We start from the raw sequence: 144179 nt of genomic DNA, 5'->3' as shown, positions 1-144179 counted from the left end.
TTCGCTGACGTGACTGTGTTGAAAGCTTTTGAAAAAAGGACCCCCTGATTGGAAATTTAGACACAGCAGGTGGTTTTAAATTGTCTGCGAGCAACTTAAATGCCAGCAAGTGTTGAACTCCTACGTAATTATGTTGTTAGGAGATACAGCTAGACTTGCGAAAGTCTGATTGTTATATTTAAATTTAAGTCTTGCGCAACGCATATTTTTTTACATATTTAACGGATGTGCGCATGCGTGACATCTTTACTGTGGTAGTCCTTCGTGTTTATTCTGCAGACAACCCAAACAATTTTATTACAGAACAACCGCCTAAAAGAAAACACCCCGCTTGTAATTCCATCTCAGTCTGGTCTAAATGAAGTGTTTCATCTGCTTCAAATTATCCCATGTGTTTCAGTGGTCCGTCGTTATGAGGCATTACAGGGGGACACATGATTTAAGGATTTACTACCCAATTTAAACCACATGTCATGACGTAACACTCCCATTCACGTCAGTGAATGTCACGTGACACACATCCGTTATCTCACCAGAGTTGAAGGAAATTAAAAAAAGTGAAGAAATATATTTCATATACGCATCACATTTTATAGGTTACATAAAACAGAACGTGTTGAAAATGCAAAGTCGAGCCTTTTCATGATTATGGGGCACATATAATTAAAACTGAAAAAAATGACACACTGTTAAAAATAGACACTCATTTTCAACGTTGTATGAGGTGAGGTGAAATGGGGTTTAACGTCGCGTCCAAGATTAGTGCACTTATATAGCGACGTGCATGTACGTGTGTGTGTTTGTGTGGCTGCTTGTACTAGTCCGGACTGATGCCGATTTATAGTGCTAGCTCACTGAGATTCCATGCCGCAGTTTAACATGAATACCCCACTCAGACACAGTATACTGACTCCGAGCGGACCAGTCCTTGTTTTAGCCCCTTAATGCCGAGCGCCAGACAGGGTAACAACAAGTACCCCCTTATAACGTCTTTTGGTTCCGGGCGGACCCTCTACCACTAGGCCACGGAGGCGGTCCAACGTTGTATGAAATACAGTATTTAGTATGAAGATCCGGACCAGAATAGGTCTTCAGAAACCCATGTTTCTCGTTAGAGGCGTCTATGCTTGTCTTTAGAGGCGAATAACGGGATCGGGTGGTCAGGCTCGCTGACTTGGTTGATGCATAATAAGATGTCTCAATTGCGTAGATCGTTGATCATGATGTCAATCACTGGATTATCTGGTCCAGACTTGATTATTTACAGACCTCCGTCGTAAAGCTGAAATATTGCTGAGTGCGGCGTTAACAAACAAACAAACAAACTTATTCTGTTCGGAAGGGGGGTTAAAGGGAAAGGTTATATTTGCATGTTGAAAATGTAATTCATTCAACGTATCTACAGCTTGCAACTCATATTGTTCGCGCTTGACATAGAATGCGACATAATGGTAGCTCGTTGTAGGTTCGACTTAATAAACATATTTACAGTGAGCCCTAATTTGTATCTGAAAGACGTTATGAAACATGACAACGAAGAACCTTTACCTTATATACTGACAGCCAAAAGAAAGTATACACTCATGTTTGATGGTGGGATTCACGCCGTTTTAGCTTTTAATATACGGGGATTCATTTTGAGGATCAAACCAGACATTCTGCGTACATTGCGGAAACGATAACCATTAGGTTTTTTTTTCAACAACGCCAACGTTACCCCTAACCCTACCCCTGTCTCTACCACTACCCCTGTCTCTACCCTTACCCTTACCCCTGTCCCTGTCCCTACTCCTGTCTCTACCCCTGTCCCCCCCTACCCCTGTCCCTGTCCCTACTCCTGTCTCTACCCCTGCCCCCCCCCCCCCCACCCCTACCCCTGCCCCTGTCCATTTCCCCTGCCCCTGTCCCTGTCCCTACCCCTGTTGCTACCTCTGTCCCTACACCTTACCCCTACCCCTGTCCCTACCCCTGCCCCTGTCCATATCCCCTGCCCCTGTCCCTGTTCCCACCTCTGTCCCTACCCCTGCCCCTGTCCATATCCCCTGCCCCTGTCCCTGTTCCCACCTCTGTCCCTACCCCTAACCCTGTCCCTACCCCTGCCCCTGTCCATATCCCCTGCCCCTGTCCCTGTTCCCACCTCTGTCCCTACACCTTACCCCTAACCCTGTCCCTACCCCTGCCCCTGTCCATATCCCCTGCCCCTGTCCCTGTTCCCACCTCTGTCCCTACACCTTACCCCTGTCCCTGTTCCTACCCCTACCCCTGCCCGACCCCCTGCCCCTACCTCTGTCCCTACTCCTGTCTCTACCCCTGCCCTACCCTACTCTACCCTACCCTGCTCCTGTCATTGTCCCTACCCCTGTCCCGACCCCTAACCCTAAACCTGTCCCGAGCCCCAACCCCTACCTCACACAAGGTATACACACTAGTCACATATACATACATATACCGTCTAGCATATACACACACCCTGGTTGACTCTCGTATTGTAAGTACACAGAGTATATATTAATAACAAACCGTTATTTAAGAATTATTTACATAAGCTGCAGATGAGACTACAATTATGTCGAGCCATTGTAAGCAACCAAACAATTCATTTCGACGCAATATCCACCCTCAAACAACCTAACAATGACCCGCCTATGTGGTATTTACAATTTACACACATAAGAACAAACATTAATTTTCAAAGTAAACAAGATAAGATTGTACATGAATTCGTCATGAGACGATAAGTCTTGTGTCGTTCAAGGCTCCCATAGGGAACTGGTGGTATCGGGCACCCTTCACGGTAGACTTGGGGTGCACGTGGTCCCGTGTACTGTACGCTTGTTGTGTTCTATGCACAAGATACCTCAGATAAGAGGCATTACGACCATCGGGGGGGATGAGTGAGTGTGTGAGTTGGGTTTAACGCCACTTTTAGCAGTATTCCAGTTATATCACGGCGTGTCAGCTTATTGTGGGAGGAAAGCCCGAAGTGATGCAGGTCTCTGACGTTTACAACTTCGGTGAAACCAACGAGCACGGGTATGGTGCTGACAAACCTAGAAACATAATCGGGGCGAACCGGGATTCGAACCCACAATCATAGGTTTCTGGCGTGTCCAAGGGACGCAACTCTGCACAGCGAATCGCGGCGCCTTAGACGACTGGGCCACCCGTGCCCCCTCGGGGGGATGAAGCTACCAAACAATCGGACGGCGTGTCATCATTTCAAACTTAATCTTAAATAAATATAAACTAGTAAAATTACTTATTGGCAGGTTTTACTACAGCCAGCTTCGGATATAAAAAGTCTGATGTCTCGAATATTCGACTTATCCGAGGAATGGCGTTATCAGCTTTAAGTCGGTTATAACGGGACTATGCCTCTGGGAAAAAGTAAAGCACCGCTTACTATATATACTTCCTTACGATTCTTTTATTAAATGGGTTTTTTTTATTTATGACACAACAGTTATTTTTGTTTACAAAGCGACATTCTCGTATTGAAATACAGAAAACGAGACTGGTTACCTAGTAAATGTGTGTGTAAGTGCTCAAAGCAATCGTGTGACTGCCCTCTCTATTGCTTCTTCTGTTTCTTTGCATCATAATGGTATGACTCAGTGTTTGCAACCATCTGGAGAAACATACACTGTTCTTGTACCAACTTATCATCAGGTACCGGTAGCATCTTGGACATAGAGCACACTGAGATGAATGCAAAATGTAATTATTTCCAAAGGATACATGGAAGTTCGGAACATATGATACTAAAAGGGGGTTGCTTAACTTTTTTCAAGGTGTATATACATGTTATGTCCAGTGGGTGGTGAATGAATGAAAAAATGGACGAACGAATGAATGTCTTTATTTCCTCCAGATAAATCCAAAGATTCTCAAAACATCAAAATTATGTAATTAAAAAATGAAAACAACAATATAATCAAACATATATATCTCAAAGGTGGTTTCGCGTATATACAGGCTTTAAACAGTGAGAAGTATTGCTAATATTATTACCAAAAGTTGATCAGGATATGTTTTATTTAATATAAATACATATAATATAACAGTAAAATGCCACATTGCTTCAGTATTATCATTGTTATGGGATACAGTGTTTCTAACCCTTTGTACTGATTATCAATCAATCCATCTTTATCCAACGACTTAAAGACCACAGGCCCATAGTACATGTAGTATTAATAAGCAAATGTGACGACTGATGGGACAGCACTTTGCAAAAATATAATAATTTTAATTTGAAACAATTTCCCTCAACACTGAAGAAGAAGAATATGAGCAAATATGCTACTCAAAATAAGTTAAAGAACACCCGATTCTTTCATATTTCTTTCGTTATCTGGCATGACAGATTTACTATAGCAATATGAAAGAATCGGTGTTCTAATTTATCCAGAGAAGTATATAAGGCTTACGAGTGACGGACAGACACCGATTTATGCTTAAAGTATTTCCCCGACAAACTACCATTTCTTTTTTAACACCTCAACTACTCAAGTTTCGGAATGTATGCTGAGGGAAACCGTTCCCACAGATATCTTTCAGTCACAATGATCACTTGTACACAAACTGACTCGATTAACCAGCTCTGTAGAAATTCCCAAATATGACAGTAGGGACACAGTTCGTTCTGCGAGCCCCATCCATGAATCACACGGCGTTCTTTCCCTGCAGGACCAGACACAACCCTCCACCCCGTCTCTCCGCCATGCCGTGCCACGGGAACCAAACTTAAAGAGAAGGAAAGAAGAACCCCTTTAAAAATCTCTTGACTTTTTACTAAAGGGTATATAGTTTCAGAATAAGACATGCTTTGGAAATAACTAACGTCTAAATGACTACGCGTAGAGAGTTCTGTGTCTTCTAAATATCATCAATCACAGCAAGGAGAAGTTAACGTCATGTTCTTGTAATATATAGTGTGCTTCCAAGTCACATTTACACACAATTGCAAATACACACATCTACATGTACAATGCACAACTTGCTGTAATCGTGGGATAATGCACTATTTCCTGTAATAAGTGTCTCCAACAACGTATTTTCGTCGGGTGACGAGGCAGAGCAGATTATCGTTAAAGTGGATTGGAGTGAGTGAGTGAGTGGGTTGGGTTTAACGCCGCTTTTAACAGTATTCCAGTTATATCGCGGCGTGACAGCTTAATGTGGGAGGTAAGCCCGAAGTGATGCAGGTCTTAGACGTTTATCACTTCGGTGAAACCCACGAGCACGGTATGGTGCTGACAAACCTAGAAACATAATCGGGACGAACCGGGATTCGAACCCACAATCATAGGTTTCTGGCGTACCAAAGGGACGTAACTCTGCACAGCGAATCGCGGCGCTTTAGACGACTGGGCAACCCGTGCCCCCTTCCTCCGAAAGAAATAAACATTTCCCTCATTTAGAAAATACATACGAAAATCATGAAGTAATGTAAAATTTACTTAACTGAAATGATGTAAATACTTTTTACTGTGTAAATAACTATCTTCACCATACACATTTTCTTTAAGATTTCTAAGCGTTCTTAATTGAGCAAACGCCCTGTCAGTCACGTGACTACAACTATAGTTTGTTCGTTCAATTGTATACTCTGGGCCAAGGGCCGAAATACTGAATAAACACCTATGTCTGAGTGTCTGTCTGTTACTCGGCCCATTACCTCAAAGCGGCATAAGCTGTGACGGTTATAAGTCTGTGTTAATCGGAGAGGGTCCTACTTGTCTGTATTACTGGAGTCCAGGTTCGATCCTCACATCTTGGTTTGGTTGAACCTGTCCACCATGCGGTATATCTATTTAGGTCCTACACACCAACAGATCTCCATATTTCATAAGAAATACTTGGTTATTGTAACACGCTTAGTTTCTGATGAGACCGCCTCCGTGGTCTAATGGTAGAGCGTCCGCCCGGAGAGCGGAAGGTCCGGGGTTCGATCTCCAGCCGCGTCATACCAAAAGACGTTAAAAGATGGTACTTGTTGTTACCCTGTCTGGCGCTCGGCATTGAGGGGCTAAAACAAGGACTGGTCGGCTCGGAGTCAGTATACTGTGTCTGAGTGGGGTATTCATGTTAAACTGCGGCATGGTATCTCAGTGAGCGAGCACTATAAATCGGCATCAGTCCGGACTAGTACAAGCAGCCACACACACACATACACGTGCATGCACGTCGCTATATAAGTGCAATAATCTTGGACGCGACGTTAAACCCCATTTCACTTCACTTAGATTCTGATGAAGACCAATGGCCCGTTCCAAAAAGCAATCTTACAATGCTAAAACGATCGTAGCTCCCATAAGTTAACGCAGACTTGCGATAGTCGTAGCGCTCAGGTCGCATTGTAGAACGGCGCCCTGTTCAATACATGAATGTTTATTACGGTTTAATATATCCATAAAAACATACGTCATACCGAAACGACCAAATCAGATATCCAACACGTGTTGTCAAACACGTCACATTTTTTTATAAATCCTTTCAATATATTTTTTTTACATTCTCCTTGAAACAATTACGCCATAAAAGCGAGTTAACACCTTGCCCAAAAATTAAAAATATAAATGCTTACATACAACCGGTCCCACGCACCAACAATGGAGTGTCGCTCTCAACAGCTCACCTCAGTCGTAAGAAACTGTTGTTGATAAATTGGATGATGTCACCAGGCCTTCAGCCAATTGGAATTGAGAGCTCAATGGGTGTACACCCGGTCACTTGTGCTCCTAACGCTGTTGTCTATACCCACTTGACACCCAGCACACCCAGACTGCTTGTTCGTGCACTCTATCCGGAGATATATCATCACACAGACGACTTGTTTGTGCAAAGCTCACTAGAGCATTTCTTTTCGCGGGTGTTTTAAGTATTGAATAAGTGTTGTCATCCTTGACTCACCTGCCACAAAGCTTATTGTATGGTGTGTGTTCTTATGACAGGTGTAGTCTCGGTACGTATTGCACGGCTTTCTCGTGTATATTGCATATTTCCGTCACTGAGTATTGCACGGTGCTATCTCGTGCATATTGCATATTTCCGGACCCGTGAAGATCCGGGGAAGAATTGGTCTTCAGCAACACATGCTTGTCTTAAGAGGCGACCAACGGGATCGGGTGGTCAGGCTCGCTGACTTGGTTGATGCATGTCATTGTATCCCAATTGAGTAGATCGATGCTCGTGATGTCAATCACTGGATTGTCCGGTCCAGACTCGATTATCTACAGATCGCCGTCATTAAGCTGGAATATTGCTGACTGCGGCGTTAAATAACAAACAAACAAAGCATATTTCCGTTACCGAGTATTGCATGGGGCCATTTCGTGCATATTGCATATTTCGTCACTCAATATATATTTCACGGTGTCGTCTCGGTGCATATTGCACGGTTGGTTAGTTGTCTATATTTTCAGTGTTCGAAATACCTGCCTGCCCGACCGTCCGAGACGGGTTGATTTCAACTCGGGCTGCCAGATTTTCAAATCCCCCTGCCCGACGGTCGGGTTATATTTCATATGTGAAAATAATCAAAATATTTCCCGATGATAAGCATTAATTCACATGTAAAGATGAATGATAAAATGTAACCAAAAAGAAACCCCGTTAGCTTATCCTGAGAAACATATGATTATAGTGGGCAGGCAGGTTTTGGTCAGGGCTGGCAAGTATTTCAGCTAGCCAGTCCTGTGGTCTGGCTGAAATTTTTGGGAGTTCATACCCTGATATTTTCTGACAAGGAATTCGTTTATATGCCTTTTTATTGTCCAACCGATTGTCGCATGCGACGATCGTCTTGGTGTGAACGCGATTTAGATCTATCGATCAATTACCTGACTATTCAAATATAACACTTGAAGGTGAGCGGGCCCAGCGAGGAAACAGCCGCGCAGTGCACACACAGTGGTTTGAACAGATCTTGACTTGCAACCTAAACTGCGTAAGGAAATGGTTTGCACATAACATGTTGCCGGTATAATGACGAGTTTAAATAAATAAAAACATGCCATTGATCATGTTTGGTTACAATTCAAATAAGTTTTCAGTAAGATTGATTGTGTGTACCTGACGTCATGGTGACGGGCGGATCCGGAATATGCATGAATTAACAAATGAATGTATTGGATACACAGCGTATTGTTGTATTTGTGTGTACGGCTATCACTATTGAAATAGTACATGTAAAGTGTCCCACAGAAGAGCGCTGTGCATGTTTGGCAGATATAATTGTATGTGCATGTAGGCTGTGGTTGTTTATACACGCAGTACAGACAATGATAGAGCTATGTGTAACTACGTGTAGCTGTCTCTGCCTCTCCTCTCTTTGTCTTTCTATCGCTATCATCTCTATCTGCCTAGAGAGAGAGAGAGAGAAAACAGATCTCTATCAGAGATAGAGATATACACAGAGATTGAAAGAGACAGACAGAGAGAGAGAGATAGTGGAGATAGAACAACAGAGAGAGGGGAGGGGAGATGTATATAGAGAGAGAAAGGTAGAAAGAGACACAGAAAGAGAGATAGAAAGACACACAGAGAATGAAAGAGAGAGAGATGGTGGAGATAGAACGACAGAGAGAGGGGAGGGGAGATAGGTAGAGAGAGACACAGAAAGAGAGATAGAAAGACATAGAGAATGAAAGAGAGAGAGATGGTAGAGATAGAACGACAGAGAGAGGGGAGGGGAGATAGGTAGAGAGAGAGAAAGGTAGAGAGAGACACAGAAAGAGAGATAGAAAGACACATAGAGAGGAGAGGGAGAGATATCTATACACAGAGAATGAAAGAGAGAGAGATAGTGGAGATAGAACGACAGAGAGAGAGGGGAGGGGAGATAGTTATAAATAGAGAGAGAAACAGAAGGCACAGAGAGAGGAGGAAGAGATGGGTATAAATATATAGAGAGGGACACACACATAGAGATAGAAAGAGAGAAAGCTACTTCGTATGAATTCTAATAGATTTCCTCTTCATTGTTATAATATGTTAAAAGCCTTGGATGAAAAGGGTAAATATTGTTTATGGGTGTCTGATATCAGGAATATTCTTTGTATGTCTGGTTTTTCTCTTGCATGGATATCTCAAGATGTTGGAAATGATAAACTATTTATCTTCATGCTTAAGCAAAGATTACTTGATATATTTTCACAAGATTGGCACTGTTAAATATCATCCTCAAGGTTTTTATGCCATTATACGAATATAAAATCATTACTTGTTCCTGAAAAATATGTATCTGTACTTCAGGATAGAACTTTGAGAAGATCTTTGTGTAAATAACGTATATCATTACATAATTTAAATGTTAATAATCTCAGAAAGAAAAATGTACAAGATAAAGAAAGTAGTTTATGCCGTTATTGTAATGAAGGTTATGCTGAGGATGAGTTTCATGTACTTCTCATTTGTAAATATTATCAGTTTCTTAGAAATAGATACCTCCCTATGATTTCAACTATGAACAAAGATGAACAACTGATGAAAAATTTGTTGAACTCCCGCAATGCTAATACAATATCATCTCTGTCAATATTCCCGAAAAAGATTTTTGAAATTAGACGTTAATATTATATGTAAACTTATTATTACCTACACGTGACTGTACATTGCTGATACAAAAAACAACAACACTTCTATACTATAGGCCATAAGACCTAAAATATTGAATAAACTTCTGTCTGTCTATCTGTCTGAAAGAGAGAGAGAGAGAGGAGAGGAGATATATCTATACACACAGAAAAAGAGAGACACAGATGGAGATATAATGAGATGATGGATATAGAACGAAAGATGGGAGGGGAGAAAGGTAGAGAGAGAGAGAGAAAGGTAGAGAGAGAGAAAGGTAGAGAGAGAGAGGAGGGAGATATATAGAAAGAAAGACAGGGAGAGTCACAAAGAAAATGAGACAGGGATGGTGGAGATTGAAAGACAGTGAGAGAGGAGTGAGAACAATCTATAAATAGAGAGAGAGAAAGAGAGATACAGAGAGACACACAAAGAGATGATAGAGATAGAAAAATAGAGGGGATGGAGAAAAAAGAAAGACTCTCTCTCTCTCTCTCTCCCCCCCCCTCTCTCTCTCTCCCTCCCTCTCTCTCTCCCTCTCTCTCTCCCTCTCTCTCTCCCTCTCCCCCTCTCTCTCTCTCCCTCTCTCTCTCCCTCCCTCTCTCTCTCTCTCTCTCTCTCTCTCTCCAACACTATATTCAACTGTACAGTGTATATAACAACGCCCACATATCACCAGCCTCAGTCTGGGTACAGGATCACAGGGAGGTATGTAATTAGCTTGTGAGGGAATATAAGAGGCATAAAACGTGTCGAGCATGTCTAACTCCCCGACAACACGTGTTCCCGTCACGCGGCTCGCACGACAAGGTGTCCACCGCCTCGGGCGCATGTCGGGTTGCCCTCTCCAGCGACGCAACATATTTGGGATATGTACTGTATTTTATCAGACTCGGTGCATGCCGCTTTTTGAATGGATAAATCCTCTTTGAAAACACGTGTTCTTCGTTTCGTGGCATGCATGTATACATGGTGTATTTATTAAATTCTCTTTGCAGTTTTTGTACTGCAACTACCGAAGGCCGCAGCCCGAGGTTATATTTGATGGTGCAACGGTGTCAAAAACAACAGTAACCCCCCGCGATACTAGTAACAATGTTTTCCTCTTCAGGGTGGCAAGAGCGTCAGGGTGGCCCAGTTGTTAAAGTGTTTGGCGGTGACGCTAGCGACCTGGTCAATTCCTAAGATGGGAACATGTGAAACCCGTTTTTTGGCTCCCCGCCATGATGTCGTTAGCGTGTTCCTAGAAACGGCGAACAGAATCCATCCACTCTTCAGGACGGAACATGGAATTCATGTCATTCTTCAGATTCAACAGATATTCTTTTTCAACCTGAGAAAATGTCACCGACCTCAGCAAGACATCATGAATGTCATCTTCATACATGAAATAATTTACTTGCTAAAAAAATAATATTTCCAATGGATGTTTTTTCGACAGACGCGTGATCCTGACAGACAGGTGAGTATTGTTTTACGCCGCTTTTAGCTGTATATCAGCAATATCATGGCGGAGGACACCAGAAATGGGCTTCACACATTGTACAATCAAACATTTGGGAATCAAACCCGGGTCTTCGGTGTGACGAGCGAACGCTTCAACTACTTGGCTAACACCCCCCGACCCTAAAGCCAGACAAACGCTTACCTCAAGGGTCAAGGTCAAGTAAGATGAGGTGAAATAGGGTTTAACGTCACAATACCACAGTTATAACATGAATATCTCACTCAGGCACATTACACTGACTTGAAGCCGAGCAGTCCTTGTTTTACCTCCTTAATGATGTCTGCCAGGCAGGGTAACAAGAAGTACCATATTTTAGCGTATTTTGGTAAGACACGCCGGGGATGGAAATACCGACCTTCACCTCTCATGCAGGGCAGGGGGCGGTCGGGTAGCCTAGTGGTTAAAGCGCTCGCTCGTCACGCCGAAGACCCGGGTTCGATTCCCGACATGGGTACAATGTGTGAAGCCCATTTCTGGTGTCCCCCGCCGTGATATTGCTGGAATATTGCTAAAAGCGGCGTAAAACCATAACACTCACTCAGGGCAGACGCTCTATCCACTAGAACAAGGAGTCGGTCACATCGGATATCAACATCCGCTCCTTGGACACAGCGTTGTAGCAAGCGGTGACGTTGTCGCTGAAGTTGGACGATGTCGCTGTTGTAGACGGCTGTTGCATTGTTGCTGCAGTAGTAGTTGTTTGTTGTTTCACGCACTCAGCAATATTCCAGCTACATGACGGGGTCTGTAAATAATGGAGTCTGGACCAGACAGTCTAGTGATTCATGAGAAATTGAGATGCGATGACATGCAGCGAGCCTGACCACCCGATCCCATTAGTCGCCTCTTACGACAAGCATAATCGCCCTTTACGGCAAGCATGGGTTGCTGAAGACCTATTCTACCCCGGAATCTTCACGGGTGAGAGCAACCTATGCCAGTCGTATGAGGTGATTAAAGGAATCGTCTGATCATGCCCAGAGAGTGGTTGGCTGCGTGACATCATACCCCGACAGAGTAGATCGATCGTTGCTCATAATATCAATCACTGGTTTGTTTAGTTATTGTCGCTCAATCCCATACCGTCGCCATGCAGCTGGCACAAACAAACGTCCAAACAAACATTTGTGACCAGAGATGGAATACTGTTTAAGTGTGAGGTGGTGAGTTTGGTTTTACGCCGCCTTTAGCAATATTCCAGCAATATCACGGCAGGGGACACCAGAAATGGGCTTCACACATTGTACCCATGTCGGGAATCGAACCCGGGTCTTCGGCGTGACGAGCGAACGCTTTAACCACTAGGCTACCCGACCGCCCCCATAGTGTATCAATCTATAGTAGACTCGTCCACCTGAACCAATAATGGCCTCGTCCAAAGCGTCTGCACGAGCCCACTGTCGTGCACTCTCTCCTCCCCGACAGGAACTGCGCATGACGCTCACAAACGCTCCGTTACGTCCACAACGCCAACGTATCAACGTGATTTCCATGCTTTACACAAACTCCGCGCAGCTTATATTTCTAAAATCTGATCCTCTCCTGTACTCTTTTAAAAACTAAGTCATGGGTAGCAAAGATGAAACGCCCGTTTATCAACATGCTCTCCGTATTAATCGTGCTTAAATGCATATCCTCCCTAACATGTAAAATAGATTGAGTTATTGGATATGCCTGACGAGCTGATTTGACGCAAAACAAAACTGAAGTAAAGTTCGACATGTTGGAACAGGTGAGAAAAGCATCACATTCCCTGGAGTACCTGCAGGCGTCCATCTGCACGGGCACCCACGGGGACCGGAAGTAGCGGGCGCCGCCCTTACAGGTGATGCATGTGCATGGTCGTACAGTCCCATTTCCTCGGCGTGATATGACTACTTAAACAGACGGGGATAGCATATCACTTTAATGGGTGTGTTTGCATACAACAGTTGGGCATGGGTGGTCATTGGTATGTCCTATTTAAAGCTGAAATGATTAATTGATTAAGAATACAAGCCGGGAAAACGATGACGATAATTAAAGCGTATAGAGACTGTTCAAGCGCGAAGTCAAAATCGCTCGTGGAGATGATGAATAGTCTGTTAATGTCGTATAAACTACAGATTATGGGTAATGTGGATGTTACGATGTACAATATAGAAGTTAGTTGTGTTGATATGTGGTTCTAAAAAAGAAGGATATAACGTTGTATAGTAGTGTTCGTTATATGGATATGATGTAAAATATAGAGATTATTTTATATGGATATGACGTTGCATAAAATAGAGATCGTGATAAGGATATGACGTTGCATAATATAGATATTAGGTTATATGGATATGACGTTGTACAGTGACTGAGTGAGAGAGTATGGTTTTACACGGCTTTTAGCAATATTCCAGCAATATCACGGCACGGGACACCGGAATATGGGCTTCACACATTGTACCCCCCATGTCGGGAATCGAACCCGGGTCTTCGGCGTGACGCGCGAATGCTTTAACCACCAGGCTACCCGACCGCCCCTGTAATATAGAGATTATGTTTTATGTATATGACGCTGTATAATATAGAGATTATGCTATATGGATATGACGTTGCATAAAATAGAGTTTAGTGATAAGGATACGATGTCCTATGATTTGAATATATAAAACGCTTTTCTTTCGAAATTATTTAATCCGTGAAATATTTAACCTACGACAATTGTATTTACTATCTCGCTTATATATCTATAATATGTGTAAGTGTCTTTGTTCTTTCGTTTAAGATGTTCGTGTGATATCTGGCTAGAATACCTCTTGTATACTGTCGCCAAGTGTGTTTCTTGTTTATTTCCACGCTCTACAATATTCTTGAATAACCAGACAACCCAGTGATTAATATTATGAGCAATGGCCAATGTCGTTGGGGTATACGAGGCACGCAATCAACCCTATACCCGTGAAGATCCGGGTTAGAATAGGTCTTCAGCAACCCATGCTTGCTGTAAAAGGCGACTATGATTGTCGAAAGAGGCGACTAACGGGATCGGGTGGTCAGGCTCACTGACATGGTTGATGCATGTCATCGATCCCAATTGCGTGGATTGATGCTCATGATGAATTGTCAGGTCCAGACTCAATTATTTACAGACCGAGGTCATATAGCTGGAATATTGCTGAGTGCGGCGTTAAACAACAAACAAACAAACAAACAAACCCAAGTCTCCGAGCATGACCACCCGATCCATTCAGTCACTCCTTACGGCCAGACAGGACCTACCGTATTTGACGTAGTAAGCGCCCAGGGCGCTCTTAGAATTAGGAATACGGGGTTCTTATTAGAATATAATTTTGGTGAAGAAAAAAACAAAGATAAAAGATCATAAATTTCGTTGATTATGCGGACAGCCTGAAAGATATAAAAGAAAAGTCTATGCGTTTTATACACGACAAACATATTTTTCCAGAATTAAATTGCCCGTCATTAAGGGTGCATATAACACACGAGTGTGTATTATACACGAATAAATAAGTCTTGTGTACATTGATCAATCGGAAGGGGTGCAAATTGGGATTGTTCACCAGCCAATATATTAGCAAATATCACCGTGGGCGCTTATTAGAGCCGGGCGCTTATTACGTCGAATCCGGTATTAAAACTCGGAACTCTCACTGTATAGGATCCCCCCTCTAACAAAACGGAAACGTCTAATTAGGTAGCGAAGTGTTCACTGCCGGATTGGAAGCACACTACGTCCGACTTCCCTCTACGATGCAAGCTACAGGCCGAGTGGCTAAACATATTACGTAGAACATTACGTGTAGAGTACGCGCTACTTGCCCTGGGAATTGTGGCATTCGTTTCGTAAAATCAGTACCACGCGTCTTCTAATGCAAAGCGATAGATACATGATGGCTGAAGGTACCAGAGACTGGAAATAAGTGTTACTTACTAGTGGAATACATGAACATGTTTTAACAATCTGCATATTTTCTTTTTCTTTTGATCGATCTCGGAAATAACTGCGCACTTTATCGCCGGTTGCTCCTTCGCAGTTTATCGTCTAATCTTCAGCTACGAATGCAACCCTTATGCCAACAATGTCTTACCAACGTTGAAATTAGTTAATGTTCATATGTACGTGAGTAATAAATTATCACACCCGCCCTGTCAGATGTTGTTTTGGTGCAACTCGTTTTCCTCGTTAGATACGCTTTGTTTGTTTGTTTGTTTGTTTGTTTGTTTGTTGAACGCCGCACTCAGCAATACTCAAGCTTTAAAGCGGCGCAATGTTTATATTCTAGTCTGAACCAGACAATCCAGTGGTTGATATAATGAGCAACAATCTACGCTCACTCCAATATTAGACAGATGTGTATTGAGCCCGTTGTTATTTTTTCAAAATAAGTAATTCACCACAGTTTAATACGCCACAAAAGCAGCATAAAATAATGCGAAACAACTTCCAAATGCAGTCGTTTTATTCCCCTGATTCATGTTAGCGGTGGGCTACTTACTCTCAATAAAATCAGGGCCAGGACCACAAAGGATCGTAAACTCTACATTGTTACATAGACTTACGAATGTCGTAACACTACAAACACTTTGTGCATCTGGTCCCACCTCCTTTACTGCGACGCTACCCCTCACTGTGCTGTCATAAGAGAGTGTTATCGTATCGGGGCAAAAAAAATCTGATTTAAATGAGATTGATCTACGGGAATAAATAAAACAAAAAAATAAATAATGTACTCTCATCAAGCAGCTCTAAATTGCTTTTCGACCCCACATGAAGTTTCAATGCTTATTTCGTATTATTTTAGTCCATTCCTTAGTGAATACTTAACGAAGCAATGTTTTATTTTGTTTGTTGTTTTTTTAAAAAGAACAGAAACAACAATACTTCCACTGTACCAAATTAATTTTAAATTGTCATCAGGTTTAACGACCTCGCGAATACATGGTGATTTCAAACCATTTGTATAAGAAATACCTGTATATTACATAGCCTAAATTTTAAAATGTTAAAATTAGAACTTTAAACACTGTTTTATCGTGTTTTAACTTTACAGCGAACGTTTTGTTAAAAGTACTTTAGTAGAAATTTACCTCAAATCATATCTTCAAAACGTGTTTAAATTATGTTATTTTGACTCCCGTGTCGGCTTATAAAACAAAATGATTAATCGATCTGGCCTTTTAAATGACTTGAGACTAACATATGTCTATCAGTGCCTCCATTCGCAGTTGTATACATACTGAAATAGATTATGATACCATGAGAAAGTATCTCAACATCCCTCGTTACAGGAGTAAGGCGTTTGCGTGTTTGAGCTGCCCACTTGCTCACGAGATTCTACCCATCAACAGGAAATCTGCCGGAAATATGAAATGCGAGCTAGTCTCTTATACAGCATTCCATCTCATTCTGTTTTCGTTCCAAAAATGATTTTGACTTTTAACATTCTTTTGATCGTTGCTGCTCCGTCAACAACTTGTCATTTATCGACATGAATATTCTATACAAATGTTATTGGCCCCGTCTGTGTTGTATATCAATCTGTAGGATGACAACATCCCCTACATCAACGCAATTCTTTGACGCGGACCTGCAGATAATCTGTTTACACTTTTTTTCAAACAAGGCGGGTGATGCTTTATGAGGCATTTACATTATAAGACATTTTCTTGCGCAATTTGTACTGTGTAAGCTGATGTCGTTCCGCTGTTGTCATGGTAATATAATATTATTTTATGTCAGGCGATCACAAGGTTACGGACGCGGTACACCAGCTGTCACTGGGCTGTCGATATGAAATATATACACCGCATTGATGTGCTAAATATACAGAGTACAGCCGCGGTACGCTACGGACGGAAAAAAATAATTGATTGACAGGAAGGTGTATATTTCAGTGAGTGGGGATGGACATTCCGTTGCGCTCAGAGGGTTATGCAAAGATGGTGAAAAGTTATATACTAGCATATAGTGTTGTGAGCATTTACCTAGACTTGCACAAGTCTCCAAACCAATAATTATTAGTTTAAATCATAATTTCTAGTTTATGTAAATATAAGAACACGTTTTCCCATAAGGGACTGAGTCCTTCCACATATCTAGACTTGCCTTTAGGAGAATAGAATTACTACACACCCATGGACTTTTCTTTCAATAGAGCCTTGGGGCAAGGCTAGCATATATAAGCGTTGGTCACAAATTAAACATGTTCTCCGCAGACATTAATATTGTGACGTCATATTGTCACGTGTCCAACTATTAAGGCGTTTTGTTCCTCTGTTAAGATGACCAATTATAGTTTGAGGAAATGATTGAAGACAGTACATATACTGTTATCTTGGCAGTGACATATTAGCACCCTGGGAGCTGAAATGAATTTATACGTTTGTTTGTTTGTTGTTTAACGCCGCACTCAGCAATATTCCAGCTATATGACAGCTATATAATCGAATCTGGACCAGACAATCCAGTGATTGACATCATGAGCATCGATCCACGAAATTGGGATACGATGACAAGCATCAACCAAGTCAGCGAGCCTGACCACCCGATCCCGTTAGTCGTCTCTTAAAAGTAGCCTGAATCTATACGATTTGATATTTAGTTTGTTGTAAGTTAATCGATTGATAAAAACATATTAAACTCGCATTACGGATAGTTTTGTTATTTCAAAGTTTATAAAACGGTTGCATAAATACAAAGTTTCAAGTTATAAAATTAATATTGAATTCTTCTAACCTGTTTCGGATTCGATACCAAAAATATTCTCATTCGACTAGGTGATATATTCAATACATACTATTTATATACACTAGGGGGCTGAAACTAAAGTAAGTGATATTTGATTCCGAATGCACTCACGTAGATCTGATCACTATTTTGTTATTCAACGCGTCACTTGCAGTTTCACAGTATTCAGGTGACCACAATGAAACCATTGGTTTCGTAAATAAATATCGAACGGCATTTCCATTGTCTTTCCATCTTCGATTGTTTCTTCTCGTCATGAATCATGATTCAATATCCATATCAATAAATATGATTGGTTGATGAAGACGGAAACGTAGATGCCTCATCCCTGAACATACTTTAACAAAGAAACGGGTCAATGTTCTATTTATAGTTTGCCTTCACAATACACGTTGTGAGGTTAATCTAAACTTAATGTGTAGAGATCAATATCTTGGCAAATGTTTGAATTCGTATGTTACAGGTGATGGGAAATGGGGTTGAACTTTGCATGCACACGTGTGTGTGTTTGTGTGTGTGTGTGTGTGTGTGTGTGTGGCTGCTTGTACTAGTCCGGACTGATGCCGATTTATAGTGCTAGCCCACTTAGATACCATACCGCAGTGTAACATGAATACCCCACTCAGACACAGAACACTGAATCCGAGCCGACCAGTCCCTCTTTTAGCCCCTAAATGCCGAGCGTCAGGCAGGGTAACAACAAGTACCATATTTTGGTATGATGTGGCCAGGGGATCAGTCTGTCTCCCAGACCCTTGAGATTATATTTAAAAAGAGTCCAACTCAAGTCTGGAATTATTTGGCAAGTCTAGATTGCCACATCTCTAAAATTTAGCATTTGAAATGTACCTTATATTTTCAAATGAGATAACTTCATTTCTGGGACTATTTGTTCATCTTCCAGAAGATCGAATCTCTCCGGGCAGACGTTCTCTCCACTAGACCACGCACGATATTTATATACGATTTTTTTTTATTATAAGAGTTTTTGTTAGATATTATCACATTAAAACATTGGTATTACTAAGCTGAATATTAAATTATATGAAGAATACATGGATCTTGTGAACAGTAATGCGAAAGTTATAGATAAATATGTTGTTTTTTTATACAAGTCTCATAGAATAATTAATTTGATGTGTATTTGTATATATTATGGAAGAACATGTATGATGTCATAAATAACGTATTTTTATGTCAGGAAAATAATGACATGGTTAAATATATGTAAATGCAAGTCTAGTGAAACAGAAAATTGGATGGGTTTTCTTATTATAGAACAACGTTTATGAGAATGTCAAAGATAACTTATTATAACGGTAGTATAGAACACGTGGAAAGATCGCACATGCAACGTGGCAATAGTTTGACATCTATCAATGAACGGACCAGGTGGCAGCCATGATGTTTAGAACCCTCTCCCCCAACCCCCAACCCCCTTGATTTACTGACTGACAGATATTGACATATATCTATATAGTATATAGATCACGCGCCACTGATGGACGGAAACTTCGCGGCCGGCAAAACGCGCACCTGTCAACACAATAAAAACAACATTGTATTGGCGTGCCTGTATAAACGACTGCAGGACAGTGATTAGTGATTAGAAACCTGACAACACTTATTGAACATCCAGGCATCCCAATCAGAGGGGATATAGATTTCTCCTCTGTACGTACATTAATATAATATGTAGAAAGTACCCCCTCCATTTTCTTCCGATGATTCAAGGCCGGGTGTAAGTAGATTGTTAGTACTGGCTCGTGTTTAGTAAGGGGATTTCAGTACATTTAATCAGCTGATTGGGAAATTCGGATAAACAGATATATGTGAACAACATAAGTCCATTATCTTATTAAACGATTATTTCTGGTAGTAGGGGGCATGCATCTCACGTCGACGCCATGTTGCTACAGATGACAATAGCGTGGGTGTTCCCGCAGAGACGTCAAAATGCCGTATTTCTCAAATCTTCCAAGAATTTAATTCCGTTCGCTTCAGCAACTAACCCTCTGAATTGTGTTTCACTAATTCCCGTGTGGCGTTCAGCGGAGTCAACGTCTCTTTCTCTTCACCTATATTTAATCTAATATATCAATCTGTGAATTATGTAAAACAATTTGTAGTGATTAATATGTTGTGGGTTTTTAAAAAATATATTAACTTGTGGAAAAAATAAAAAGAGTGAGGCATATTATAAATCATAAACAAAATACAAACAACAATGTATCAATAAAAACTGACATTAAAGCGCTGGTAGAAAGGAAAACGACAGTTTTTAGAAATTTAAGAAAATAAAATCTGTAACATAATGAAAATAGAAGAATACCGTGTGTGTGTGTGTGTGTGTGTGTGTGTGTGTGTGTTGCATCACTTTATCGAATTGATGACTTTAATTGATTGTGTGAGTGGCGGGAGATACCAACGGGAAAAGACATTCTTTCCCTTTTCGCGCACACCTATACTGTCGTCTTTAATATTCACTGATGCATTCATATAACTGTCATCATTATTTGGCCTTTTGCGCTAAATGGAATTTGATTCATCAGATAACCCAAACTTATTATCTGAAGACGTCTTATATTTATAGATAACGAAAAACATTAACCCACCATATAATATTGATTTCACACAACAATCTTAGTGGGATGGTAGACCCGTGAAGATCCGGGGTAGAATAGGTCTTCAGCAACCCATGCTTGCCGTAAAAGGCGACTATGCTTGTTGTAAGAGCGACTAACGGGATCGGGTGGTCTGGCTCGCTGACTTGGTTGATGCATGCCATCGATCCCAATTGCGTGGATCGATGCTCATGATGTCAATCACTGGATTGTCTGGTCCAGGCTTGATCATTAACAGACCGCCGTCATATAGCTGGAATATTGCTGAGTGAGGCGTTAAACAATCATCCAACAAACAAACAAATAGCGGGATGGTACGATTGTATACACACACCTGATATAAACAGGACATTAAGTTCATAAACATTGTTCATTTATCTTAGATACCAACGCACATGTGGAATCTCCCGACCACACCCTCTTTCAAACTCCAATTTCTCATTTGTGACAGCAATGACGGCAAACCCGATTTTACCTTTGATGTCGTTGCACCCAAGGTCAACGACAGTTGTGTATATTCACGAGTCTTTCTGCTACACCACGTAGCAAATCAATACAGTCGAGAGCTTACTCCAACACACGACATATAAAGTCCCGCCATGCTCAAACTCACACCATCGCAATTCATCCCTCGAATAAATTAATAGCCGCGTGTTTAGCACTTGTCTGTTCTTCGGGGTTACCGTGTAGATGAATTATATGTACTACAGACGCGGAAGGCGGTGGTCACAGGCGTGATAAGCAGAACAGGACGCGGTCATATATCACCACAGATCAATGCTCATATGAGGAGTTACGCACTGGAATCGTCACATGGAGGATGGTGATTGATGGACATCGTATTAACTGTTCCTCGGGAGGCGTAATGGTGATGACATACTCGTGGTGTATCACACACGACGTCAACTTGTATTCGCGTATTCGCTAGTGATATTCGCATCACAATGGAAGATAAAAACCCTGGGGTGAATATACCTGAAATCTACCGATTGAGGAACGCGTCACCTCAACAGATACTGCTTTGTTGACGCGATCGGGCTATTTTATCTTAGGAAGAAGATTACTTTTCGTGAAGGCAGCCACACATTCTGTTGGGTTTGATATCAACAGAAATAACCACCGCAATTGATTTCTAATAAATCCGGGACATGCGTTGACGTTAATTTCCAAATTGAAGGGGAACTGTAGAGCGTAAACATTTAAATAATATCAACAATGACTATAAGCTACTTAGTAACAATAACAAAATTGATTAATATTTATGAAAAAAAATGGAAAACGATGGTAATATTATTGCAAATGATAATAAAAGATCATTTTCTTTCGTAATAGTAATAATAATAATAATAATAATAGTAATGACGATGACGATGACGACGACGATAATAATAATAATAATAATAATAATAATAATAATAATAATAATAATAATAATAATAATAATAATAATAATTTAAACGGAAAATCATGTCGAGAAGAAATCCTAGAGAAATTCAAATCCGGTGCGAACTAACCTACATTTGATGAAATCCTTTGAATGATCTGGAGGATGTGTGTCATAATGTTATACAAGTGTAACGAGCGCGGGAACTGCAGCGTGAACTGCGAGGGAATGTCAACATGCGTCACCCTATACAGCGACAGATGGACGCTATTTGTTTTCTGGGCGGGGCGAAGTCCCCAACATGAGAACCTGCCGTGCGGTGCAGTGACTCTCAATTACTTTCAATTACTGTGCAGACATACAAGAAATATATGTCTGCACTTGGAGCATAGTTTGGTTTGGCTATCATCATCATCGTCGATGTCGTAGTCGTCGTCGTTGTCGTCATTCGTCTTCTTCTCATTACTATTATTATTATCAATATCATTATTGTTATTATAGCTAACAACTAAGCAAGGCAACAAATGTGGTAAAATTATACAGTGTTCGTAAAGGCCAATTGCGTGCACTTTCATTTGAAATTTTCAACCAAATTTCACGATAATTGAACGCGAATTGCCAAATCACATTAAGCAACCCTCCCTTTCCAAATCTGCACTTGCTAGCATTGCTTGGAAAATATGAGTTGATGAATTTTTTTATGTGTTAATATCCAAATAAAATATTTTCAATAATTAACTTCTTTGGAATAATTCATTAGTAATCAGATGAAATACTTTGAACTAGGAACATGAGATTGGACGGAGTGTTATGATAGAGTCACGTGATGAAGGGTCGGAGGTGGCAGTGTGGTGGTCGTTTCGGAACCCGATAATAATGACAATCAACGGTCATCAAATTCTAGTCAGCTTTACTACATCCATATTAGATTAAACTTTAGAAATAAAATATAGGTTTCCTTTTACATCACATCATTACGCGGTTTAAAATAATCACTAACGATTTAATTACATTATAATGTTTTCAAACACCCAATTATGAATCAAAATTATGGTCTATTCCCCAAGATGTCGATTTCCTCGAAATCATGTCTCGTGAGTGATTGCTCGTGGCACGTGCATGTGACGCAGAAGCCCGAGATTTGTTATTGTGATGGACGCCGAGCCTTACTGCTGACAGACGGGATTCGGTTTTCTTTCAAGGTCATTGTTTTGTAGTCAAAGAAGCGAGACTGGTCGAACGGGTGGGACAACAGAATAGGGGGTGGGGGGTGTCGCTGGTGACCTCTGGTTGATTGTAGATCTGAGGGTGCAGAACGCTAACTGTCAGCGTCCACATGATGAGGAGGATACGGGTCAGTGCCCCGCAATACCGACCGGCGACATTGTCCTAGGATATGCTAATTGGGGCATTAACCATCATCGTTAGCCCGCCAATCATTTTGTAAAGAGAATCACGAGCGAAGGTCAAATCAATAATTTGGCCCTTTCACCGTAAATACTAATGTTATGAATAAACGGATATTTCAATCTGGGTAGACATTTTGATAAAGTAAAAGATTGTATCTACATCTAAATACATAGTAGTTATTTATCAATTCACATAATCATTTTGTGAATCATTTCGTGAATTGTGATTGACACGTGGAATAAGCAGATAAATAAAAACAATCTTTTGTAAATAATTCAATTATTATTATTTTTTTATGATAACTTATTATTGGCATTCCGTCCAACATCAATACAAGATATGTTATTGCACTTGAAAAAAGTAAATTGATGTATATATAAATGAATACACTTGTAGCATTGAATGAAGCTGAAAATCATTTATCTCTCTTTCCAGTTATTACAATGTGTCATAGATTGACACATTGTATCAACAAAGACAGTGGTTTTGTGGTAAAACTGTGTAACTATTATTAATTATGTTGCATACATCAAAGTGTTAGTAAACAATGTAGTTTCACATTTCCAAACAAAGCTATTGAATACGGCTATGTGTTATAGGATTTCGGCAACGTTTAACCACATAGTCGAACACAGAATCGCCCGCTGGTGTGCGGTAAATGTAGTTTACAACACATAACAGATTATTTGGGTCTATCACAGCTGCTGAAAACATCTGTGTATATGCCATATCGATTTGTTATGTGTTCGTAAATAGTGATAAACACAAAATCAGAAAATGTTTGATTGTCGATAGACGCTTGTAGGATGTGTTTAGGCGGAGGGATGAAGCATGCTCGTTATGGGATTTACATCTCGGTGTCTGTGTGCAATTCTTCAACTATCGACAGGCTAAACCTTGCATGACAATAGACAAGAATGCCATCACCAGTAACCTTTGCATGAATTCTTCCTCAAGCTCACATAGACACCATGCAGCAAACCGATCATGCCATTTTGAGATTAATCGGTAATGTTTTTACGGTTGTAATTTATCTATATTTTTTCTCTAGTTAAATTAGCACGCTTGAGTTGGCCAGCATTTCCCAGTACCAGGCTCAAGGGACCCGCTCGCATTGACTAGGGTTTATGTGAATAAATCGTACGGCAGATTATTGCCATTTCTCTCTGCGATCTCGCACAGAGGCAAAAAACAGATGCATTCAATAGGACTTGACGTGTGTAATCAAAGCAAAAGCGCTACCGAGCTTAGGGCCTCGGCTTGTCATTGGCTGCTATTTTCTAACATAAGCATGCGGGGCGGGTTTGTTTTCATTGTGCTGCATAGACTCAGGGCGTAACGACCAGTCAAATATTCCCATGACGTCAGTGTAAACTGATATCAGTTGCCCGGCAACGGCCTGACAGCCAATCAGCATATCAGGATGGGGTGTCAATCAGCAGTCCTTCGCGCCTTTGTGCGACGCGCGAAATGCCCACCCACGACGAGCCAATAGATGTGAGCGGGAGACTATCTGGGCAGCAGGAGCCCACGTGCGACTCAGTCAGTCAGTGGAGTAGATAGTTAGGAGTAGCCGGATAGAAATATGAAGATGGACTCTACCCAACAGTCATCACCAAACAGCACGGACGAAATCCCTAATGACCCTGGGTAAGTGACTATCGCCATCTTAAAAACCCCGATCTTGTTGTCTGACAGTTGGCCGACATTGCTCTCTCTTTCCTTGTAACATTTGGAAGATTTCTCTTGATCGAGAACGCTAAACTCGTCCAATTAGGTCAGCGTTTCAACATGGCCAAACTCTCTCGTCACACCGTTTCTCTTTCTTTTACAGGAAGATGTTTATCGGAGGCCTCTCGTGGCAGACGACTGCAGGTTAGTGTGTCTTCTTCTTCTTCTGTTATTGTTTCGCGTGCTGTAGTCTTGTGTACTCGCCCGTCCATTCATGGTGTACATCAACTCAGCCGTCGGCCCGGCTCGCCGAGTGATCTCGCCTTCCAAGTTCACCTACGCTGAGGCGGTGGGGAGGGGACTTATTGAATTGTGATTTGAGTTCTTTCGGAAGTAAGCCGATCTCTCTCGTTATGAGATGAGGGAAATGGGTTCTGAGAACGGAAAAGCCATTCTACAACCGAGGTGACTTGCAGTTTAACGCAGATAGCGGTCAGAGATGACTATAAACAATTCACTAGCGTGATGCCATCATTATCTCCCATAGCCTGTCTTTCATCCAGCGGTCTGCATCCTTAATATCCAAACTGTCAACGCCATATTTCTGTACGAAAATAACACATGCAAATGTCGTTTTCAGAGGGCCTACGGGAGTATTTTGGGAAATACGGCGAAATCAAGGAAACAATGGTGATGAAAGATCCCGCTACCAAGAGGTCCAGGTAGGGTGCTTTCACCATTTTGCTACTGTGTGCACGTCCATCAGTCAACTGCTCAATGAACGGCTAGAGTCGCCCAGAGTGACCGGGATGCGCCTCGCGTCCAGCGGTTAGATTAGAACTGTAGTGTAGATTGTACGAATGCTAGAATTTCCTAGTCAAATGGCCCTTATAACCTTCATGCACTCTGTCCGGTATCCACCCTGACCTTGCTTGTGTCTACGGGACTTGGTCGCTACGCTATATGTGTGTCTGCAGTAACTTACATCACCCTGAAAAATATACATACATTCCCGTGTGACCCCCTCCCTTAGAAATATATAATCATTTCCAGACGATGCATTTTAGAATCGAATGAATATCGATAACAATGCTTACAGTTTCCCTTATCTTTTGACCCCAAACGAAATTTACATCGTGTAAGATTGTCAATTTACATATGCCCATTCAATGTGTCTGGGTTGCCAGATTGTTTACGTTTGGAGCTATACAGTGTTAATGACGCTAGGAGTTCCTTTCTGTCACAACTTACAGGCAGAGGTTGTTGTCTATGATGTTCCCACAGCAAGGGCATAAAGCGTCAAGTCAAGTGTGAAATGAAGCCGAAAATATCCCGACTGTGTGCTAGCAGAGCGGGAATCCCCTCTCTAATGAGCTAGCTGGAATATTTTCCTCTCACTTCCAAACTCACACTCCGAGCAGGAATTCCTCACCCAGGGTTCACACACCTTCTGCTTTGGACAGGGTTGTTTTGAAAACCCGCTTCCTGAAAGCATTTTTTCTGTGAAAATATTTGACCTAAAAATACTTCAACTGTTTCGGTTTCACACCCTTTCTTTTAATTTGATGTTTTTTAAAAATCTATTTTTGTGTTAGGTGAATATCATTTTCTATTTATGTAATGTTTTGACTTTTATGCAAGTCTTGTGTTCTTAGACATAGTCACACATGAATTAAGAATGACTCCTGTTTTAAAATAAAACATCCCATTATAAATAGTTCTCATATTCACAAATAACGTTTCTGTGAAAAAAGTATTTCTAAATGTGGAATTTTTTATTTTCTGACAGTATTCTCAACATAGATAAATATCAATCCAACAAAAGTCTATATCAATTTTACATGACATTTTTTCAAGTCAACTGTTTCTAGTTTTCATACAAACAGTATATGACTGTTCCCCTGACCATGTGTCCCCTGCATCCTCACTATACCATGTTCTCCATCCCCTACTACTCTGTGCAAAGGCTTGTTGCAGTGTAGCGTGGTCATGTTGCTGCCCCTACGACACCCCTGTGAAGGCCTAGTATTCTGTATACTGACGTGTAGTGGTCTGTTTTTCAGGGGATTCGGCTTCGTAACATACCGGGATCCTGCTAGCGTAGAGAAGGTTTTAGCTAGCGGCCCTCATGCTCTAGATTCGAAAACGGTACAGTAGCTTCGTTCTTCATTGTAGTTGGTTGGACTACGCCACAAAAATATGACACCTTGAAAATTAGATATATCGACAAAATTGAATTTACAAATTTATATATTTATGCTCATTTTTTGGAATATGGATGAAGCCAGTCATTCTGATTGTCAAAGATTATGACACCTCAAAAATTAAAAGATGTTGACAAAATGACATTGCAATTTTAACTCTTTGGAACATTCTGACTGTCACACAAATTTGGAAATTTATGTGATTTTTTTTTTTAATATTGTGTGAATTTGTTTCTTAATGAATTAACTTTTTAAGAATTATAAGTTGGAATTTCGAAGTAATTTCTGGCTGTCACCATTAATTTGTAGCACTTGTCATGACATATATCACATCATGGCTTATGGCCTTGTTGAAAGGTTAGTTGACTAGAACATAGCATGTTTAGTACGCCTTTTCAAAGTTGCCATTGATGTAGTTATTTAGCCAAATACTTGATCTTATCCACTGTTTTTGGTGTAGCTGTAGTACTCATATAACTGTATGACTTATCAAGTTACCGCTTCTTAAAGTCCCAGATACTTATCTTAATTTGCTGTGGCATGTTAAGAGTTTGATTCAGAATAATTTATTCATAATTACAATGTTCATTTTTGAAGCTAAAGGTTTTATTTTTGTGGCGTATAGTCCAGCACCCAATTTGTAGCATTGTCCTCACGATGTATAATCATGTGCTTGTCACCTTTACCTAGAGGCTTCGGTCGTTATCTTGTATCCATAGACTTCATGTGTTTGTAATACCTTCAATTTATACCTTTTGTTATTCACACCTCATTTCAGATAATATCTTATTGATTGTAAACGCAACAATTTATCACAGTTCAAATTCTGTGTTTATGTGTAGGCCTAGAGTACTGTTGATTACATCACACCTTATTCCAACTGTGTTAATGATCGTGTATTCAATAGCACAAGCTATAACCGAACCGTATTGACGCTAAGCTTTCTCCAATCTCTGCTTTTGTGCCAGTGTTTGCTTATACCGACCTGGTAAAGAACTTCTAATGGTATTTGCCTGCACCAGAGTGCCTACGCCAGCGAGTAACGTATAGCTGCATATTCCATTTCTATCAATCAGTCGGGTAGGAGTAGTCGAACAGGTTTCACATCCATCCTGGCACAGATACTGTATGATGGACAACTATTGTTTTCTTTTCCCCTCACAGGTAGACCCTAAGGTGGCGTTCCCGCGGAAGGCACAACCGAAGGTGAGTTTGTTGGTATATTGATCTTACGGGGAGTCAGGGAATTGTTCAACAATCCCGGGAAGTGACCACGGGACTGTTGTCTGCTCTGGCAATGTTTTGTGCAACAAAACATTCCCACAAATCAACACCACACTTTTTGTTGATATGCAAAATCTGAATGCTGAAAAGCCAGGTGTCAATTTTTAGAGCAGGTTTTCAAAAACTGATCCAGTGGATTGATCTGAAATGTGTTCGTCTAATAGCAGTCGTTAGCATGCTGTGAATTATGGGTAGAATAAATATTTGACGGAAGCCACTGACGTCAAAGGTACCATTATGCGGTAGGTCTGATCCGAGATCGGTGGCTGTTTGCTAAGGCCAACTGCAGCGCTCACATCCTTCATTTGCGAAATTACAGCCATAACTATAAACTACAGTGGAATGCATTCCAAACTTGAAGCAGTCGAACAGGAAAGCTGATGGCTTATACGAGAATATTGATTTTGTGCTGTGTCTAATAGCAAACTGTAACTGACCGAGCGACACTGACGACTAGCCGGAGACTAGCCTGTGACGGGGTAGGCACCATTGATATAGTAATCACAACTGCCGGATTGAAACGAAAATACATCGGCGCCACTCGGAACATCCTGGCTCTAGCACAAGGGACTATTCTAAGTAGTAGTGAATATTTCGATGTTGGTTTCGTGTGATTATGCTAATAGAAGTTAAATGACTGACATCCATTGCTTAGTTTGGTTTGGATTCATAAATCTTTTATAACCATGACAATTTGATTATCAGTGTTATTTGGGTGGGGCAGAAGCCAGGCAAGGCATTTGTTGTTATTTTAAGATCATTTGTTCCCGAGATTTTTGAACGTGTAAATCGAGATGTACCTGAAGGATATCATGACGATAGGCCCCCCCTTTGATTTTAACAACCGTTAAGTATACATGGGTTTAAGTGAGGGCAAACTGCCTTGAACGCTAGCACAGGAAGCTATTACCCTCACAATGAGCATCCTTCCTCAATTAATTCACCACGGCCATAACTACAGCTGAATGAAAAGTCCAGGCTGGGTGAAAAGAGTGTCATTATTACCTCACGGAACCACTCCGCCCCAGGCTATTTTCAGTGGGTCAGTTTAATCAAGGTCAAAAGGTCATGTTGATAACCCTAAAGGGTGTGGTGTAGACAATATCAGGCCTCGGGCACCAGCTGTGATGCAGGGTCTTACTTCACGACACAATGTCGACCCAGGGACATTGTGTCGACTCAATATGTAAACAAAAGTTTACAGGGATAGAGCATGGTAGGGGGAGATTATCTAGAACAATAATACTCCTGACTTATTGTGCACAGTGTTTCCTGAGTGTTTGAGATGCTAGGCCTCTGACTTATTACTCAACCATCTTTTGAAAAATACAGGTACACCTGTCATTGAAATTTTTGCAATTAATATTTTCATCACATTTGGACCCTGTCTTGTTTCTCGTGCAGCTGTTCATTTACGACATGGTCAGTGAGAGGATACTTATCAGATGAATTAATATTTAGACTGAATGGTTTTGAAAAACGATACATTTGGTTTTGTATAACTGTCTCTTGTAGTGTGATTGCTTAGTGATGATTAGTGTAGGAGGGTTGAAGGAGTCGGGCTTGTAATGTATCACAAGTTGATATAGAATTGACATAACTTAATGAGAAGAAGAATTGTTCTCAGAGACGTACAAGCACATTACCTATTTCTTGCCCAGCATCAGCCTTAGAAATTCTTGTTTCAGAGGACTAGTGTAAAGCTTCTTTCACTAGATATCAGAGTTTGTAGCTTGAACCAGACAAACATGTTTACTATGTTGACACTTTCTGTCAATTTTATTCTGTTTCAATTTGTAAACAAATCAAAGCATTGAGAACTGGTTCAGAATTATAGCCCTCAAATGCCACTAGTCAATGAGGGCTCTCTTTGGATTTTTGTCTTGTCCACAGCACAATTAGTAGTGTCGGACAAGAAGATTTCAAAGGCTGCAGCATTTGAAACTGCACAATAGCCCTAAAAGTTCTCAACGGGAAAAAAAGTCTTGGGAAAAGTAGAAATTATGGAAATTGGACAGTGTTCCTCATCAGTGTCACTAGACAAGAGACACTGATATTCTATTGCTGATAACATTAAATAATTTTGTAAAACAAACAATCCGGATACGATTCAGGGCTGAGTGTACAAGCTGTACAGGGTTATGCAACTGTGAAATGACTGGTGTATACGACGGCAGACTGGGTGGACTATTCATCCCCTCTAAGTGCTCCATGTGTACGAACGTGTATGAAACCACCGCCCAGACACCAAAGCAGTGCATGTGGCGGCTATAAAAAACCTGGGCCTGTGATCCAGGGAGGTGTTGCGAGATTAGTCTTCTCACTGGGACCCAATTCACAGTTTCTAAAGAACATTGCACTATTTGAATTGGCTGGAACAGACACTGTCTTTGTGTAGCCTGAGATTTGGAGATGGTAGATGGGGAACAGGTTTCTTAAGGAGTGGGGGGGGGGGGGGGGGGGGGGGGGGGGGGGGGGGGGGGAGGGGGAGCAAGTGCTGTCTGTGGGGAGGGGGAAGCAAGAACTCTGTATGGGGGAGGGAGGAAGCAGAACTGCTCTGTGGGGGGGGGGGGGGGGGGGGGGAGAAAAGAGAGGAAAAACTGTGGGGGAGGGTGAAGCAAGAGCGCTGTGAGGGGGGAGGTAGGAAGAGCTCTGTGTTTGAATGAGGGGAGGAGTTGATACCTATATGTATTCAATTTAAAATGAACATACATCAGTTTTTGTATCGCAACTATTTGAAGGTGTTGGTCTGAATTGAAAGTGCAGGTGTTCTGTGAGAACCTGATCATGGTATAGAAACCTGTTCTCAATGCGACAGAGATGCGACAAGGTTGGAGGTGCATTCACAGTATTTTGAAATAATGAATAGAAACTGTCAGAAAGTGGATTAACTTGAATTTAGAGGTGGAGAGGCTAGTTCAGGAAGGAGACTGAAATAGAAGTTCATATTTAAAAAGATCTAGTAATAAGCTCGATATGGTGTGATTTGTTGTAGTTGGGATGGTCACTTTTCAATTAAAATTAGGAACGTTTATACTAAATATTCCTGTTTAACGTGTATTTTTCAAATCAAGTGACCTGGCATGATAACTGCTATATTAGAGCTGCTGTATTTTCTATGTATGGCCGAGTCTGGTCCATTCTCTGTATACCCGATTTGTGTATATACTTAGTGTGTATACTGTATGGGATAGTGTGATTCTGCAAATACAATGAATAAAAGAGCTTGGTGAAGAAAAACTTTAAGACCACCAGTATAGGCGGTCGTGTGTTCTTCTAGAGCATGGGGGCAGTCAGCTGATGGTTTGGGCCATGTTTGCTTGCTAGCTGAGTTGGGGTATCAGTACATGGGTGTGGCTGTGAAAAGTCTAACCTTTGACCCAGTGCAGCTGCCAGCCTCAGTTTGGCAGACAGATGCATGGTGGGAAAGAGCTCTTCAGGGAGGAGGGAGAAAAGTTCCATTTCTAAGTAGTTTACGCCTCATTTGTCGAGTAATGAATTCCGCTTTATGAATTGAAGAGCTAGTCTAGCACATGAATCCGAAGGACTACTTCAAGTGGCTGTGATTGATGCTTCCATTCAGTGTCCAGTGTCTCTTGCACTCTTAATTTGAGCTTTCTCCCATATATCACCAAATGTGAAAATGTATTGAAAAAAATATAACTGAAAGAAATGGTTGGAAGGCTGTTTTAAGTTATGTATAATCTGAGAAGGGTGGCTGTTCGTTCTGTAAAAGTGGGGATGTTCAGATATCCTGCACCACGAACTCATGCATCATACATGTCACCTACGGACAATCACAGAATGGGCGCCTACGGACAATCACAGAACGTCTTTCATTCATAGCGAGGCTATTTCTATATCAGAGTGTGATGTCTGTCAGTCACATGACGCTTTCCTGAGCGCTAATTATCTAGATCGGTAACACTTATGCGGCAGTCCAGATGACGTTATCGTCAGCACTAATTATCTACATCGGTAAAGCTTATCATGGCAGGCCTTTCCACCATCACTGCATTGCCTTATCAAGCTGACTAGATTGTAATCACTGGCCCTTTATCTCAGATTAAATCTCAGGGCGATGGAATGGAAATTAATTATGCAGACGATGTTAATGATTATGGTTCGGGGGCGGGGGGGGGGGGGGGGTGTGATAGGATATCGTCTCTTGGAGGGTAGGGGATAAGAAGGATGGTACACACCTGTTTGGGGAGATATCATCAGCAGCTAAGTTAATACCCTCATAATGGAACCATTAGTTAACGGACTGGTAGTGAGATAGGATTTATTTCATTTGACTGGAATTTTTGAACAATCAATTAATTGGACTGTCTGTAATTGAAGAGTTTGATTGATGTGTAGCAACTGGGCTGAACTAAGGGCGATTAACGATGAGAGAACGAACAGCATTCCTTACCCTAGACTATGTAGCTATTTCGGTGAACTTGTTTCTTTTTGAAGTAGAGTGGTACCTGGAATCTTAGAAACTGATAGGGGCAAGTTTAGAAAGTCGGAGGTGTATGAAGTATCGGTATGAGATTAGCTGTCTGAATATAGCCATGCATGCCCCGCCCAGTTATATAACAAGTGGTAGAACTGGGGTTATCAGTGCCAGGGATAAGGGAGACTGGTAAGCTGGGGTTAGGGTGGTGCATTCATTCCTTACCGGGCATGAGATAAGGTAGGTTTCGTAGTATACAGATAGCAGTTGGACGTGGGGGGAATAGGGGTTCAGGGTCATAGAGTGAGGCATGGGATGGGATATTTACTGGGGATGACATTATAGAGGCAAGCACCTGTTGTTTATTTTTACTAACATCTAGTCTCTGAAAATGAACATATTTTACACTGATACAGTTATTACATTATGGTTTTGAAATATAATAACAAGGAGCCCAGAGACTCTTCATTTTCAGAGACTTATCAATGCTATAAGTGCTGCAGTACCCTAGACCTTCCAGGTATTATCAACTTGCATGGGCTGTATTGGATATATTTGTTTCATGGTCTGTATGTCTGTATTGTACATATTTTGGGACAAAACTCATCGACAGAAAGTAATGGGACCTCTTGATCCTGATAATAAAGCCTAGATCCAGTTACAGAATTATTAATAAGGGGGCATGCAGTCCTACCCAGATCACAAAGGTAAATATGTTAGGTGTCTGAAACAGGAGGGCGTGCACTGTTGCAACCACCAACACCTACACCCACCCACACTCCATCACCCCATCCCACCCACGCACACACACCCTTCTCGCCGCCTCCCCATGCAACCTGTGGATCACTTAGGAGCACACTACAGGTGCAAATTGTCCAGGTTCAGCGTCCACGTCCGCAGGTTATCAAGTCATTGGAGACCCTGGTTATGACTAGTCTGGTGGAACCCTGGCCTCCTCCTTGGCCTGTCTTGAGGACCTGTAGTGTTGGTAGGAAAGTGTCAAACACACATTATATCAGAGGGGTGATTTATAAAGCACCGGGAGAACAAAGGACGTGATTGAGATAGCTGTGTGGCTAGGGGCTGTATGTACATATCTGAGGCTGACCTGGCATTATGGGTGGAGTGACTGCCTTTTCCTGTAGAGGGGTATTCCTCTTGAGGTTAGCGTCATTGTTGGGGTGGGGCTAAACTCCCTGTAGAGGGTTGAAGTTATTTAATAGAAGGTGTATCGCAGGTGGTAAAACAGGGTGTAAAACAGGGTGTAAAAGACAGTTAAACTGGGTGGTACTATAGACAGTTAAACAGGGTGGTACTATAGACAGTTAAACAGGGTGGTACTATAGACAGTTAAACAGGGTGGTACTATAGACAGTTAAACAGGGTGGTACTATAGACAGTTAAACAGGGTGGTAAGTGAAGGTTGTCTCCTAGGGTGGTTCACTTATTACAATTTAATGGGGTGGATGTGTCGTTGGGTCAAGTATTTCCGAATTACAATTTGCTGGGTTCAACAAGTCAGATAGATCTGAGAAAAAGGAAGATGAGATTCACAGTATAATATTCTGACCAGCTGTCAGTTGTGCTGCTATATGCTTCATTATTGCACAGAATGTGTCCCACCAGACCTCATTATTAGGTGATCAAAAGTGGTATCTTTGCAGAGTAAGTCCACATCTAGACTCAAGCATTCCCAGGGCTTGAAACTGCAGCAAAAATGATTACCATAGTTGAATCCAAAGATATTCCAGTTCTGATTATCATAAATATGAACTTAACATCCTAGTTATACATTGCATTGAATTTAAAAAATATATAAAAGGTTGGAATTCCTTAATAAATAATAATAGAAGCATCTCTTGAACAAAATCAGTGTTTTTTTTCCCCTAATTTGCCCACACTGGCATTCAGATTAGGAATCAAGATAAATTCCTGGTATTTCTGGTGCCAGTTCCTATAGGTGTCCAACAGAGTGGGAAGATGTGCTGGGTTACAACATACCCTACAGAAAATCACTGGTTGGTAATTGCCCTATAGATTGAGCACATTTCCTTATGTGATGTGGAGGGTATCACTGTGCCCTGACATGCCTACTGAGCTTGCCCTGAAATCTGACCTGTTTAGGACGAAGAGTCTGAAGGCTTCATCAAGCTGTGTCAATCCTACCGCCACAAATCTGACACTTCCCAAACTGGTGGGACCCCCCTAGGCCATGGGTCTGGCCTAATTAGACTGGGGGGGGAGAGAAGGGGGAGTGCTAAGACTGCCAGTTGGATGTTGTGTTGGCCTCTGTTCAGACTCTCGTTGGTGGCGGAGGAGTCCTGCTCATCACAAATGTCTCCCACGCTTGCCCAACTCCTACACTTTTTAGAATTTAAAGAGGAAAAACAGGAAATGAATAAGTCCCATCTATGTGATGCGGGGAAAGAGGGCAACGGGTAATACCTGGACAAAAAGTTGCCCAACGTCCCATGTTTCTTGTTCTTATTAATGAAATCAACTGGTTCTTATGAACGAAATCAACTGGTGGATTGTGTTGAAATTTAATCCCATTTTAGGTATTATTTCATCCAGCAGACATTTTATTGTACTTTTGGCTTGATTTAAAAAACTTGTCGTCTGAGATGTGTCGTGTGTTCCGTGCAAATAGTCGTGATGAACAAATCGGAGTGCATCTTTTAACTGTAGCAGGTTTGTTTGTGGTGAGAGTGAGAAGTCACGGAGTGTCCACACATCCCCGGAGTGCATTGTTGCAAGGTTGTTTACCTGCCTGTACTTAACAGCCCGGCTACATTGAATCTAACAACATCTCCCGTCACCTGTTTCCTTGGCCGTGATGACATGCACTTTTTGTGGATGGCCAAAATTTGAGTCAATAATCATATTTCTAGAAATTGTGTGCTTGTCATGAAGTTTCCAAGAATCCTTGTATTAGTCAATACGATCTTAATGAGCTCCACAAACAACGAAATATATTCAGATTTCGGGAAAGGTGAGCTCAGGGTAAAAGGTTGTTGCAATTTCAACAGAAAATAGGTAATTTAACACCACAGAGGAATAGCTGGAATTCCCACGTGTATGCTTCATGTGCACTGGGGACTTCAGAAGCTGAGAGTTGGGAGTAACTCCACTTTCCGCTGATAAGAGGAGGCTCAATTACATGCTGTTAAACAAAAGCAAGTAGTGAGACACTGAAAGTATATTATGCCCCAGTTTTTTAGGTCACACTGTAGTTTCACTTATGGGGTTTCTACCTAACGGAACAAATGCCTATATATCCCTGCTGCTTGTGGTTGATTGTTATCAGTGTTATAACATACTAGGATATAATCACCATATTTGTTATTGTCCCTCACGGTCATGTGTATATAATGATTTAACGCATACCGAAAGTTACATTTAGGAACTAGTGTAAACAAGAAAACACAAGGTAAACTTTTGGGAACAGTGTGTAAGTTTGTGCGACATGTAAGCAAGCAGAGTTAGATTTGAAGTGTGCAAGTCTGGTTCTGTTGAATGGAGCCAAGGTAGGCAGGTTATCAGAGTCGTGGAAGGACTTTAGTGGTTGAGGGGGCTCGTGACTTGACGTCTGCTGAATCAACACAGACAACAACTTAGCTTACATGATAACATTGTTCAATACTACCCTCGTATTTGGCCTGCAAATGTTGCTTTGTCCTCTTGAAACCAGCTTTTAATTTATAACTGTGTTTATTGACATAAGATCGCTCATTAACCGAGTCTGATAAGGCCGATATGTACTAACACTACATCGTGTGGGCTGAATTCAGCACTAATTGCCATTGCTAGCTCTGATATTGCTATCAGAGATTGAAGTTCAACTGATATCCACTTTGAAGTTCTCACAGACCTGGTTCTTGTCCGGTTGGAGCTGGAACACACGCTAATTTTCAAACCAAGAAAAACTTGTTCGAACGTCACAGAAGGTCACATGACACACCCTTATTTGTAGTGTAACATAGATGCCATCTGAAACAGTCAGGCTCTTATACAGATTATTCCAAGACATTCAGAGGAAACATCTGCATTTAATATGTCAGGGAGGGTGATAACAAGAACTGGTTATAAGAAAACAGGAAGACTGGGAGCCGTTGAATTTTTATTCCAATGGCACTATTCACTACTACATGCCTAATAGGGAATTATTGTTGAATAGCATATCTGTCATGAGAATTAGTGGTGTATAACAGATCTAGCTAGGTGTGTTATTGTATAGTGTGTGTGCATATATATATATATAATTGATGATGATGATGAATTTAGTGTTGTAAATCAGATCTAAATGGGGAGTTCCTGTTGTGTGACATGGCTTGGTAGAAACTATCTGATATGAAGCCCATCTAAGCATGACTTGACTACCAGGGACAAACCATGGTGCAAGAAGAGCGTTGTGGAAGCTGATCTCCATTAATGAGAGGTTGACATGACTGTCAATGCATCAATAATTGACCCATGTAAATGTTTAATCCACGTCGGGCTGGACATGTGGTGGCAGGGTGTGGATGTAGCGTGGGTGAGCCTGCTTGTGGGCAGAAGGTGATGGGGTAGACCCCAGCAAACAGATTAGGCTAATCTTCAGACAGAGATTTCCGATAGTCAAAAGGTAGCACTGATTAAAATGATGCTGAGAATACTTGAATGATTAATGTTTAACACTTTTGTCCTTAATTGTAATCAGTTCTGTGATCCTGTGAAGATCCGGGTTGGAACTGGTCTTCAGCAACATGCTTGTCTTAAGAGACAACAGTATCAGGTGGTCTGGCTTAGTTGTCATGGCATCCCATTTGTGTAGATCGATGCTCATGATGTCAGTCACTAAATTGTCTGGTCCAGAATTGATTATTTACAGCCTGCTGTCATGTAGCTGGAATATTGCGAATATGACGAAACAAACGAAAATGGGGAAAAAGGATGAACATAGAACCAAGCAGTGGAAACAAAACTGACACGACTGAGTGCAGGTTTTCTTTGTAGTAAATTGTATATCTGTCCAGGTACTGTTGATGTTTTACCACACAACTGGCTCTATTACCTGACTATGCCGCCTACAGCACATGGTATGGCATTAGACAACAAACAAACAATTCTGAGGACTTGCTTCCAGCAACTAGAGACTGAATACACTTGGAGGCTTGTTCTGAACAGTGTCAACCTGCAAGTCGAGCATCATGCACTGTTTGTTATACGGTGTTGCATAACGTTTACTGCACACTCCATGCCCGTGTTCAGTTTTGTCTGTTCAGCAGCTGCTGAAGCTGATCAAATGATGACCCAAGTCATGTACAAGGATTCGATCCACATGAGCGAGTATAAACACAACTTAGCCCAACGCTACTGTCAGTCAACCGTGCAGCATCGACCACTGCCAGTGTCAACATACCTTCGCTCCGTTTAACTCTGACAAATTTATTTTATGAATAGATTCCCATTAGCAGTAGCTGTTTCGAGGGTAGAGTTGATAAGGCTAAAGTACACCTCAACCTGACGCTCCTACGTTTACTTGTGCAAGGTGAAGGGACAGAGTAAATATACAAGCACCTGTACTGGAAGTATGTACTCAGCCTTGGGGAATATTCATCACGACAGTCACCTGAATATGTAATGAGTGAAATGCACTGAAGCATGCTGTTTGTTCACTGTAGACCAGTGGATGTCGACGCTGAATGTTGCTCTTTGTTGTAATTAGCAATGACCCTGATGGGATATGGGAATATATGACCTGAGACGTCAACAACCCGTCAGGTTATCGTTATTTTGACGTGATAACATGGATGTCCCAACTTTGTGATTTGTAGCTATTAACATTTCTGATTGAATATCGGGTTATTCTATTCCTGGCATTAATGAACAAAGTAAAAAAAATATTTGTTCAACTTTTAACTAATTGTTTGAGAGTTTTATGGCTCGAACCATGTGAAATTCGGGCTGTTAGTGCTTAAAAGGGGGTTTATGATAGACATTGTGTCACGTTGTTATATATGCAGTGAAAGGGCCAAGTCATCTGTTTCCCGGGCCCCGATAAGGCATTATGTCTGCTAATTGTTTTGAGGGCTAGTGGTCAATTATTGATACACTTGTAGTGAAAGGGCTGAGCGATCATTCTCAGAGGCCCTGATTAGGAATCTTTATCAGCCATCAGCTATTTTGTGCTCTGTTTGGGGCTAGCGGACTGTTGGCGGACATGCTTGGTGGAGCTGAAAATGTACCTGGTTTTATCTGAATAGTGTGTCATCGAGTACAGCCGGGTGTCACATGATGCATCTAGACATGTGCAACAAGACTCGTAAACGAAGATTTTATTGCCTGACGGATTAACATTCTTGCTCCCATGATTGTGTGATGTGATATTGGATAGAGTAGAAAATCTGTTAATGCACTAGTTCAAGAACAAGATATTCATTCGGAATTTAAATGAATTACACTTTGAAATCTAAGGGAGGTAACTGTGATAAGTCCATAATATAAGGGCGTCCACCTTTGGAGGTGCCTGTGTTGATATTGCCGTTATCATTTCATCTGTGTGGGATATTCTCTGCTTTATTGTGTTTAGAAAACATGCCCCTGTTTAGACGGCTGGGATTAGTTCACAATACTTTCATGGCAAACATCAGACAAAGAGTCTCTTAACACCTGAAGCTTTTTATAGGTTTATGACTTGTAAACAAATTAATTGCTGGTTTTGATATGGCTGATGTTCGAGTTAGTTGTACTGACAGTAGCATCTGGTTATTGCCATCCCTAACAACAAAATGGCTTGTGGCGAAGTTAAGCCACACCCAACATAGAATAGTCATATGACGAGCAGCTGTCAATTAAAACAAAGCAGTCTGTCTCTTTGGGTCTTTGAGGATTTCAAATCGTGGTTGACTTGTCAGTTTCTCATTATAAAGCAACAGGGCCCTGGAGTGATGGTTCTGCTTGACTGACTTTAATGTGAGCATGTCTCGTGAGAGGATGGAATACGGACGTATGCCTGTCAGCAAGATACATGTATTGTTTTCCGCGTTATTGGACATGAATGTCAAATTCATAGTTCAATATTCTGCTATTAGTTTGATGAATCCTGATGTTCTAATTGCTCCCAGTAACTGCAGATTTGTTACTATTATCCTGAAGCATAAAATATCCTCAAGATTACTCAATCACTCAAGATAATGCTAATTTAATATTGGGAGGGGGAGGGAGAAGGTATTTTTGTCTTATTGGCATGTGCAGCAGTTTATCACCCGGGCTGACAGCTTCTGATAAGAGAGGTTGTAAATCTGTTGAAAAAACGGAGCTCAATTTTCTTTGTATTAACCACAAAAGAAGTGTTAGGTATGGAGGAATGCTGTGGCCTAGTGTCATGCACCTGGTGTTTGGAATATGTTTATGTAGGGTCCTAGCCAGGTAGGCATGGGAAGGGATGTTAATTAATGTCGCTAGTTAATGACTGGTTATATAGCAGGCATTGTGCCAATCTTGTAATTGTGCGGGCCTGTGGTCCATGGAGTGATGAGGTATAGCTGCAGAGGGGGGTTGGGGGGGGGGGACATGTTGAATTGTCGTGGAAGATGGGTGCAGGAGGGATGCTGTTGGTGGCCCCTGTGGTGGAAGAAGGGCAGGGTGGGAGAGGGATGGTGTTTTCATGTTTTAGGGGTGAGGATGAGCCCTTGGTTGGAAGAAGGGCAGGACTTCTAGGGTGGGGAGGGATGGTGTTTCCGTGTTATTGGGGTGTGGGAACTTTTGTTTTTCCCCCCGAATATCAGTAAGAATGCTCTGGGTTGGGAACGGTCAACCCTACAGTTGGAAGATGGGGTGATACTTCAATGCTTGCCCCTAGGTCAGAGAACGGTTGGCCATGAGTGTTTTGGTGGTACATATACTATTAAACTTTTGGGACAGGGAGTGTCTTAGTGACACGTGCTGTGATATGTAGTCATACAAATAGTATCCGATATTGGAAGCATGGGCTGCTTCATTCAAGTTGATTAAACATAAATACACAGTGCTTGCTGTGAAAGGAGACTATGATTGTCGTAAGAGGCGACTGACAGGTTCGTGTGGTCAGGATCGCCGACATGGTTGATGCATGTCATTGATTCCAATTGCAAGGATCGATGCTCATGATATTAATCACTGGTTTGCTGGTCCAGACTCGATTATTTACAGACCGCTGGAATATTGCTGAGTGCTGCGATAAACAACCAACTAACACAACCAACAACATAAATTCACAGTTCAATAAGTTATTACCATATCATGTCACAGTATGAAACGTACCATATGAAATATCTCGGTATCCTTATCAAATGTTGAGTAGTTTATGGATCCCTGGACAGGGTGTAAGCCTTTCTCCAAGGGTTGGAAAATGTGAAATTGGAGATACTGTTTTCAGTAAGACTGTTGGAATCAACCACTTTAAGGTAGCGATTGTGGGAAAGTGCACACCCTGTATTTGTATATAACAATGTGTTACATACTCCACGCCATAAACACAATGTGGGTGATAACTGTTTTAATGAGTACATTAGCATGCGTTAATTGACTGTCAGCTTGTGGTACACAGTATAGCTCAATGAACTCTCCCCTTATCATACAGATCGTCTGAGACAAGCTGAGACTAATTACTGTATATAACACTTTCTGAACTCCAGGAATTTCCCCATCTGGATAGAAAGGGTTAATGTCACCGCCAGAGCAGCAATGAGCATCAAGGGTTAATGGGGAATGCCATTCCTAAGCTAGGTTGGATGCTCTGTATCTTGTTGAGGGTTAAAAATGGGACATTTATTCTATGGAATGGCAAGGTGGCAAAACATTAACAGCAGTTTATTGTCTTTGTGTATTAAAGAATACTTACTATGGATATGCACACTTGTGTAATCGTGTTAGTTAGGTCTGGTTTTGCAGCATTTTTTTAGTTGGTTTCTTCAGAGGTTGAAGATAGAATCTGAAGAGTGCATGGCTGTAGCTATAAACTGGACTGGGGTTTTGAATGGGGCTTACGGTGCTGCTGGTTGTAACAGAAGTAAATTATCAGTCTTTTGTACTTATTGACAAATTTGAGGTGGTGAGATTTATGCTTTTTTCTGCAAGTAGTACATTGCATTTGGAATTTTCATGAAAATACCTTTTGGAAAAACTATTTGATGTATTGTCTCAGGAATCATTTTGATGTTGTGGCCTGGGTTTGCTTGATGAACTGTCTTAGATATTATTGTTATAAGTTGATTTTTTTTGGAATTTAAAAAAATTATTTATTTAAGAATGGAGAGACTTGAGAAATGGGCCTTGAGTTGACACAGTCCAGGTGTGGGGTTAGCTGTACAACTAATTATAGTGACAAGCTACATCACTGTGGGTGTCCCATGGGGTAGAGGTTGGAAGTAGTTGTCAAGTTAATCTCATGGGAGCTGATACCCATGGAAACCGACAGTTGATGACTTGCAGATAGTTGTAAGGCACATGTTGTTTCAGAAAGCTGATGTACAGCAGTTTTTGCTTTGAAAAAACTATTTTGTTTTTGTTCCTGATACTTCAGACAGCTTGTTGTGAAAGGATGTATTTTGTGAGGGTTAAGGATCGTAATAATTCTAATTAAAACCAGAGAAAAACCTCTCCGAAGTGTTGGTTTCCACATATCGGTGAAATCATATCATCTCCTCAGCATACTTCAGAAAAAGAGATTCCCCTCAAGAGAAACTTATGATGGAGAACCATAGCTTTTCTTTCTTGGACAGAAAATATTTCAGATATCAATTGCCAACATCCTTGTCAAATTCTTCATTTCATTTCATTGCGATGTGGCTGCGGCACTTGCAGCCCGTGAAAAATCCCCTTAATAATTTTTTCTCTGATATCAGTGGCATGGAGATGCAATGTGTGGCTGTTGCTATCGTGTGGCACAACCAATCAAATTTAGTCCCAAAGTGACACTTTCCGCAGATTCAATATATAACCTGTATAATGTTGCCGGCAGATATGGTGCCTGCATTATGCAACTGGAATGCAATTGTGCTTGGTGTATTGCCTGGTGGAATATGAAGGTTTATTTGCCGGGCAGTTTTGATTTGTAACAATACTGCTACCAACGAGGGCTGTTGCTGCCAACAAAACATCCCCCAATCAATCAGTTGATATTGGCTGTCGGGAAATTAAAACTTGCATTTGAAAAATCGAAATGATTTCCATTTTTATCACTCATTGATTTAGGTATCAACAGCAGCTAAGAAATTATTCCTTTAAATTATTCTTTTTATTTCTAGAGTGAAAAATCTTGTTCAAACTCAGAAAATGATGTTCATGATATTGTCATTAATATCTCTAGTTTGACATATTTCCCTTTGCACAACGGGGACAGATTAGATATCTATTGAATGAAGGAATACTTTGTCCTCCATGAATAATTCATATACTATCAGCTCAAGTTCCATTATATCCAAGTAAAACTTATGAAAACTTTCTGGACAACACACATGAAGAAAAAAACTGTTGGTTCCGCATTAGAATTGATTCCGCAATTCAGCTGGTTGTTAGAAGTGACCAATGGATCAAGTGGTCAGGCTTGGTGATTTGGTTGATTGGGTCATCGTACTCTGAGGACGTGGACCGTTGCTTGTACTATCAATCAACGGTTTGTCTGGTTATTTTCAAGCCATGCCCGACAGCTGAAATGTTGCGGATTGAGTGTTAAACATGAGTAAGACTAGTTAAACATTGAACATAATAGAAACGCAGTCACAACAAAAAATGACACTATTGTGTACACCTGACTTGCCTAGGATAGACAGTATGCTTGTTATACCACACCACTGGCTGTACTACCTGCCTGTACAGCCTACAGCACATAGCAGCAGGGTCCTGATTGGCTGTTATGGCCGCCATACCAAGAGATGGCCTCTATTGTAATTAACAGGGTCATGTGTTGGATCTCACACCATGGCTCTAATTAAGCCTTTGTGTATCACTGAAGAATTGCGAGGCTGTTAACGAGATGGTTTATGGCTGGTTCAAGGTCACAAGGGAAAGATAACATGCTCATATACCTGGATATGACATTGCTGAGAATGCCAACTTGCATCAGTCCTTTGTTAGATGGTTCGGTCTTAAATTTGTGTCTTTTGTTCTGAACACATAGTATTGTAAATCGTAAATAGAAAGTGTTGTGGTAGGCCATCTGTAGCAGAGATGCCTGGAAAAGTGCAGTATGTCAGTGTGTATCATTTGCTAAGGACCACACCTTTAGTGGCTATTTTGGTTCTTAGCAAATGGTGAGTAGTATATAGTAATAATTGTTTATCATGATATTAATGTATTGCGGAGTTGGACTGGGATTGGCGAGATGATTACGGAAAGTTCTGAGAACTGTATGATGAGCAGATTGAGGTCCAAGAACTGCATGATGGGCAGATTGAGGTCCAAGAACTGTATGATGGGCAGATTGAGGTCCAAGAACTGCATGATGGGCAGATTGAGGTCCAAGAACTGTATGATGGGCAGATTGAGGTCCAAGAACTGTATGATGAGCAGATTGAGGTCCAAGAACTGCATGATGGGCAGATTGAGGTCCAAGAACTGTATGATGGGCAGATTGAGGTCCAAGAACTGTATGCTGGGCAGATTGAGGTCCAAGAACTGTATGCTGGGCAGATTGAGGTCTAAGAACTGTATGATGGCAGATTGAGGTCCAAGAACTGTATGATGGCAGATTGAGGTCCAAGAACTGTATGATGGGCAGATTGAGGTCCAAGAACTGTATGATGGGCAGATTGAGGTCCAAGAACTGTATGATGGGCAGAACTGTATGATATGAAGACCTGTATGTTGGTCAGGTCATAGTAGTCGTCCGGGACATCCTTCACTCCATGATACTAACCAGGTCCTGCTCCCAGTCAGTGTTGGAGTCAGTCATCACAACAGTAGTACTTGGCTAGGGAAACAGTACATGCTTGATGTATGAGACAAGATATCAGCATTGACACTGTGTCACTATTAGCTGTGCTTGATGGGAAACAGTTATGAAACATTAGCATCTGTGGGAGGAGGTGTCTCCGACTAATGTAGTCGTCACTTTCATGATATTTTAAGCAATACAGGATCACTCTGCATGAAAACTTGCATTACATGGTTATGACCGACAGATGTATTCATGTTCCTTTTTTTTCGAAAGAGCAGTATGTGTTGTTTTTAAGCTCATAACTGTATATTTGGATGTTCCGGGACTGTTTTCATGAGTAGAGCCATGACAAAGCCCTACAGCTTTTATTTCTAACACTGATTGAGACAAACCACACTGTCAGAGAAATTATCATCAGTTTTTTTCAACTAACTCAATTCAACAAAAGTAATGTGACCATGGAATGATGAAAGATGGGTTGTCTTGTTGTAAAGGAACACTGCGAAAGCAAAATGTATCGTTGAGGACCGGTGTGCTGTAGATTTCCCCTGAGACTTGATTTGCTGTTTCATATTGGATATAGTTTAGGAATGTAACGCCTTGTGCTGATCAATTATTCAAAGGAGCTGCTACTACAGAGCTGAAAATACTCCAACCTTCCGAATATTGAACAAGAAAACCCTCTTTGCTATCTTCCTGGAGAGCGTCAGTTTACTGCATATAACTGTTTGTTCTTTTGTGCAAGGTTTTGTTTATGTTCTTTGATATTCAATACGGCTGAAATGTGAATTGATCTGGGCTTAGGAGACGTGGAGTGTTGCAGGAGGTGTGACTGTCTTCTTCTACACTCAGTGGTCGCTTGATTGGCTACTGCAGAAGAGATTATTATGTCAATAAACTTCTCTCATACTTACTGTGGGAGCATTGGTGGCCCAGTCGTCTAAGGCGCTGTGATTAGCTGTGCAGAGTTGCATCCCTTGGCATGCCATAAACCTATAAGTGTGGGTTTGAATCCCTGATTATGTTTCTAGGTTTGTCAGCACCATACCCATCCTTGTGGGTTTCATCGAAGTGGTAAACCTCTAAGACCTGCATCACTTCAGGCTATCCTCCCACACTGACACGCTGTGATATAACTGGAATACTGTTAAAAGCGGTGTTAAACCCAACTCATTCAATCACTCTTACTGTACTTTCACTCTCTTATATCCTGTACTCTCATACTCTCTCGTATCCACTGTTTTTGCACTGACTGATATTCCCTCAAGATGTCCTACTCTCTTGCACCTCTTCCCTTTCACCAGTGCATTGTGAGTTTTCGATACAATACACAATACGTTTTTGCTGTATCAAAACAAGACGATACACTTTCTGAAATAAGTTACTTGCTTCTCAGTTAATGACCTCCCAGTAAATGAGCGTTTTTAACAGTCAAATATTGCAAAATGTATTGTAGTTATCTTTTCAAGTTCAAGAGCTGCTACGAACATGTGTCTACAGCTAGCTCTTCCTTTGGAACCTGCTCTGAAATATTTATGGTCGAGAAGTTTCCACATGATTTGACACAAATATGTGTAGGGCGATACATATCGTATCGTGACCTAAGTATTGTGATATGTATCGTATCATCCACCATTAGCCAGGCTTCAAACAAAACTCCCCACTAATGTAACAATACCATTCTGTTAACAGAACAATGCAACCTTATTCAGATAACATTAGGAAAAAAATCCATTTTCCGAACAATAAAAGTGTATGAATTGTATTCTAAACAAGGTGTATTAATATTAGATCTGACAGAGATGCATTAATGAGGCGGATCGGGAAATAACGTGGATTTGACATGGCAGCTGGTTTGTAGGACCCTGGCAGTAAAACACAGATTTCATATTAACATAATGATGATTAGGTGCTTCGAGAGACGATGGGGGGAGTGGCTGGAGATGGGGAGCACATCAATGTCTCCAGCTCTGTTTTATAGTACAGACCGGAGATGTGTCATTTATGGCTAGGCCGGCAGTGGTTTAAGGGGATGCAATATTCAGAGGTGGATTTGATGATAGATACATGGATATTGACTTGTGTAGTTATTTGTGTATTGGTGGGGGGAGGGAGGGGGGGGGGTTTCCAGGTTGCCAGGTGCAACTGTGAGACAGTAAACAAAAGAGTCTTTACACGGAATATGAAGTATAAATGTCTCCAGTGCACCTCAAATCAGGTCACAGTTGGCAGTGTTTGCCCGCCCTTGCTGAGCTCTTTTATACTGAAGGTGGGAAAGTTTGCTGCGACACAAGTCTGAATAGGCACGAAGGGCCTTCTATACAATGTATATACCTTTCTTTTGTTCACTGTTTGATCGGCCGGCTATGTTGAGCTGCGTAGATGAACGGGTTTTGTGTATGCATAGGGGTTGCCAAGGTGATGCCTTTCTCTGCATTACAAAAGGCCCAGCATTTTCCAATAATGTGGTGGTAGCAGTGGGATACACTGGGATAGACATTTCAGTCTGATTCAAAACCAGGAGAAGTGCGCAATGTGGGTGGGGTCAGCTAAACCTCAGGTGAGAAAAGTTTAAAAATTGCATTTTTCTCGCTTCATCAAAGACAGTAGTGATGTGTTGTTAAAGGCTAGGTCGGTCTAAGGCCGTGGAGAGCTACCTTTGTCAGGCAGTTAAAGTTATCCTAGCTCGGATTGATAGATCGGAATTCAATCACGCTTGCTAAGATGAATGTTCCTCACATTGGTGATTTACATAATTGAGGAGGTTGGTGGTTCAAGCATTGATAAGGACTGAACGCGGACTTGTCTAGAATTCTCCTTCTCTGTGCCGATCTAACTAAATGGTAGTATTTCTACAAACAACAGAGTAATGCTTCACTGTCAGGATTGATTTTGTGTCAGTGTTAAATGTGTGAGAAATGAATTGTATGTGGTGTAATTCAAGTCTGAATATCATATGTAGAAAAAGTAGCTTTTGATAGTTGTTAAAATAGGAGAGAGGCTGAAATCAGGTTGACACTTTTCCCCCAGCATACTGCATTTTACAGGACGTGATGTATCGCAATGTCAGTTTTTTGTGCAATTTATTTCTCACAATAACAGATTGGAATATTTTAATCCTGAAACAAGCTCCTCCTTATCTTGGGCTCCTTCATCAACCAGATAATAGCCCCAAACCTGAATTATGTTTGTATATATTGATGCCAAATGGTTTGTACAGTCAATCAGGGAATGTTGCTATCATTTGTCATCAAACACTTCTTCAGAATGCGTGTCAATTGTTTAATGTCTTTCTGCTTCAGTCGTGGAGTTATATAACATATTAATGCTGAGATGAATTTGATTCGAAAACTGTCTTGTAAACAAGCTAGGAAAGCAATGTTCCTCGAGTTGGAAGATAGGTTAGCTCTGGATTGGATAGGATAGGATAGGAGTTTATTGTACAGAATGTCCTCATGGGACATGGTATGTAGTTTATGTAATGTATATTTGGTACAATTATACATATATATTGATACCAAACTAGACATAATCAGTTCACGTATGTGCAGTTACAAGGAGTGTTTTCTAAACTGGTAACATGTGTTATTGTAGATTATGCCGATGATCTTGAAATAAACATTTGGCGTACGACATTTGAAACACTTTAGCAGCAGAAACAGAAATGAAAACATTGTTTTGAGATGTGAATTTAAGCTTTTGAGTGGTGATTGTTGGCAAGATCTGAAGGATTGATACAGGAGATACCATTGTAGAAAATGTTCGTCTTCTACTTCACCACTTGTGCAGTTGTGTATCACTGTGTTAGGTGTCGAGGAATGAACTGATAAAAGACAAGCCATCAAATCTTAAAATGACTTTCTTTCTAATCGGAATTTGATCTGCTGTCGGTTCTCCTGTGAACTACAATCTGTCGATTTGGTTGTTTCTGAAAGAGAAAAGCCAAGGCACACCTCATACATATGTAGAGGCACGATTGACTCAGAGTGATATTGTGGGTAGGGTAACTAGATGACCCCTGAAAGAGGAGTCATAACTTTCACTATGTGCAATGGCCATAGCTGCAGTGTTTGAATACTAAATTTTTAGGCATGAAGTATTTGTGTATTAAGTTTGCCTTTAACATCAGTCAGGCAGAACAAATTTAACAAAATCCTTTAATAAGAATATAAAAATATTGCCAGGTCATCTTCAGAACAGCCATAAAAACCTTACGCAGAGAAGTAAAAAAAGAATTACTTCGGACATTATCTTAGTTTTATTAAGCAACAGTCATGTGGTGTATGCTGGGAATGTCACTTTCCAAACTAAGACCGTTGGAGGCCAGTTGGGAAAACATTGTTATTTTGTCAGTAAATTCGTAAATTTTGAGTTATTTTAAATTTGCATTAATTGCAGTAATGTAGCACTCCAAAGTAAGCCTCTTCCACTCTGTTGGTACAAGCTACAACCTTATTAACATGAATTAGGAAATTATATTTCCAATTTGGAAAGTTCAGTTTTTGTTTGCTGTGAATTAGGGACCGAACATCGGCCTCTGATCAGGTCTAGATAAATACCTGGCATATAATGTGTAGCTGATTAAAAAAATAATTCAGGAAGAATAATAAGAAATGAAAATATTTTGGAGTGAGAAATGAATGTCGGATAGTGATGTACGGTATCAACCCACTATGGCTCCTCCTCTCATGATGCTCTTGATGCAGTACTAATTGGTCACTAATGGATCCATTCTTTTACTTCAGATGGTGACAAGAACCAAGAAGATATTCGTGGGAGGTTTATCCGCCTCAACGACAATCGAAGATGTCAAGAACTACTTCTCCAAATATGGCGATGTGAGTACAGAAGTAGCGTGTTAATTCTGGAGACAGTGATGAATGTTCCTCCACATCGGCTGATCACAGCGGGCTCTTTTTCTGCCATCCTGATGCTACTGTCCTATCAACTATGTTCGTTTGATAATATGATGTATATATACCATAAAATACCCAATGTTTCAATAACATACGTAGATCGGGGACGAGAGTGTACAATTTTATTTTGTCATTTGTGATTAGTTTTCTTTTGGTTATTTGTACTGGGTAATAAAGGCTTACCTTCTTCTGATATCTTCCCCAAATAATTAGAATAGAATTGTAAAATGTAGGGATTTGAATTAGGATTTAGGTATCTTAAAATCTGTAGTGAAATGCCAGTAAGATCTTTTTTTATTCCCCAATAATTATTAAGTTTTATCTAAAAATGTTTTCCTCAAATCATGAATAATAAAAATACTAATTTCGAAACAGCATTTAATTGTGGTCATGTAAATATTTTCCTTGAGACTAGCATCAATGTAAGCTTGTGCAGGTCCTGCCATCTGGGCTTGTTTTATTTATGGTAACACAGGTGATTGTTAGTTGCTGATTAAAGGTAATGCAGTCACGCAAGGTAACACAACCCAACTGCATGTTTTAACGATAGGCTACCTCTGGCCTTGAAAGTTGTGATTAATTGACACAAAGCATGATAAGCCCGACCCTAAAAAAAAATCAATAGATGGTGAGAAGTGAAGCAAGCCATTCACACTTACTGTGAAGAGCAGTAGGAAAGTAGTATTTTGACTTACTTTATGAAGGGGAAACATCTTGGTAGTGGTAAATATATGGAGCAATTTTTTGGGTCCAGCGCGTGTACAAGATAATGATTGCATGAGTTGATAACTTCATGAATCGCCAGTCAGAAAATTTAGTTTCATTTATTGTCAGTCTTAGGGAAAATAGTTTATTGTGTCGGCCATCTTTTTGCCCTATTTGGTAGACAAAATACAGAGGTTGCATTGTGTATTCAGGATACTGGCAGGGCATGACTGCTCTTGTTTTGTGAGAGAACAGTGGCTTACTGTAAGAAGCTCAAATTCATTAGTTGTGCTCAGAGAAGTGTATGGCTTTGAGTTTCAAATAACACACTCAGTTGAAGTTGATTTTTCTAATTATTAAAAAATATTATGTTAACAAAATTTGATTGGGTAGAGTTTTTGCCTCTCACATATGGTGAATTTCGGACATTTATTTTATAATTGTCATCATTGTGGGATTTTTAAACACAGAAGGGACACTTCTAGTCCCAGTCGTGCCAATTTGTTTCAGGAAAGTAGCTTATTTACTCACGGACAGCCATTTTGCATCTAAATTGAAAGAGATAAAATTCAGTTATTCGGATCAGGCCAGGGGCTGCCAACTGGGTATCTCCCCCAAACTGGGTAATGTTCTACAGTTATTAGGGACTTCTCTCAATTAACTCTACTTTGCTTACACAGAGTGCTGCAGAGTGCATGTGAGGCAAAACTAGTCACTCTACTAAATTAGACTTCTTATTGAAGAGCTAATCTGGTGAATTGTAACCAGTGCATCACCACCAGGCCAGCCAGGAAGACTACAATTCCAATTCAATTTGTCCCCTGTTTTAACCTCCGAGAGTGACAGTTCTCTGTGGATTAACACTGACATTTAGACATACCATAAATCAACAACTGAGTTCAATTGCGGGATAATTTAATTTATTTTGGCTACAAAAATGTTAAATTTCATTCAGGTCAACTTTCGAGTAATTTACCAACAGTTTCAGATGTTTAAAACTACCATTGCACTAGCACCAGTGAAGTAAAATCAATTGAGCTGAATGAGAGTTGAATTCAATTATTATTTACTGAGGAAAAGTTAATTTTCATCTTCTCCTCCTGTGGTATAAATAGAAGCGGATCAGCCTGGAAACCCAAGAGTGGATTTGATTCACTGCATTTTCCATTGAATCAATAAATGCAATTATTCCGATTTCTGTAGAGCAGCAAAAACCTGGTAGCTCGTGAAATTCTTGATACTACAGTTCTCGCTAGATGTTCCCCTTGATATGGGATTGACTCGGCGCGGTGCCCCACACAGCCAGTCAAAGGAAGGCAATCTTGCTCATGCAAACTTAAAACTCAGTTTGGGAATTCCTGATAAAACAATTTAGCCTTGTCGTATTCGTTGGTGAAACAGTTATGTGATAGTGCAATATTTGACAGACATGTTTGCTGTGATCTGGTGGTTTGTCTTCCAAGTTTTTATTGCAGTGGTTCTCCTGCACTGTAGGTCCTGGTGTACTTATACAAGTATGATATAATACCCTGGAACTAGTCAATACCTATATTGCTTTTCTTCAATCATAGCTGCCTCTGAGGCTGATCTAAGAGTCTGATTGACCCGTCATTATTGAGTTATCTCCCTTTGTATTTACACTCTTTATTACAAGTGTCCATTTCCGTGTGGCTCACGATAGTTTTGTTTTGTCAGCTACGATACTTGGACAGAAAGATTGAATTTCGCTGTGCCTGATGAAGACACGGGGAATAAATTGTCATGAAAGAAAGTAGATTTATCTGTAGTAGAAGCAGCATAATTTTTTGTGACTTGAAGACGTTAGCCATCTGTGCTGCGATATGCACATCAATCACAGTGTCTATCAGGAAACAGGAACACTGTGGTTTTTCCAAAGAGATAAAATGATTAAAAAGGTTTCTGAATGAAGTCGTATTCTTGAAGCTAAGTCACCAAGCAGCCACCTAAATGAAATAATTTTCCAGTATTTGCAAATGTCGGTTAAATAATCGTCAAGAAAGCTGACTTCAGCACATTTGAGAATGGTTACTTGTATAGCCATCTTGCTCTTTTTAACCAGCCAGGACATCTCGTGTTTTTGTCACTGACCTGATTAGTGTGGAAGCACTCCCTTCAGTTTGCCTGTCCCATGAGCCTTCGCTGATCATTCAGTTTCGACTTGATGGCACATTTGGTGAGAGTTCTTCTTGAATTGCCTGATTTCCAACCCTCCTCTATGCTCAATCAGACTCCAAGACTTGTGATGAATTCGGGCTGCGATTTAATTTGGCCATCATTGGATGCCCAGATTGAATGTTGTTGGGTCACTGCAGGGGGCAACCACTTCAAACATGGTCGCCTGGGCCAGCTCAGGAGATGAAACTCCCAACATGGTGGCCATCTTGGACTCATTTTGTTGTCCTTTCATGTGAGCCCATGTTCGCTCTTCTGTCTTCCGTCATTATCAGCGGAGGTAGGGGTTGCAGTTGTGCACTGTGGTGTGCTCCCGCCACTGCCATCATGGACAGCCAATCAAGTGACGCCATCGAGGGATTTGCCCCATTCAGAGGATGTTGTTTTTTCTCAAACGAATTTTCTAATTTGACGAGCAAAATGTGCATTAGTTTATACAGAAATGAGCACTTCTTGTTAAAACACATTCTCCAAATCCACTGACTCTGAAAAGTCATTATTTTAGATTATTTTTTAATGATAAAATTTTGGAAGGTTTACTGGTGGTAATCATATAAATGAATGTTTCGTTTTAAAGATGCAGTAAAGGGGATTCTTGTGATAATGAAGATATGCTGAAAATAGAAAAAATTTATTGCTCTGATTGTCATTGAAATAAGACCTTTGTGGTATTGTGAAGTATTTTGTACAATACATTTGTGATACTCCTTTGGTGGACAAGGGACTGAGGCTAGGGCCCTTGTCTCCTGAAGTGGGCTGATTAGCTGGTGATGACCAGTAGACCCCAGGCTTGTGATGTGCCGACTGCAGTGGCTGAGGGTTAGATGTTCCTTCAAGTGATCAACCAGCAAGTGTCCCTGATTGTTTCTTTGCCAGAGGGGAGGATGTTTCCGTGGACATCAAGAGACCTGTCGGGAGTGTTGACACTGACAGAACAGCTCTTCCAGTGCATTGTCTCTAGGGGAATTGGTTCTCAGGAAATCTGTATGTTACTTGGAAACTATATTATAGGTTGAGGGTAGTCAGGTTTTCAGTGTTAGAAGGGAAGGATATAGAAGAAGAAGATTTATTGTACATAAACAACCACAGGGGGCAGGGTACAAAACATGAACATGACTAATTAAAAACATTGATATACACAATACAAATACAAATATTGCTTTGATTATATTGTGTCAAGAGGCGAAATTTTGGGAGGTACTGCTCTGTAGGGTTGTGGCCAGGTTATGGGTGTGAGGTGGTAACAGGAGGGGCAGGGGCAGGGGCGCTGGATAGGGGAGGGGCTTGTCTGTAGGCAGGCTGCTGTGTGGGGGGAGACAGGCATGTCTGAGTGCTACAGGGAGGGGTGAGGTTGAGGGCACCCACCTGGAATCACAGCACTAATTGTCCTCATGTGGAAAGAATGGACATTGATTGTTCCAATATCAAACTGAAAGGAAAATATTTTTGAATGGAAATTGCTGCTTAGACTTATTTGCTTGTGGCTACTGATCGCCTGGTATTTAGATGTGTGGACAAGTGTTAGTAGATATAGAGTGATGAAGCTTGTATGACACATGTACACTGCCCCATGAGGGTGTTATGTACAATACAACTCTGTTCTATTCTAGTGAAAACACAAATGGGTTGGTAGCATTTTGCTATTATATTAAGCAAACCACATGTTTCAACTTGAAGAGCACTTTAAAGTGAGAATTTGCTTGACTATAAAAAGTAATCAAGACTTTAGTATGAACGTTGCACATAAGGTCATTGCAGTGAGAACAAGGCCTCCAGCAATACTTCACCAGTAAATAAGTTTCAAATTTCAAGCTATCAATTATTCAGTACAATGTGGGGATAGTTAGCTGGAGGGAAAGTTGCTGAACTTTCTTCAAAGTAGGCAGCCAAAAAACACCTTGGAAAAAGATGCTTGTTCAATTCCAGTAGTTTTTGCCAATCTAAGGTGCCCATGCGTCATTGGCGCTTCATGATCACATTCTTAAAGTTGGCTAAATTCAGATTGAACAATAAAGGGCTGATTGTCAGGCTAAGATATAGTGCAAGTGAAGGTATGTTTGTACATGTTATTAATACCGGTGTGTGATAAGGGCCGGTGAATACGGCTGTTAATACACAAGGCAGTGGCTAGGTCAGGGGAGTGCAGGCTGGGAGGAGTGCGCCGCGACACTCCAATACCTATAGTCTATATTCTCACTCGTATCGGGTGTCACCACGGAAACGTGATCTGCGGCAGCAGTTAAACCATTATAACCGGGGAAGTATGGCGGAGCAGGCAGGAAATAGGACTAAAATGCCACCGAAATTACCCCTTGTGATCTTTGAGAAAAAAATGTTAAGGTTGAACAAGGCCCATATTCTGACATACTTGCTACACTGGTAAATATGGAAGCTGATAAAGTGTACAGCTTGAACATGGACCATGAAGTAATGAGGTTTGTGAGTTAGGCATGAATGGGCACAGAAAGGGTTATCCCACCACCTTGTATAGGGCTAACACTGGGACACCACCCCAAAAGGGTCACATTTGTCATCATAAATTTTTGTCCCCGTTTCATGTTGTTGCTTTATGGCGGGATGCAAACTGCCTCTTTATCATAATCTATCTCTAGTTTCACTCTGACCCCAGTTTATCAAGCTCCATGCAGTGAATTGCCCGGGGCAGTCAGTTAACATGTAGATGTTCCTGTACGCTACTGTATTGTATGAGACTCCGTGACATTGATGTCTACATGGTGTTTGTCTGAAATTCACACAGGAGATGAATCACAGCACTTGAGATGTTGTGAATAATTTACAAAGACACTTTACAAATGACATCTTGACCCTCTTGCATGAAACTTGTTATGTTCCTAAAAAACTCATTTCTTCAACCCTTTGTGTGAAAATAATAAGAGAAAACTCAATGCCATCTTGACCTTGTGTATACCTTGTTTCATGTGAAAAAAAAAGGGATCAACGAAAAAATATTTATTGTGCGATAAAATTCTTAGGCACTCTTGACTCTTGCATATGCTTTGTTATTGCGCCTAAAAATAAATTAACGAAAAAATCATTTATGTGTGTGATAAAAATAAATAGAGGAAATTATTATGCCTGTTAACTATCAATACTAATGCATCATTGACTATGGATTTTAGATGATTATGATATTGAAGCCAACGTTTGTTTTTCTTGATTCTGGCGAAGTTTTGAATTGTGCCCCATGGGAGCTGCAAGGCCCATCTGTCTAGAGCTCTGCACAGTTGTAGTGCTGTGGCTCTCTGTGAGCGCTTCTATATTTTAGTTTGAGGCAGCTGTTCTTCCCTTTCAGAATATTCATTAATGATCAGGATTCTTTGTAGTTGATCAATATCCTGTTCTTGAGCACACAGGGTGGAAACATAGAGGCTATGTCCCACGAAGGATGCGTCTGAAATGGCCTTGCAATACTGTTCATCAACACAGGGATGATTCCTTAGGATCTGAGAATAACTTGACAATGTGTCCAATTTACATATGCTAAATTTCTCAGTTATCATTCCGTTTATGGAACCATATTCGAAACATAATCAAGAAATGGAGCTCATAATTGAAGTGAACAGAAATTTGGTGATACAGTTAAGTTAGATTTAAGGTTTCAGGCAAGTTACAGTCAATGTTGACATTGAATAAATTTGGAGGCATTAAAAAAGATGATTTTGATATGAGGCAGGGAGATGAGAAGCCACCTAAGCACTGATTGAGTGCGAGTGCGAGGCCTGTTTAACATTTGCAGAGACAATAAATAGGAGGTCCTTTGAGGGTTATTGGCCTGATGTCATGTCCCTATTACACCATGATAACTACATCGCAATAAGGGGCATAGAAATACTGCTAGATTAGACGTGCATTCATTTGTTTTCAAATAAAAGCAATGTATATGATTTGAGCTAATTCCTGTCAGCTTGCAGGGGATGTCTAGTAGATATTCCGCCATGTTACTTGCAGTCATTTAGAACCCACACTTGTCATTCAATTACCTCCGCAGGAAAGAGGTGGCAAGTTTTTATACGCGACGGTAGAAAACATATTGAATATTGTCGTCCTGTTACTGCTAGCAATGATTGGAGCACTTCAGTTTTGGAGGAGAAATTAGTTGCATAAATTTGTGAGGTATGAGATAAGATTGGAACATGTTCCTTGAAGTGCCTGGTTATTTGTTTTTTGTCTGCTTGTTGTGACAGAGGGTGTACGTCTCCGTCTAGTTCTCGAGAAACCCACACAAGTTCTTGTCCTAGATCAATGCAAAACTTCACAGTGACACATCTATTCTCAAGCATCCAAGAAAGTATTTATTTATTGCTATGTGTTCTGTTCAACCAAACAGTTCCACATTAAATGTTAAAATGTTTGGTTGACAGAAGAGATGTTTGTTGTGTTAAAAACAACTGACAGATTCCTTCGTACTTTTTGATGTGCCATTCCACTTCTTATCAAATACGAAATTGATAAAGTATGGAGTTTATTGAAGCAGAAGTTTCATTTCAGAATATGTTACAGCCATACTTGCTCACTCATAGAAAAATAAGATTTAACATACCTTAAAATTATTTTTATCTTGATATCCAACTTGTCAAAAAGGATAGTTTTTGGCCTCTTTGTGACTAGAATATCAAAAGAGTAGCATCACAAGTCTTGCCCCTCGTGGGGATTCTGGGTTGAAATTTGTCCCCAAATGAATCTGGTGATCTAGGTTGATGACTTGCGGCAAAATGTGTCCTCGTACCCTGATTACGTGGATTGCTGTTTACAATATTGATCACAGGATTGTCTAGTCCAGACTCGATTATTTGCAGGCTGCGCCATAAAGCTGGAAAATGCTGACTGTAGCGTTAAACAACAAACAAACAAACAAAAAATCATGAGTCTAGCCTGCCAGGTCTTGAGGTGATCACATTAAACACAAAACTGTCCATCTTCCCATGCACATGTGTTCGTAATGCTTGTTTTGTCTGGTATATACCCCTGAGGTGGTGGAAGTGTAACCGGGGTTATGCTAAGTAATCTGCAAGGTAGTATTGTTTACAAATTCCCTTGGTAAAAATACGTTCAAACAATGAGGATAAAAACGAGATGCTATCTGTGTGGAAGGTTATTTATGATGTTCCCGTAATGACAGCATTTCTGGGAATAGCAGTAATTGACGTGGCAGTTGGCTGGGAGGTGCATTGTGGGAGTAGATCAGGTTCACTCGGTCAATCGCTGAAGTTCTCTGCATGTATGAGAGTGCTTTATTTTGCATTCATCTCCATGTTAACCCACCCTGTGGGGATTCCAGAGCGGAATAGATCCACTACTCATATTTTTGTCATACTGTTGATTAATATGGGGAAGGAATGGTTTTAATATGCGCGTGCCATGCTGGCTTGTGTGTCTTTGTACTCGGATGATATTAGGCGATGGTCGTGCTGTCAACCACTGGTTTGTTTCGTCAGGGTTTAACGAAATACAATTGAGTGTACCGTAAAACAATATTCATTCAAGCAATGCCAACAGTGAGAACAGACATAGAAACTTAAAAATATGTATTCAGTTTAAATGGAGCAGTGCACACTAATTTGGAACATTTGCAGAATAAGATTTCTGTAGAAAAATGTCATTGAATTATGTCAGTATTAGTTACTATTTTCTGTGAATTCCCACAAAGTCATGGTTAAGTGTCTTCACAATGGTCATCTATACATTGACTTGCTTAACAGTTGTATGTGTAGAAACTTAAACCCCCATATTAGTATAAATGAATATTTCGGTTAACATGGCCCGCTTGTTCAAAGCCATCTTGGCACTGAGATGATCGCAACTCCCATTCTTTAACATAAACTTAAATAGTCTTACTGCTAAGATGAACGTAACTCCCATACTATAAAATAGACTAAACTAGTGTTAGCACTAAAACTGCTTTGTGCAAGTGGTCCTAGTTGTCTTATGGTTGTCATAATTGTCTTGTTAGCAGGTTTTGACAAATAAATTGCATCAGTGTTGGCTGGTATATCAGCAGCTCAATCCAGATCTTTCACCTTTTCTATATATTACTCCCTGACCCCATCGGGACAAGTAGATATCATGACAACATTGTCACTTTTATGTCGAGACTGTCTCCTCCGATCCAATCCTTATGAATATGCCTTTGTTCTTGGTGGTTTTAAACGGTACTAAATGTGGGATGTGCTGTTGGGCTTTGAGAAGATCTCTGAGGGATTCATCCATCATAATCTGTCACACGCCTGCCATTTGTGTCATGCGATGTAGGAATAGTGTTGTCACAGAAAAGATCCATGATTAAGCTCCATCCTTGATGGATTTGTCCATACTCTGATACAGCAGTAAGTGTGACTTTGATGTCAGGGACCTAAGCCATATTAGATGCGTTCAAATTAAATGCTCAATAAAATACGGGTTCGTTTTGGGTGGGACTGTTGTGCAATTGTAATAACTTATACACAGGTACATGTTATTGTGTAATATTGAATTCAGTCAGTGGAACCTGATGCTTGAATGAGTGTCATTGTTGTGTTTCACCAGTGCAAGGAATATTAACGTTGCCATGAGCAACAACAAAAATCATTCTAATGTAGTTGGTAGAAAGTAATTGAAAGATCAGCTTTGAATAAACACTGTTAGCAAAGGACTTGGCTTGTTGACTGTGGTGGGAAGTTTAATATGGTAGGGTTGTTTTGGTCTCTCTCTCGGGATTTGCCTGAACAATATCTTGGCTCCCGAGCGCTCTACTGCATGGAGGTCAATAAAGGTGGTGATGCTGTCAGTCCAAGTTTGTTCGTTAATTCGGGCACCAAGAGGAAGGCCAGCATACTAACACAACAGTGCTGCCCTCCAGTAGCTGAATTGTGTTTGTCTTTTTCGGGAAATCGGGAAATGTCTTTGTAGATGAGTTTGTCAAGTCCAAGATGAATTTTGTCTATCCATCCAATTTGGCACGGGTTGTTTGGACAGCATTGTGAAACAATGGAATATTGTGAGCTGGCAAATTATTTCTCATGTGTCGCCTCCACTGTGAATGTTGAGAAAAGACAGTATTACATTAACAATTTTCGCCAACCAGCCAAAAAGGCAATTTTGAAGTTGCGAAACATTCATCAATTGGTGAAGTTATTATTAAAATTTGGAGCTCCCAATCTGTCAAGTGCTGAGGGCCATGGGGAATTGGGGAAAAGAAATCAAGGAATAAGAACGTGTGAAGTAAAGAATTGAAATTACTTCATTTTGTTTTAAATTTGACAATTTTAGAATGTGAGTATTATTGTTCAAAATAGAGAATTTTGAAAACAGATGTGTCTGCTGTATTGCGTAAAAATGCAAAGTTTACTCTTTATATTAACTGCCTGGGAACCTGGTAGAATGGTAGGCCTACTCCATTGCAATAGGAACAGTGGGTTGGCTTCAGCTATCCCCATCACACAGACCCACAGACAAACAAGCTGATATGGCATCCCTGCATCTTTAAAGAACACTTGCCAAGAAATTTACTAAACATTGTACTTATGGAACATAAACAGATAGAATTTCGGAGACAGATAGACTCTTTATAGCACGGTGAAGTTGAACTTTGTCTGGCAGTGATGGAAGCTGTGGGTGGGGATATGCAAGTATATACCACTTACAGAACCTCACTAGTTCAAGGTTATGTCGGGCAGGATGTTGTTGAGGATTATTGACAGGCATTGTGGTGACTTTTCATGGCATTTTGAACAGATTGTTGCACAGCCAGATTGCTGTGGTATTTCATGGTCGGATTCATGGAGTACATTTCATGGTGATAACCTTCCAGCTCTGACCTCCTAGAGGTCGCAGGCTCCAAGCAACTCCAGCAGTAGTTAGACCCTGTGAGGAGGCATGCATTATATATGACCACCTGGTGTACGCCCAGACAGAATATTAGGCAAGAGTTGATTAGGAAGCAGAGACTATGGTGTAACATACAATCAGGATGATGGGGTCCGATATCAGCGGGCTGGGGACTTGTGGTCCAACGTATATGCCAAGTCTCAGTCTTAACAAGGATTTCAGGTGTGAACTTAACTAGGATTTCAGGTGTGAATTTAACTAGGACTAAGGTGGAAACTTAACTAGGACCTAGGTGGAAACTTAACTAGGACCTAGGTGGAAACTTAACTAGGACTAAGGTGGGAACCTAACTAGGACTATGTTGGAAACTTAACTAGGACCTAGGTGGAAACTTAACAAGAACTAAGGCGGGAACTTAACTTGGACTGAGATGGGAGCTGAGATAGGTCTTTTGGTGTGAACATTCCTATTCCTATTTCTATTCCTTAGGGATGGGTATTGGAGGCTAACAGTGTATCACAATATTTTGCGATGTACACGACCATATTCCAATACATATCATGATATATTTCTAAATTTTTAACAATCTGATGCATTGAAGTATGAATTGAAGTTCATAAATGGAACAAAATAAGATGCTGGTACAACATAGTTTTTACTCAGTCAATAAATACGCAGCCATCTTGGGGACCAGGATGCATACTGCGGGGCAGTGAAGGCATTTGGCAGGAAAATAACATTAAACACGTCATAAAAAAAACTATTTAAAATCACCCGATATATCCAGCTTGGAAAATTAATATTGTGATACGTATCGTGGGAAAAATGTTCCTGAGTGTACCGATATACCGATAATACTGCACACCCTTACTATTCCTTGATACTCTTCACTTGTCAGATCTTGTCTGGAAGTTCCATGATTGCTGATGATAAAGTATGGCTTGTGTACTGTAGACTCTGAGCTGTTAGCCAGCAAGCTATACGTGGGGCTTTGCCTTGAACCTTTCTTGACAAAACCTGACTCGAGGAAGCACTGTTTCCATTTCAATGTGTAATACCACGAAGAACATATTCTTCCTCAGAATGATAGTTTGTGGCATATATCAACCATTAATCTCATGTCATCTCCATATATACCAGCTTACCTATATCTGCCTATCAGAACACTATGCCAGATACATGTTAGCCAGTGTTTTTGAGGGGATGTGATAGGACAGGTCACTCTTCTCATCTCCTGGGATAGAAGCTCCAGCAGGCGTTCAACACATCTGGCCACCCATTATCTTAATCGTCCAATCAAAAGGTCTTTAAGTCATTGGTACATTTGACCTGGTTATATACTAATTATGTTGGACATATTCAGCAGTTATAGGCCGGGAATTCCTGGTGAACTTTCCAGGAAGGCAGTACATCACCCACACGCAATTCAAATTTTGCTGAGGCCACTTAAAATGTGAACTCTTCCATTTATCCCGCCTTGTTGGCTGACCTACATTATGATTGACAGACGATTATCCGATAAAAGTGCAGTAAAAATGTAGCTGCTGTGGGAATTTCAAATTGACAAACCTGATGGACTGTTATGAAGAATTTGCATGTGGCAACTCCTTTTTTTAAACATGTAATAATTCCCCCCCCCCCCCCCCCCCCCAAAAAAAAAATAATGGAGATGTAACTATGAAAAAAACATGTTTTTTTGTTGTTATATACGGCCTTTTATTAACATAAGTTAAACATTTAGTGTTTCATTTAGCCTTGCAGTTAGCCAAGAGCATGATTGTGTTGGATTGTGTAGTTTTACTTGGTAAAATGGCAAAATGACAGTTCTGATAACATGGGAAGTCTGAGTTATGGTTAAGGACTTGTTTTGAACAACTGTAGATACATTTTGTAATATTGTAACTTCCTATCTGGTGTGTGTTGATGAATGTAGCATGTAGTATTTTTATGTCTTTTTTTATATCTTTATAACTGTTTTGCAAATGCTGTTTAAGTGTTAATGAAATAGAATATCTGGAAAAGTGAATCTGTTGATGTGTTTTGGCACAAGGAAATGTTTTGATTTTCGGTGATATATGTTATGTTTTGTGAGACTCTCAAGAGTTAATGCAGTATCTTAATAAGTGGTCTTTTATTTTTGCAGATTGAAGACGCGATGCTTATGTTTGACAAGACAACCAACAGACATAGAGGTTTGTGTGTTAACATAGCAACTGTTGCATCATGGGTACTCACAAATAAACAAGATGGCTTGTAAGATTGGGACATTGAGATCCTATTCACGTGAATGGGGAGAGGGGGTCTATCATTTTGGCAATGGAGTGGATCTATCAGTTGTATCCAGCAACTTCGCTCATCAACAGCACTGAAAATAAAGAAACACATTAGTTGATGAGGGAAAGTTCGGAATCATTTTGCCCGTAATAGGTTTCTCTGTCCAATGCGTAACATACATCTGATTTTACACTCCATTAATAGAAGCCCTGGTCAGAGATGACGGAAGAAGAAAAATTAGCATGAAACATGCTTCTGTTCTAGACATTTTTGTAACCTTTCTCACCCAGTCTGAGTTCCCACGAATAGATGCATCTGCAGGGGGGGTACCGCCCACTGAAACTGAACACACTGAGAAAAGCAAAGGCAAGAATCAGGATGTTGCTTTTGTGTAAGACAACCCAGCCCATGAGACCCTGTGTTGTAGGACTAGCATATGATGATATTTGGACAAATGTTCACCCCTAACCCTAAATATTTCCAGTAAATGTCAGCAGGAATTTCAGAAACAAATAGACGGGTCAGTTTCAAGGGAAGATAACCCGGGGTGCGGCCTGGTTTGGGGGGTTATGTAAGGGGGTGACAGGGAGGGAGTTGCTATTCCACACTGAGTTCTTCTGGAGCTGTAACACTGACAGGGTAAATTAAGAATTTCTAAATATTTACACAGTAGCACATAAACAGTGCAAAGAAGAATTTTATATTTTTGGCTGTGTAGGAGAGTGATTAGGGTCAGGAAAAAAGTGAGGAGTTGTAAGGAAAGTATTATCTGAAACTGAGCTATCAAGTTACTAAATATGATGGGCAACTGCTGCCAAGGCTGCTGATTATTTCTGCAAATGGCAGAAAGCTTTATCCCAGGAAGTTTATGATTTGAACGGCAGCTAGAATAAACAGCTGGTGTTTAAACTTGGACTAGGGGGAGGAGCAGGAGGGGTAGGGCCAGAGGGGGAACCGGCTGGGTGTGGGTTTGCTTGTAGCCAGATCTGTGCCAGACACGCAGAGGAACCTCTAGCAGACATGTGCACTGTATCATGTAGGTTGCTGCTATCATGATGTATGGGCAAAGTATGTCTCCCTGAACTGAAGAGGTTATTCCCCAGTGTTAAACCCTAGCGTTGCTCCCTTATCCTATGTTAACAGTAGCAGTAAGCATCCCAACTGCCCTCTAGGAGGGTCGGTGCTGGAAGTCTCGGCCTGTTGACTGCCTCGTTACTAGCAGCTTTCTCTCACATTCTCTGCATAGTAGTTGGTAGGAAGACAGCACTTACATACCATGCTATTACTTCTAGTCAATGCTCACTGCATCCCTCCGCTAAATGTTCATCTTTTACCCATCATGCCGCTGAGCAAGGTGTATTATATGCGTGGATGAGGGGTGATTTGTAGTAGGCATGCTTATTAGCTGTAGAGGCAATATATGATCAGCTTTGCTGACAGTCTGGGTAGGAGTGAGCCAAGGAGACTGTACCCCGACAGTAAGGCACTCCAGTTCCGCTCGGAGTTCGGGGGAGTTCCAGGCCCAGTTCGGCTGCTTCTTGTATTAGAGATGCACTGTAGTTGTAGATGTTTCTCATTGTTCTAAAACCTTACATGATGTATATCTGGTGATTGCTGTAGTTGGGGTAGATGACGTTGCCGCCATAGTGGTGGTGTCGTAGTTGTAACAGCAACTGTAGTAGACGTAGCTGCTTTAGTCGCTTCATGGTTCTGTAGTCCTAGAAAGGTGATGACTGTAGTCTTCTTGGTTCTTATAGCTGATAGTTGTAGTTAGATCTAGATAGACCATTTCAGGTTTGTGATTTTCTCATGGAGGATATTCTATTCTGGAGTACTTAGGCTGCGTCGTTCCTTGGAGTAGCGGGATGCCTGGTGTGGATTGTAATGAGAATGGTGTCAGATAATTACTACGATCATGACAGGCACAGAGCTGCAACATGTGTGTCCTCCTCGTATGCAGCAACTATTAAGAGTCCAAGTATGTGCCACCTCTAGGTGTTTGCCATTAAAGCATCAATTGGCGTCATTCTATGACTCTAGTTAGTGTCCACGTTGAAGATGATTGTTTGGGTGGCCGACTTCATGTGATAATCTTTGGAGTACTGATCGTGAGGATGCAAAAGCCTTTTGCAAATGACAGAAAACTGAGCTAGATTGAATTAATGGCCGAGACAAAGCCAAGTTGTGATTTGGGTTTGGAGACAACTGTCAATGTTTGTGAAGGAAGTAATTTTCCACAAGGACGTCACATCACTTGAGCTGGAATTGATCGGTGGTTTTGGCGTCTGGTTTTGGATGGCAAATCACAATATTTCGGAGGAGTCTGAGCGACCATCTTTGCCTGGAGATGGAGTCAATATCGCGGTGTTTGCCCAAGTTGACAGCGTAGCGAGGTGAGAACACCATTCTGTCTTCTGGTGGACGATGGCGACGACATCTGGGCAAGTCTGGCTCCGCTTCACGCTTCATAGAAAGTAGTTCCGGTGTATGTAGAAAGTAGTTCCAACAGTAGCATATATTTGAACATTCATAATGTTTTTGTTATGTCAATAAGTCATTTTAAAGAGTAGATTTAGATTGTCAGAGTTGGCAATATGCATGATAGAATTATGACATGTCTTACATATTTTCATTTATATCTTTTTGAATATATTTTTGCATCAAAATGAAAATGAATTGGAAAACATCAAGAGACCAATGCAATGCATTTTATTTTTAATATGATTATATTTCACTTGATAATTTTGGTGAAATTGTTCATACATAACAATGCATTCAGTGGGGGATAATGGGTACTTCAAAGGAAGAGGCGATGTATACGATCCTGACTTTGTGTCTCACAATACGCTGTCGATTGATCGCTGCTAGGTACTGCTTGAGACACAACTGATTCCAGTAATAGAGTGGGTGAGGCAGACAGTATTAGCAGAGTAAACAGGCATACCACCATAGATAAATGGACTAAATCAGGTTATGGTATTGGAACGTGTTCATCTAGATGGATGAGTGTATTCTATTACACAAAATAAGCAATGGCGGGCCACAAATGAAATCTATTCCAATTCGGACTAACTATCCATGTGGATGCAAGTCGGCATTTATGCAGGATACCTACCATGATTCATTTACATCCAATATTTCTCGATAAATTTATTGAAACATCATTCGTGAAGATAAGTACTGTTTCGCCTGCGATCCCACCGTTTGACAAGCTAGGGTGGTATATATGAGGACCGGAAAGGCTTCGATGCATGTGTAGAGATGTTGATTTCTGAAGAAAGATGCACTGATCAATATGGTGTAGTTCTAGGTGACCTCAATACGATCCGAGGCGGTATTCCCACTGGGGCTAAGTACGTCATGATGGCCATTGATTGGGAACTTGTAATTCCCCTGGGCCCGCTCTCTTGTCTGCCCGACATGCAGCTTTCCCTACAACAGGTTTTGCATTAGTGTATATATGACCTTCACTCCCACCCACAAATTGCTAAGAGACATCTATTTCGAGAGCTTGCTCAGACACCCTGTATGGCAAATCTAGAACATGTTCTCAGACCATTGAAAGTATTGTACAGATTCTGGTCAGGTTTTTCTTTTGTAGGAATAGTCACTATTTGTTGTGTGTGGCAACATTTATTTGAATCAGTGCGCGGGTTGGGTAATAATTTCCTGGCGACTGCTGCTGTTATTTGCGTGGAACTGTTCGCCACAGCTATCAAAATAAAAAGTAAATATTTTCCTAATTGATTCAGTTCAGCGGTGTGATTAATTTCTGACTTTTGTTATCATTTGAAGTTGTCAGCAACCCAGTAAAAATATCGTTAAAAGTTAGAAAAGTTGATGAAGAAAAAGTTCACAGGAAAAATCGTAATGGAGAAATATGTTATCTTGTGACAAGAAGTGGAATCTCTAGTGATGTGTCTCAGACTGACTCGTATGTATGCTGAAAATATACAAGACCTGTGTAAGCCATATAACAGACGTATTAACACAGCCTAACAAGGTCGGGAGAAAGCATAAACATGCATAGAGCCACATAACGGATATAGGAACTACTAGTCTCACAAGATGGGGATTGAATAGTCTCACAAGATGGGGATAGAATAGTCTCACAAGATAGGGATTGAATAGTCTCACAAGATAGGGATAGAATAGTCTCACAAGATGGGGATTGAATAGTCTCACAAGATGGGGATAGAATAGTCTCACAAGCTAGGGATAGAATAGTCTCACAAGAGAGGGATTGAATAGTCTTACAAGATGGGGATAGAATAGTCTCACAAGAGAGGGATTGAATAGTCTTACAAGATGGGGATAGAATAGTTTCACAAGATGGGGATTGAATAGTCTCACAAGATGGGGATAGAATAGTCTCACAAGCTAGGGATAGAATAGTCTCACAAGATAGGGATTGAATAGTCTCACAAGATAGGGATAGAATAGTCTCACAAGATAGGGATTGAATAGTCTCACAAGATAGGGATTGAATAGTCTCACAAGATGGGGAAAGAATTCAAGACCTGCGTAAAGCTCTATAACGGAGGTGTAAACTCATATCACAAGCTCCAGAGGTCAAAAGAAAGGAAAAAAACGAGCCAGCTATTTTTACAAGCATCACTGAACACCAAATCCTGGGACACATTGTGGACAATAGGCAGAGTATAGGCACACGAGTATGGGTTGTGCTCCATTGCCGTCGTCTTGTCGTCCACGGATAAAGCGGCTTGCTGATCAGCCCTGCATGGGGCCCATCGGCCTTGCTGGCATTGTCACCCATCACAATGGATCCTCCTCATCCACTGATATGTGCTAACAGTCCTGCGTGGAGTTTAGCTTCTATTCCTCTGTCATAGGGTGGCTTTTTGTGAAGGTTATTTGAACTTGCAAATTAGGATAAATTGAACCAAACCTGGTGTTAGTGTTGGTGAAATTGTTCTGAGATTCTTACTATTGTTCTGGCTTCATTTCAAAGGTTTTTTATGCATACATCACTCGAGATTTGCTGAACTTTGTAAAATGTCCCTGTCTGGAGGCAGTTGCAATTCCTATTGTGTAAACAGCAGTTGTTAGGAAGTCTTTGTCAGCAGGTGTCCCACTACAGAGACTGTAGCCAGAAGGAGGTATGCAAATTATTGCCAGGTGAAAATCTGAGGGATAAAAATCGCACAATATCCAGAGGGCAATGTTACGAGTTTAACAAAATTTGTTTGGAGATTTTGCGACAGAAAAAGATAAATAAATCTTTTAACCAACACTCCAGGAATTTGCACCAAACAGATTGGCCTTATAAAGATAGTCTTCAAATATTTGGATGATAACATTGAAAAAAGTGGGTGGTATTGTAACTGGGAAATTGAGCTGAACTGTTGCAGGCAATCAGGAGGGGATATCAAGTGTTTATTACATGGCGATGTGGGCCATTAGTGAAGGAATAGTGCATGGCAGGGAATAATAGATGGTAGGGAAAAACAGACATTTAGATTATAGACCAGTAATAACATGATATATTTGACAGATAGTGTTCAGTTTTAGTGATGGCGTAGGAACTCTGAAGAGATAATTGTGGCTGTAGTTTTATGCAAGTTTCTATTTAAGTAGCCTTGACAACAAGCAGAAATGGTCAGCTGTAATTTCCAGATTGCATACAGATCATGCTGTTATTCCAGTAAGGTGGCCTGTCTTGCTAGGTAGGGAGGTGTATCCAATAGACTTGGACTGTGCTTCCAGGACGGGAGGTGATGATGGATGGTCTGCAACTGTCAGTGTCTGTTGATGGAAGATAAACAATCCTCACCTGCCCCACTCTGTATCTCTTTGAGAAGTGATGCCAATATCTCACTGGTGTGAAATGGCGCCAATGTCTCCCTGGTGACATGGTACCCATATTTCCCATGCTGTGAAATGGCGGCAATTGCTGCCTGTGTGACATGGTACCCATATTTCTCATGCTGTGAAATGGTGCCAATGTCTCCCTGGTTAGATGGTGCCAATGTCTCCCTGGTTAGATGGTGCCAATGTCTCCCTGGTTAGATGGTGCCAATGTCTCACTGGTTAGATGGTGCCAATATATCCCTTGTGTGAGATGGTGCCAACATCCTCCTGGTGTGAGATCATGACAATAATACAGTTTCTGTTTCTGGATTAAAGGTTGTCCACAATCATGTCTGAATTAAATTTTCATTGATATGGATGTCGTATGCATCCATCAAGACAATGACACAATGTGGAGGGCAGACCACAACCCTCCAGTGAAATTTGTCAAAATACCAACTTCCCGAAGTTGAAGAATTCCAGACAGCTGCCCCAAATTTAGGTTAAATGGTAAGATGATGCACTGTGGTAATATACATGTGTAGGAACAAGTTGCCTACGTCAGTGAAGGGCAGGCTATTAGTGGCCACATAGATTTCGGAGCTGATGAGGCACCATCAACATTCACAGATGCAGCGAACTTGCACAGCCCTACCACTTCCTGTTTTAGAGCCGACACATGACCTTGAACAGATACATCAAGGTCAAAGAGTTCAGACATTTTGACTCATTAGCAAGAGTTAAAACATACATGTCTTGTAAAACTGGATCCAGTCAGCTGCATCTCTAGGCTGCTGCCTCGCCTCTGTATCTACGCTGCTGCTGCCACTCCAGCGCTGCCACCAATGTGTTCATCAACATAACTGTATCAGCTTCATTATAAGCAGGTTCATGTAGTTAAATATACATTGCATTTTATTTAAAAATTGCATCTGTTCCTCAATGGAATGTTTCCTGCAATAAATATTATCTTCTTTTATGTTAACAAAATGTCCTAAATTCCTGTTCATTTGTCATGGATGGATGATGTCTTGAAGGTCTTAAGGACTATTGTTGTACTCTCTGCATCATTTTCGTGGACTCCCATTACAAGACGCAGAAGAGACGTCAGTGCCACTACAGTAGGGATTCCCTAGCTGACAAGGGCCTTCATCATAAATGTCCATTTTAATTTCCATCTTGGAAAATGTGAGTGCCTTTCATCACAATGAGTAAAATTGGAGGCCTTTCATACACCTTTCATCCTGTCAAAAAACATTAGTTAATAACAAGAATGGGAGGAAATCAGCAGAAGTGGGCCAGAAATATAAAAGAGTGCAAGCCTTTGGTCTATATAGACCTTTCTTAATTAAAGACATCTCTTCTACCTCATGTCCTGAACATTTTGCCTCAGGCGGTTTGTGGATTATGTTATTAACATCATATTTTGTGATATTGCCATTATGGCAAACAAAATGTGAGTTCTTCCTGATCCGAGCTTCCTTCCTAATCAAAGGCATCTTTTTAAATTACGGATATCTGGGAAGAGATTACATCTAAGCTGGGAGCATGGTAACATGTGCGTAAATTGGCTTAACTTATACCCTTCTGCTGCAGTTTGCAGTCCCTCCAATGTCAGTGTGTAGCTTGGCTAATAAGCATATGTCGGTTTGCCCTCTAGCAGCTAAAATGAATTTTAACAGAACCAAGCCATTGAGTCTGGTTAAACACAAACCACCTTCTCTCCATAGCAAAACAGTGGCTCGGGACAATTTTTGTCCATCGCACAAAGAACTGTTGATTTTCTGACATTTCACAAGGAAAAAATCAAAACTTGAAAGCGCAAGTTGAAATTGTCCTGTCCCCATTAAAATCTTGGGAATAATTGCATTGCCTATGAAATTGAGAGGCAAAGGGATGTGGCTATTGGTTCATCAAATGTCACAAACCGTTTAACCTGTAATCTAATGCTAACTTACTTCATTAGAGAGTGCCGATTAATATGCGGGTCATGTGGAGAGGGACATGCAAGGTTGAGGGTCAGGTTGGCTTGTAAGTTGTGTGCTAATTATGGATAGGAGGAGGTTTTCTGCAATGTTTGTCAAGTATGTTAATTATCATGTATTGTACATTGGCTGAGATCTGGCTTGAGGCGTTTAGGAGAAAGCACTCAATGAAATTGATATGGATATTTCACCAGCAAATTGAACAAGTTGATAGGACTACCTTGCAGTGAGGGATCTGTGTAAGCCCTTGCATTCGGAGTTAGGCATATCTCACTGAAACCTCAATTCATCTGTACGTGTTTGGCTTTGCACAATTTCAAAAATTAGATTAATAATACTTGAGGAATGATCCCCTTTATTGGCTGGTTTCTATGGCAACCACTAAGAAGGGGCATGTGGGCTAGATATGAGAGTGCGAGATCCCAGGAAACAGGCTAGATAAAGATTTAGTGTTGGGTGTTACTGTAGAATAGTAGGAATGGTGGTCTTGAGCAAATGGATCAGTTCTGTAAGCGTGTGACGGTTGTGTTGTCTGTCGTACTGCCAGCCGGCACAGAATGAACTAGGAACATCGTATTGATTTTGAAGACGAAGAAGATCGCATTTCTGAGCCTCGACTGATGAAAAAGTGACTTCCAGTTTATCTCTCCAGTCAAGTAAAAGCACCATTTTGAAATTGATTGTGATACTTTTTCATTCTCGTATATGCCAAGGTGTGAAGAAGACTTTAGTGAAGAAGGTTCTTTGATGCAAATTAAGGGCATGCCAGGAGTGCGGGAATGTAGGCCGTCACTCCGCCTAATTGATATTGCAGGTTAGATGTGGGGGTGCAGGTTAGAGGTAAAAGATGGCTGTTGTTGGCACACTCAGCAAGCAGAATAACTCCTCTCAATTTAGATTGGCTTCAAGTCACTGACGTCAGAGAAGTTTACTCTGTGGAAAAAACAGATGCCCCAGTTTGACAACTGACAATAATTCAGTATGTCTCGTTTTTGTTTAACACATTGTTTCCTTTAAAAACAAGTAGTTGTGCATCCCCCATCAGGCGTAAGGTTGTGTTGCTTTCGTCAAGAGGTCTGAACAACAAGAATGTCAGACTCCAGAGGGTTGAAATTCAGGAAGTCTGTTCAAACTAAAACGTGGAATTTAAAACAGCTTTTGCCTCTGTATCAGGTAGTGTATTTGAGGATGTGAGACATGTGCTGATGATACTGGGGTCGATTGTTGAGGATGTAAGGGACATTTGCTGATGCGATTGTTGAGGATGTGAGGGGCACATGTTCAGGACATAAGGGGCAAGTATTGACTTGAGAGAAAGGAAATCTGGAAAGTAAAAATAAAACGACACACATCTGCAGCTCAAGTTGTGCAGTGGAAACTGGGATGTGTATCAAGTTTTTGCCCCCGTTAAAAAGGAAGTGCCCCTCGTTCCAACTAGTTAGACAGCAGTTAGCTAATGTGTTTCTATATTTGAGTTAAGAATGTTGGTAATGACGTTAATCATATTGGCTGGGGAATATTTCCTGTACAAGGCCCCTGGTGCACATTTAACAAGCTTATTGTTCAAATCTGTGCCTGGGGCTACCAAGATGGCTGAACAGGCCACTACATTACGAGAAACGGCTCAATATTGGACATCGTAACGCAGCTAGCTAGTGTGAAGATTTGTTTTTGGATTTTATTGACATTTGTCATTAGTTTGATGGCGAGGAAATACTTCTTGTTGATAAACCTTCTTACAGAATTGAATATTTGAAAACAAGCCCTCTGTGACTGTCATCTGGAGGAGGTCGACTTCCTTCTCATGCAGCGCGTCAGCAGCAACCTTCTCCACACTCATGTGTTAGTTATCTTGAGAATTGGAAGAAAGTAACAGATATTAAACGTTTGCCATTTCATGAAGCACGCGACTCACATTATTGCGACGTTTGATTGTTTCATTTAAACTTTTGAAACTAAAAACATATGTTTAAATTTTGAATTAATGGGCTTGTTCTTTTGAAATCAATTTATGATGATTTTGCGTGAGGTTGATTGTGTGTTAAGTTTGGTTTAAGAGACTTAAGTAACCCTGGGACAAGTATTCGAAAAAACATAGGTAGGCATGGGACGAGTATTCCATAGGACATGGGTAAGCTTGGGACGAGTATTCCAAAAGACGTAGGTAAGCCTGGGACAAGTATTCCAAAAGACGTAGGTAAGCCTGGGACGAGTATTCCAAAAGACGTAGGTAAGCCTGGGACAAGTATTCCAAAAGACGTAGGTAAGCCTGGGATGAGATATGCTGAACACGCGTGAATGTGTCAGTTGGTGTCAGTTCAGTACACTTCCTGAAACCAGCTGGAACTGTACACTAGAGATATCTGCCTGTCTTCTGAATAATTCACCCACCAAATTATATTTTCTCAGTTGGCTTGGCCCATGATGTGAATATTAATCAATCCAGTCTCAGGAAACAGCATTCGTTTTGAAGGCAGTCTTTATCAACGATAACAGAACTATTTTTAGCTCAACTGGGCAGATTGACAAGCGTGACAGGGTTTGTGAATTAAACATCGTTTGGTTCATTACTCATTAGGTAAGAGCAAGCTAAATATGTCTGATAATGAGTGGAAGAAAATCAATTATAGTAGGCACGAAGTGAGGTTGGTTAAAAACTGATGAATACCTTGATGCGCAAGATCGTGAGATGAAGGGCACGAAGGTTGTCAAGTGTGGTACCTTCTTGCTTGTATCCACAGCTTCTTTTTGTGGAGTGCATCACCAGCCCTGAACATGAATAGGGTAAAAAGTTTAAACTCGAGTTTTGGAGGAAGACCATGCTTGGTCTGATGTTTGTGAGAGACAGATTAGATTACAACTTACTTACTGTGTTTATTTATTTTTATCTCCGAAAAGCCGAGAGATTTATTTTATGACAAGGTTGTACATGGAGCAGGGTGTACTGAGCAGAATTACATGCATGTTGATTTGAAACAAAACAGAGTCTCGGGTTACAGGGAACTGGAATGCCCCATGGTTTTTTTGTGGGTTAAATTCCATTTTGATCCTATGGTATTGATCACATCATAGGGGCCAATTATGTCTCTTGACACAAGGGGCAACAATTTCACATGACACAAGGGGCACCGATTTTTCATTGCAAAAAGGAATAAAACACTCCTCGGTAATGGCGCTCGTCTTCTAGTGCTAATGCAGGTTATGGCATCAAATGAGATTCTCTATCTGCAGCAATCATAACATTTCGGAAGCTGACAAAAGAAAAACTGATCATAGATCGATGATTTGAGAGGCACTTTCCAGGCTGGACAAGCTATGGATGATCAAGATGGAATCTTTCTCATATTGACGTCTTCACATCAAGAAATTTTCGAAATCGATATTCATCACTCAGTTAGTGTTATTACTATGATGAAGACCAGGGAAAAGCTATTTGATTTCTTTTGCAGTTTGCTCTGTGCCTGTTCTGTTTTCTTCTGCATGTAATATAGACATCTGTGAAAGGAACACGCTGGGAATTGACGAATCGTCTCCATCTCTTTGGTCGTTATCCTCGGATGATGTGCTGCGAGAAATTACATACCTGTTTATTTCCTTGTTATGCAAACTCCGTTTTCTATTAATGTTGGCGTTTGTTTGACTTATGTGTGCGGTTGTTTGTTGAAATTGTGCCGTGGACTGTCACCGTCGTAGAAGGCTGTTTGATGAAACTTTGATGTAATTGATGTTAAATATTGTCAGTCGGTATGGGATAATATCAAAATAATATCCCCTTTATGTAAACCAACCTAAATACAGGTTTGGTGGGTTCGTCATGTGGTTGAATTTAGAATCAATGACATTGCTATGGTGGGCACCAAATATTAGCGCAGGTAACGAAGTGGAATGTTGGTAATGTGTATGCAGACAAGTTGTGGGGAGGCATCATCATCATCATCATCATCATCATCATCATTATTTACGGATTAAAAAAAAAAATGCAGCAGTGATTTTGGCGCAGTTAGGCTCATCAGCTCAGGGCCCCCCCCCTCTACACGCCTATTATTATTATTATGATTATTATTATTATTATTATTATGTGTTTGGGGAGGGGTCAATCAAAGATTGGACAGATTTCAATATTTGATGCAGTGAATAAAATAAAGCAATCCTATATCTGACGAGAGGGTCAATTGGCCCCAAACATCAAAGGAGCCGTTGCAGGCAGATTTTCATCTTCATGAAGTGGTATATGACACAACCTGTAACAACCATGCTTGGATGTCATGTATTGGGATCTCAGTGGTATATTCCTAATGGTCTTGGACATGTTGGTTCATATCTCCATGGCCTGCTGAAGATGAACATTCCAAGCTCTGGGTAAATCTCTAGGCCTGGTGCTATCGATCACTATTATTTTTGACTATCTATAAAGTGATGTTATCCCTCATGGGAATGCTCGTAAAGTAGATGATTAATGAAGTATGGGATAAGATGGTGGTAGACACTGCCAGTCTAAATGAGCGCTGTAAGGAATCTGGCAAAGAATAGATCCATAGATGTAAGATATTTGTTGAATTTGGAGATTGGTATTTTGTTTAAGCTGTTTTATGTTGAATGTATGTATGGCAATTCATCACTGACACTGCCAGATCCTAAGCCAGTTTACATTGTTGGACAGCTGCATAAATATGTATATCTAGAGGGGATTTTATCACCGGGAGGAAATCTTTCAGAATTAAGGATATATTTAGAATTAAATCATGGCTGATGAATAATAGATATGTAATAACGGCTGTACTTGCCCCTGTCGTTATCTGCGTATCTAATTGAATATTGACAAATGTTTTGTGGAAGAGAGTCCTTACATTCCTGTGTGTAATCATAGTGACCGTGAATCTCCATCTGACCTGACCTGGCCTGGCCTTCAGTAGCAAGCACCTGCTTATGCTGTTGTTAATCAGTAATGAGCTATTTCCACTTAATCAAAAGCTGGATACCACTGCTCCTGTGTGTATACCTGCCTCTCACTTCCTCACACCATCCTGATGATGAGATGTGATGGGTAGTCATTATGATCAACTGTGCTGGGTAGGGAGGGTATTGGGTGAAGCCTGTCACGATTCCAGGGTTTAAATCAGCTGGTCAATGTAGCTCATGTTAGGTTGTAGCCTAGTGGTTAATGCTCTGTTCGTCATGCCGAATTTTCGGCTATATCTACATGGGAACAAAAGGGTAAGGCCATTTCTGGTGTCACCCGTTGGGATATTGCTGAAAGATTGCTAAAAGCAGCGTAAGACAACTCACTGGCATGCTAATGTTAGGTCTTAAGTGTGCTTACCAAGATGTATGTAGGGCTGATATGATATATAGCTTACATCTAGCATTTGCAGGGATGTTGATAAGGAACATTGATCCAAATCTGATATTTTGCAGGCTAGGACATAAAACACTTAATCACACCTTTATGCCCTGAAATGCGAGTTCAATGAGGGAATATTTTACATTTATCACATGAAAAGTATGATACCATGTCCCCCAGCACAGTTTCTAGTCTGATGTGATCATGGTGATTATTGGCTCAGATGAAAGTATAGATGACTCTGCAGCAGTTCTTTGCAAACCCGTGTGGCTGAGTGTAATTGGGCCATAGAGGTGTCAGAAGCTAGATTCTGGTGTATTGAGCATGCAGTCATTGACCAGGCTTATAACGCCTTATATTGCCGTCATAAAACACAGCCTTTCAATATCCAAGCCAGGCCTTTATCTACCCATAACAGTTAATGGGACAGCTTTATCGAAGGCTAAGCCTCAGAGATTATTCCAAAGTCGGAATTAAATAACAAGTTTGTTGCTCGGTTTTGATTAATTATTACACTGAATGTTTATGCTTCATAAAAAAAAAGAAAATTGAATTGACAAGTATGTCCGACATCATGTGATATATACAAGAGAAGCTTACATTTACCGAGTGTCAGGCTGGAAGCCCCTGAGAGTTTGTTGGACTATATGTAAATTGTCTATGAGGATTTACCAATCAATGCTTGTGGCCTGCCTGAGCATAATGAGATTTGATCCGAAGTCTCGGACGGCACATCAGGTCGGCCATGTTGCTTCCCCTCTTGGTCTAGTGTTATTCCATGCCGATAGTTTGCACCATGGGAACACTTACACTTGTGCATTTCCTGGCTCAGTGGGGAGAGAAAACTTAATCACTATTTTGTACTGCATGATAAGCAGCCATTACTTTCAGTTGAAGGTATTGCCAATTGTTATAAAGTAACACATTGAATGGAAGGAAATGGAAGGTAGAGTATTGATGTTGTCCACAGGCTTGAGGATGTCAGCTAATAAAAGCAGGCAGGAAAGAAAGTGGTTATCAAAATTCCCATCTCGAAACAGTCTCTGCTATTTCCATAGTAATCATACTTGAGTACTGTAATCACATGACCAAATACCCCTAATCACATGATCATCACATGACCAAATAGAACACACTAGCCGTTGTGGCCTCCTTTTACTTTCATTGCTTTCCCGCCGCGGACCTTCAAGACTGAGATGATAATGCGACTGTGATAAAGGTGGCAGCACCAGGCCACAGCAGAATGTCTCGGTATTACCGGCCAAGTCGGCTTCGCAATTACTGCCTTCCATTGTAACAATCGCTTCCCTCTCGCCATGGCCGCCATTATCCCCTCCAGCGAATAAACCCTTATGAATATAAATTGACCTTCCAGCTCACCGACTTGAGATTGAAAGTGACTTGAGTGGAGCGGCACATTAGACATGGTATCTAGAGGCATGTATATCACACTGGTGTTAACCCATGGAGCCTACATCCCATATATCCTCTCCCCCCCCCCCTCCCATCCATCCTTTCCCAGCTCAAAATCATTTGACAGTTACCTATTCGGAATTTACACTGTTGACATAATAGGTAGTGGCAGAAATGACATCCCTCTGTTGCTGAGTGGGATGAAAATATGGCATAAGCTGACTTGTGTTATTTTGTTAATGTTTGGGCTCTGTACTCCCCACAGACTTAAGGATTCCTCTCACAGCGGTGTGTGGAGAAGTATGTGTATTCCCTGCATATAACACAGTATCTTGTCACAATGTAACCAGTGCGTCATTGCTTGGAAATAAGAATAATGACAGGAATTCCTCTTTTCATTTGCTGTGATTTATTGAACAGCTAACCTGTGTGTGCGTTAGGTGTCCTTTAGGTTAGGACTGCATAGCAAACTTCATATGTTCGATACAAAAGTTGCATTTCATGTGGAATAAAACGCAAAGTGGAATTTGATAGCTATTGATCTCTAGGAATCATGTTCTCAAATTGGGCTCAATTAGCCTAACTGGTTCCAAGGTAAATCATGCTTGTTGTTTCTCATGATGTAGATAATCATCAATTGTTTTTATTTCTGGACCATGATCTTGCCTGCAGTCAGCGTCAACATGGATTCCAAGATGGCCAAGTTGTTCTGTAGCTGCATACTTGCTTCATTCTAGTTTCAAGTGCACCCAAGTAATATTGCAATCTCATTTTGCTGCAGTAATTTCATTTCATGATTGGTTAATCATGTGGATGGTGTGTGTGTGTGATGCCTAGAAATAGTTACATTGTTCTCGTCCCGCGTCCCCCCAGAAACCGTGTCCCCCCTGAATGAAGGTCTTTACTTCGACTGGTCAGAGTCTAAAAAGCAATGTCGTGTTCTGATGCTGTGCCACAACACGCTGACTAACATCAAAGAGCATCTGACAGGTGAATACTTTTACACTGGCCAGATTACTTGTGTTAACAACCACCAGTCCATGTTCAAGTAGGACACTATGGGACTAGTAATAATTTAAATTACACCGCAGAAAAAAGAAGTAATAGTGATCTTCAAAAGGAATTAGATGAAGAACCATTTTCTAGAGGACTGCTTTCAAAACGTATTCTGAATAGAAAATAAGGGCTGTGCTTTTTCTCAAAGGAATGTAAGCTGTTCTAAAAACCTGTTAATATGATTAAAAGGGTGGGAAATTGTTTGGCTATTTCTTTCACGACCAGAAAATGAAATGTTCATCCATATATTCATGAATATGGCATCAACTTTGGCCAGCTGTTTCATTAAATCAGGTGTTTGGGTTCTGTGATAGAGATGTGTATATTTCTATATTGGTGTAACACCTGCAGTTCTGATTTGGACACAGAGATATGGAACCAGGTAAATACAAAGTGTCTGATAACAGTGTTGTGACACCGGATCTTTCCAATGTTAACAACAGTATATGATATATGAAGGATATACTCCAGTGTATGATACAAGGGATATACTCCTACACAGTTGCCAGGGTCAGGGGTCAGTGTACTTGCACTTCATGCTTGATTGCCTCTTTATTTCTACTGGGTGATAACGGTCTTTATCACTCCACCATGTAATATAGTCCCTCGTGCAGTGGCAAGAGGATAGGCTCATTGGACATATCTATGATTTTACTCATTTTAGATGCGATTTCAGTGCTGTGTTTAACAGTTTACCAAAACGGTTGCATGTCGGTATGCTTTGTTGCCTGAGGACTACAGGGGTTAATAAGTCTAAGATGTTGCACACAAAGGAGGCGGCAGGTGGTGAAAGATAGGCCTATAATATTAGTAAGTTGGACAGCCGCCAGTACACGAATATTGGAGTGTTTATGATGGGCTGCATGCGGCTTGGTGATAAGGGAATGTTGGGATTGATACACAGTGTACTGCTTCCCCACAACTGATAACACTGACTGGACGGCACTCAAGCGCTGTTCCGATTCCCAACCAGATGATGCTTCTTTGTGATAGTCTTGACTAGTTGTGGGGAAAAACATCTTAAGATTTTCCTTTTTTTTCAAAAGCTTTATACTTGAGAAGAAGTCTCTTGAAGGGCAGACCATTCATCTCAAAGTGCTTCTAGATCTGTATTATGTGTTTATATGAACGGGCGATGATATTAGGTTCTGTACTGGTCATGGCGCTTCACAGGCAGACCATTGTTACTATGGGCTGTGATCAGGATGATTGGGCATGTGTTTTGGTTGCACCCAGAGAGAGTGACTGGGCGTACAAAAGGTTCCTGTATATGTGAAGCTAGGACATCTGTGTGCTATCACAGAGGTCTGATGCTCGACACACGAAAACATATCTTCCACAGAAACTCAGAACGGGTGAGTTCTAAAAGGTCACTGAAATCTGCGGGTCAAAGAAATGATTGAAGAATCGTATGAGAGTCCATGAAGCTGGGTTAAAGTGACTTCAAAACACTACATGTGTATTCTATATGGAAGACTTTCCAAGGACAGACCATGTGGGCTTTATACTGAAGGTTTGGCTCTATAACACAAGACAGTTAGTATGGTGGGGATGGAATACCTACGTAATGCCTAACTGTGGAATAACACTGGTGCACCATGAAAGGAGTTAGGTGTTGGATAAAGAAATAATAGTTGTGTGGTATGCGGTATTCAGCTGTAAAAGTTAGTACCATAGATATTTTTAGATCTACCAGCTAAGAAATCTAGCAAATTAGAAAAGTGCAAAATACCTGTTCGAGCTTATGGGCTAAAATTTTTACGTCATGGGAGAATGGAAAGATGCATGAAGGTGTAATAATAGTCTTGTGGTATGCAATATTTATAAAAGTATGTGTATTTATGGTGGCCTAAGCCAGCTAACCAACATTGTTTTGAAAGTACATCCCTCTGAAATAAAGAAGGTGGATGTTTGTGACGAAGGGCTGTGTGTCTGGTGGGAGTGTTTACGTCTTTGTTTATCTTCCCCATACCGATGATAATACCTGCTTAAGCATCAGAAACAATGCCAATGTAAGATCTGGTGTTTAGTCTCCTGTAAACTGTGCTGCAAGTGTAAGGTCTGCCTTGCTGAAATCATCACCATCTTGAATTAACAGCCCTACATCTGTTTGGTGGGTAGAGAGGCATTGTGGGTAAAGAGGCATTGTGGGTACAGAAGAATTGTGGGTACAGGACAATGATTAATAAATTAGTAGTTTCAAATCTTTCATTGTTAAAAGGGCTTAGTTTGCTAATTTGTGTTTATATCAAAAAGAGACCAGGGCATATTTTGTGGAAAGCATCATCTTGAGTAATGGGGTAGTAAAGAGGCATTGTGGGTACAGGGGCATTGTGGGTAGAGGACAATTATAGTAAATGAGTATAGTTTGAAATTTTCATTGTTATAGGGACTTGGTTTGCTAAGTTGTGTTTGTATCAAAAAGAGACAAGTGCATATTTTGTAGCAAGCAGCATTGTGAGTAATGAGGCAGCACGAGTCAGGTGGGACCAGTGTTAATTATTTATGGCAATCTGTATAAATAAACTTGCCATTCCAGTAGTGTTCTGTGAAGAGGGCCTATGGGTTTTGACTGGGGGGATGTGGTGTGCAGTCCCTCTCTTGATGGGTGAGATGGACATGAGAGAAAGTCAAAACATAGATCAAATAATCATTAACAAGCGCCAAATGTTCCCAGAATGAAGTGTAGCAATGGAGTGGAGCGGCACCTTGAGAGTAACAGTCTCCTTGCATCAACAGGAACATTAAACTGTTAGAAGGACTTCACTTACCACCATATTCCACTCGAGGTGCAAGCTTCATTTTATCAGACTTATAGTTATGTATCCCTCTCATGCCGGGGGAAAAAACATTTATCTTATCAGTGCACGTTGGGCTGCGACGTTCTTTAGATGAGTGGGGTGGTGGTGTTTGGACAAGCTGTGTAATTTGACTTCAGAAGGAATGTTTTTTTTGTTTTTTTCCTATTTAGAACAAATCTATTTGTGCTATCTCTAAAGATTGGTACTATTTGGTAGAGATGGGTAGATGCTTGATAAGGACAGAAAGATGGAAATGAACTCTCCATCTGAAAGAATGCTATAATGTTGTTAGAGATGGATAGAGAGAATAAACACATCATTTACGGAGAGAGGGAGGGTGAGAGAGAGAGGGGAAGCTTCTTGGTGTGAATGTTAGGGCAAAGTTAAAAACCAGATGACATGATAAAGCTTATGATGATGACTTTTAAATCTGCTTTCAAATTCAAGTCAACATGTACCCAAACTGTTTCTCAGGCATTAATGTTTGATATATGGATGATGGTTCGCCATGTGGTGACATTTCAATCACATCATTTCATCCATTAATATGTTGCCTTTTGTCCATTTGTCAGCCAGGGAGTCCCATGTTGCTTTGTTCCTTAATGTGAATCTATTAATTAGATGATAGAGCTTGCTGTCAGCATCTCTTAATACTGTGTTTTTGAGCAAGTAAGGAGCTAATTTTCTCCCTATTACCCATATACTACTACCCTGTCAACAGATGGGAGTAAGTGCACCCACTGCTCTGGCTTAATGTGAACATGACATAATATACTTTTTCCTCAAGGATTCCACCAATTTTGTCTCCACTTTGCCATGTGGCAGATGGCTGTTCACGGCCCCCAAGAAAGTATATGATTAACCGATGAGGTTTGATTGAAAACAGGACACAAGCCATGTTGCTTGGCGCTGAAGATGAAATGACATGTTGATGATATGAAAAGTATTTGTTCCTGATGGAAAGGTTGCAATTAATGTCAGGTAGTTGTCAGGGTTGTAGTGCAGCTGTATTGAATGAGAATTCTTTTTTCATGGAGTGCAGAATCCTGTGTGCAGGTGAATGTGGGTTTGTTGACTCTTCAGTTTCATTAACACCATTTTGTCTGAGTTGGGTGCAGATCAGTAAAAATACTTAAGCCTCAAACACTCTCTCCACTTCTACTGGATGTCCTCTTTGGGAAATTAAATCTCTATTCATATTTGACGGTTTGGGGAAGAAATGTGTGTCGTAAGACAAAAATGTGATTTATTTGATATAGATAACATGTGTTATTGTATTATTGGTGGCAGACTTGCTGATATTGTCCGTAATATTAGATTTATGTTTGAAATAAAACAGTCTGATAATTGCAACGTGGTCGTGTCATGACAGCCGATCACTCTCAAGTGATGCATCACATCAAAGACTCGTTGTGCACCCTCCATTCTACAAGAAAATGTTTCCAAGACGTGGCGGAATCGCTCCTTTTGATGTCGGCATATGGTAATAGGCTTCCCCACTAGTGGGCGGAGAGGACGGAAGATAGATTTAGACTTTACCTCGCACACAATTGTATCAAATTAACTCTAATTTGTTAAAATTGCTGGTACTGTATTTGAGCGACTGCTATGTTGCCAGTGGGAGACTGTACTGGTAAATTGAATTAGTCAATATTGATAATTTTGAAGTCTTGGATAAAGTGGTGGCTGTGTTCTGACTCACCTAAGAGAGATTGAATGTTCCCATCTTCCATGCTATATCCATAAGTTATAACCTAGTTTGTAGGCAGACTTCATGCTAATGAAGTCCATATTTGGACATGTCCAAGTTGTACAGGAACTGGGTTCCTGCTGTGCTACTTTGACCTTACCTGACCTTTGTTAACAATCTGGTCAAGGATGTACATGGTGTGTATTGATAGTATTTAACTGTGATATGTATTTCTCAAACCTTTGTTGTTAAATCTGTATAAAAAGAAAGGAAAAAATGAGAGTAGTGTGCATTTTATTGCACAAAGAGCTCTTGTTAGCTGGAACTACACCAGCAGACGTCACTGAAGAAAGTTGCAATGGCTACAAAGCAACGTCTCAGTTGAAGAATGTTTCAGAGATGTTCTAACTCTTTGTATGTTATGTTAAGCTGTTTATCGGATGATTGACTTTCAGTCAGTGCTTCATTGCTTCATTGCTTCATATTGGAAAAAGATTGAGTTAAAATATGTTGTTAAATGTCTTTCGATACACGATGGTTTGAGTTGCACAGTGACCACAAAACCATACGAGCAGGCATCCTTAAGCTGGCCTTGACTTACTAGATAAAATATTATTTTGTTTAAATATCCACTTTGCAGGAGATATTGGATAATGCTGGACATGTTGCAATTGATTTAGACGGACAAATCCCTATAGAGCCTGGAAGATGGTTTCAGAGCAGATTATCTGTAATGAAGAGTAAGTGATGCGTGTTAATATATTATTGATCTATGTCGATGTTGGTAGTGAAGACGATAGACAGCGTTGTAATTGTATGTGAATATTTTAAAGTAGCCTGTCAGTTAAGCCTGATTGCTTCCTGTTGCTAATGAGTACTGCAAGACGCCAGTTGACAGAGAATATCATGATTAGAAGGCCAGGATACAGCTCAGGCTAGTTAATCTTGTATACAATACACAGCACTGAATACTTTCCATGAAAGTTGGCTCCGGGTAGTGGCTTTAATGGATTTAGAAGTGCTCGGCCATCCACCCCCAGCTATGTTTATGGGGTAGCTAGGATTTTAATATCATCATTATCGTATCATCAATCTCACTTTCAATAGAGGCATTGATTTATTGGTTATTTATTCAATGTTCTAATTAATATGAATAATACAGGTAGGAAAATAGGAAGTAGGGAAGTATGAGTTATATCGGTAATAGGTAGGGAAATATGAGTTATATCGGTAAGTCAGGTGTTGCGAAATGTCTGCTAAAAGTGAGAAATTCCACCAGAGCTCCGTGGAAGTGTATCTGGATAATTCGGTAGAATGTCGGTCATGTACCATCGGGGCTCTATCAAAGTTTGGGGGAGGCTGGATTCTTCCCCTTTAACCTTTTATCCATTTGACTGAGCTAGGTGGAGGTGAATTATCTTCAGGGGGTTGTGGTGTTTTTGTATGGACATCAGGTAGTCTGGTTTGGGTTGACTGGTGGGGGGGGGGGAGGGACACAGATTAATGTTGAGTTGAATCTGCTGGCGACTGGCTTCAACCAGACCTCCATCTGTTGGCAAATGGAGATGAGAGACTATCAAATACCAGGCAGGTGCTTGTTCTGTCCGAATGTCAAGTGCATTCATCCTCTAACGGGCCTCGCAGGGAGCACCGATTGTATTGGGAGGGAGAAGCAATTGTATTTTGACTGACAATCCTGCATACTGAGCTGGATTTGACCTTTACGGAGGAATCCCACCATATTGTCTTTTATTTGTGTTGGCCATAACACTGTGCACAAATACGCTGTCATGTGATTAGTTTGAGGGTGGAGCTGTGTGCTGCTACTGCCAGCTTCCTTGTGGCTCGGCTTATCCTCATGTGTCAACATCCAAGTTAAGTCAGCAAGTTCCACTGCAGTGCCAGATAAACTTGTGTTACTTTGTAAGTTAATCTCTGAGGTGGTATAACAGTATTGAATACAGACAGACCCAATCTTCATATCACTGCTAGAGGTTATGAAGAAATTTAATTCCCATCGGTGACCTAAAGCTGAGTTATATTAATTTAATTGGAACAATGAAAGAAAATACATCATATTGACATAGGAGGTATTCATAAGTGCTCTAATACCCTTTATGTGGAGTATAAAAAATGTGGCTTCTCCTTGAATCGAGTTGAAATTAAGTTAAGGTAGAAAACCCGTAAAATATAATCAACTTGCTTTTATGAAAAAAGGAAATGCAAAAAAGAGTGAAGGTATCTCAACTGTCCTTTAAACCATTCTAGGCTCAATAAATGTCGTCTGTCGCGGGGTTTCTGGGCCTGGCTGTCATCATTGTGATGTTAGTGAAACATGTACTGGCAGGAATGGCTGTCTCGCTTGTGACTTAGTGAAAAGAATACACATGTGACCTTCTGCAGAATTTTAGTTTTTGTGGAGAAAAAAGTCAAGATGAAGTGTTAATTCAATATGGAGGAACAGATGATGACAACAAGACTGGTGCAAGTTGTCACTTGTGTTGCCTGGTCACCTTCAAGTGACTTACTGAGTAGGTGTGAGAACTAAGATGGTCGCTGATGCCCAGTTGTGACAGACAGGACACGAAATGTCTTCTGTTAGACTGTTTCATTATGTGTAACGTTCATGTCTTCCTTAGTCTTCATCTAAATCACCTTACATTAACCCCAAAGCTTGTAAGACTAATTTGTCACAGAACCCAACTCAACCCCTCCCCACCCCTCCCACACCCAACCCACACCCAACCCATGCCCAACCACTATTTAACCACTAGCCCTTCAATGCATAGTCAGCATTCAATCCATATCCATCTGTTTCAGTGAAAGTATTTGAAAGTATGGCAATATGTTTTTCTGGATTTGTTGAGTTCATAAGTTCAGCTTTGGGCTATACATCATACTTTCCCCACAACTGATTGTCTTACTTAATGTTTGTGACAGCTCATCAGCATTGTAGACAATGTGGATATAAATTTCACTCGACTGGGCATGGGGTTGAATTCTAACCAGGCAGTCTTTTACATCAGAGCTGGCGATAAAGGAATAAAGCTGGAGTAATGTGGGAGATTATTTTGGTCTTATGATTTCTCTGTCAAAAAAGCCATAATTGTTGAATTATATGGAGGTGAATTTGCATTTAATATATAACTTCACATTTCTGAGTAATCGTAATAAATATACAATAATTGTTAAGAATATTTTGCGAGTTTGCTTTGCCATTGTACTGGACTCTTTCTAACAATGGAATGGACATGACCTTAGTGACTCTCTTTAGGAATTATTTGTCTTTTTGATGTCAAAATTATTGATTTGAAAGTGACAAGAGACGCACTGATGGGAAGGTGATACGGTGGATGTTTTGTCACGTGTCGAGAGATTGGTCCTCAGATAAGTCATCATGTTGGGTTTTTCTCCATCTTGTCGTCCTGCACAGTTAGATTGTCCCAGGAGGCTGCCGCTGCTCCTATTAAAATTGTAGCAAAAAGTATTTTATGTGTCTCTTCTCCTCAGCTGTGTTGACTGGTGTTAGTTTTGATGAATTCCAAATACATGACTGTTCCAACGAAATATATACATGCACATGACTGGTAGGCCCGAACAGTCTCAGCAAGTTGGGGATTAGAGAATACTGTCTGTATGGAAAGTTGCAAGAAGAAGCAGAACTAATTGAAAAACACTCTGAAAAATCACATAAGTTTGAAGAGGTTGTGTTTCACTTTATTCTGACTTTGTTGAGTGTGGTTTTGCTGATGTTTGCGCTGTGAGAAATGAGGCACATGTTTCTCTCCTGAAAGTCGACAACTGACAAAAACTCCAACCATTGCCTATATCTCCTCCTGTGTTTGCTGTACCCTGCCGTGACAAGACTGGGATATAGCTGATGGCAGCCGAACCCCAAACTCGCTCCCAGTTATGCAAGTAAAAACCAAACAAACAGTGTGATAATTGTTTTTAGGATGGTGCCTTGTTTCAACTGTCTCCTCCCAAGTTTGGTGGTTGGGTAGCTTCATGGTTAGAGCATTCGCCCGTCATGCTGAAGGCCCAGGTTCAATTCCCCACAATTGTAAAATGTGTGAAGCCCATTTCTGGTGTCACACTGCAGTGACGTTGCTGGAATATTGCTAAAAGCAGCTTAACACCAAACATTCACACTCACGTTTTCACATATGCCAGTAATCAGTGCTCATGACGTCAATCACTGGATTGTCTGGTCCAGACTCCATTATTTACAGACCGCAGTCATATAGCTGGAATATTGCTTATTGCAGTGTTAAACAACAAACAAAGAAACACATGCAAGTGAAAAGAAAACCGTGTGAATTGTTTCAGATGGTGCCCTGTTCCAAATGTCTCCTCCCCATCTTGAATGTACTTGTAGACCCCGGCTGATTCAGCTTGACTGGGGGGGGAGGGGGGGGGGGGGGAATATTTGCTTGAATCATAAATGGTTAATTCAGTACTTACTATGTTGATGAGGGCAGCTTGAGTGGTATTAACAGAAATATAAGGCTCATTTATTATTAATAAATGACAAATCAGTGTCCCCACTCTGACATGGTATGTCTTTAGGGTAATAGTTTGTCAAATCAGGTTGCAATGCCTAATTTCAAAACTTAATACTTAGAACTGGTGGGGGAATGAACCAGAAAGACAGATGGTAGCGACATATTACCGATTCCCCAGGTATGGCCTCCCACATTCATCATATAGCTGCAACTAAAAGCTTTAATGGTGTAAAGTAGTACTTCGAAAAACACCATTTTTATAAACTTTTGGGATAATTGATGAAGCATGCAGGTTTTTGAGAGTCGGAAAGAAAGTCGTTTGTTCCCAAGGGAGATCGAAACAGCAGAGTAGCCCTGGTTCACCCGAGCATCGCTTCTCTCCATGAGGCTGATGGCTGAAGGAAGAGCTACCATTTACACACAAATTGTTTCCTTTGCACAGAGGAAATTGTTTAAAAAGCTGCCCGAACACGGGTTAGAGTTTGCAGCTTCCATGTGTTAAAAATGTCACTGTCAGCCAGCGAGATATCACCCAGGGAATTTAGCTACTTTCCGAGGTATTAAGTTAAAAATCAATGCCCTTCCACTTAGGAATTTGTAGATTGTCCCTTCATGTTGTTACCAGCGTGATGTGCTTTGTGTACTTGATAAGTGATATTGGTTGTTATTGTATAGTTGGGGGGATACGGCCAATAGTGCCCGGAAGTTGACCTGTGAACAACGCTGACCATGATGGGTAGAAGTCATGCATTACATTGGCAGAGAATTTGTGGTTACTATACTACTCAAAAGAAGTTAAGGACCAAACGATTCTTTCTTATTACTATGTTAATCTTTCTTGTTGCTGTAGTTAAATTGTAACGTCATGATGGATTAACTAAAAAAATATGGAAGAATTGTGAGTTCCTTAACTTCTTTTGAGTAGTTTATTTGAATAATATATTTTAGATCTCAGACAAAACTGATCTTTGACAGAAGTGTTTGTCATTTCAGAATTGCTGATTTGTTTAAGGGATCAAAATTTAATGTTCTCAGTATATGAATGATAAACTGGGTGTTGTGTGGGTGGTGTCAGGCGCCCTCTATGTTTGTGTGTTGACTGTCAAAGAAGAACACTTGTCACATGGGTCAAACAAAACCTGTTTGTTCCTTGCCGACACCACAGTAGCTTCTAATGTTAGCATGCCATAACAACCTGCTGTCAACAATAACCACTAGAAATAGAATATTTGGGAACTAAATAATGACACTGTTTTTGTCTTGTTCGTAATATTTGAATAGTCCCACTCCCTGAAGAATGGACTTGTCTACTGGAATGCTGGGGCCTTGGTGCATGTGTTGCTATGCATCTGCTGTATCGGAAGAGATTTATAACTGCTATGTTATGAGCTATATTACTGCTATATTACGTAGAGCTATGGTCTTGTTGTAACATAGGGCCATATTACTGCTGTATCAAATAGGTAGAGCTATAATACCTGGTGTCATTTAGAGCAGATTTCCGGTTATATGAGATGATAGAGCTATATTCCTACTGAGTCATATAGAGCTATATTCCTGCTGTGTCACATAGAGCTATATTCCCGCAGTGTCATATAGAGCTATATTCCCGCTGTGTCACATAGAGCTATATTCCCGCTGTGTCACATAGAGCTATATTCCTACTGTGTCATATGGAGTTATATTCTTGCTGTGTCAAATAGAGCTATTTTCATACTATGTCATGTAGAGCTATATTCCTGTGTATCTTGTGTTACGTCCGTGACGTAAGAACACTTCAAGTCTGGCCTGACATTTGTCTGTGAATGAAACCCCTTCCACTTCCCGTGGTCCTGTTATATAGCTCTTGTATTGAAAGGTCAAGGTCATATTAAACTTTAAAAATCATTGAGTTACCACAGTGTTATTTCCAGAAGGAAGATCCATAAGCATTTGTGAACGGCTCTCTGAAATCCGAAGTTTCTGAAGAGCTTCATAATGAGATGGAGTAATTAAATCATATTTGATCAGTTGTAAATTCTTGAGATGATCCCCTTGTGATAGTAGACCGGTGCCTAATGGTGTTATTTCCCACGATTCTCAGACATTGCGGGGAAGGAGGGTGGGGGACCAGAGTTTGAATCGATGCTGTGGAGCTATTATGGCGGATGCCACACCAATCAAGGGGCATTTGGTCTTAACTCATTTATTAGTGGGCTGCAATCAGCTGGCTTGAGCATCCAGCCTGCAACCAAAGCTCAGGCAATACGCCATGAAGCATTTGTTGTTAGACCCGTAGCTCTGAGAGACTTTAGTTGATGATTAACTATAAATAGCTGTCCATGCAGTAAGAGGAAATATATTCGCTTGTATTGGCGAGTTGGGTTCAATATCTGGGGAGGTTGAGTTGTATCGTGTGTTGACATTAGGCTGTGCCAATGCAGCTCTAGATGCCTGCAGCAGTGGCTGGCGAAGTCGTTGTGCTGATGAGGCAAACAGTTATGTACAGATGTACCATTGATAAATTGATTGGAGGTTGGAGGTTACAGCTGCCGAGTACTAACTGCACATGCGGAATATGTATGGCCTCTGAGAACTTGTCACACAACATGGCATAGCGTTAATGTTGCTTCCGTCATTGCATGGGATGTTCACCTGTACCACAGGGAGAATTCATTACGATCTCACCTGTACTGCAGGGAGAATTCATTACAGTGGATTACTTGTCGCAATCGGTTAACATACTTGCTGTATATTCTTTCCCGTGGTTTAAGTTTCGTTTCTGGTGTACTTCCTGCATGGTTTATTTCCCGCACTAATTGTAAATATGTTGTGTACTGGTTATACAAGACGGGTGTGGTGTTCCATCAGTGTCAGGCATGTCAGTGTAGCCAGAAGTAGATACCAGGCATTGAATACCTCGTTTTACAGCCAATGAATTGTTATCATGGTGGAAGAGATTTCTATTGATCTTTGTTTAATAGAGTTGGTCTGTGGTGTAATTAAACCCCTTTGGATTGTTGTCATGGGAATAGCTGACATACACACTGGTAATGAGAGTGGGCATGTATTATTTACCAGGCCAGTGTATACGGGTTGTAATGTATGAGTGAGTGTGGGGCTATATCAATGTATAGTAAGAGGAATATAGATATTTTTACCAGGTAATAACATAATTTATCATCCAAAATTGCTTCCACAATGAAATTGCATCACAATGCTTTGCTGACCATTGTGATGTCATTGGTTACCATGACGTCACAATGAAATGACATCACTGATCTCTCTGCCACTGAAGCTGGTTAGCTGTACATTAAAGACACTGCTTGTTGCTGTTTAATAGCTAAAAATGTTGAATGATGTTGGATGATAAATAGAATCTCCACCTCTGTCTTTTGATATCAAATATATCAACACTCGTCAATGTAAAAGTTAAAACTTCAAGGCTTGCCAAGGAGTTTTAAACTTTTATCGACTTGTGTTGATATATTTGATATCACAATACTCTTGGGTGAGATTTTTTATTTGCATTTAAATGCCTTCATTATGTGATAGCAGTGATGATTCACTGGCTTTTTCCACTATGTATATCGATACGAGATATCAGCTTGATTAGATAGGGAATATTTCAGTTGAAGTTGTAAATTGCCTATTTGCCTTTTTGTGATTTTTGGTGATTATCTGCCACATTATCATTTTATCATGTGGACTGAAAACCATCTACACTTGACTGGGATGGTGGAGAATGGGATGTTTTGTCAAGGGTTGAGCAGGAAACTGTATAACAGATCAATACAGCTATGAGGGAGGAGAAAAAGTTGCCCGTCCATTGACAGTGAGCGTGTATCAGTGATGTCTGTGATCGATGTGGTGAAACTAAGCATGTTTATGTGGGAGCCAGCTCCTGTTCTCAGTACAGCCGTGGCTCCTCAGGATCTCGTCAATCATGGGATCCAGGTCCCTAACTCGGACTGATAACATACCATACATCTGGTTATACACACCAGCACAATTAAAGACTGAACGTTAACATGTGTTGAAATGAAATAACTGATTTTATATCTCACTAGGAAACCCAAATTAGATGACTGAAAGTCTGGCTAATTCTAATTGACCTATGGTTGACTTGTATTTCCACGTTTCTGTCTCGATCGTACAGGCCATAGGTATAGTCGATATCTGTCGCTAGGGTTACACGCTCAAATTGTAAAGCCTAGTGATTTATCTACATTTATATTTACCAGCTGTCAACGTTTCTTAAAGCTAGAGTGCTGACAACTAGTCACAACAAAGTTCTGGCGACAACACCTTGATTGGAGACTGTCAATAAATGTTTCAGAGAAACAGTTCTGTCGATATGCATATAAGTTTATGGTATTGTGGGCCTATAAAGACCAAAAGTAGACATGTTAGTAGGCAATTGGAAATCAGTGAACGGAACCCGCCGAGATGAGACTGTTCGGGGCTGTAGGGATCAATATGGTGGCTGTATAGACCTCCCTTCAGCCATGATCACATGGAGGGACCTCGCATAGAAATTACTCAGTCCTTTGTAAGTCTACACAAGTATTGATACAGGAGCATCTTCCTTCACACTTACAGCACAATGTCATCATAGCAGCTTGTTGTATCATCACGGCAGCAACATAGTATAATAGCATCGATCAGTACAGAGTTGTCAACAAAGCAATGCTAAATTGCCTGGCAGTTGTGCAATTTTTTGTTAAAAGCGACAGTCACATTTCAGCTATGTGACGACAGTCTGTAAATAATAAGTTTGGGACAGATAATCCAGTGGTTGATGTCATGAGCATTGTTCCACGCAATTAGGATACAATGACAAAAATTAACTCACTGAGTCTGACCACCCGATCCCGTTAGTCGCCTCTTACGACAAAGGGTTGCTGAAGACCCAATCTAACCCGGATCTTCATGGGTGGGCAGTATTCTGAATTCTCGTGGCAGTAGAATAGAATTTTTTACTGAAAGACCACAGCATATCTTGATAATTTGTCATGGTAGTAGTAAAAAGGTCCTCAAATTCAGCACTCAATTCATGTCTCTATTTGCTGAATTGTCACGACAGACTTCCTTATTTCAATTTGTTTCACATGAGTCAAGATGTTTATTGTATCATTTTTATGTTATAAGCTGTTTTGAAACAATTACCGCGGAAAATAGCTTTTTGTATGAAAGTAATGGACTATCCAGACTGTGTACCTTTGCAGTGTTTGAGAGCAAGATTGCTTCAGACTGGGATGCCTCTCTGGATTGACGACCTTATTGCATGACACGACTCCTTAAAGTGTACAAATGAAACACAGAGAAATTTTCTCTTGCCTTGAGCGTTGTCATTTAGTGTGGCAGTGGTTCTGTCTAAATTGAAACAAATTGAATATTCTCACCCACTCAGTGTGCTCATGATCGAAAACGATCTTGCATTCTTAAATGTTTCAATTTGCCCTGCTTGGAAAAAGGTTTGAGAAATGACACCGATTTTATGAGATGTTCCTTTGGTGAGGGATGGTTTAGGGACACTTGTGCACGAGAAGCATAAATGTCAAATAACATCTTGAAGAAAATGGCTAATGTTGTCGGAGGATGTAGTACACCATCTGAAGGCGAGTTGACAGGAGCCTACCGCCTACACGCAGAAGGATAATAGGCATATCAAACAAGCCCGGCTTCTACTTTTTGCTCGGTTAGATTCTAGTACAGTTGAGACAATTAGCAAGTCAATGACGACAAACCGTAGGCATGGTCCATTCTGGCCAGAGTGAGAGTCGGGGAAATTGTAGAGATCACTATTTAACACATGGGTAGTAAAACAGCAAATGCTGCTGGGAAATGACAACTTGATAGTGGTCTGGTCATATTGGCGGCAACGGTGGCGGCTGCTGCAACTCCTGGTGGAACATCTCCATCCCTATATGCCCCTGGGTAAACCATCTCGGTATGGATCTTGGGTTAGGGCTTTTAATGGCTTGTGTGTGCCTCGGAGAAGCATCCAATCATATGCCATCATGGAGTACAGCTTAAGTGTTGAAATGTGTGATTGTATCTAGGTATTGGCATTGCCTCTTTTCTGCTGGTGTTGGCTGGTGTCCATGTTGTCGATGGAGCTGCTGTGGACAACGATGAGGGTATTTCAGCTCCGCCTGCCCCTCCCCCGTCACCTTCTTCAATAGCTCCTGATAAAGTTGTGTCATTCCTGGTCTTGGATAATCATCACAACAACTCCTCTCTTTCCTAAGTCAATGAGATAATGTAAAGTTAATCATCATGCCATGATGAGAATACTATTGAAGTAGTTTGACTGTTGAAAAAGCGATAATGTCTTCCTGTTGTCTGAAAAATGCTTTTGGCCTGTGCTCTGCTGTAGTCTGTGAATATGCAAATGTGTGGTATAGTATTCTCTCTAAGAATATAGTACTGGGTTATATAGTATGCTGTCTGAGAATATACCACTGGGTTATAGTATGCTCTCTGAGAATGTACCACTGGGTTATAGTATGCTGTTTGAGAATGTACCACTGGGTTATAGTATGCTGTCTGAGAATGTACCACTGGGTTATAGTATGCTGTTTGAGAATGTACCACTGGGTTATAGTATGCTGTTTGAGAATATACCACTGGGTTATAGTATGCTGTTTCATTCTTTCGCATTATAACATGCTGTATTCACCCACCCCTTATAATGGGAAGTATTCTGCCCCATGTGCAATGACACCCCCTATGTGTCTTGAAATGCAGTATTCCGCCCCACCATGTGTTGTAACATGCAGTAGTCCCCTGCATCATATGGTATAACATGCAGTTTCCCCTGCCGCTGTCCTATGGGAAGAACACCACCTGATATATTTACCATTTACCTCTCACAGACAACTCTGGAATTGCCATCTTGTTTATTTTGTTAGCAAGCCGTGATGTCATCAGTTGTAGTGTTGGTGTATATCAGTTACTGGGCCATGTACCATATGTTGAGTATGCCAATTTATACCATGCAGATATAAACAACACATTGTGTTATCTCTGCAAGGGGCAGACTTCTCGTTATAGTCAAAACTGTGAAAAAGCATCAAGTCATTTGTTTGATGCTCATCTTGGCATTAAACGTAATCAGTTAGATTTTTTCAGGACCTTAACATTTACCCCTGTGAAAATATCAGGAACATCATTTTGAAACAAAGTAACCATTTATTAAAGAATATGGTACTGGATGAAGATATATACACAATAGAGGAGTTGTGATAGATTGTTTATTTTGATATTTTATCTTTGCAGGTTTTGGGTTCGTCACGTTTGAACAAGAGGATGTAGTAGAAAAAATTTGTGAAATACATTTCCATGAAATCAACCAGAAAATGGTGAGTCATCTTTTAACTAAAGCGATTGGTAGAGCAAGGGAGATAACTCCTGTTTGTCTAGACTTCATTTTGCAATAATGAACAGACTGTTTTTGCTGACTCATTTTTTGCAAATTGTTATGCTGAATTGTTCTTGTTTTGAATCAATATGGTCAATAAAATTAATAACTAGTTAATTTCATATAATTCCAAAGAACTAATGTATACTTCTATTACTTGCCAATGTTCAAAACTTAAGGGGCCTGAGTCATGGAGGTTTGTGTCATTGTATTAAGAGTCTGCGGACCCCTTAATTTTTTAACTTTTAACAATTGGGTTGTAACAGTGACCCTTTACTTCCATGCGAAATCTCGAACAATTTATGTCGATGGAATCTTTTTGGTACAGTTCTATTTTTTTTTTAAAATGGCTGTTTGTGACATAATTTCATTGTATTATTTGTTGATTTATTTATTTTCAGGTTGAATGTAAAAAGGCCCAACCCAAAGAGGTTATGTTGCCAACACAACTGGCCCGGGGGCGTGGCCTGGCTCGGGGAGCTTACGGTAGGTACCGCTGTTGTTGTCTGCACCTCTGGACATCATCCCCTTGTACCAGTGACCTTTGGCCTCTGTTTCCATGGCAACCAGTTTTGCATGCTACTTAGATGAAACATAGCCATAGAAGTTTTTTCCTAGACTAAAGTTAGCAACGTGATTTTGTGTAGTCTTCATCACCGGGAAATTGTTGTTTAGAAGAGCCATATGTTAATTCTAGCATGGTAGTCATGGTAACACTGGTGGCGGTGGTTTACACAAGGGAGACTACTCTCTTGTACTCCTACGTACGTATTAGACATGGCGTTTTTTTCTCTGTAAGTAGTTTTATTCCTACTACTACTGGCACGCTCACTAAGAGCCAAGTAAAGGTGCAAGGGGCACAATGTCCAACCTCTTCTAAACACATGCCAGCCACTTCGCTTATACACACCATATTTCACAGCAGACATTGTTCTGAGTTTCTGACTTGTTTTCTTTCCACGAACCGTGTAGCAAGAATATAATAGCCGTTTGTACGTACGTAAGTACATCAGCAGTGATTGGCCACTATCCAGCCCTACCAGCCATTCAACCTCCTCCAATGGAGTACGTTGACCAGTGAATTTGTCTGTCATATTGTGCACTACTATCAAGTCGTAGGCCATGAACCTGTTGTGCTCATCTCGGCCACACATTCCTGTCCTGACATCCAGTGTGCTTATCTGCTCTACTGCCATTAAGACTGTTTCCCTTTTTTCTAATGATTCTGTAGTGACTGAAGAAGGAGAGGTCGTATGGGAAATTCCCAATGATGTTGTCGGTCTGCCGGAGCTGTGTAAGTTGCACTTTTGGCCGAGCAAGCAAGCCAGCAAGCAAGCGAGAGCGAGCAAGCGTCCACCAACCCCTACCCTGCTTAGCTCCCAAGCTGCGCCCTGTTCTGCTTGCTCTCACTCTGCTTACCTGTCCATTTATGTCAACTTGTGCATGTCACTTTCCACTGTCTAACACTCGTTCTAACCGTCTAGTGTCTAACCATTTCTGTATGTATGCTTATGCTTGTCCTCATGCTTGTGCTCATGCTTAATGCTTAATGCTTTTTGCTTATGCCTGCTTCTAACTATATAACTGTTCTGTCAAGTTCATGTTTAGATTAAGGATCCATCATTTCTACTCTTGACTTTAATTTTTAAAACCCTAAATTTCTGTCTACCGTCTTAAGTATAACTTTAATTTCCTTCATTAGAATAACATTTTATAGACATTTCCTTTTATTAAATGATATTTTGATAAAAGAAATTTCTCTTGAAGAACATTTATGACAGGTTATTGTATTGATACCTCAAACCTGTTGGTCTTTACTGAGAGCATGCCGCTACTTAAATACTTACCTTAACCCCAATCAAAGCATGCCTCACTTAACTTACTTTTAAAAATCCCAAAGGGAGATAACTGCATGTTCTATGTCTTGCTATGCATGATTGTTTCGGTGTCCACGGCTTCTGCTTTTCACATGTGTGAATCGTTGCCATGGAAACGCCACACCTATCACTTCTGAAACATGAGAAGCCCTGATGGGAGTCATGAAAAAGTTCATTACAAACAACCAACAGCCTATATGATTTCAGTTGGTTAAGTTGGGTTAGTGTGTTGCTTGATTTTTTTTTTTTTTTTAATTTAATATTTATATTTCCTTGACCATTTGTAGATGATGTGTGTATAGAATTGTGAGTGTAGCGAGACGAGGTAGGGCCGAGGGTGACCTGCATGCCTCCACTCGGACTCCAAGCTGCATGTATCTCTTCAGTTGTTTCCGACTTTGTCCAATGACCGCTTAACGTTGCCATGCCGATTGCCTTGCGGGACAATGTATCTGTCATGATCTGTGCCTGACTCTCTACTGCCTTCATACCTCGGAACCTTGCCTGTACATACTGACTCTGTTCTTAACTCTCCATCCCTTTGTCCCAGAAACTAGTGACACATTTAATTGTGACACTGTAGTCTGTAAAATTGTGTTGTTATTAATATACAAGTAATGAATAATTTATCTGCTGCATACAGTTATTAATTTGATTTATAACAGACTTGCATCGTGTGTAGTTTTTTTAACTGCTGCATTAGTATCATTGTAATGAGAATATGTGCAGCCACTGTAGATTTTAGCAGATTGTTAGCATCGATTTTGGAACTTGCATGATTTGCCACAAGACCAGCTGTGGTCAGGCATGTGAAATACAACCCTGTTTTGTAATGCCATCAAGACAAGCATGATGACGCAGATAGTGACTGGCCTAACCTCCTCCTAGAATAGTCTTCCAACTTTCTCAAGTCTTGAAGAACAATGCATTTAGTGCATGTGTCTGTTGCTACTCTGTAGTGTTCGACATTGTTAACTCCCCTGGTTAACACATGGTACAGGTTTGTTGAGTAAATAATACCAGAATGAAACGTATTAATTAACAATCATACATGTCAGTTAACCATTAACATTTTAAAAATAAAGTATTCAAACATTGAAACATAAATATAGATTAGGAATAATAATAAATGTCTGTTCTTAATGTTTGTGTGTGGTGTGTAGTGTGTGTGTGTTGCCCCCGTGAAGTGACACGTCTCCCTTTTCCGCCTACAGGTTACCTTCCGACCGGTTTCCCTGGGTTTGCGGCTGCAGCTGCGTACGGCCGTGGGTTCCCTGCCTTCAGCCCAGCGGGGTACTACTACCCCGGGATGACTACAGGTATGGAGCTGTTACAACTGGCGTCGTGGTACCCAGAATCTCATTTAGGATTCTAGATATGGCCTAGTTAAGGCAGCGGGTTGTCGGCCTGTGGCTGATCGCCGTGCTGCTCGGCACAGAGCAATATGTGGAAGGTGCGGCTGTTCTTTATGCAAGACGATTTTTAGACATATCAACTCGGGATGAGAGGAAGACGGAACCAGATGGACCCAACGATGTCGTCCATGCGTTGAGTCAATGGTCGTCCTTTGAACGTGGATCTCGTTCCCGATGAACGAACGAACAGTCAGCACAGACCAATCCAGACGACCTCGGGAGACCTTCAACGCTCCATCAGACTAACCCTGTTTAATTACACTACCCCTTTTGCCAAAATTTGCGCTGCTTTAAGATTGTTCTTACCCAATGCCAAATAAGGTTGCATTCTCTCTGTTGTCCATGGCTTGCTGTGATCAGACTAATTAAAATACTCAAGCAGTAATCAAGGGATACGATGGAGAGGCCTTTGTGATAAAAACGTGGCATTTTATCAACGATATCCCTCAGGGTTCTCCAACTGTGATACTAGACTATATTCGTGTTGATCAAAACTGTTTCAATATTGAAACAAAAGCTAATTTATGCAATTTATATCTTTATATTGCAAATTTTGAATATACTATTTATTAATTTTTACATTTACTCTCGTCTGCGCAAATCCTGCCATTGTAGAGCAGGAAGTGGATATGCATTGTGGGTGTGGTTGATGGCGTGTTGAAGGTCTGGTAGTGTTTCCTGCACTCTCTGATAAAAGTCAGACATTGTGCCAAACGCCTATTCTTTACTGTCTTGATATAAATGAACTTTTTGTATATTTTTATTATTTTGGCATTTTACGGTAGCCATTGAAGGCTAAGACTGTTTATAATTGGTTGTGTTTGATCTGTAGACATTTTGGCTTTGATTTTGACTTCAAAATACTGAATCTCGTTAAATCTGAGTCTTCATGTGTCGCAATAACAAAACCAGAAAACCTCGCCGAAACTAGATGATTTGGTTCTTGATCGGGTGAATTTTGTTAGATCTATTTATTATAGATGAAAAGTTTACTGGCCTAATTTTTTTTTCTGAATCAGATTGATGAGTGGTTACGTGCGTCGATTGATGTCACATGACCCTTGTTAGTCTGATGTTGTTCAGTAGCTACCGATGCCAGGATTGCATGCACTATATGACTCTGTCAATGTACATAGGATTGTATGTGTTCTGTGAAGACGGTGTGCCTACAACATTGTATCCTTCACACATACCCGTCTCCAACGTTCCGGCTGTGCCGGACGTCCATCCCACCAATCGACTGTCCTGATACACCCAGTCATTGGCAGCCTCACTTTCATCTAGATTCTCGGAGAGTAGGCAGTTTACCCAGATAGGTCCTAGAACGTAGACATATTGGCCAATCGGATGTTAGCACTTAAGTTAGATAAAGTTCATGACTATTCCAAATTATCATCCATTTGTACGATGACTAGATTTAAAACTAGACTTTTTGAAGTAGGAAAAGTACAGAAATCTCTCAACTCCTGGTGGCTGGATAAATGGCATTCCTCTGATTGTCCTACTCCAGGAGCCAGCATCGGAGCTTGATGCCCCTTCATCCTCTGGGTGTGGCACACACGATGAGCACTCAACAAAAATTCTCAAAACATTAAATACCTTTTCATTGATAAGTGATATGGACTTCAGAAATTCATGTCCTCTGTGGTTTTAATACAATTTGCTATTTTTGATACACATATTTTAACCACAACTAGTTTTCCTCCAACTAGTCTCTGATTGCATCTACTATGCTACATACAGGCTCATCCTCATTGTGAATGTTAAGACGAAGTCATCCAATGGACATTTGTGACAAAGAATATTTTCAGGGTACTATATTTTTCCTGTGGTTTTCACAAACAATTAAATTTATCGAGTCATCGGTACTTACGATCATTTATGTATTCGTGCCACTGCTTAATAAACCGAGTATGTTTACCAATATGAAGCAATAATTACCTCCCTTGAACACATTTCAAGGCAGGCCATGCAGAATCGAACAGTGATAGTCGTGGTGATATGTGTTACCATTTTATTGTTATGTATCGTAGTCTTATATTCAAGTCTAGATATCACTCACTCTGTGCCAAATCGGCAGTTTTAATGTATGCAATAATATTCCTCATAATTGTGTAGATATTGTTACTAAGTATCCTTTCATCCCCACAAAGTTGAATAGATCTGACCCAAAGTCCAATCAGTCCTGGTTTACCAATACTATTGACTTATCCAAGGGCAAGTCTATTTGATCTGGAGGGGGTTTAAGGATGTAGTGGCCATCAGTTGGATTGTAGTAAACATGTAGTGTTGTGTATTGCACAGCTTCCAATAGGTCGAGTCGCTACCACTATAACCTAGGCTTCAGTGCAGACTAGCTCCGTAGTCGGAACCCATAACACCATCACGATCGTGAACAGCGGTCTTACGAAAATGGCAAATCTTTGCATGTTTATTTGTCGAGATGCTGGCCTGAAATTACCTTGTGACATTGTTTGGCAGCTCTCTGGTTAGGTGTGTGGCTTCGACGGGTGTAGCTAGATGTAGATATTTAGCAGGTTATCCTCACTCAGTATTTATTATTAACTATTGTGTTCTGTTTTTCCCTTACCTCCACCTGCCGGAACAACGCGATCAGGGTTACATTTATGACGTATCTGATTCCGGCAGCCTAATTTACCCTATTTTTGAATGTAAGTTATTTTAACATGGCAAAAGTTTTAAACTGAGATCTTTAAGTCTTAAGAAATTAATCTTTTATTGTAAATATATGTGGAGTATCCACAACTGTTGTTGTACTTGTTGTGTTTGAATATGGAGAATTATGCTGTACACCCAGATGCACCATGGGATTGGTAGACAGGCTCTCGCTCTTCTTGTCTGTTTGTTCTGTAGCAGTTATCTCCCTTGTTTGATTACCATAATATCAAAACATGCTTTTTTGATGGCAGCACAATTTCAGCATAATATTGTACTTGCAGCTGGGACGACCAAGATTTTGGCCATCTTCTTCCTGAAAGTCTGTCAGTTTTTTCTGCAGAATAGTTCCATAATATCCTTGTACTATATATACTGTTTTAAGTGAAAAGATCTGAAAGTGCCAACTATATCTCTGGCCATGACTTTTTCTTGAAGATGTCTGCCAAATGTAATCTACCAATCGCATGGTGCTCTGTACTGGATTATACGACTTTCTGTGCCAAGATCATGTAAGTGCTAATGTCTAGCCCATCTCAGAAGTCTAGACATAAAAACATTGTGGGTGTTCGTGTGACTGAACATACGTACGCAAGTGAGCGAGCGAGGGAGGTTGCCATCCGGCCTTGACCTTGTCGTCTGGTCATTTGATGAGGTTACTACCAGAGTAGAGCAGTCCCTATAGAGCGTGCTACATTCTTCACATCACCATTCATCAGCTGTGATGGATTGAATGAATTTTTGAATAAAGAGTTTCATTGGCACTATATCTTGACCTTGTGATTTCTGTATCTGACCTTGGTCAACAATGGATTACCTCCCTTCATGACCTGGGTACCTCCTGTTGTATAATATGCCGACTTAAACCAGTCTGTAGCCCATGCCCTTCTTCTTAGAGTGACAAGTAGTGTTTGCATGAGTTGTTTCTATTGAGGCTGTTTGTTTGTTTGCAAGGCGATTTTTGAGGTGATTAACAGCCAATTATTAGTTACACGTATTTATTTGTCACATGCAGGAATGAACACTACAGCCGCTGCTCTGAGTCTTGGTCCAACGGGCGTGGCACGTAGCGCGCCTACATCCCGTAGTTCTGTGACTGCTTGTGTCTCCCCTGACTCATATCTTGGTGCAATAACCGGTAGATCACCGGGTAAGCCGCCTCCGCAGTCTTGCGTTCTCAGTCTCACTCTAGTTGGTTGCATTTTTGCCTTTAGTGGTTTGTAAGAGGTGTTGTGATTGGCCGGTCTTTTGTGCCAGACCTGACTAACATGCCCTCATGGGAAGATCTGTTTGCATTGCACGTTATGTTTTAAGCTTTACTGTTTTTAAACCAGTTGATTTGCTTTTGTCTTGGCCAGTCTGATATTGCACAAAGATACTTTGTTGCACATTACAGTAGGACTTTAATCACCCCATTTAAATTCCCCGATTATTTGTGTCAAGGAATGTTTTTTTCACATCTGTAAAGGTTTTGGCACCTTTCGTAACAGTTCCTTTGAATAACTTGAACCCTTAAAAATGACCTTGAACTTGAACCCTAAAACTGACCTTGAACTTCAACCATAAAGCATAACTTTGAACTTGACCAATCCAAATTGTCTTGGCCATGAAGAAGCATGCCTGGTTCTGGGATGTGTTTCATGAAAGTAGGAGGTTTTTTCCTGTCACTGAACTGCCCCTAGAAGATTATTATTCTATTTTGCCTTGGTGTGATCATATGGTGGTGATATTAATGCGTTCCCTATGTTTGAATACTGAACACTTGTGTGATGTGTCATATATGTGTGTATCACCCGCCTAGCTAGCCAATAGTCTTACAGCTTCTCATTAACCGGGTGCCATGGTATATGGTGGTGTTATTACATACCGTTGTATAGTAGTTTTAACTTTCTTGCACACTTCTTGCATACCATTCATATTGTTTTGAAAATGATAGCTTTCAAATTTGACACAATTTGGCTTCAAATTTTGTCAAGTTACTGTTTTAGAGGTGTTTGTATGAGCTTTTATCTCATGTTATTTATGAGCTCAGGATCACATTGTACATTGTTATTATTGTGTTGATTTTGTAAATACTGATTTGTAATTTAACAAGATTTGTTCAATGTTTAACACCATCCCATGTGCTTTTGCCATTAAAAAACCAATGGCTCTTGTTACTGGGTAATTGTGAAATAAATCCAATTTTGGTGGTCTGCCAGTCGTGGTTTCCCTGGAGTTGCGTCCCCTGCATGTCTGGTATTGTCACGCACACCTCACTGCCTGCTTGTAGTAGCATAGAGAAATTGACGACTGTCTGCATGATGTCGTCACGCTAAAAAATCCGGCTCATTTTGAAGCCAATATTATGCTACCATGTATTCTACTAGGTATCATGATCCTTGTTAAAATCTCAAAATTTCTCACTAGAATAATGTGCCTACTCTCATCAAGAAGCTATGACGATGTTGCCACTTTTAGTTTGACCTGCATGGTCAAACTTTCATGTATGCAAGGGTGGATGCGATTGGTTGTAGCCACCTTATGCATGCAAGGCCTCATCTGATTGGCTGTAGATATGTAGATGTAGAATTAGTGTGCTGTGATTTTGTCTAGACTGCTGGACCAGCCCAGGGAAGCCAATATGTCAAAATTCAAAAAGAAATATCCAAAACTTGAATTTGCTAAAGTCTTTCTTCGATATCAAGAGGGACTTTTCTTCCTTTGAAACTGATTGAATGTAAAAACAATCTAAAAGGTCTTTCTTCGACAACGAGAAAGATTTTTTATTTGAAATAATTGAAGCCATTTTTGGACCAATCAAATTGAAGTATTTTCTTGTTGTCCTGCTAGGCTTCCCTGGTTATGGCTACTTGCCTGTCCCCGCCACCCCTGGTGAGCGAACCACCTCCCCGGCCATTTATGCTGACTTTGGTGCTGGCCCCCCCAGTCAGCTGACTGCGGCCGGCATCCAACGGAGTGAGCCTTCGCCCATTCCTATATCGAGCTCGCCCATCCACCGTGACCCTGGGTCCCTGCATCGTAATTCTGGAATAGGTGGGTACCTCCAGCCATATTGTCCATGACAGCTAGTCTCTCATCTTAACATGCTTGTCTCATTGTATTAATCACATCCTGAATGAAGATGATTTGAAAAGAAAGATTTGATTATGAATAAGCTAATATGAAACTTGTGGAGGTTTGCAAAAACCGATTTTCTTGTTGCAGATGTTTGATTCTTGTTTTGATAGTTGTGATAATCATCATCATGATCATTTGCATATGTATGTTTACAAGTACTTTCTGTTGTCAACACTGTCATGCTATGGGAAATTGTGAATTTAAAGCACAGTGTTAACAGCTGTTGGTACGACCCACTTGTCTAGATAGCGCACTTGGGAACTAAGACCGAAATAATCATTTTTTTTAAATTTTGAATGTTTAAAAAAAAAGTAATTTATTGGTTTTTGAACTATTATTTTTTTACAGTTAGCTTATTGTGATAAGATATGTTTGTTTTGACAAACTATTTGACAATTATTTGAAATTTAAAAAAATAATAATTAAAATCCCTTGTTACACGTAACAAGATGCCTGTTGCCATGTTGAGTGTATTGCTCCCAGCTTGTGTGCATGCATGCTATGTTTGCTATACGGTCTGTCTGCTCCTTGTCCTCTAGTAGCCAGAAACACACTAGATGTAGAACCCACTTGGAAGAAGGAAGTAGGCATATAGTCTCCATCGCTGTATTTCTGTGGGTAGTTCCGCAGTTTATTATACAAGTAGGAGGTACCACACTGATCTCAACTCATCATCTGGAGAAGGTGTACCTGTCTGTCTTCAATATTCATGATTGTCTTTTGTTCGGACAGTTTTATGATATTTTGGCAGATAATGACTAAAACTTGAATCGCAAGAGTATTGAAGATGGAGCATGTACGTCATTCTGACTTTACCTAGCGGACAGCACATACACAACCAAAGATAGTCCCTAAATTAATCAGTTTCCAGACGTGCTGATTTATTTTTATTAGAAAGGTTGGTAAGTTTTGTCAACCTTACAGGATTCGGCTGTAAAACAAGTCCCTAGTACCTCAAACTTGTCATAATTTGTTAAGTCCAAAATTATTTTCTGGAGAAGGGGGGGAAATAATAATGTTTATTCCAGAAAGTATTTTCAAATTTGTGTTACAATTTATGCTTTTGAAACTTTTCGGAAACCCAGCTTTTGCTGTTTTTCTGTCTTAATTGAGAAAACTGCAGATTAGTGATACTTTTGAAAATGAATACGTGCAATAGGCAGATGTATATTGAGATATGCGTATCCACAGTTGTGTCTGTGCTGGTCCGTGAGTAGAAATGAACATGCAGACAAGCCTTTTCCACAGCCGGAGAACCCAAAGTCTCCCTGGCGTGTCTTGGAGGTCATCCTGCAGAGATCATAACACACACATTCTCAGAATTTTACAGGAGGTGCACACATATGTTTGTCTCAATCCTTCAACAAAATCCTTGGGTGTAGGCATTGAGAGACAATGAAATCCTTGGGTGTAGGCATTGAGAGACAATGAAATCCTTGGGTGTAGGCATTGAGAGACAATGAAATCCTTGGGTGTAGGCATTGAGAGACAATGAAATCCTTTGGTGTAGGCATTGAGAGACAATGAAATCCTTTGGTGTAGGCATAGAGAGACAATGAAATCCTTGGGTGTAGGCATTGAGAGACAATGAAATCCTTTGGTGTAGGCATTGAAAGACAATGAAATCCTTGGGTGTAGGCATTGAGAGACAATGAAATCCTTGGGTGTAGGCATTGAGAGACAATGAAATCCTTGGTGTAGGCATTGAGAGACAATGAAATCCTTTGGTGTAGGCATAGAGAGACAAGGAAATCCTTTGGTGTAGGCATTGAGAGACAATGAAATCCTTGGGTGTAGGCATTGAGAGACAATGAAATCTTTGGGTGTAGGCATTGAGAGACAATGAAATCCGAGGATTTAAGTGTAGAGGCACAACAAACATGTAGTGGACTTCTTTTGTAGATTTAACACTATATAGTCACCAGGCTCACTCACTCACTCACTCAAACACTTGGCATCAGAGAAGCTGACATGCAGAAATGGGACTATTCATTCAGAAACCTTTTTTGGTTATTCCACAGTTTTTCCGTAAACATTCTGTCCAGTTTATCTATACATTTTATGAACGCATCATCGCAAACGAAGTAGGAAAGGACTCCATGTCTGGCAGGTTGGTAATGTCAAATTCCAAGCTGTCCGACCTTGACATTGCTGTGCCAGACCTTCCTTCTCCAGGAGAGGGTGATCAACCGAGATCGGACACGACCAGCGTTCACTGCCGACCTGCGATTTGACGAACTTCCCGTTCCAGGTGTCACATGACCAACATGGCATAGAAAATCTTGGGTGGGATGCCTAGGCCATGTTTGCTATTCTGTTATTTGTTTCAGCAGCAGCGGCAACAGCTGCTATGATCAACAACTTTGGCGCCCAGGCGTTCCCGACGGCCACTTCGCCAAGCAGTCGCTCGTTTCCGCCGGCTAACAGCCCTGGACCTATAGATCTGTACACCTCCGGACAGGAGGCCCTGAGCTATGTACAGGCCACCAGCCCCCAACCCTCGGCTTTTGGGCACAACATTGCCGTCAGTCGGGTAAGTCGTCACATAGGTGTCCAGCTTCAATCGCTTATTAACAACAGCACATATGGGGATGAGAATTCTGACATGGCTGATTTCCATTTTTTGTGATAAAATCTTATTTTTTTTAAATTTTCTAAACGTTTGTGAATCTTCTGATTCTCATTCCTCAGGTCAAGTGAGAGCTGTGGCACTCCTTTACAAATCTTGTATAACATTGATTAATACATTCCCTGCACCAATGTTTCATTTTTGCCATTGTCAATCTGCTTTCACCAATCTTAGCTGGTGTGATTTGAATGGTGGTGGTCTGGAGTGTTCAGAAACATGCTGTGCGGATATAAAGAATTGTTGATAAGATGTGGATGTGTGTTTCGAGAACACTTCAGTTTGGAGTTGGTGAGATGTGGTATTCATACACCCGATACATCAGTAGCAATTCACCTGTGCCCATGTTCAAAAGCACAAGGAGCAGTGTAGTATTGATGCCAATGGGCGAGTCAGAACAAATGGTCATCCAGATATGTCATATACCTTTTAGATTTTTCACATAACTAAAATTAAGATGTATCAACTATCATCACTTTCGACTATGAAATTTAGAATTGAACTGTTTTTAATAGCCAAAGACATATCCCAATTTTAGTCTTTTGACCTTGAAATTGATTCATATAAAAATAGCATTAATTTATTTATTAATACCAACCTTAAAATTAGTGGTTTCGCAAAATATCTTCAGCAAATTATTTCCATTCCTGAAAAGTTGCTACAGGGGAGATGAGGTACAGGGGTGGGGAACACCCCCACGTTTCTGAAGCCAAAATATATAACTAACTCATTTGTGATGCCTTTACAACCAAATTACACACTTTCTGACCACGAATTTCCAAGTCACAAAATGAACCCCTATTTTTCCTAAAAGATATGTCGTTATTCTTGAATTCAATATTAAAAAATTGAAATACCATAGTACTGAAAGGTTAGATCTGTACTCTGACTGTGCATTGTGATTGCTGCTGGTGTTGTGGGTGTGTTGTGTCCGTGTGTCCGTGGTTGCTGTTTATTGTATGTATCATATCTGTTGTTGTCCCCAGGGACCACTGATCGCGGCAAGCTTCCAAAATGGCTACCATTGAGGTGTCACCCCTACCAGGTACTATATAAGCCAGGATGATCTCATCCTGTAGCCTTGCATCCTGTCATCCTATTAGATCGAGTAGTCAGAAACATCTTGCATGCATTTGTTGGAATTTACGTTTGCTGTACATTAGGGTGCCGTGTAGCCTAGTGGTTAAAGCGTTCGCTTGTCACACCAAAGACCCGGGTTCGATTCCCCACCTGGGTACAATGTGTGAAGCCAATTTCTTGTGTCCCCCGCTGTGATATTGCTGGAATATTGCTAAAAGCGGCGTAAAAAACGTACTCTTACTCACTCACGGCTGTACTTTATATAAAGTGAGGGTGTACGGGTTCGGGAGGCTGTCTTAGGCGCTGCAATTCGTGGTTCAGAGTTGCATCCCTCAGGCGTGTCAGAAACCTGACCATAGGTTCAAATTTCAGTTCACCTTATTAAGGTTTGTCAGCACCATGCCTTACTTAAGTGATGAACATCTAACTTCAGGCTTTCCTCCCACATCAAGCTGATTCGCTGTAATATGGTTGAACTACTGTTTAAAGCAGCGTTTAACCAAACACCCTCACCCATTCGCGTTAACAAAATTATGACTTATATTTTGCTCCATAGTAGAATAAGAAGAATACTAATTCTTCACAAATATTTGCACATCTGCTTTTATTATTATTCTTGATTTTTATTTTTTCCCCCTGCATGTCATTGTATATATACACACACATCCTATAGACAGGGCAGAATTTGATAAAATGACAGGCTTTAATATTTGACATACTCTGGGCTTATGAAATTATTCAAATTAAGATTGACAAGTAATGACGGTTTGAACTATCTATTTTATTGACCTATTTTTCTTGTTTTGAACGTTGAGTAATATGCTATATGCTTATAAGGCATTTAACATGGGGGTCTTGGTAATGGACTATGCGTTCACGAGTTATTTTTTCTAGGTCTCAGTGATGCACTTAATATACTGAGTCAATTTAGGGTGAATATTATTGCCAGGCATAGATCAGTATTGGAATGAGTTGTCTGTCCCTGAAGTAGGATGTGTGTTAGAGTAGTCTCCCTTGCTTGATCCAGGTCACTAGTGTTTCAGTCCACAAGTTATTCTGTAGATAGAAAACGTCCTGTGGCAGTTGAGATATGATCTTGCAAAATATTTCTTTCTCACACCCAAAAACAATATACTGGCAAAGGATATTTTTGTATTTAGAGAGTAATTCATTTCAAGTCAATGTTTTTTACGAAACCTATAGTTGGTAGGAATTGGAAGAATATTTTGATTCATCGATTTCTTGTATGGTTAAATTAAATGTTAACACGTGAACCAACTCGTATCATGTGAATTAATTTAAGGAGATGTTTCAACACCTTCATTGTAGTTCCCTTATCATGATGAAAATATCTTCCTTTCAGCCAAGCTTCGGAGGATCCGTGCTGACTGGTCAGAATTTTTGAGGTGAAAGACCCCAGTCTTCACCGGCTGCAACAACATGTGGATGATGTCGCTACGACAACGACACTGTTGCCGAGGCCTGATGCAACTCTCGTCACTATGACGACTTGACTCTGAGGTCATCCTATACTATTCATGTCATACGTATTGTTCATTGTCATAAGTGGTATTGTAAATATTTTTGCGTAAGGTTAATGATGTTGCCTCTGGTTTTCATTGTGAAATACCCATTTTGGGGTCTTCTTATTGGTTTATTTTCAAATTTTGACTTGTTTTTAACTCGTCTGACGTCCATGTTATAAATGTTGTGTAGATGTAGTTAGCTGTAGACATTGTAGACATATTACCGAGCTCTGTCATTCATACGCTGACATGGCTCGTGATCTGAGCTCGTTCATACATACATATGCTGATGTAGATTATCAGTTAACATTTGTTTAATTTGTTTTTATACCAATTTTTATTGTGTTCATGACATTAAACCAAGATCTTATATTTTCATGGATTTTTAAAAAGAAATGTTAATGTATTTATTTTGAGCATTAGCAAGCTTGTTTCCCCCGAGATGGCATGGTCGGTCGATTTAGATTCGGCTGTTGTCAGACTCAGCTGCGAGTACTTCCCTATGAAGTTAATTGTTAACTAGGTATAAACAACCTCTGCAAATAAGGCCTACAGGCTTGCACAGTTAGAACGTAGACTAGGAAGGAAGTATTTTCACCTCAAACATTATTTAGATGTTTTTAATTAGTAAGCTACGTTTTTGACAAATTTACACTGATAGCAATACATTTGTATAAAGTTGTTATGATGAAACTGTTACTTGATGTTGGTGGGCGTCGCCCTTGTTTATGCAGTGTATATTATAATTTGGCATGTTTAATATTAGAATTTTACTCGAATTGGCAGGTCCATACTTATACTATTTTAGCGGTTGTTTTAATGGTTGTTTACAAATGTGGACATATTATGTGATTCTCAACCTTGATGGCGTCGTCTCAGTTCAATTTTACACTTCATAGATTTATCTTCCTCCATCGCTATTTTGCTTTATAAATGTTTACAATGTAGCTATTTTTTGCCTTCGTTTAACAACCTATTTTTTTAGAAATCCCACCATATAAATTCATTACAAGAAGTTTTATTTTTATGACGTGACGTTTCACAACTGCAAATGAAGTCGAAATATTTATGAAATGTTTTTCAACCACTTTGTCCAAAACCTGTGTTTTCATCTTCCATCGCTTGAAGTTCTGAACAATCGAAGATCAATTATTTCTCTACTTTTTTCCTGTTACCATTTTTAACAATGTTTATTTTTCATTTTATTGTCAGAGTTTATTTTTATGGAAGGACATTTTACTTAACTACCGAAAGTCTCCCTATGTTGTTTTTGCCCTACTGGAGGAAGCCGTGTCTCGAAACTGCATTCTATTGCCGACTGCCATTCCTGACAAACTCTCCCTGTCCACTGCCCTCAAACCGACACCAGCAATTCCATGCCTAGGGTTCACAGCCCTCAGTCTGGGACATGATAGTCCTCACCAAAGGACTTGAAAGTTCCAGTGGACACGGTGTCATTTCTTGAGAGCCAAAGCTGTACAATGTTACATAATCGGTTTGGTCAGTACATGATCCGATGCGTGTGTTGTACAACCAGAGGAAGGTCGTTCAGTGAGGACAGGTGTGGTGTCCTGCCAACAGGTGTTGCATGTTACCCGATGACAGGTGTTGCATACCACCTGGAAAGGAGCTGTTGCCACCAATGACAATTGGTGTTGCCACCTGGGGATATGTTTAAGGGAATGGTAGGCAGGTAAAGGTGTACAGGGTATTTATCCCCCTCCCCTCACTGCGACTACAGCGGTCACGTCATTGTTCCAGTCAACTGCGACTACCATGGACGTCGTGCACCGCTGGTCCCACTGCTGCAGTCATCTGTATGGCAGGGACTACTGTGTATGTGTGTAATTATTGCTTCTACTTATATGACCACTGTTTACTTGTTGGTTACCTCTGTACAGACCTGGATGTTGTCAACGTCAACAGTAGCGTAGGTTTTGATGTGGTTTTCACTGTTTTTGCACTATTGTGTGTGTAAATAACCTCAAGGTAGTTTGTAGCTCTATGATCTCTCCCACGATTCGAAAAGTCTCTATAAATGTACAAAACTAAGCAACGAACAAGTTGAAATAGTAGACATTGACGTAAGAGGTCACTACATAGTTAGCTCCCCTCTCTAGATAAGCAATGTTAGCACCTACAAGATGGCTGCCGTCCGACTGCCATCTTCCAAATGGCATCATATTCATTGCGATGTGGTTGTACGAGGATGTATGTGTGGAGCGTCCTTCCTACTCCATTGTTAAGGAGAGTTGAAGATGGAGGCGTTTGTTACAAGTATTTTATCTGGTTAGTCTATGTTTAATTTGTAAATACTGATTTTTACTGTTTTTACCGAAACTTCGGCAGCACCCCTGATTGTCATCTCTTGGTTGTTATTTTTCGTATATTTAAATGCCATGGACAGAGCGGTCCAGTCTTTTCAATTTGGACCTGTGCCGAGGTTGCCATGACGACGGCCACATTCCTCAGGATCTGTAGTTCAATAGTTAGTCGTTAGAGAGGCTCGTTAGCTTCGGTTGAAGATCAGCGCAGTCAGGTCATGCCGTCACTGAAGGTCAAGGTTATGGTGAAGGTCATTTGATGACCTCATCGTTTATAGGCATGTACATTTGTAGACATCTTACTCCCTGGCATTGTATTTTAGCAAATATATTTAAATTATTGGCACAAAGTTTTAATTAGCTTCGCCATGACATTGGTCATACAGCCATGTATTCATCTGATACATCGAAATTTCTATACCTCTTTGAGATTTTAAATTTAGATCATTATTAAGCTTTTTTGGGTGGAATATCCGGGTGTACATATGTTGATCATTGACACAAGAAAAGCTAGCCATTTTAGCAGAGTAGACAGTTTCATGTTACCAAAAATCTGTCTCTTTGTGTGTGTACTAGCTAGAAAGACAAGTAGCCACTCTCAGTACTATCATGGCCACGGGTTAAACGTAGACCGAAATTAATCTGTACATTTTGATCCGAGTAGAGTAGACGATAGTAGAGGTGATATCCTTATTGTTCATGAACTAGAACATGCAATAGTTTCTGTTGGATCATTCTAAATTATTCCTTATTGACTATTGAGAGATATTTTATTGAAAGGATGTCATTATTTTGTATTTAATTCTACAGACCCCATTACATGACATATCAGTTTTCCAAAGTTGAATTAGGTACCTTGTTAGCTATAACAAATTGTACTTACAGATCTGAACATAGCTATACATGTGTGGCAGTTCCCTAGAAACTGCCATAAGTCATCCGTCCCAAGTTGATACGTAGCTAGTTACTAGGTAGGAATTTGACATTTTAACTTTTGAAACCAAAGTCTGCGAGTGATGCATTTCAGTGGCAAGTACATCCAAAGATGCACCTTCGTATTGATTAACATGTGATGTCATTGAGAGGATTAATAAACACCATTTTCGATTACTGTGAAAAGACATGGAGCATATTTAATTGAGCGGACATGTCACTTTTGAAATTTCACTGAAAGACTGATTAGTTCACCGAAGTGTACATATTCACTGCACCGATGGAAAAGTTGCCCTCAGGTAGAAGTGCCAATGACAGTCTTGTACGGAATGCATCACAAGGATATGTAGGATATACGCCAGCTCTGGCATGAGGGGTATGGAATCTCAGTTGTCTCCCCTGATCAAACTTCGTGTGATCTGACATCGCTGATCTGTAGGCTAGCTCTAGGGAGAGGTCAAGGTCACACGACCGCGACCTGGATCGCGTGTATACATAGGATGTCTCGATGACTTCTTACAGTGCTTCATGTGTACAGAACTAAAGCGTGAGTCTGTATAGAGGTTTTTCCTACTGTTATTGTTAATTTCATGTTTTAGACAGAGTACATGTCTTTGCAGCTAATACAACCCTGTTAACTCCTGTTCAGGGTATCTTGTTTTGTCTGGGGGAAAACATTGGAGGAAAGAACATATTTATGACTTTATTTCCACCTTGTTGCTACTGCTCCTGTTCAGACTGGAGCAAATATTCAGTGTATCCCAAACCACCAACGATTAAACCACACGATCTCCTGTTGAGGGCAACAACTCAGTTGTGTTATCTACCTCTCAACTCATTAACATTATTTGTAAATAAGACATGTTCTTGATACACCAGCTAACTTGAGCATGTAAAAACCACAGCTTGAATATGACAAGGGAAATGTCCCAGTCCACTAGTTAGAAACTACACGATATAGTATAGTATGTACTGAGTTGTTTCCCTTGTGATGTCAGTTATCTCCCTTTATAACCGTTAACTATGAGGAAGGCTTGATTGATTTGGGGTTGTTGCCTTGAACAGGATATGTTTTGTTGTGTAAGCACAATACCATTGATTAGCTTACAAGTGACTAGTTGAACTTATTACCAGTGCAGTCATGCTGGGGTGATTGTAGCAATTTTTTGTGTGAAATATACAAGTATATCAAATGATTGGATGTAAATATTTTGAATGTACTACGCAATCAACTCAGTGCTATTGAAGGGACCAGAGACAGCTGCTCACGAAACGGGTCAAACAAGTTTTAGCATTTTAGATTTTAAATTGTTATCTTGCACAATGTATGAAGTCTTCACAATCATGCAATAAAATTTGTTATAATCTTGATAATAGCAATAATTGGTGGGTATCAGTGGACGTAACAGTTGTGATACCACAGCGCCACCTGGCACTGCATCCGTCAGTAGGTCAAGGTCACCCGTAGACATGTGCTCTGTTTATGTGATTTGACCGACCTTGACCTTTATGTGCTGACATGTCATGTCATGCACAAGGCCTGGTCGGAAACTTGTTGTAGATATTGTCGGTGAACACTCAGTCCCCACACACACATCCATGTCAACATCATTGGAGGGCATAATATCTCACTGTGAAGTTTTTGAGGGACTTGATGCATGTAGTGTACTAGAAAATGAAAACAAACCAAAAGAGCATGATGGAAAAAATGATTAAACTGAAAACATCAATCCTAACAATTTGAGCTTGAAAATATATTACTCAACATTTCTAAGGACCAAAATAGTCATCTTCAGTCAAAGGTGTGGTCGTTAGGGAATGTTGAGTGGCATAATTTAAATTAAAGATTTTACGTGCAACAGTGCTCTGTAAGCCCATCCAGAATCTTTGGAAATTGATTGATAAAACTTTGAATGTAGTATTTTGGTGTTGGGTGTGAGTGTGGAACACTGATGATTGTGAATCGACGTAGACATTCAGTTGTTAGGCTTAACTCACCTCTAGATTCTCCAGCCTGTGTGAGACATGGTGCTGTGGATGTGGTATGTATGCCAGGACTAAGGTGTCGACTACAGAGACCCAGCAGTGTCGATAATGTTGCAGAAGCCAAGCGTCGGTCCTGACCCAACACACATCCCCAGTCACCTGTCATTGTTTAATATAATCTAGCAACTAGGGTAAACCATTATCTTTGAACAATATTGACAAGTGCCAAAGACCAAGCTGACTTAATATTTTTTCGTGTATGTTTAGCAATAGGTATAACACTTTCATGTAGCTAGCATCTGGCTCTACACATCAGCTGATGTTGTGCCCCCTCCCTCTCCCTCTACCTCCCCCCTCCCCATGGTGATATAGGCCACTGACATATGTACACTTCTTGTCCATCGTAACCCATGTATGTATGTTTGACTGCCCAGCCGGCACATTACAGGCCTGTGCCTCCTTGTTGTCGTCTGTGGCTCGTGTTTTGTGCACAATTTTTTTCTGAAATAAAAATGGTTGAATCTTTATCACTGCTTTTGTTCTGATTTAGAGGATTTTTGTGTGGCTGAGAAAATTTTCTTACATGTTGTGAGTACATACTGCTCAACTTTGTAAGGTTACTGAAAAATCAATAAGATTTGACTGTGTGTTGCTATATTACAGCAGCTCTTTCACATGCACACACTCACTCACACACACACATACATACATACATTTATATATAAACTGAGGGGTAAAATCATTATTTTTATTAAAATTTAAATTGAAATAAATTGCTTAATTTGATTCTCTATTTAACCATCACACATTCCTGTATCAATTTGTAAAATTACCTCCGACAAAAAAGCAATTTTATTGATTCTCAAAGATAAGATGTCTAAGATTCCCATCTGCAGTTGTGTATTATGTGATTCTTTTTATGATGTCTAAAAGTCTCAGGAGCCTGTAGTCATTATTACAGCTTTATCACAGCAGCCTGTAGTCATTATTACAGCTATATCACAGCAGCCTGTAGTCTCCATTATTACAGCTATATCACAGCTACCTATACTCATTATTACAGCTATATCACAGCTACCTGTACTCATTATTACAGTTATATCACAGCAACCTGGAGTCGCCATTATTACAGCTATACCACAGCAACCTGGAGTTATTATTACAGCTATATCACAGCAACCTGTCGTCATAATTACAGCTTTATCTCAGTAGCCTGTTGTCGCCATTATTACAGCTACATCACAGCAACCTGGAGTTATTATTACAGCTATATCACAGCAACCTGTCGTCATTATTACAGCTTTCTCAGCAGCCTGTAGTCATTGTTACAGCTTTATCATAGTAACTTGTAGTCATTATTCAATTTATGGCAGCTTTATCACAGCAATCTGTAGTCATAATTGCAGCTTTATCACAGCAACCTGTAGTCATTATTACAGTTATACCACAGCAGCCTGGAGTCATTATTACAGTTGTATCACAGCAACCTGTAGCCGCCATTATTACAGTGAATCACAGCAACCTGGAGTCATTATTGCAGTTATACCACAGCAACCTGTAGTCATTATTACAGTTATATCACAGCAGCCTGTAGTCGCCATTATTACAGCTTTTATCACAGCAACCTGTAGCCGTCATTATTACAGTTGTATAACAACAACCTGTAGTCATTACTACAGCTAAACTGACGTCCAAAAGAAACTTTACCAGAGTTTGAAATCACTCTTGCTCAAAAACAACAAATCATACATGCATGAAGTAAAGTTTATTGAGAAGATCAATATATCAACATAATCAACCCTGAAAATGACAATCATACCGCGACCGAGAATCACGTCAGAGCCCCCCCAAAGTTGGGTGTGCTACAAAACTCGAGCTTTCAGAATCATGGACAATAGGCAGAATACATAAACAATCGCTCACGTTCAATAACAAGCGTGTGTGACCGCCAAATGCCTCAATACACGCAAAAACTCTTCGACGCACAGAAAAAGTCAGTCGTCTGATGAGGTCACGTGAGATTTGACGCCATTCTTCTTGGAGGGCCAAGATCAGTTCTTGCCGGTTGGCTGGAGAGTGTGGTCGTCGAACACGACGATCCATCAAGTCCCAGAGGTGTTCTATGGGGGACATGTCGGGTGAGCGTGCAGGCCACGGCAGGAAGTTGACGTTGTTGGCTGCGAGGAAGTTAGTTACAATTCTGGCTGTATGGGCTCTAGCGTTGTCATGCTGATAAATGACACCACGTGGCTGCTGTTGGAGAAATGGTAGGACAACTGGACAAAGAATGTGATCCATGTAACGCTGAGCTGTCAAGTTTCCGTCAACGATGACCAGCGGTGTCCTCTCCTACCCACAGATCCCTCCCCACACCATGACACTCCCTCCACCATATGGTACGACCTCCTGCACGCAACACGCCGCCGTTCGTTCACCCCTTCGGCGGTAAACACGTTGTCTTCCATCAGCCCTAAACATACAGAATCGACTTTCGTCAGTGAAGACAACCCTCTGCCAGTCACGTCCTTGCCAATCGCAGACGACGATGTTGCGCTGTCAATAGCTGTCCTCTGTATGGTCTAAAAGCCCTGATTCCATGAGCCCCGAGTCTCCTGCCCACTGTCTGTCAACTAACCCTTTGACCTAAGGCATTTGTCGCCGATGACGTCACTGTCAGGAAGCGATTTCGGAGGTGCAAGGTACGCAAGTACCGGTCATCATGGGGCGTGGTCACCTTGGGTCTGCCTGTTCGTGGCCTGTCAGCGGTCCGCCCTGTCTGTCTGTAACGTTGCATCAAGTTGGTAACGGCAACACGGGAGCAACCGAAGGTTCGTGCAATATGGGCGTGGGTGGCTCCCATCTGTACCATACCCAAGGCTCGTTCACGTTGAGGCATATCTTTTGTGTGTTTTTTTTAATCACTGTGGATGTCTGACTTGCCACTGCAATCGTTTTATACCCTTACCCGCACGTGCATTTGCAGTTGTCCGTGGTGCAAGTGTTTTTCAATTTTTCGCGTGTTATCTTGGAAACATGTAACAGACGATTAACATTTTCTGCATACACTATTGTTGTATTTAGGTTATGTGTTTTAGATAGACTTCATCGAAAATAAATTATACTTTGTCTGAAATTTATATTTTCAGTTGGTAAAGTTTCTTTTGGACGTCAGTTTATATCACAACAGCCTGTAGTGATAATTAGGGCTATCACAGTGATATACAATGTACCTGGGTTATTGCTGACTGTGAAGCAACGTTCGCTCACTAACTCGCCGTTAATCCTCAGTCGTGTGTATCAGTATCACTGCCCAATCTAATTAAAATCAGATCTTAGTTCTCGCTACCGCTAAACAAAGATCTGAGGACATCCCATTACGAGGATGTCAACAGTAATCAATCGAAGCAGTTTTTGATCAATTTTGCTAAGTTGGTTGGTTGTTTTATGCCGCAATCAGAAATATTCCAGCTATATGACGGCGGTTTGTAAATAATCGAGTCAGACAATCCAGTGATTGATATCATGAGCATCGATCCACCCCATTGGGATCGATAACATATGCTTCAACCAAGTCAGCGAGCCAGACCACCCGATCCCGTAGTCGCCTCTTAAGACAAGCATAGCCGCCGTTTACGGCAAGCATGGGTTGCTGAAGACCTATTTTAACCCGGATTATTTTGCGATGTACATGATAAGAGTTGTACTATTACACTTAAACAACTGTTTCATTTTATCCTCACTTGGGTTTTGCCAGTTAATATTCAGTAATATATTTAACTCTATAATTGCGAAACTTTGGACATATTAATAAGAAATGGCCTTTTCCCATTTACAAACCACTTTTTCCCATTACGTAAGATACCTCTTTTACGACAGAAAACATTATTCTATTAGCATAGTCCCACATGTCGTATATGTAGCAGTGCCTTGTGAAAGTTAACTTGATTAAGAAATGAATAATCTTATTTGCCCCCCCTGTCAAAAAAAGTTAACTACGGCCTTGTGTAGGGTCGCCGTCTCCCGCAGCAGCACCCCAATCTCTTCAGATTTGTACAGAGGGCACGGGTGGCCCACTCGTCTAAGGCGCCGCGATTCGCTGTGCAGAGTTGCGCCCCTTTGGCACGCCAGAAACCTATGATTGTGGGTTCGAATCCCGGTTCGCCCCGATTATGTTTCTAGGTTTGTCAGCACCATACCCGTGCTCGTGGGTTTCACCGAAGTGGTAAAGGTCTGAGACCTGCATCACTTTGGGCTTTCCTCCCACATTAAGCTGACACACCGTGATATAACTGGAATACTGTTAAAAGAGGCGTTAAACCCAACTCACTCACTCACTCATTCAGATTTGTACAACTGGTACAGGGGATTGTGAAGTCAGAAGGTGATAAGCTGACCCAGAGAGACTTGGCGCCGTTCCCCCACACAGGAAGAAGGTGTGTAGAGAGTCTAGGGGAGACTGCTGCGTCTGAAGGAGAAGTTGTGCACTGGACAGAAGACTCCTTGAACTTTTGGATGAGGTTGGTCATTTGATAAGGCAGGGTTGAGCAATAATAGTTTGGTTCTCTGTCATTTGTCTAGGGCTGTTCCACTTACACTTAAGTAAACAGTTAACAATTAGCAGCGCACTCAACCTGACCCAGTCCCGGTATATGCCGTCCGTCAATTGGGAGGTTGCCGTGCAAAGTGTTCGAAGCGCTGTAAAGAATGGACGAGTCTGTTGTTATTTTACAAGCGCTTCAAAGATTTCAACTTTATGAGAGTTACCTCCCTTACACCATCTGCAGCACATTTATCAACCGTGAATTAAAAAGTTGACAACAATATGCGTGCAAAGACCAATGTACTTATATGAAATATCAGACGCTCAAAATAACAATGTAAAAGTATTTCATATCATATTTCTTCGTTTTTTCTTTAACGCTGCGCTCAGAAATACAAGTATATATTCCAGCTATATGACGGCGGCTGTAAATAATCGAGTCTGGACCAGACAATCCAGTAATTGACATCATGAGCATCATTCGATGACATGCATTAACCAAGCCAGCGAGCCTGACCACCCGATCCCGTTTGTCGCTTCTTACGACAAGCGTTGTCGCCTTTCACGGCAAGCATGGGTTGCTGAAGATCTATTCTACCCCGGAATCTTCACGGGTCATTTCATATCATGAATCAGAGACGAAAATGCTATATTAGCCCCGGCATGTTCGACAACAGCTGGTGGTTAAACTGGTGGCAAAACTAAGGTCGCATACAAAACGTTTTTTCGGAATGTTCACTTAAGGATTGAAGTTGACGTTCTTCAGTCGTGACGTCATCCGTCACAAACATTTCATTGGGAGTTACGTCCCTTGGTGTACCAAAGCCATACAATGGCGGCAAATGTCATTCACTTGAAATAGAAGTTGCACCCAGTAAAGTTTGCTTTGTTTGTTGTGACAAGTTTTCAAATAATCGTCCAGGTGAAGAATGGGTACGGTGTTCTTCATGCAAGTAGTGGGCTCATGAAGAGTGTACATCAATACAAGGATTCTTCACTTGTCAGAACTGTCAATCGGATGACGATGATAGATGAATGTACATTTGTTTCCAGTTCAAAGTTAATTCGTTTCATAGTTCTATTTAAGTGTATTTTCAATATTAAACGGTTTGTTACATTTAACCCTTATGTGTTGCGTATTGGAGAAAACACGCTTACGAGGTTTTGGTAGACAGCGGATGCCCTGGGGAGAGGGAAAAACCATGGGAGCGAAGCCCCCGCGGTTTTTCCCGACCCCCAGGGCATGCTCTGTCTACCAAAACCGAGGGAAAGTGTTTTTCCATACTTATATAATTTATTAAATGTTATAACGAGCATCTATAAATGAGGCGCTTCATTATAGCGCTTCCTTGAAGACGTGATATCATAACTTGCAGGTGAAATTCGCTGACTTGCCAGGCGTTCAAGAGCACTTGGATGTGTCAACAACAAAACACAACCAAAATACTTACTTTTAAATGAGAGTGAAATGTTCGCTTTCTAAATGTTTGTGTTGCAATATTCCACTTCTTTTAAACTTTTCAAAACGAAAATTCGCAAATTTTAAAGGTGTTTTTTGCTTTACAAGATTTTCGACTTTAAACAATCCAACTGTTACATAGAGGTAGTTGTGATGTAACGGCTAGCAGTTACTGCACGTGCAAACTGTGCAGCATTGATAAGCACTCGTTTAAAAGCACGTGTTTTGAAACCTCGCTGTCCTTTCACCAGAGACTCTGAAGTGGAAAGATGAGCGACGACGACTTTCATTTTGTTACCCAGTCTTCATTCACTGTACACATGACATTCAATTTTCATTGAATTAAAATTTTGAATTGCTACTTGTTGTCATTTTTTCAGTTACTTGGTTCACCCTGGGATTTGAGGTTTTACATTCAAAGTAAAACCTCCCGAACGAAAATAAAACCTCATAATAGGTTTTACTTTGAAAGTAAAACCTCTTTATAGGTTTTACTTTGAAAGTAATGCCTATAGAAAGCTCTCTTACTTAATAGAGATCCCAATGAATAGGTTTATAAATTTGATCCATCCACCCGTTACAACTGACTCATGGTTTGGTACGACCGCCACCGTGGTCTTGTGGTAGAGCGTCTGCCCGGAGAGCGGAAGGTCCAGGGTTCGATCCCGGGCCGCGTCATACAAAAAGACTTTAAAAGATTGTACTTGTTGTTACCCTGTCTGGCGCTCGGCATTTAGGGGCTAAAACAAGGACTGGTCGGCTCGGAGTCAGTATACTGTGTCTGAGTGGGGTATTCATGTTAAAACTGCGGCATGGTATCTCAGTGAGCTAGCACTATAAATCGGCATCAGTCCGGACTAGTACAAGCAGCCACACACACACATACACGTGCATGCACGTCGCTATATAAGTGCAATAATCTTGGACGCGACGTTAAACCCAATTTCACCTCACCTCATGGTTGGGTACGATTGTAACACTTGCTAGTATCGCCTTTCATCCGAAATAATTATGTAACGACGGGACATGGAACCTCAAATGATACTGAATTTTAAAGCCACTGTGATGATGTTTCATTCAGCATTAACTAACTTGACGAGAGTTTTTCTGGTGTTGATTTGCATTGATTTAAGTTGCATATGTTACATTTGTCCCCGGTCTCCCCTTCTGAGTAGGACCCGGGTACCCACAGGACTACCCGGACCCGTGGTAAGTCACGTGATATATTGTTTGACGATAAAGCTTCAGTCAACTTCAGTGAACGCATGATCTGATTGTTTGATACATGTATCTAAATAGTTTTAGCCAGTAGTTTTTAGCGGTAAAACAATTACCAATCAGACATTTTGTTCCCTACTCTTGAGACTTGCAGTGGGTACCCGGGTAGGGTCGGGTAATAGGGGGTCGGGTACCCGGGTAGTAAATTTGGACTCGTCCCATCCCTACTGTGTACCGTGGAATGTGTGCCATGAATATTTAAAAACATCAGCCATTAATCGTTTGAAACTAGTCTTCCCAAGTGATTTGCATGTATGCTATGTTTCGTCCGTTCTGATCGTTTTCAGCATTTGGACCGGACAATTTACTCACCAGTTGAGTAAATTATTTTATCTCCCATTGCCTCTTCATTTCTGAATACCCGCCCCAAGGTTTTTGTTGTTGTGTTTGCAGTGTGAAGCAAGCATACATACCTCACCGTTTTTGTCACTTTTATATTCAAACGATTATATTGTAAGGTGATTTTGGAACTCTTAACCCCTAGACACTATATGAATAGCAATAATGTATCATACGGTTTGACAGCGTTTGATAGGTGAATTTTCGGCTTCACTGAAATAAACAGGAAGTTTTGGTAGATCAGACATTTTAACAAGAGTTTGCCACACTAGCATGTACCTGACAGACATGCAAAGTTTTATGAAAAAATATTGAACGGTTTATGAGTTATGCTCCGGAAACGAACCCTACCCTCACAGAATCTAAGTTCATCTTGTTGCCATGGAAACGTAAAAAATAAAACTTTCTAAAATTTCTAAATAGCAAAAGGAACCAGTTCAGCATGTACTTGACAGACCTGCAAAGTTTCATGAAAAATATTTAACGGTTTCTGAGTTATACTCCGGAAACGAAACGGGATGTTGGGCGGGGGATAATAACTTCTTTGTGCTGAGTTGGTCACCGCTCTACACTCTGTACTTCAGCAAACCATCTAAGGTCAAGGCCTAATTTGCTTTTTTGAAGAACTTATCGTTAACAAGGTCTTTTTGTCTACCGATGAAAGATATATGACGATTGATGGCAGCAGGAAGTTTTTTTCCGTGTTTTTTTTGTGATATTCTTCACAGTGTGACGACGTTTTCCTCGGAACCTTCAGGTTTAGCCTCACCATAATGCTGCCATCTTCTCACCAAGTGCCTCCGAGGATGCAGCTTCCATGTCGGGGACCTCGTTTCGTTTTATCACGTCCATTCGATGAATCGAGCTGTTGTGTACACCATGATTTTAATAAAGTTAGATTAGCTGGATTAAGGCTCATTTAGGAAAACATTTAAAAATATTCTCATTACTTGATTAATTCTCAGTCCCCACTTTGTGTTTTTCTTCGTTGATTCAGACTGATGTAATGACTCGTATTTCATTACCTCGTCCTGAGTAGCCACTTTGGAACGCTTCGGAACGTTATTTGACTGAGTCGGAATTTTTCGGGGTGGTAAGTTGTCAGAGACTGCGATTTCATATTTATTTCCTTGTTTACAGACTCTGTAGATACAGATCAAACCCCCCATCCCTAAACACACAAGCGTGATAACTAACCTCTTTATCATATAATGTCATTCTTCAATTCTGTGCTTGAAAATCGCTTCCCCTCACTCACAAACATTACCTAAACATTGCGAGTTTTCCTGGAATGCGCGCATTAATATTTATTACGTCACAGGGTAAGTGATGTGTCAGTCGGACAGTGACAGTAGCCAATATAGTTCCAACTGAAATCTGTTTCTTATACAGTGGCGAAGCAACATATACGCAAAACAACAATTGTTTTTACTTGCCTTTCGGGGCAATCCATCGGTCTGTCCGCTAGAGTAACTGCCCTTTGTCAAAGGGAAGCTACTCTAACCCTAGTCTATGAGACGTCACGGCCACGTTCAGACGTTGTTGACAGTCGGCCTGTTCTGTCATAACGTTAAGAAGTTCAGTCAGATGTATACACAGCGCCAAAACGAAACAAGGTAACAATTCATACATATTTCGCTTAAATCCATCTATTTTTATTTGTGGAAAAGGTTTCAAGCCGCAGAGGTATGCAAGCACAGATATGGCTACTGATCCCGCTTGGCTAGGCCTAGTGCCCTCGCTAAATTGTTTCGAAATTTATATCTCCAAAGTTGTCAAAACTTATAAAATGCCTTAGTTATGTGGCAGTTAGACACTGATTTTCAGTATATAAGACTGGTTTTTTTTTATAATTGTAGCAATTATCCCTGCAGTTTATCCAGATTCACGATGGTTAATTCTGACTCGATCGCCGAATGACAAGTGCGACGCCATGTTTGTTTATAAACACTGAAAGTAGTCCCTACTTGACCTTTGATATTTGCATGTCTATCCGCATATGACCCCAAAGGATATCGTTTTATCCGTTGGCTTTATCCTGCCGAGAAACCTACCCATTATATGACAAAGTGTTCGAAGCGCAAGTGAAGGATTTATTATTCTGTTCATATTTTACAGACGCTTTAATTATTTGAACCTCTCAGAGTTACTTCCCCTGTACCATAAATAATCCAATCGCGAAAACATTATCTGTACGCTGATCTGACTTTTACACTTCACGCTCAATAGACTGACATAGCGTTAAAGAACAGACCGTACAATCTCCTAACACTTGATGATCTATCACAGCTAGATCTTACTCACACTCTCTGTTATTGTAGCAGTGAAATTATAACCGCCACCAAAACAATAACCCGTTACCAGGGTCGTGCTCCATATACATAGAGGTTATCACGCGAGCGTGTTTGGGGATGGTAAATATCCTGCATTAGGAATACACATTGTATTTAGCGAGCCTTGGCGAGAAAGAGAAAATTCGTTCAAATATATTACAATCCATTGATTGATTTGAGAAGATTTACCTCGCAGTAACCAGCTGATCAGTTGCCTGAGTTGGTATTTATAGAATCTTGCCTGATCAATCCTGCTGGCAGTTCCTTGGGCCCTTGTTTTTCGTTAACAATACTTCACAATATTTAAGACAATATTTAATTTATTCTTAATTGGGTTTATAACATTTGTTTCTAGCGGACAAATAAACGAATAACGTATTTACATACACTAAAAAGGTGGGCCTATTTAGTGTTGCGCATTGAGAATGATAGTCTTTTTGGTTTGGTTTGTTGTTTAACGCCGCACTCAGCAATATTTCAGCTATATGACGGCGGTCTTAAAACATCGAGTCTGGAACAGACAATCCAGTGATTGACATCATGAGCATCGATCCACGCCATTTTTTTTATCAATGACATGCATCAACCAAGTCAGCAAGCCTGACCACCCAATCCCGCTAGTCGCCTCTTACGACAAGCTAAGTTAAATAATGTGGAGGTATAGATGGAATATCGCTGACTGTGGCGTTACTAGCAAACAAACAATTCTGTAATCATCACAAGTAACTTCATATTTGCCACGGCTCACATTTAAAATACCCTAACAAAAATTAATATTCATTTACACCGCACAGTAGATGCACAGTAGAAACCATATTCATTGATTAAATATTTGCAATTTTGAAGCAGTCTAACTTGATTGGGGTTTAGAGCATAAGAAGTTCTGAAATGGTAATGAAATTAGTTTATTGCTGAACCTGCGTAAATTCCATTTGTTTGTTGGACAAATATGCAACCTACTGTAAAGTACGGTTATAACGAACACGCTTATAACGAACTGACGGATATAACGAACTTACTTTCTTGTCCCTTACATTTGCTGTAGTTATGCTGAATATATGCTTATAACGAACTACGGTTATAACGAACTAAAATTAGTGGTCCCTTTGAGTTCGTTATAACCGTAGTTTACTGTATACTATACTATCTTTTGTTTTCTTATGAGCTTTCCAAGGCAAACTAGACATAGGAATAGCATTATTTGTATCACACCCAGTACAGCAAAAGAATGATGCAACATTTGAGGACCAAAGGCTGACATCAGTTGTCCTATAGCAAGAGAAGTTAAGGATAACCCCGCATAATCAAGGAACATGATGATGGTGTAAACTATTTTGTTCACAGTGACATTTTCCGCCGACCATGCTACCAGTGAAGCAAACAGAGGTGCATAGAACAGACCGAGAACATTGCAACCTGCCCATAAGAACACCAAGCTTGTGTCTGCAGTACATATCAGAAAAATGGACGTAGGTAGAACTCCAACCAAACACACAGTGACGAGCCATAACTGGGATATTACTAGGCTCACAAGCACGCCCTCCAAACGTCTAAATACCGTGACCAAATATAGTGTACTTCTGATCATCTCTTATCATGCATGTTGAATACCATTGTGTGTAAAAATATGTAATCCTAGACACGGGAATAGACAGGTGTGCTAAAATAAAAATGTCAGTTATTATTAACATAAAACTAGAATAATTAATCCCTATTATCTACCGAAACAGGTCCCATTTGGCGTAAAAGGCGAAATTATCGGTGAAAATTACATACGATCAGATCAGAAAAATCATGCAAATGAAAAGGACAATTAAACATACGATCCGCATACCATAAACTAACTAATTATTTCACAAAACGATTGATGATAAATGGAGAAACAAGACAAGAAAAACACATATTTACATGACAAATTTACATCACATACAGATATGGAAGCAGCCACATCACAATGCCTTGATTGGTTGGGTGGTTTGTTGTTTAACGCCGCACTCAGCAATATTCCAGCTATATGACGGCGGCCTGTAAATAATCGAGTCTGGACCAGATAATCCAGTGATTGATATCACGAGCATCGATCCACGCAATTTGGATCGATGACATGCATAAACCAAGTCAGCGAACCTGACCACCCGATCCCGTTAGTCGCCTTTTACGACAAGCATAGTCACCTTTTACGGCAAGCATGGGTTGCTGAAGACCTATTCTACCCCGGAATCTTCACAGGTCCACAATGCCTTGACTCAACTTGAGTAAAACCTTCCCTTCATAGTTGTCGTTTTCATATAAGACGGTTTTTTAAGCATTACAACATTCACTCCCTCAAACTGAGTGTGTTGAAGACAAGTCGTGATACGGATGGAATATCGCTGACTGGGGAGTTACTGGCAAAGAAAAAATTCTGTAATCATCACAAAGAACCCTTGAACTATCCAAACAAAAATCCAAATTTATTGAGACCATGCAGTCGATGCAAGGCGAAAAGACCATATTCATTTATGTGCCATCTCCAAGCAGTTTAGCCCCGTGAAGATCCGGGGTAGAATAGGTCTTCAGCAACCCATACCTGCCGTAAAAGGCCACTATGCCTGTCGTAATAGGCGACTAACGGGATCGGGTGGTCAGGCTCGCTGACTTGGTTGATGCATGTAATCGATCCCAATTTGGTGGATCGATGCTCATGATATCAATCACTGGATTGTCTGGTCCAGACTCGATTATTTACAGACCGCCGTCATATAGCTGGAATATTGCTGAGTACGGCGTTAAACAACAAACCAACCAACCAACCAACTAAGCAGTTTAGCTTGATAGCAGTATGGATAATAAGAAATCCTGAAGTGGAACTGAAATTAGTTGATTGCTGAACCTGCGTAAATCCACAATCTAACAAACTGAAATCATCCCAAGCCACCTATAAACTCCCCAAACAAAAATTCAAATTTATTTACACCACACAGTCGTTGCGAGGTGAAAGGTACATATTCATTCATTGTGAAGATCCGGGGTAGAATAGGTCTTCAGCAACCATGCTTGACGTAAAAGGCGACTATGCTTGCCTGAAGAGGCGACAAACGGGATCGCTGACTTGGTTGATGCATGTCATCGCATCCCAATTGAGTGGATCGATGCTCATGACATCAATCACTCGAATGTCTGATTCAGACTCAATTATTTACAGACCGCCGTCATATAGCTGGAATATTGCTGAAATCGATGTTAAACAATAAACAAACAAACAACAAACACAGATTAGGTTGTTGCTGAACTTGCGTCTTTGATAGCCACAACTGCAGGACATATATGCATCTATAATATTAGGTACCAGGAAGAACTATGTATTCTTCATTCTTGTGTTTTCGTATCATCTTCCCAAGGCAAAATAGACATAGGAATAACATTATTTGTATCCCACCCAATACAGCTATAGAATAATGCAACATTTGAGGACCAAAGGCTGACATCAGTTGTCCTATAGAAAGAGAAGTTAAGGATAACCCCGCATAATCAACGAACATGATGATAGTGTAAACTATATTGTTCACAGTGACATTTTCCGCCGACCATGCTACCAGTGAAGCAAACAGAGGTGCATAGAACAGACCGAGAACATTGGAACCAGCCCATAAGAACACCAAGCTTGTGTCTGCAGTCCATATCAGACAAATGGACGTAGCTAGAACTCCAACCAAACACACAGTGACGAGCCATAACTGGGATATTACTAGGCTCACAAGCACACCCCCCAAACGTCCAAATACCGTGACCGCATAAAATGATGACGTCATAAGGGCCATGGTCTTCTCTGATATTTCCAGACTGCTGTGAGTTCCAAACAGGAGGAGCAAACTTCCGTACACAACATGAGTGGCAGCCGTTAGGAAGATTAAAGATGCAAAGAAAATAATGAAAATCAGTTCCACTTTTCCAAAGTTGTCCTTCATTTTCTTGGTATGAGAATCATGCTCGGTATTGTTGTCCCGACAAACACGTAAAAATGTCAGGAAAATTGCGACTATAGTTCCAAATGACGCAAAGATCAGATATGCATAAACTATATTTGACTCGGAATTTTCACATTCTATTGTCATCACCTCCAAGTCCGGCAAGTTTGATGTGTTATCAGGGCGTATTGTGTTGCTGAGAAAAGGGGAGATACCCAATGCCCCCAGGACGTTTCCAGTGCATAATGCCAGTGCCATCATGTGAAAGGGTATAGCACTTTCTTTACTCAATTCACCTATTTTGGCAGTGGTGGCTGCAAATGTAAGAACAGACAGGTATTATGTTAATGATGCATACATGGTAAGCAAACGAGCGTTTGTTTATTGCTTAACGCCGCACTCAGCAATATTCCAGCTATATGACGGAGGTCTGTAAATAATCGAGTCTGGACTAGACAATCCAGTGATTGACATCATGAGCATCGATCCACGCAATTGGGTTGGTTGGTTTGTTGTTTTACGCAGGATACGATGACATGCATAAACCAAGTCAGCGAGCCTGACCACCCGATGCCGTTAGTCGCCTTTTACGACAAGCATAGCAAACGAGTGAGGTCACAAGAGCATGTAACAGGAAGTAAATAATATTGAGAGAGTGAATGAATGTTGTTTAACACATATTAGAGTCTAGGCGAACCAAACAAATGGCTTTTAGCATTATCAACATTCCGAGCCTCCGAGGTTCAATACCACACAAACAACAGGATCACATCTAACCACCTCTTTCCCTATGTTGTGGGCTTCTGTGGCAAAATGAAGCACTTGGGAGATATGTCACGAAATATTGAAGATTATGCAATAATGACAACATTTACATACCAGAAGACAATTGGATTAGCCAGAGATCCAAAGATATCCAACAGTTCCAGTCCCACAATAACAATTCTTCCATAGTCTGTGGCTTTTTGAAAATCATTAAGTTTTGGGGACAAATGATGTCACGAACAATCAAAGACGAGGCAATAATGACATCACATTTGCATGACAGACGAGATCCAAACAGATCCTACAGTTTCAGTCCCACAATAACACAATTGCAACTCACCAGTCGTTAAAACCCCTTCAGCCAACCCAAGTCCTGAGCTTATAGTTGCAGCCATCCAGAACGAGAAACAGAGAGGTATTGCCAACACAAGGCAACTGCTGACAAGGACACACACGATCATCAGTGTATAGGCATTGACTTGTACATGTAATGGAGCATGCATCGCACAGCCTGCTGTCTTGAAGCCACCATACAGAGGGATCAGGATGCTGATGGTCTGAACACTCACAGAGTAGATACACTGAAGTTCCTGCAGACTCGGCCCCAAGAAGCTGTCAGTGATGCCCTGAGAAGAAGATACATCCACATTGACAAGTTATAGGCACTTTGGTATGAAGAGTAGCGCCCTAACAACAATTTTTATTACATATCCAGGGTCTGAATAGTTTCCTCATGTATGAAGTAAGAGAAAATCGGCTCCAGCACCCTTGACCTTGACCATGAACTTTTAATCATCTGCAGGATGTCTCCACCATCCTGAACTAGTATCCCACCAAGCTAGTCAGGACCATCTCTACCACACATCAGCTTAAATCCAAGCCGAATCACCCTGCCCTTCATTGGCAAGACTTTGCAAACCAGCAATTACTTAGGCAGGCATCGATACAATCTTCACATCCCTAGTACCATCCTGTGAGCCAATGGCCGTCAGCCATCTTAACTCTTCGGACAATCTACGACGTGACATGATAAGGCTTTGTTCTCTGCGAAATGTAGGCCTGCAATGTTCACGACCAGTAGGTGTTTTAAAACATTTCATGGGTATTGTGCTTCACGTCCAGTGTGTTGAACATCAAGTGCATTGACAGTGGTTTTGGCAATGGTATAGTGTGGGAAAAGGGACATCATATCTAATATATGGATGCAACTTACTCATTTTCAAACTTGGTGGTACTTAATTACCAGATGTATATAACCAGCGTTAGAAATTGGCACTAGTCCTATAGTCCTTGCCAAATTGCCCAATAGATAAGGTGTCCTAAGGACGAGTAGAAATTTACCCTTTTTAAGGGTTTTGCTATATGTTATCATTATAATTTGTTTGTTTGTTGTTTAACGCCGCACTCAGCAATGTTTCGGCTATATGATGGTGGTCTGTAAAGAATCGAGTCTGGACCACATGACATGCACCAACCAAGTCAGTGAGCCTGACCACCCGATCCTGTTAGTCGCCTCTTACGACAAGCATAGTCACCTTCTACGACAAGCATGGGTTGCTGAAGACCTATTCTACCCAGGATGTTCATGGGTATACAGAAATGTAATATGAGTTCAGAATTGTACCTTGCAATTAATGTGTTTAAACTGTGAAAGGGGAATGAATAGACTTACCTAGAGAACATTGTACTATGCGGCGCCCCTGTGTAATAGACAGTTCCTTGTACCAGTGCACATGCGCAATCGGAACAGGAACCAGAACCGTTTTATATTATTATAAACACGCCCGTGTTTCATCCTGTTCGATACTTGTTTAGTTATTGTCAGTTCACGCTGATTTTCTCAAGTAAAGTGATCGAACAAATGGAACTCTGTTCTTATTTATAACCCACCTGGTACTCATGATTACGTTAAATATTAATTAAATATCTCACTTCCACATTAATTTCACCCGTGACATCTGTTGCCCCGGTCACAAAATATCATGTTTGGAAATTCAACAGAATCGAAAGTTTAAAAATAAAATACAAAAGTAATGTTATTCACTTCAGGAGAGTGATGTGTACAGGCTATTTGTCATTCGACTTGCAGTAATGTAAATAAAAGCTTAGGTAAACATATGATTCATGTTTTTTCATATGGTATCATGCCTGTTTGATAGATAATGAGAATGACATGTCTCACAAGCTGCATAGATCATATGCCGTATTATTCAGCAAAGCATATAAATCTCCTTCGTCGCCTGTCTAATTTCCTCCTTCATGAACTAAACCATACAAAATAAGATTCAAGTGTTTATAGTGTACATGAGACTACTAGTGGACACAGTGTTGTTTGTATCTCAAGCAACATAAAAGAGTGACGACCGATGACAATACTCAGCATTTCCATTAATTAGGGAACACGTGGGAGAGTGAGTGAGTGAGTGAGTTGGGTTTAACGCCGCTTTTAACACTATTCCAGTTATATCGCGGCGTGTCAGCTTAATGTGGGAGGAAAACCCGAAGTGATGCAGGTCTCGGACGTTTACCACTTCGGTGAAACCCACGATCACGGGTATGGTGCTGACAAACCTAGAAACATAATCGAGGCGAACCGGGATTCGAACCAACAATCATAGGTTTCTGGCGTACCCAAGGGACGCAACTCTGCCAGACGAATGGGCCACTCGTGCCCCCAACACGTGGGAGAAAACTGAGGACCACAGTCGGGGCGAACCTAAATTTGAAGCACAGTCAATGTGGTCAGGTGCGTTTTTCGTCCCACAGATTTCCTGCCGAGCCCCGTGATAACTGACAACTCATTTAAATGATTTTTCTCATCTTAGGAATATTGGAGGGAAATGTCCGTTTGTGTGTCATACTTATTAGGAAATAAAAGCTTTTGCTTATGAATAATTCCTTATTTATTGATATAAATAAAGGCGACAATACTCTTTCCATTTGCACAAAAGTGAGTGAGTGAGTGAGTATGGTTTTACGCCGCTTTAAGCAATATTCCAGCAATATCACGGCGGGGGACACCAGAAATGGGCTTCTCACATTGTACCCATGTCGGGAATCGAACCCGGGTCTTCGGCGTGACGAGCGAGCGCTTTAACCACTAGGCTACCCGACCGCCCCTGCACAAAAGTGGATTTACAATTCCGATTATATCATGAGCATGGGTTTATGAATCACTATCAAATAGTGATGATACAAGGTGTTCCCCAGTGAAGATTCCGGGGTAGAATGGGTCTTCAGCAACCCATACCTGCCGTAAAAGGCGACTATGCTTGTCGTAAAAGGCGACCAACGGGATCGGGTGGTCAGGCTCGCTGACTTGGTTGATGCATGTCATCGATCCCAATTGCGTGGATCGATGCTCGTGATATCAATCACTGGATTGTCTGGTCCAGACTCAATTATTTACAGACCGCCGTCATATAGCTGGAATATTGCTGAGTGCGGCGTTAAACAACATACAAACAAACAAACAAATAGTGGTGGCAGCCATCACAAACACATGTAAAGGCAAGTTAATTGTTCACCTGAAAAGGCACGGGAACATATGGTACACTTAAAAGTAGGGAATCGGTCATCGTTTCAAGTTGATGCATGTCATCGTGTACAAATTGCGTAGTTCGATGCTCAATCACTGGGCTGTCTTGTCCGGACTCTTGCGGCCGGCATATAGCGAGAATATTGCTGAGTGCGATGTCAACAAACGTCAAACAAACGAAGAAACAGAAACTTGTCTGGACAATAAGAACATTTGTCAGAGTCGAATTCATGAATGAAAAGGATTGAAATGATGAATATATGTACTTACATTGAAAAACGACAAGGCAAGCATTAAGCTCAGCTCCATGTACGGATATCGGGCAGGTTTCTCTCCTAGTTTTTCCATTGCAATTGCAATACTGCGTGCTGCCTTGTGTGTAAAGCGAGCATTGATTACTATGAACGAGCACCTCATATATATATAGGAGACGGGACAGCTGGTGGGCATCATTACAAATACTTAGGCCAGAACAAATAATCTTTTTGCCAATCCGTTTTTTTTAAATAATTGGTTAATATTCCTCTTGTTGTGTTTGTTTCTTATTATCATTATCACGGACCCGTGGAGATCCTGTTTGTTTGTTTGTTTGTTGTGTTACGCCGCACTCAGTAATATTCCAGCTATATGACAGCGGTCTGTAAATAATCGAGCCTGGACCAGACAATCCAGTGATCCAACCAATTGGAATACGATGATGGGATGCATCAACCAATTCAACGATGCCGCAAAAGGCGACTATGCTTGTCGTAAAAGGCGACTAACGGGATCGGGTGGGCAGGCTCGCTGACTTGGTTGATGCATGTCATCGATCCCAAGTGCGTGGATCGATGTTCATGCTCTCACTCACTGGATTGTCTAGTTCAGACTCGATTGTTTACAGACCGCCGTCATATAGCTGGAATATTGCTGAGTGCGGTGTTAAACCACAGACAGACAGACAGACGGCAATAGCAGTGACAGCATTATGAAAACATAGCCAACCATCATACAGTATGCTTACATTTAAAAACCCGGTGGGATTAAAAAAGGTCCCCAACAACCTATGCAGTGACCTAATGGACCTTGTGGTCAGGTTCGGTGACTTGGTTAATTGCGTGTCTTCTTAACCTGTTTTAGTAGATCGTTGCTCACAATATCGATCTTCAGCAATCCAAGCTTGTCGCAAGAGGCGACCGACGGTATCGGGTGATCGGGTGATCGAGCGTGCTGGTTGATGAATGTCATCGTTTCCCAAATGCGTATAAGGCCTATAAGAGCCAGAAAAACTACTATTGTATAGGATAGTGGGAAAGTAAGACTTCAACTATAAGACTTTATTTTATTCATTTAGATATTAATCCTCTTAATCTATTTAGATATTTGTACATTAAATTGTTTGGAACAATGACAAGGGTACATGGATTGCAAGGGATCAAAGCAGACTGTGCTTGTTTGAATTTACGACAGATTTATCAGTTAAAGAATAAAACAATCTGGCAGCCACACTAAAAAAAACCATTGCTGACATTTCAAGCTGTGTGACGACTAAAGAAAAAGTTGCGGCGTTCTTTTTTGTAGTGTTTTGTTAATCTTCGTGTTGTATGATCTGTCAACTGATACGTGATGTTTGTGATTTGTAAACTGAAAGTGTAATTGGTCGACCTCCATTAAGCTTGCTGCCTATGCCATGTTGCAAAAATCGTTTATTACACTATGATGTGCAAACAAATCTATGTAGTGCATTATAACGTATTGCAGATAAAGGTAAGGATATATGCAGTTGTGTGGCGAACACTAATATGACCAACGCAAGAGGCGACTAACGGGATCGGGTGGGCAGGCTCGCTGACATGGTTGATGCATGTCATCGATCCCAATTGGGTGGATCGATGCGCATGATGTAAATGACTGGATTGTCTGGTCCAGACTCGATTGTTTACAGACCGCCGTCATATAGCTGGAATATTGCTGAGTGCGGCGTTAAACAACAAACCAACCAAACCAAATCATATGACTAACATTCTCCTCGGGTAATTTGACGCTATCGGTGTGTCTCTGTGGTCCCCGACGCTACTTCATGTACAGAATAACGTTAAGCGTATTGCTAACATTCAAACCAAACTACAAGAAAAGTCCGAGCCTAATCAAAGGTATTGTCATCACACAAACCAAGCAACAGGAATCGTCCTAGCAAAGTTAAGCGTTTTGCCAAGAGTGTGTGAGTGAGTGAGTATGGTTTTACGCCGCTTTTAGCAATATTCCAGCAATGGCACGGCGGGGGACACCAGAAATGGGCTTCACACATTGTACCCATGTCGGGAATCGAACCCGGGTCTTCGGCATGACGAGCGAACGCTTTAACCACTAGGCTACCCGACCGCCCCTTGCTCTGTTATTTCCTCAACTATAGGCATTCACTCAGCATCTTGATAAGCCTCTTCTTTGTTTTCAACATTTACAAGGAAGGATTCTTTTTTGACTGTAAGATCATGTCACTGTCAAATTTCACTGTAGCTCCAATACGTCCCCCTGTTCTTCTTAGACGTGTAACGTATTTGGTGGATGTGCTGCTTGAGTATCCATCAAACAGTGGCCTGTCCATAATGGTTTGAGACATCATTGCGATACATGTTGCACAAATGAGATTATGTGACTCCACGAGGCCAAGGCAAACAGTGAAGCAACGCTCCACCATCAAGTACATACCAAACGTTGTATGGTGGTCCAGGGGTATCAGCATCCGATAAAGGGGTGATGAATGCAGCTAATGCAGGTTTGTTGGCTTCTTTCAAGAACACAGCTGAATCAAAGAGAACAGGTCGATAACTGCAAAGTTCAAACTTCAGAAATATTCCAAGTAATTCTGTTCAGCGTCCAGCTGTTGTCAAAAACCTCTAGAATAATAGCACTGGGTCCACATAACTGATCTCCTCTTGGTTGACAAAGTGCTTGCGTTCATTGTCACGACTTGTTCTTTATTTTATTTTCTACTCTGCTGTGTTCATGTCGGTCACAGAGTCCAGTATGTGTACACCAACATTATATGTATCAGCTGCATTTACAGATTTACTAGCCGTGACGCCATCTGCAATATTTCAGATGTCAGGGTCTGGCTGAAAGGGGTCTCTGTCTTGAAGGAAGCTGGGGAGTTTACATGCATCATTTTGGTCCCGTTCTTGTCTGGCACTTGACATGTCCTTATGAAGATCAGAATGTCTGTTACCATCATTAGTTAATTCTCCCATGGCATTACTGATGATCTCTGTGCATGAAGGCATTGGCATGAGCCATACCAGCCTTGGAGTTTCAGACATTCCTGTTCCTCTAGTCAGTCCACCGCTTGTCTTGACAGTCCTCATTAGAACTTGCTTGATGACAAGATCTGTGGAAAGGCCTCCCCAGTAGTGATCGGTGCGTCGTACAACATAGTGCCCAGACTGAAGTAACTCGAATGTCTGTGGATGTTTTTCTTGCAGAGATGTCATCATTTGAAGATAGATGATAGATTCTCACAGACTTGGTGTACAGGTTGTGACCAGCTGCCGCAAAGAATGGCAACATGTTGGACATTGTCTTAAGATGTAGTTGCCAATTTCCTGTTTGTTCAGCTCTAATGAAACTGCGTAAATCATCAACCATGCTCATGTACTGGATCCACAACTGTGCAGTTCTGTCTCTCATGACATTCTTCTCCCTATCTACCCTTTGTTGTATACTCTGCAGAGAAGCAGATGAAGAGACCTCACTGACAGACAAAGACTCGCACATGAGTTCATCATATAGAACTGTTGCCCTTTGTATATCCTCATAATTTGTGCCAGGAAGAGAGCTCGCAACTGGTTCATCTGTGGAAGACATAAACACATCAGGAAGAGTAACTCCAAAAGTTCTTGAAACCAACATTGCATTAAGGGCTGTATCAATCAGAATGTGTGCTCGCATAGCTCTTGCTACTGCATTTCCAGCCAGAATATGCCTCAATGTATTACTGGCATATCCCACCTCAAGTAACTGAAATAGACCTGATTCAGACATGTTGTGGCCAGTACATCTCAAGAAGCTCATCTGAGTGTCTCAGAACTATGTTCTTCAATTCACTTGATGACTGTTCACTTGTAACTATCATTGTAGCTTTCCACCATAGAGGTTGGTCAAATAAGATGATTGGTGTCACATTGTAATTGATCGCCTGTTTGCTGACAAATGTCAACGTGGTGTATATACAAGATAGATCACTAGGGTTCATGTCAATCATGGGTAGATATACTACTGATGCTTGTCCTGGATGACTTCCATGATGAATAGCTTGCATCATGCCTGACCAGGAAGGCCTGGTAGGTCGGAGAAGCCAAACACTTTTCCATAGTATGTCAATGCTTGAAGTTGGATCCTCTGCAGCTATGTTGATGATAGGATGGTAGGTGAGGATGGTGAGGTTGGAGGTTGGTAAAAGTGGATCTTGATCCTTCCTATGGCAGCAATATCATCTGCTGTTACATCATATCTTGGTATTGTCGGAATATTCTGCTTGTCGGTGCAACAGTGTCAATAAACTTCTTTACTTCTGTGTAAGAACAACAGAATCCAAGATCATGGAGTTGGTTCAACAAGGGATCTTGAGGCAATAAATTTCTTTACTTCTGTGTAAGAACAACAGAATCCAAGATCATGGAGTTGATCAACAGGGGATCTTGAGGCAAATTGGTGATGAAGATCTATTTCAAGTCCCAGCTCGGAGAAGACGTGGTAGTGCTGCTTGCACAATTGCCTGGCCAATAGAAGCAAGCCCCAGGTCTGTATCTTTACCGACAAGAAGAGTTTCAAGAAACAGTCTCACCGATGCAGCTAGATAATGTAGATTCTCCTGAATGTCTGACACTTCTTATGGTGATGGGCAGAAACTATCAGGCACTGTCATGGATTTTTAATGAGCTTTGATGCTGTCGCAATGAGTCTAATTTTTTCCTTTTCAGGGTCTTGTTTCTTTCCAATACAATAGTGATCATGCAAAATCCTGGATGTTGTAGTTCTGAATGTGACACTGTTGTGTTTGCCATTGACTTCTGAAATCATTATTTTATCTCCAAAACGACTTTGGAGTCTCTGTTTCATAATGTAAAACCGTAGACATCATAGTCAGTACCATCCAGTTAGTCTTCCATCTTTGAAATGAGGTCCTGAATGGTAATCTGCTCATCATCATATTCTTCCAGATACTTCACTCCAGAGTTGAATGCATCTATTTTCCCAGAATCGTTGTGTCTGCCTAGGTTCTTACACTCATCCTCATCTTTGCATGCATAAGAGCGAGGGGTGCTTTTGTGAGTCCTGAAGTTAACGCTGCAAGACTGATGGTATACAACATCAGAAGCGTTCAAGTCCTGTGCATTTTCAATCTTTAATCTTGGTAGACCAACTGTCATTACGCATAGTACACATGTTTTCTTGAAACGTTTTGGTCCACACTGGGATAACATCATATCCTCTTTTTTGGCCAGAATATTTGGCTGCAGTCAGTTCTAAATGAAAATACTTTTTCTTGTGAACGCAATGATCTGTTTTCCGACTCACACAGAGAGCTTGATGTCAGTTTTTTTTCCAGCAAGAATGTCTCTTGGGTTGATATATTTCCTTCAGCATTTGATGTGAACAATTTGTCCTGACTGCACGATCAAAGACTCGCCAAGTTCTTTACTTGCCAAATTAACGCCATCCCGCCCCATCTCACATAACACCTCCGTTGCCTCAACATTATTCAAAAGCTGTTGACAGAAATATATTTTGATCTCATTAATTGCAAACAAATTTGAATTGAAATCCGTTTAATGTCCTCAATAAATAAAAGTTGTTCTTAGAAAGATAGTATCTTAAGAAGAAGTTATACAGGTGGACCAAACACCAAGTGACTTTATCTTAATTTATTTAGTCATTTTGTTGTTAAAAAAAAAATTCAATTTCATATTATTGAAATGTTAATGTTATGTTATATTAGTTTTTCTCCCTTATTCTATTAAATAAAGTATTAAATACTTCAATATCTTTTTGTACATCAGATTTGTGTTGTTTCTTTATTTCTACAGATGTATATATCTCACATTGACAAAGGATATATTTCTGAAAAGTTAACGAAGAGAGCATTCATTTGATATTCATCATGACACAATTGAAACAAAAATGAAAACAAAACATAATCTCACATAAGTGCTTCAGAGCGGCCTTGACCCCCCTGACCTTTGGGGTCAAATTTGACCGTGTTCCACCACTTTTTACATGTTCTAAAGGGATAAATTCTGAGTGTAAATCAGTTGAAATCGTTTCTAATTTGGCTAGACTGACTGGACTTAAACAGAACATTTGAAGAGGTCATAATGGGACGATGTCGTATTGGCCACGGCAGATATACACATGGATATTTATTGAAAGGTGAGGATACTCAATTTTCTTCAGACTATTTGTTTACTTTTAATCCCTAGCTAAACTTGCAACAGCCCCAAGTACCTGAGGGAAAGGTGTAAATCCTGCCTGCTTGGAGAACCATGTACCGTAAATCACCATAGTCCCTTATGTGGTGACCTTGCTGGCGATCTCTAGACCCGTTTTTATGTTGTATTATGGTCTAGTAGTCATGTTCTACAGGGCGGTCGGTAAGCCTAGTGGTTAAAGCGTGCGCTCGTCACGCCGAAGACCCGGGTTAGATTCCCGACATGGGTACAATGTGTGAAGCCCATTTGTGGTGTCCCCCGCCGTGATATTGCTGGAATATTGCTAAAAGCGGCGTAAAACCATACTCACTCACTCACTTAATGTTCTACAGCTAGTTTTAAGTCAATGTGTGACATATTGCTTCATATTATACAGTCCCATATAGTAACATTGAGAATTTGGATGTGAATTTACAATGAAAGAAATAGCAAAATCTGCTAGCGGAGATCTTAGTACTGTAATCTTAAGCTAGTCGTAGGAATGTCTTATGAAACAGTATATGACGAGTTAGTACAGCCCATTTCCTCTTATGGTTCTTGTTGTTGTTTGTTTGTTGTTTAACGCCACACTCAGCAATATTCCAGCTATATGACGGCGGTCTGTAAATAGTCGAGTCTGGACCAGACAATCCAGTGATTGATATCATGAGCATCGATCCACGCAATTGGGATCGATGACATGCATCAACCAAGTCAACGAGCCTGACCACCCGATCCCGTTAGTCGCCTTTTACGACAAGCACAGTCGCCTTTTACGGCAAGCATCGGTTGCTGAAGACCTATTCTACCCCGGAATCTTCACGGGTCTCTTACACACAAGTGAATAGTAATGCTCATGTGTGAATGTGTTTAAAAACTGCCTTCTCAGTTCCCAGCTGCCAAATGTTTCACACAACTGAAAAATCACAATTTGTTGTATGTAGATGGCGGCATACTCAGAGTATGACAAACACTTGTTCAAACAACCAGTCAAACAAATTTACATTGCCTATGCAACAATATATATCAATGGACACCACCTGTTAGACAAGCTGTTAGATACAATTATTTTCGTGTTGAGGCTAATTCAATTTGTTTCCAGTTTTACCGTCTGTACTTTTATTTATGCATTATTATTTTGCTTAATGTAATTGTTCATATCAGGAGTGCTTTCGAACTGTATGTTTTGGTATAACAAATGGTGTTACAGTGTCCGAAACTCGTATGTATAATAACTCGCTTTAATATTTCGCCCTCATAATCTAGCGTTTTAACATTTCAGCTTGATGGCCTGACATATTTGATTTCCGTTCCATTGCCTGTACCATCACATAACTGATTATATTAGTTTTTAAATGTGACATACATATTTCCACATACTGGTCCGTTTAGCCGATGTGTGGATTGCAACAGCCAGTTTGTTTCTTTGTTTGTTTGTTGTTTAACGCCGCACTCAGCAATATTCCAGCTATATGACGGCGATCTGTAAATAATTGAGTCTGGACCAGATAATTCAGTGATTAATATCATGAGCATCGATCCACACAATTGGGATCCGTGACATGCATCAACTAAGTCATCAAGCCTGACCACCCGATCCCGTTAGTCGCCTTTTACGACAAGCATAGTCGCCTTTTACGGCAGGCATGGGTTGCTGAAGACCTATTCTACCCCGGATCTTCCACTTTTCTTGCTTACTGTTGGTTATATTCGGTTTTGTCTCAATCGAGATGATTGTTAAAAGAAGCTATACGCAGTACGTCAATTAACAAATAGTTTATGCGCCAAAACATCACTTAACAACTAGCTTGGTTTAATTGCACATGTGCTAATGTTAACATGACCTATCTTTGTATTTTTGTGTGCATGCGCGTTGGTATATATTTGAGGTGTGCATGTTGTTATATGTGTACATGTTTGAGAGTGTTCCGTTTATATTTAGGTGAGGTGAGGTGAGGTGAAATTGGGTTTAACGTCGCGTCCAAGATTATTGCACTTATATAGCGACGTGCATGCACGTGTATGTGTGTGTGTGGCTGCTTGTACTAGTCCGGACTGATGCCGATTTATAGTGCTAGCTCACTGAGATACCATGCCGCAGTTTAACATGAAAACCCCACTCAGACACAGTATACTGACTCCGAGCCGACCAGTCCTTGTTTTAGCCCCTTAATGCCGAGCGCCAGACAGGGTAACAACAAGTACAATCTTTTAACGTCTTTTTGTATGACGCGGCCCGGGATCGAACCCTGGACCTTCCGCTCTCCGGGCGGACGCTCTACCACAAGACCACGGAGGCGGTCTTTATATTTAGGAACCGATAAGGGGTCTTGGATGATGTAAATGATGTAATTATGATTTAGAAGAAACAATAATGGTTCGATCTAAAGCAACATGTATGAAATATGTCAAAAAACATCCAATGTTTCTAAATCGAGATACAATCTCAATAAATCAATAAATCGAATAGAAGATAACCAAGGTAAAGTTATAGACCAATATAATTTTTTTTACACTAATCAAGCAAATTTTAAGGAAAACTGTACTCTGAGCAAGTATTCAGTTGGAAACATTATTTGGTAAATTTAATGTAAAATTTGTCTCAGTAAATCGAAGGCTAACTGAATTATGATAAGGTCCTCGAAGCAGTTAAATGTCAGAAAAACATTCTTAACATTTTTCTGAAATGATATTCGTAAATATTTACTAAGACCTCTCAATGTTGCGTACAGTACTGGTGAACTATTCATCTAATAAAACAAGGACTAATAATGTATTCCAAAAGATAATAAACCAAAACAATAAATGGCGTCCTTTTTTATTATCGTCGGTTTTCTATTAACGAAGGGCAGATTGATTTCAGACAGATATATGATCTTATGCAAAATGTGGAAAATTATCATATTCCGGCCTTGCTATTGTTAACTGATTCCGATATAAGCAATCGATACCAGCAATTGGATATGTTCTTTTGATAATGATATACAGTAAACTACGGTTATAACGAATACGCTTATATCGAACTGACGGATATAACGAACTTACTTTTTAGTCCCGACTATTTGCTGTAGTTATGCTGTATATATGCTTATAACGAACTACGGTTATTACGAACTAAAAATAGTAGTCCCTTTGAGTTCGTTATAACCGTAGTTTACTGTAAAATGAATGAATAAATATTTTGTACAATTGCATAGCATCAGAAATTCTTGTCAGTGGTTTTGGGTCCTTGTTCCTTTACACATTTCGACAATGCTGTCAAGGGAGATAACTTGTCACCTTACATGTTTATTCTTTGCATGTACATACCAACACTTTTAAGACCTAACCAGGATGTGAAGGGAAAAAGATGGGTGACATTAAGTATCCACGCTGGCGACACAACAATGGTTCGGATCGAAAAGTCTATGCCTGTTTTGACATTATTCTCGCGTTGGTCAGTCTTAAAAGAAAATAAAAGCGTCAAAACCATTCCCATAAAAGTCGATTGTACGATTCAGACTATATCTTCATGGTGATGATACCAAGTGTTGCATGAACATTGTATGAAGGGAAGGTTGCCAATTGGAGAGTTGAAGTCCTTTGTCATACAGTCTTGAGGATAGTTTTGTGTCACTCTGAATCTTTATGCATATTGAATTATATCATATCATCGATACACCTGAAGCTTAAGTTTTACAGCTTGGTCAAATTTTCGTGTTTAGATTTACCAAACCGAGCAGATATTCTGATTCTTATGCATAAAAAAAACAGATTAGAAAAAGTAGGGTTTTGGCTGGGATTTTATTGACCGAAATAAATTGTATCCGAAATGTCTTGAAAAGAATAATTATGCTTGTTGAAACAAAAGAAGTTGCCAGCTACAAATATGACATTGCTGCAAGTCGTTTTTCTTTAAAAATGCAGGGTCATAGTTTAAATTAAAAAATACCTGGTCTTGAAGTTGTAGCTGAAAAAATGTCTAATCTCGATACAAATATGTTTATATGTTGTTTCAATGAAGAAATACACACTTTTTAAGAACATGACCATGAACCGTTAGATACTTTGAATGAATGTAACCGGCGACATTTCTACAATATACCATAAAAAAATAATTCACACATGCTTAATATATCTCCATGTTAGTATATAAATGTATCTGTTTATTCGATTCTGATATTGGGGAATCAACACATCATGTTGTCTGGATTGTCTGGTCCAGACTCGACTATTTATAGACCGCTATCATATAGCTGAACTATTGCTAAGTGCAGCGTTAAGCAACAAACAAATTATTTCTATAATACCCATTAATTCCTGATCCCTTTGATCTCCCATTTAGAAAAAAGCACTGATCACGACAGAGGTATTAGAAGCTATGAGGTCGTTTCTAGTGTGACGTCATTTCGATGTTACACCACATTATGATTTGAATGACGTCAACAATGCCGTCCAGATGATGTAAACAATGCACTGGTGTGTGTGAAGTGATATTTCCACGAGTGAGGTCGGTTATTTCAAATCATATAGGTAATAAAAGAAAGTTATTCTATTCATATAAGAATCTAGCAGTAACACCTTAAAGAAAATGTTACCATTTGAGTGAGTAGGATTTACCTCATAACTTTGACCTTAAGTGGTTGGTTTGGTTGGTTTGTTGTTTAACGCGGCACTCAGCAATATTCCAGCTATATGACGGCGGTCTGTAAATAATCGAGTCTGGACCAGACAATCCAGTGATTAATATCATGAGCATCGATCCACGCAATTGGGATCCGTGACATGCATCAACCAAGTCAGCGAGCCTGACCACCCGATCCCGTTAGTCGTCTTTTACGACAAGCATAGTCGCCTTTTACGGCAAGCATGGGTTGCTGAAGATCTATTCTACCCCGGATCTTCACGGGTCTGCCCTTAAGTGATAAAATGAGATAACAACATTCACTCACTGAAACTGAGTGCGGAAAGGTTAATCATGTCGTTGTAGGCATATACGTGCTTTATTCTGTGAAGATTCGATAATTGAATACACTCGTAATGCGGATGGAATATCGCTGACTGTCGTTACTCACAAACAAACCGTTCTGTAATAATCACAAGCACACAGTTGATGTGAGGTATGCAGAGCATTTCACTGATTACAAATGTGCAGTCTTGAAACAGTCGAGCTTGAAAGTGGTATTGATAATAAATTCTGAAGTGGTATTCAAATGAATTGGTTGCTGAACTGCGTAAATCCGAATCGTTAAAAGGCATTCCTGCAGGTCATATATGTGCCTATTGTACTAGGTTCCGGTCAGAGCGTTGTATTCTGTTTTCTTGTGTTTTCGTGTCTGA

The 144179-nt window shown here is 40.6% G+C and overlaps 1 protein-coding gene and 1 long non-coding RNA gene across 7 annotated transcripts; one reads left to right on the top strand and one right to left on the bottom strand.

Moving 5' to 3' along the window:
• Nucleotides 1-3968: 3968 nt before the first annotated feature.
• On the bottom strand, nt 3969-6822 carry LOC124140275. The gene is made up of 3 exons (XR_006861900.2): nt 6590-6822; nt 5681-5792; nt 3969-4745 (listed from the first exon to the last, which is right to left on the bottom strand). It is a non-coding gene; the product is annotated as an uncharacterized LOC124140275 (long non-coding RNA).
• A 17891-nt stretch (nt 6823-24713) lies between these two features.
• Nucleotides 24714-114745, top strand: LOC124140201 (RNA-binding protein Musashi homolog 2-like). Of its 6 annotated transcripts, XM_046507616.2 has the most exons (16): nt 24714-24887; nt 25072-25112; nt 25549-25630; nt 26972-27056; nt 28277-28318; nt 49482-49574; nt 62518-62566; nt 94514-94596; nt 95057-95141; nt 95887-95949; nt 97747-97851; nt 101639-101773; nt 103456-103659; nt 106077-106276; nt 107356-107414; nt 108813-114745. In XM_046507616.2, exons 1-15 carry the CDS (start codon nt 24823-24825, stop codon nt 107395-107397), a joined length of 1374 nt encoding a protein of 457 aa, XP_046363572.1. In that variant the 5' UTR covers nt 24714-24822; the 3' UTR covers nt 107398-107414; nt 108813-114745. The 6 variants fall into 6 exon arrangements, with proteins under 6 accessions (XP_046363572.1, XP_046363574.1, XP_046363577.1 ...); XM_046507618.2 differs by lacking the exon at nt 95887-95949; XM_046507620.2 differs by lacking the exon at nt 101639-101773 and having other exon boundaries at nt 24716-24887.
• Nucleotides 114746-144179: the final 29434 nt, after the last annotated feature.

Source organism: Haliotis rufescens, unplaced genomic scaffold, assembly GCF_023055435.1.
Source record: "Haliotis rufescens isolate VD_foot unplaced genomic scaffold, xgHalRufe1.0.p SCAF_15, whole genome shotgun sequence".
NCBI classification, from domain to species: Eukaryota; Metazoa; Mollusca; class Gastropoda; order Lepetellida; family Haliotidae; genus Haliotis; species Haliotis rufescens.
Note: the sequence above shows the minus strand (reverse complement) of the source record. Positions and strands in the feature narration are given on the sequence as shown.

Bases quoted from the DNA above. Each gene is read 5' to 3' on its own strand.
- LOC124140201 (XM_046507616.2), top strand. From the start codon at position 24,823: ATGAAGATGGACTCTACCCAACAGTCATCACCAAACAGCACGGACGAA. The intron at 94,597-95,056 runs GTGAGTCATCTT...ATTTATTTTCAG, and splicing joins ATGAAATCAACCAGAAAATG to GTTGAATGTAAAAAGGCCCA. The intron at 103,660-106,076 runs GTGGGTACCTCC...TTGTTTCAGCAG, and splicing joins GCATCGTAATTCTGGAATAG to CAGCGGCAACAGCTGCTATG.